The following is a 118,153-nucleotide window of genomic DNA, read 5'->3' on the forward strand; positions in this document are numbered from 1 at the left end:
GTCAGCTCTCCACCCCCATACAAGCTTTCACACGGACGATTGTCCGTGTGGTCTAAGCTTGCGTGAGCGGGGGGAGCGTGCGGCCCTGCCTTCGATGGTCGTCGACCATCGAATGCAGGGGGCAGCTCCCACCATGGTGGAGGCGTACGCCCCACCATTTTCATGCGGATCGCCAGCCGTCCGCGTACGGACGGCCGTGGCGATCCGTCTTGTAGGCGGGGATTGGTTTGTGCGGCCGGAGCAACGTATGCGGCTCCGGCCGCACAGACCAGAATAAGGGCCATAGTGTGGCCCTGGTATAGAGAGGGACGTTTATTCTGTTTAGTTAGAGCTCAGACGAGCAGGTTTTATTTTCTGTTTTGCCTGAAGTGTAAAGGCTGTTTTTTAGTTTCTTGCTCTGAGTGCTGCAATAAAACTCAGGCAAACCCTGTTTTGGACCCAAGCCGTGATGTCACTGTCTAAGTCTGTGCCAAATCCTCACCTGTGCCTACCCGTTTGATGCTAAAACCCCACAATATATATATATATATATATATATATATATATATATATATACACAGGTCGAGTATCCCGTATCCGGGCATCCATTATCCGAATTATTCCAAAAACCGTGGTTTTTGGAATCATTCAAATAATTCCCCCCCCTAACCCTCTTTTCATACTTACCAAGTCCCAGGGCGTCCACAGCAGGCCTCCGGCATCTTCTCCAGGGTCTCCAGCGGTCCCAGGAATGCATTGCGCGAGTGTGCGCGCGCGCCGGTGACGTCACCGGTGCGCGCGCACACCTGCGCAATGCATTCCTGGGACCGCTGGAGACCCAGAGAAGATGCCGGAGGCCTGCTGTGGATGCCCAGGGACTGTGTGGACGCCGAGGGACCACCAAACACCATCAGGGGACAGGTAAGTATGATTTATTAATTGGCATTTATTGGCCAAAGGACACGGCTCTTTTTTATGCTCTTTTTAGTCTGATTAAGAGATTATTGTACAAATTGTATGCTTAATTTTATATACTTTCTATTAGATGTTATTTTATTTATGATTAATTAAATTTGTACTTTTTTATATGAATAAAACTTTGTAGTGTTTTTTGCGCTCTCTAGAATAATATTCTGCCTGCTTATTGCCTTAAAAAAATTATTCCAAAAACCGAAAAATTCCCCTATCCGGAATGCTCGTGGTCCCGAGCATTTCGGATAGGGGATACTCAACCTGTATCAGGAAAGAGGAAAAAAAAATAAGATGCAATTAATTATTTTCTTCACAACATTAGTTATCAAACGAGTTAAATTAATTACCGTAAGTTACACATAACAACCTTATTATTTTTTCCCATTTAAAAAAAAAAAGGAAACGTGTAGAATAAAAAAAAGGACTCCACAGTTTTGGAAAATGTTTTATTTGTGTCACTGATATATTCCATAAAAGCTACGTACCATAGTCTATTTATAGCTACATTTTTATCTGATTATACTGTTTTTTTCCAGTCCTTGGCTTTAAAATTTGGCTGAACTTCATATTCAGTTAAATAGTCTATCAGAAAGATTCCTGCCTGATTATATAGTTCAACACCACAATCGGTGAGCCATAGAGTAGTGGGATATAAGTTATTTGTGCAACTCAAACGTCATTGCATTATCTAGATAAACATTCTTGTGTATCCACAATTTCTCAAAGAAGGCTGGTGGTTACTATGCTGTTATTTAAGGGGTCTTTAAATAAATAATCACAGATGGGTTTAAAATTGTGCCCCAGTACAATTGTGCCCCTTTTAAAACCATGTTGCAAGCAAAGGTGGATTTAGACCTTATGGGGCCCTAGCAAGATACCAGTATGGGGCGTTCCTCCCTCAAACAATCCAGAGCATTAGATTTGTGCTGCTGATTGCAATGGAAACATTTTGGAGGGCCAGGATATATTTATGGGGCCCCTTGGGACTTGTTAGGCCCTTGGCGGGCACCTAGGTGACCTTGTGGGAAATCCAACTCTGGTTGCAAGGCGTGTTCCTTGGTGCTCCCCTGACAGTGGGTACTCAAAAGCCAATGGGCAAGATGTTCTATGTGAAAAATGCGGTAAAAACCCTGCATTTTGATATGCAGGAAAACCGACACGGCGGGTTTTTGCTGCAGGGAGTATTGCCAGCAAAAGCTGGCAATACCTCATAGAAGCCTATGGGCTTCTTAACGCCCCCCATACTGCCCCGTATGGACCCCCACCGCCTCGCACTGACTCCCGTCTCACCTGTGGTCGGGCAGCACATCGCTGTGCTGCCCGGACCAGTGACCTCATCCTCCCTGCACTGTAAATCTTCTCTGGGTGCAGGGAGGAGGAGGAGAGCCTGCAGCAGCAGCAGGATATTAGCTGGCCGGGTAAGGGAGGGAGGGGGAGCCGCAGCACATCACCGGCCACATCGCAAAGGACAGCTCTCAACGAAAGAGCTGTCCTTTGCAATAATTATTGCATATGTTAGAGCATATGCGATAATTATCTCTGCGGTAGCTGGCGATGTGCGGTGAAGTGAGGGAGCGGATGTTACTGCATCCCGCCCAATGTCTCCATTACATCCAGGAGTTATGCCACTACGAGGACAATTTAAGATGGGAGTTCCATTTCACATGAGATGTTGCTATGGGCAACAATAAGATACTATTTATTATCTTCTAGGAGGTGCTAATTAGTAGATCAGTAGATTCTGACTGGTTACCCATAGCAACATCACATGCAATGGAACTCCCATCTTAGTAAATTTCCCCCTTCTTATCAATCCTTGCAGCGATGTTTGCATTCAGATACATTTTTGGAAGCATTGGTGCTTTCTAATACTGTTTGCAGGACAATCAATCAATCTCAAATACTCTTCTGTCACTAGTCACAGTGTAATAAATCCTTTTGACGTTCCATAAATCCTTTTAGCACTAGTTGCAAAGTCATAAATCATTTTGACATTGGTCACAATCTGATAATTCCATGCCGCAGTGATTGCATCTCATAAATCCTTTTGCTGCAGTTCCATAAATCCTTGCATGATGCAAACCTCTTGCAGTGCTGTTCACAGTTTCATAAATCCTGTCTGCAATCAGTGGCAAACGCAGGATTTTCAGAAGGGGGTTTCCAGAGGGGCGGAGCAAAGCACGGAGATGGACACTTAGGTGACCCAGTATATGCCGGGTCAGTTAAAGTATTATAGATAGACCAAATGTATATAAATAATAATAATAAAAAAATATATATATATATACATACATATACATACATACATACATACAGGGGCGTCAACATCAGTGTATGACCCGTGGGCATAGCAATGTATTGGGGCCCCTAGCGATCCTCCAGCGGTAGGGGTGGGGGAAGATTTGATGTCCTGCGGGTGGTAGGGGGTATTATATCAACGGCTCAGCATGTAGGGCCTGGATAAGTAATTTCCACTAATTACCCCTTTGCTGCACAGATGGTGGGAGATGGAGTGGGAGAAGGGGGCATTGGGCTGAATGAAGGGGCTCTGATATATAGGGGGAAATTTACTAAAGGAAATTTGAAAAAAAATAGGTGTATTTGTAACCAGAAATACACTTATTTTTTACATTTACTATCCCGAAAACACGGCAATTCGTATTGGTATTGATGTGCTATCAATACAAATACGAATTGCCGTATTTTTGGATTAGCAAATGTCAAAAATAAGTGTATTTCTGTATACAAATACACCTATTTTTTACAAATTTCCTTTAGTAAATTTCCCCCATAACTTCCAGGGTGGTAGATGATGTTTAATATGCAGAGGAGGGGTGTAAAGTGGAGTGGGCTTATTATTCAGGTACTCTTTACCTAGCACGGCGCCCATCGCGGGCATCGCGGCCATCAAATGCACTAAAAAACGGGTGCGACAGGATGCCCGCGATTTCCCATAGGGATCAATGTTAAAAGTGTGATTGGACGCGATTTTACTGTTCAATGCCTCAATGCCCGCGATTTTTCCATAGAAAACAATGTTAAATGGGCCACAGAGCCCAAATAGTCCCCCTGAAGTGTGAAATGGCCCCCACAATTGTTAACGCCACCCCACGATCAACGTGAACCCGAAGCGTGGCGAGCGGCGGCGGTACGCGTCCTCCGACCTTTTCATACCCCCACTATCCACGTCGGCGTGGAGTTGAGAATAGAATAGTGTGGCGAGCGGACGCGGATACCTTCACAGGTAAACGCGTCCCTTCGCGGGCTTCACAGGTATCCGCGTCCCCTCGCGGGGCTCGCCACGCTTCGGGCTCGGTGGCTCGCCACACTATTCTATTCTCAACTCCACGCCGACGTGGATAGTGGGGGTATGAAAAGGTCGGAGGACGCGTACCGCCGACCCTCGCGGGCTCGCCACGCTTCGGGTTCACGTTTAACGTGGGGTGGCGTTAACAATTGTGGGGGCCATTTCAGACTTCAGGGGGACTATTAGGGCTCTGTGGCCCATTTAACATTGTTTCCTATGGAAAAATCGCGGGCATTGAGGCATTGAACAGTAAAATCGCGTCCAATCACACTTTTAACATTGATCCCTATGGGAAATCGCGGGCATCGCGTCGCACCCGTTTTTTTAGTGCATGCGATGGCCGCGATTTTTTACCCCCGATGACCGCGATGGACATCGTGGGCGCCGTTCTAGGTAAAGAGTACCATTATTCATAATTTTCTGGTGGGAGGACAGCTTGCTTGACTGCAGATATCTCCAGTTCCCAGAAATAGATTTCTTAGATTGGAATGGAAAAACTAGAGAATCCCACCTATCAAATGGTATTGGGGACTAGGAGATCAGAGTTCAGGAGGCAGAGCAATCTGCCCACGAGAATATAAAACTACATACCAGGTGTGTGGAGCTGGAGCAGTAACCAGCTGCTGGAAGGCTGATATCTCTGGTTCTGGGAACAGTAGAGACAAGCTACTAGTGTCCATCAAAGAGGAAGAGTCCCAGCTTTTGGAATACACCCTCAGAAAAACTCTGTCAGACAGAAACTGAAATATCTGACTGGGAATAACAATTAACAGACTTGGATGGGGACCACTGCTTTGAAGTCAGATATCTCTGGTTCCCAAGGGACGATTTTTACAATTCTTATACCCATAGAAAGAGGGGACCCTCAGCTGGGGGGGGTTCTGGGTACTCAGAAACCCCCCCCTGCGTGCGCTACTGGCAATGGACACAGTCTCATAAATCTTTCAACCTCTGGTTACAGACTCAAAAAATGTTGCAGCATTACTCACAGTGTATAAATTCCTGCAAAATCATTCACAGTCTCATAATTCCTTCTGGAATCAGTTATATCATAAATTCCTGTAGCACTGGATATAGTGTGCCCCGATGCTGGGACAATTTCTCTGCAACCAGCCCCGAAGCAGCAGCAGCAGGAGCGGGGAAGGAGCTGTGACAGTCAGCGCTGGAATCAAAGGTCCCAGTGCTGGATGTAGAGCTGGGATCAGCACTGCAGACAGAGCAGCATTTTTAAATTGGCGCCATTCCAGCCGCTAATCAGAAATGCCGACCACGGGGGTTTGAATCAGCAGCAAATAGGAAGTGGCCACAGCAAGCCAGACTTCAGATGCCGCCGGGAAGCTGGTGGAGGTGGCGTGAAGAGTTCCGTTGGCCACTGAGGAGGCCAGAAGATGCCAGGATCAAGAAGGACGATTCCCAGGGCCGGTCGGCAGTGGAGAAGCGGCACCAGTGGAAGATGGCTGCTTAGACCACCAGGTGATCAGGCACTGGGCCCCTGGGACATGGTCAGGCCCTCTCAGACTGTGGGCATAATAGTCGTACCCTCTTGACCCAAGGCCACGTAGTTGGCGGCCACTCCTGGCCTGGGGATACATTGAGGCCCGGGGGTACATTGAGGTAATCAGGTGGCACTAGGCCTAGAGGTGTTGTCCCCATAGGGGAACAATAGGTGACCCTTGGCACTAAGCCCAGGTCACTGAAGTGCTCCATTTAGGTAGGCCCACAGGCCTGAGCCAATATTAAAGTGATACTGAATACTAGGCTCACTATGTAAGGAGTTTCCCTAGGTGTATTTGTTGGAGTGTAAACAGGCTGTCTGGCTGTCACCTTATCAGGCATATCAGCAGGTGGAGGGGCAGATTAGTTTCTCAAGGGCAGTTGGGGATAAGAGGTGGTCAGGCTGTGCGGCTGCTGGCACATGTTCATTTACTGCACATTGCTTTGCATCCATCTCTGAATTTTATAGGATTAGGCTTCATCAGATAATTTTATTGCAGAGCCTTGCAGCATTCGTCATACATTCTTGTAGCTTTGGTTGCAGCATTGGTTGCTCTCATACATTCCTGTAGCATTGGTTGCTCTCATACATTCCTGTAGCGTTGGTTGCAGCATAGGTCATACAATCCTGTAGCATTGGTTGCAGGATTGTTTGCTTTCATACATTCCTGTAGCTTTGATTTCAGCATTGGTCACTCTCATACATTCCTGTAGCATTGGTTGCAACATTGGTCATACACTTCTGTAGCATTGGTTGCAGCATTGTTTGCTCTCATACATTCCTGTAGCGTTGGTTTCAGCATCAGTCGCTCTCGGTTACAGCATTATTTGCTCTCATACATTCCTGTAGCGTTGGTTGCAGCATTGGTCATACATTCCTGTAGCACTAGTTGCAGCATTGGTCATACACTCCTGTAGCATTGGTTTCAGCATTGGTCATACATTCCTGTAGCATTGGTTGCAGCATTGGTCGCGCTCATACATTCCTGTAGCGTTGGTCATACATTCCTGTAGCATTGGTTGCAGCATTGGTCATACACTCCTGTTGCACTAGTTGCAGCATTTTTCATACATTCCTGTAGCATTGATTGCAGCATTGGTCATACATTCCTGTAGCATTGGTTGCAGCATTGGTCGCTCTTATACATTCCTGTAGCGTTGGTCATACATTCCTGTAGCATTGGTTGCAGCATTGGTCATACACTCCTGTAGCATTGGTTGCAGCATCGTTTGCTCTCATACATTCCTGTAGCATTGGTCATACACTCCTGTAGCATTGGTTGCAGCATCGTTTGCTCTCATACATTCCTGTAGCGTTGGTTTCAGCATCAGTCGCTCTCGGTTACAGCATTATTTGCTCCCATACATTCCTGTAGCGTTGGTTGCAGCATTGGTCATACATTCCTGTAGCACTAGTTGCAGCATTGGTCATACACTCCTGTAGCATTGGTTGCAGCATTGGTCATACATTCCTGTAGCATTGGTTGCAGCATTGGTCGCTCTCATACATTCCTGTAGCATTGGTTGCAGCATTGGTCGCTCTTATACATTCCTGTAGCGTTAGTTGCAGCATTGGTCATACACTCCTGTAGCACTAGTTGCAGCATTGGTCATACACTACTGTAGCATTGGTTGCAGCATTGGTCGCTCTCATACATTCCTGTAGCGTTGGTCATACACTCCTGTAGCATTGGTTGCAGCATCGTTTGCTCTCATACATTCCTGTAGCATTGGTTTCAGCATTGGTCGCTCTCATACATTCCTGTAGCATTAGTTGCGATGTGCCCTGTATTCAGGGTCTCATATATCCTTGCAGCATGGGTCACCGTCTCCTAAATCCTTTCAGCATGGGTCACTGTCTCCTAAATCCTTTCAGCATGGGTCACCGTCTCCTAAATCCTTGCAGCGTGGGTCGCGGTCTCGTAAATCCTTATGCTGGGTACACACCAGGACGACTAGGGCACGATTCTGTCAATTTAGATCCAATTCCGACCGGTTGTATGCAGATTGTATGTACTATCGTGTGTTTTTGACATTTATTTGATCCGATTCCGATCAAATGCGCGTTCACGCCGCTCGTTTGGTCGCATCTTTGGTCCTACGTGCTGCAGGTAGGATCCGTCAATCCCAGGCCGACCGACCGTCAATCGTATGCAGATCGTGAGTGTTTTTTGCCGCCTCCGTCGTCCGTCCGTCGGTGCGTCCGTCGTTTGATCCAGCCTATTTGAGTGGCATTTCCTAAACACTCCCCCGGCGCCATGTTTTTCCACATAGCAAACAGCGCTGGCGCAGCAGTTGGACTCTCCTTCTTGTCTCATCTCCCAGAACAACAACCTGGTATGTTTGCACTCCCAATGCTCTTCTATGCATGCCCACTGTTGCCACCAATGTATATAGTGTGTATAAAGCACTGGTTTGGCAACCGTGCACCCGACCATGTCACTGTTTTTTTTGGGTGGGCCCCATGTCTGTGTGTATACATATAACCAATGTCCACCATTGCAGTATTCCAAGCACTCCTCTCTGCTAGGCCCCATTCACCTGTGTGTGTGTGTGTTTGTGTATATATAGATATATATACATAAACCATTGTCCACCATTGCAGTATTCCAAGCACTCCTCTCTGCTAGGCCCCATTCACCTGTGTGTGTGTGTTTGTGTATATATAGATATATATACATATAACCAATGTCCACCATTGCAGTATTCCAAGCACTCCTCTCTGCTAGGCCCCATTCACCTGTGTGTGTGTGTGTTTGTGTATATATAGATATATATACATAAACCATTGTCCACCATTGCAGTATTCCAAGCACTCCTCTCTGCTAGGCCCCATTCACCTGTGTGTGTGTGTTTGTGTATATATAGATATATATACATAAACCATTGTCCACCATTGCAGTATTCCAAGCACTCCTCTCTGCTAGGCCCCATTCACCTGTGTGTGTGAATAGCAATCTGCACAATAAAATGTATAGTGGTTTTCATAAAAGTTTATTAACATTTTAAATACTTAAAACATAAGAACTAGGTAAACTGGTAACTATAACTATAAAAATTTAAATATGAAACAAAACATGGGTATAACTATAACAACTAAAATGGTTTTATCTTTTTACAGTCCCAATGTCCAACGCAAAGGAACAAGAGTTTTTGGAAGGGTTTATTGAAAAATATCGTACACACGAATGCCTGTGGAGAACCAAATCCAAGGAGTATTCAAACAAAATTAAAAGAAACCAAGCCTTGGAGGAGTTGGCACGCTACAGTCTTCCATTTCATCCAGAGGCCAATGTTGAATGGGTGAGGAAACGCATCCAGAATATGCGCACGGTGTTCTTAAAGGAACACAAGAAGATGGAGGCTGCAAAGAAGTCTGGTGCTGGAGTCGACGAGATGTATCAAACATCGCTCTGGTACTATGACCGGTTGACATTCACCCTCAGCCAGGAGTCGATGAGGACAGGAGTAGTCCTTATGGTCGAACAGGAAAACCAAGAAGTCGCGGCGCAGGAGGAGGAGGAGAATTCGCAGTCTGCATCGGTGAGTCTATTTTTTTGGCTATCTAATTGATTCCTCCTGCCAATCCACAGCGCCCTCCCCATTAAAGTAGGCCATGTACTCTTCCCTCACCTGTTTGGCTCGTGCACTCCCTGTGTAGCGTTGTGTTGGGGTTTGCAAGGAGGATATCTGCACTACCTCCTCTGGCAGTTCTTGGTCTTCTTGGAGTGCTGTGCCTGTAGCCCTTTGCTGTGTGGCTTTTCTGCGGAGCAAATTGTGCAGGACACAGCACGCCGTGACAACCCAGTCAATTTTGTCCACCCTCAGGTTAATGGCAGTGTGAAAAATGCGAAACCGGCTTGCCAGGATGCCAAAAGCATTTTCCACAACACGCCGTGCCCTGGATAGCCTGTAGTTAAAGATCCTTTTGTCATGGTTCAGGCCCCTTTGCGCATATGGCTTCATGACATGCTCGTGCAGGCCAAAAGCCTCGTCAGCCACAAAAACAAAGTTAAGCCCCTGTTTAGTTTCCTGGACAGACGGCAAGTGAAGGGTGTTCGCTATGAGCCTTTCGTAGAACTTTGTGTCCTTGAAAGTGCCACCATCCGATGCACGGCCATTCCTTCCTACATCCAGGAAGATAAACTCATAGTTGGCATTCACCACAGCCATTAGTACAATGCTAAAATAGCCCTTGTAATTAAAATAGTAGGAACCACTATTGATAGGCTGGGCTATGCGGACATGTTTGCCATCAATGGCTCCACCGCAATTTGGGAAGTTCCATCGCTGTTCAAACTCCTCTGCGATGACTTTCCATTCATTCACGCTGGTAGGGAACTGAAATTAGAAGTAAATAGAATTGATTAGTAAACATGTTCAATTTTTTTACAGCTTGGTGACTACCCACCTGCAACCCCAGACCTATCTGTCCTATCTGAGAATGCATGCACATCTAACGAAGTTCCTACTCCGGCACGCACTCCGCCACCCACCCTGGAACCCACTCCACCACTCCCCCGTGCCAAAAAAATGCGTGGCAAAGGAAAAAAAGGAGAAGCAGCGGCACATGAAGAATTTATGATGCGGGCACATCAAGTCCTGCAAAGAAACCCGGACAAACATGACAACTACTTCACTTATGTGGCAGAGTGTGTTCGCAACATGGCTCCTGACCAGCAACTTACTTTTGAAAAGTTATGCATGGAGTTGGTGTATAATGGCAGTTTAGGGTATCTCAACAGTGGCACTAAAATAGTTGGCATTGGTAGTGCACCAGACACACCACTGTCATTAGAATCACCAGTGCCTACTCCGCCTGCCACCGTAGCAGGCCAGTCGAGCACAATTCCAACACATACCCAGTCAACACCTACACAGCCTTCTCAACCCCCCCAGTACCGTCAATTCTACAGTTCTTTACTGATAGAAGATCCAGAGTGTCCTGTTTTTGAGGATCTGTCTTAAAAAATAGGCTACTTTATCATTTACCATCGACATGGTCTCAGCTGCAGGTATGTGATGGCCACTGCTCACATGGCGTATGGCGCACATCAATGGGGCCGGGACCATTGCATCTGCGCCATGCGCCATGTGGGCCGCAGCCTTTACATATCTGCAGCAGACATCCTCTGCCACACAAGGGCCACAGTGTGTATTTTTGTTTATTTATATGCTGCTACCTGTACCTGCATTACCAGAGGGAGAACAGGATTCTCCTCAATCTGGATAGCAAACTCCATTTATTGCCCTTTTTTCTTTGCCAATAGTATGTATGGGGTACTGTGCGGCAGACATGGTCTCGGCTGCAGGTATGTGATGGCCACTGCTCACATGGCGTATGGCGCACATCAATGGGGCCGGGGCCATTGCATCTGCGCCATGCGCCATGTGGGCCGCAGCCTTTACATATCTGCAGCAGACATCCTCTGCCGCACAGTACCTTATCCCTACTGTTGTAAGGGCATGTTCCAGAAGTTACCAGAGTGTCTTTTGTCTTGGTTTTCTACATATATGCTGCTACCTGTACCTGCATTACCAGAGGGAGAACAGGATTCTCCTCAATCTGGATAGCAAACTCCATTTATTGCCCTTTTTTCTTTGCCAATAGTATGGGGTACTGTGCGGCAGACATGGTCTCGGCTGCAGGTATGTGATGGCCACTGCTCACATGGTGTATGGCGCACATCAATGGGGCGGGGGCCATTGCATCTGCGCCATGCGCCATGTGGGCCGCAGCCTTTACATATCTGCAGCAGACATCCTCTGCCACACAGTACCTTATCCCTACTGTTGTAAGTGCCTGTTCCAGAAGTTACCAGAGTGTGTTTTTTGTTTTTTTATATGCTGCTACCTGTACCTGCATTACCAGAGGGAGAACAGGATTCTCCTCAATCTGGATAGCAAACTCCATTTATTGCCCTTTTGTCTTTACCAATAGTATGGGGTACTGTGCGGCAGACATGGTCTCAGCTGCAGGTATGTGATGGCCACTGCTCACATGGCGTATGGCGCACATCAATGGGGCCGGGACCATTGCATCTGCGCCATGCGCCATGTGGGCCGCAGCCTTTACTTATCTGCGGCAGACATCCTCTGCCACACAGTAGCCCGTACTTATTGGGAAAGTTTAAACTGGGTCATACATACTTAAATCTTTATATATAGTGTGTGTTTTTGTACAATATCTTTTATATATGGTATTATAATATATTTTTGTTGACACAATCTATTTACTATTTTACATGTTTTAACCATGAAAGGCCTAAAAAACCTGTTTCTGTCCTAGGCCTAAATTATAAATAAAAATATTTTGTTTGCACAATAAAGTGTACAGTGTATATTTCATCCTTACCTTGCAATACTGGTACTGCAGCACCTTCACAATGGCTTTGCAGGTCTCCGGGATGATGAGGCCCAAAGCTTGCGGGGAGATGAGGGATCCAAACTTTAGGTCAGCAAGAGACCGTCCTGTCGCCAGAAACCTCAGGGTGACCACCAGCCGTTCCTCAGCAGGGATAGCCATGCGATACTTGGTATCCTGCTTCTCGATGTGGGGAGTCACCAGACGCAGCAATTCCTGGAATGTGGCATCATCCATCCTCAAGAAGTTACGGAAATCGTCTGGGTTATTCTCCCTGATGTCCCTGAGCAGTGGCATGTGCGAACGAGTCTGACGCTGAAGTAGCCACTGCTTTGTCCAGCATGATCTTTCTCTCCTGCGCTGGGCTCTCTGACGCCTGAGCTTCAAAACTGCATAATAGAGCAGGTACTGTTGCTGGTGACTACCCATCACTGCATTCTCCATAGTGCAGGGTTAAAAGACACTTTGTAATGGCAGGCAAAACAAAGTAATGTGTAAATAGCTATGTCCAGCGTTCAGCAGGTATAAACCAAGCCTCACTAGTAACAAAGCAGAAATACACTGGTTTAAAATGGCTGCTGCTATTCCTATCCCCCTCTGCTAGTCCTCCCCCTCTGCTAGTCCAGCCCCTTCATTCAAATTTCAAAGGCCCATCTGACGACGGTCGCATGTGTTCTTGCAAAAAAAACAAAAACCAGCGATCCGACCGTCTTAACGACCATCGCGGGCGCATCGGGATCGGATCTAGATCGTTCCGCAAAAAACCACAATTTTTGCTAATCGTTTGCTGGGGACTGCCTGGGAGCTCCCGGGAAGTCCAAGGGAAATCGTTCCATGGTCGTCTATCGGTCGTGAACGACGGTGGTCGTCCTGGTGTGTACCCCAGCGTGGGTCGCGGTCTCATAAATCCTTACAGTGTGGGTCGCAGTCTCATAAATCCTTACAGCGTGGGTCGCGGTCTCGTAAATCCTTGCAACGATTAATGGGTAATTGGCAAGTTTTGCATCTCAGGTCGCAATCTCCTAAGTCCGTGCCAGATGGATGTCTCCTTTATGCACATGTCTCGGGTTAAGGTGTATATTTACTACTCTGTGGATATTGATAAGCCCAAGACTTCTCAGTTGTCATCTGACAGATATAAAAGAGCAATAACAGCAGATGCAATATCTGGCTTGTTTTGCAAGACATATTACTGCCCTTTTCTATCTGGCAGGGAACCAGTGCTTAGCAGACATGGCCCAAACACCTCTTTAAAACTTCTTTCCACTCCTATGATACTGTGACGGTATGTAAGTGCAGCACCTGGAACCTGACAGTGACTACAGGCATGACAGAGCAGTAAAACCTGTCTGCAAGTCAGTGTTACAGCAGTGGCAGCACACGGCTTCCCTCCCACACACAGGTCCCGGGCTGAGGAGGAGGAAGTGAGGAGCAGTCAGTCAGTCAGTCAGTCACACACACTCTACACTCACACTGCACTACTCAGCAGCCCGGCACTCCGCTCCATGCCTGTGCCCCCGTGCAGCGCGCTGCTCCCGGACACCCCCCTGACGGCGCGCTGTGGATGATTCCCACAGAGATAGCCAGCGACACCGGAATGAACCATCCTGGGGGTCCGGGGGAGCCCCCTACCTCCCCAGCCATAGGCAGCGTCGCACGGAAGCGGTTGAGCGTGGGGGAGCTGCGGCTGTACTTTGAGACCCGGTGCTCGGCAGAGCGGGACGGGGAGCGGGAGCCGCGTCGGAGGCGGCGGATGGGCAGCGGGAGCTGGCACAGAAGTAATGGGGAGGTCTCCGAGGAGCAGCGGAGAGGGAGCTGGGAGCCGCCGCAGAACCATGTTGTGATCCCGCAGCTCCTGGTGACGAGCTCCGAGGAGCCGCCACCCCTCAGCCCGGCACTGACGGATCTCCCCGGCTGGGGCGGCATGAGGGGAGAGGGCTTGCTGAAGCTCGCCCACCGCCGGTTCTCCGGCTCCAACACGTCCCTGTCCTCCACCGGCTCCTCGTCCGCGCTGGAGGACTCCGAGGATGATCTGCTCAGCGACTCCGAGAGCAAGAGCCAGGGGAACGTGGTGCTGGAGCACAGCGAGGAGCATAGCCTGGTGAGTGACCGCTGCCGCCCGGGGCACTGACAACTGGACAGGGCATGACATGTGTGTGACGGGCATGACATGTATGACTGGCACATGGGACAGTGCATACCAGTGACTGGGATAGGAGGGCATACCAGTGACTGGCACATGGGGCAGGGCATACCAGTGATGGGCATGGTATATATGACTGACACATGGGACAGGGCATACCAGTGACTGGCGTGCGGAACAGGGGGGCATACCAGTGACTGGCACATGGGGCAGGGCATACCAGTGATGGGCATGGCATGTATGATTGGCACATGGGACAGGGCATACCAGTGACTGGCACGTGGGACAGGGGGACATACCAGTGACTGGCACGCGGGACAGGGGGACATACCAGTGTGACTGGCATATAGGACAGGGCATACCAGTGATGGACATGACTATGAGTGACTAGCATTCAGGATACGAGGGCAGACCAGGGCTGGGACAGGGGGGGCATACCAATACCGGGCACGTGGGAAAGTTCATACCAGTGACTGGCACATGGGACAGGAGTGCGTGCCAGGGCCTTGCTAGCAGGACTGGAAAGCATGCCAGTGCTGGGCATGCAGGACAGGGGATGCTAGGGTTAGGCATGTGGGACAGGGGATGCCATGTGTGACTGTCATGCGGGACAAGGCATGAGTTGTATGACAGGCACACGGGACAGGGCATGAGATGTCTGATGGGCACACGGGACAGAACATAACAAAGACAGTGCACAACAAAATATATATATGTACTGTATGTGTTTTCTCATTCAACAGGTTGGGTGTGGAGTCAACATTTGGGATTTAAAGAACAACACACTAGTTTCTTTCTGCATGTATATCTAAGCAGTGTCTCCCTATTTGTAAAGAATACTACAGTAATATAAATATTTGTATTAGTTTCCCAACACCAGTCCTCGGGGACCCCTAACATTACATTTTTCCTAGTGGAAGCACAGGTGGAGTCATTGCTGGTGGACACATTTTAGAAGCTCCACAGGTGGTGCTGATTACCTTACTTGTAATACTACGATGTTCTGTGAAACATGCCCTGTTAGGGGTCCCTGGGGACTGGAGCGGGGAAACACTGGTATAAGGGATCCTTTGCTTGCAAGCCTCAGGCAGTGTTATGATTTGTGCTTACTGCCGGCTCCAGGCACATACTCCGTAATATCATATAATGTCATGTTTTACTTTCGCCGTTTGTTTTTCTTTCCTTAATTAAAATGTCTGTGAATGAAGCTGCTGATTTGTTATAGAGATATAGGTACCGTATATGTTCATCTGCCTGTGATAAATGAGTATGGTGTCCTGGACTGCTTGCTGGGCAAATATTTGTTACCGTGCAATATTTAATGTCGGAGAACTGTACAGGGCAACAGAGACTTTCATGTCACTTGTATACAGTAAATCACAAAGTGTGAGACAATATGTTCCCTTCATGCTCGTGCCAATTCTTTGAAGGATTAGACTATAACATAAGCAAATTTAAGAGGCAAATCTAAATATAGGCACTTGTCATTTGTTCAGCTTTAGTAACTGCTTTGAAGGCGTAATGGAAAAGTAATTTACTGTAGCGAATATAGAGTTTTCTGTTTGTTCAGGTAAATTACATATTACTGTAGAAAAAAATTGTACTGCTTACTGTAGTTCTGAGTCTGTGTGGAGATCATGGGTCTGTACTGTGCATTACTGTAATTCTGTGTCTGTAGGCCAGTGGCACTGCTCATTGCTTACTGTAGTTCTGAGTCTGTGGAGATCACGGGTCTGCATTGCTTACTGTAGTTCTGAGTCTGTGAGGAGATCACGGGTCTGTAGGCCAGTTGGCACTGTGCTTTGCTTACTGTAGTTCTGAGTCTGTGTGGAGATCACTGGTTTATAGGCCAGTGGCACTGTGCATTGCTTACTGTAGTTCTGAGTCTGTGAGGAGATCATGGGTCTGTACTGTGCATTACTGTAATTCTGTGTCTGTAGGCCAGTGGCACTGCTCATTGCTTACTGTAGTTCTGAGTCTGTGTGGAGATCACTGGTTTATAGGCCAGTGGCACTGTGCATTGCTTACTGTAGTTCTGAGTCTGTGAGGAGATCATGGGTCTGTAGGCCAGTGCACTGCTTACTGTAATTCTGGGTCTGTGTGGAGATCACGGGTCTGTACTGTGCATTACTGTAATTCTGTGTCTGTAGGCCAGTGGCACTGCTCATTGCTTACTGTAGTCTGAGTCTGTGGAGATCACGGGTCTGCATTGCTTACTGTAGTTCTGAGTCTGTGTGGAGATCACGGGTCTGTAGGCCAGTGGTACTGTGCATCGCCTACTGTAGTTCTGAGTCTGTGTGGAGATCACTGGTCTGCAGGCCCATGGCACAGTGCATTGTTCCTAAGTCCCTATCTTATTAGCATACTGTCACAAAGCTGCTGCATCCAAAGACACAGGTGTTGTGCTGACTGCGGCCATCATTATGGTTATGTGGATAACGGTAGCGGAATTTTATTGAAACTGGAGATTATTGGGCAAGCTTATAACCTCAATGTTGTACAACAATTACAAAGATACAAATGATGGAACTGAACACTTGCGGGAGGTGTCATATGGCTTGTCAGCAGCATGATTAGTGACAGTATGCTTAGGGTACTATTAAAGACTCTGTTTCTCTGTATGTATTTCTACCATAACATGCTGAACCTGTTTGTCTGACATCGTTTGGAGAAAAGGTAGCACTCTGTCAAAGACAAACTGAATGCACAATCCTTAAAACATAAACACTTGCTTGTACATACATCAGAAGAAAAGCCCCAGCATTTTGTGGTGGGGAACAAGCTATTTATTCCTAATAGTCATTGGTATCATAGCGCCCAACAGCCGTTTCACCCTCGGCAACATGGTTATCCTCAGGGGCCGATGACAGAAGCACCCTTATGCAGGTGCCTGTATGCACAGACATTCTATGCATTTAACGAAGTACTGGCTGTTTCTGGTTTCCAACGGCTTACAGACAAATACTTATCTGTTGCTACGCACCTCTAACTTTTTTATAAAAGCACTATTGAGTTTGCATTGTTGCAATTTTTTCAGACAGGGTGTTGATCTGTGAGGGTAAACACCTTAATTTTGGCGTATTCCCTGCTAAACCACACCCTGCTCCCTATAGAATTTTTGGTGCTCTGGAATGCCTTGCATTGTTAAAAATGGGCAGGGCCCTGCCACCTGATAACATGTCTGTGTATGTATTATAATTGTGCGTGTGTGTGTGTGCCAGAGGAAATCTTTAAAGGATGAACACAAGCCATCGTACCCCAAAGTTGTGTTTATTTGCATAAGGCAGAATTTAGCTTCATGTTAGACCTTTTTTCATGCACCTATTCTGCCCCATTCACACCAGCCCAAATTCCCGGGTTGGGTCCGGGAACAACCCGGGACTAGCGCTGGTGTGAAAGGCTCCTGGGACAAATTCCCGGGCTAATTTGCCGGCAATACAACTCTGCTAGGTAGCAGGGTTGCTCCCGGGCCCTTCCTGGACTACTGGCTGGTGTGAATGGGGTAGGGTATATTTACCCGGGTTGCCGGTCCTCGGTGTCCTGTCCGGCCCGGGGATCCACACAGGCGGCTGGCGCAAATGACGGTACAGGCGGCGGATGAAGATGACGCAGCTCTCCGGCGGCAGTGAGGGCGCCTGAGAGCTGCATCATCTTCATTCGCCGTCTGTCCCGTCATTTGCGGCGCCACCTGTGTGGATCCCCGGCCTGCACAGAGGACAAGCAACCGGGGTGAGTATTCTAACCACCTCCTGCCCACCTCCGCCGCCATCCCGCTGACTGCCCGCCTCCTCCCCACCTCCTGCCGGCCTCTTTCCCGCCTCCTTCCCGCCCCCTTCACACACCAGAAAACGCAGGGACTTTTCTGATGTGAAAGGGGCCAACCCAGGAATGGCCCAGCATGATTCCTGGGCCATATTCCCGGGTGGGTCCCTGCATTTTCTGGTGTGAAAGGGGTATTACAGGACTCTATAGTGAAATGATAAATATAGGCTTACAACAAAGCAAAAAGAAACCTTATGCTGGGTACACAACACCGCCCACTATATAGTAAACTATGTTGGTGGTGCCACCGGAGAATGATATAGTGCATACACACTGTCTGATGCTGTCCTCGAAATAGGTCACTGAGGTCAGCTGCACGTACAGATGATGGAAGGGGGGGTGTTAACGATGCGGAGGAGCACTTAGCTTTATCAATATTGAGCAAACATGCTGACTTATACTCGGGCTGTATCGGTAATGATAGTACCCATCATATCAATGATATATCGCCAATGTGATATGGCCTGATTTGTAATTTTATTATAAAGAATGGGCACACATCTGATCTGAAATGTTGCTCTTCTAATTAGGGCTGTTTCACACAGTACGGTTCCTGCCGCACGGTGAAATCCCGTACGGTCAGGGAGCCGCGCCGCACTCAGAATTTTATAATGGCAGGGATGGCCACAGCCCGGCAGCCGTCCCTTCCAGTGGGGGGATCCGGCTGCAGCCGTGCGGCCGGGCCGTGGCCGTCCCGTGTGAATGGACACAATAGTGTCCATTCACAACTGCTGAGTGCGGCACGGCTCCCTGGCCGTACGGGATTTCACCGTGCGGCAGGAACCGTACTGTGTGAAACAGCCCTTATGTGTTATACTTAATAATTTCTTAAGCGTTTAATTGTATACTGTACCTTAAGGGCTGTTTCACACAGTACGGTTCCTGCCGCACGGTGAAATCCCGTACGGTCAGGGAGCCGCGCCGCACTCAGAATTTTATAATGGCAGGGATGGCCACAGCCCGGCAGCCGTCCCTTCCAGTGGGGGGATCCGGCTGCAGCCGTGCGGCCGGGCCGTGGCCGTCCCGTGTGAATGGACACAATAGTGTCCATTCACAACTGCTGAGTGCGGCACGGCTCCCTGGCCGTACGGGATTTCACCGTGCGGCAGGAACCGTACTGTGTGAAACAGCCCTAAGTGTGTATCTATGTATGTGTCCATAAATACATTTAAAGCATGCATCTTTTCTTTTAAGATCTGATTGGTGAATGTCTGAATCCTGCCTTTGTTATTACTGTATATGTAGCCGCTGCCTTTTAGGAGCAGAGAACCTTATGTTTGACTGTTTTACAATATGCATATTTACCAAACACATTTTCATGCAAGTGTGAACGGGCTCCAAGCCTACAGTAGCTTATTCTTAGGTTTAGTTTATTTAACAGTATCCACACATCCATTAGTCCAAGTACTATAGATACTCTGTGTTGATTCCAAATACGTTTCTCCATCTCATTGTGCTTTTAGTTGGGCTTCTTGCAATGTTTGAAATTGCCATCCATATCTAAGCCAGATTTACTCTTTACAGTATACATCAGATTTTTCTAGAAGGAAACGTTAACCCTTTTGAGTGCCAGCATCTTTGTGAGTGATGTTCAAAATGTCCACTAACAACCAGCGCCGCTTACATTTGTTATATACAATCAAATAAAAATTATAAAAAAAAAAAAAAAAAAGATTGTATTTCTTATACAAGGTAAACATTGCAGGTCATTATGATGAATGAAAATAAAAAAGTATTCAACTGACCCCCCCCCCCCCCCCTGCACATGCCGTTTCCACCTCGCTGGGTTTTTACAGCAAGGTGGAAAGTGGGCTCCGTGCATTAGCCGCGAACCTCGCCATTTGGGGGAATCCTCGCCATCCTCTGACAGCGAGGATTCCAATGGAACGTTGAATAGGGAGAACGGCCGGCGTGGGTGTTTAAATGGCGAGGATGGCCGAAAACAAGCCACCCTCGCCGCAGACACCCCCCTCGCTGGCGGCAATGAATATTAAAGTATATACTGTAAGAATTCTATATGAACCCTGGATTTTCTACAGGAGATGTGAGGCCAAATGTAATGGAGTCTGAGTTCCGAGGTTGTGCAGGATACTGGACGGACGAGCTCTAATGTTTTTTTCAAGTGGCAATCCCTTACACAGCATGGTTTTGACTTGTAAATGATAGCCCCTTAAAAAAAAAAATCAGAGTTCGGCAGGCATCCTGCGCAGCCTACAAACTCGGACTCTCTTACTTTTGGCCTTTGGTTTCCCCCCGATGCTAAAACCACATAATGGATAAATACATAGTCTTCTGCCAAACTAGCCATAGAGTGGATTTCCCAAACTCGGTCCTCAGGGAAACTAAGCTTGAAAAGTAATAGGATGAGAGAATCAGAAGTGAGAGATTTGGTAAGTTTTTTTTTATTATTAAAAGTGGCAATCATTGTAAACTGCTGCTTCGAAGCATGCGCTATTTGTAAACCATCAGACAATTGTGACCGGATCAGTGGTTGCTCAGAAGTGCAATGGTGGTGCCAATGTCCGCTCGATGGTTCATCTATGACCGCATCCCCTCCCACACTCCCAGTAATGCTGTGTGGGGATGCTGCGTCGCCGGTCATGCATCGGCAGCGGCGGGACCTCACCGTTCGTATTAACAACACTTTGGGGGGACGCTTTAACATTGTGCCTGTTGCCCACCACTGCATTAGAGTGTGGAGGGAGAATAGAACAGTGTGCCGAGCGTACCGAAGCACCCTGCCTGAAGCATGGCGAGCGGACGCGGTGCACCGATAGGGTGTCCATGTCGAAGTTTGCCACAAAAAAAAAATAGAAAAACTCACAACCTTTTGGTTGACCTTTGGTTGACTACCTATTGTCGAAACTAATGCTTGTGTCAACCTTCCATCCATGTCGACCTTCAGTGGTCGACCCCAGTGCATGTCAACCTAATGTCAACTCAATGACCCATAACCTGTGCAGAGGGGTGCCGGACGTGTCACCGACAGTCGGGATTACGACAGTCATGACTCCGACGTCGGAATCCCGACTGCTCCCTCGTGGGGGTCCGCGACCCCCATAGAGGGAGAATAAAATAGGTGGCGAGCACAGCTTACCACCGTGCCCGCAGAGTGGCGAGCACAGCGTGCCCACAAGGGGCTTCATTGCGCCCCCCCACTGTGCAGTCGGGATTCCGACATCGGGCTAATGACTGTTACCCTCCTCTCCAGGAGGGACACATTGCTCTGTTTCTGGACTTCCCTCTTAATGTATGATTGCTATCACCTGTTTCACACAGGTTAATTGACAAGAAAGGTGCTTCAACACAGGTAATGGCAATCCTTAATTAAGGGAGAAGTCCAGAAACAGAGCAATGTGTCCCTCCTGGAGAGGGTAATGTTGGGAGGTATGCTGTCGGTGTGTTATACCACACCCATGCAGGGAATCCTCTTCTGCATTATTACTACACATTGCTGACTGAGAATAATATTGTCATTTTATAATAATGTGTAATCTTGCAACACATTCTTAATAAAACATTTACCTCGTAACCTCAAAACACATTCTGAAAACCCTGCTCAAGAAACACGTTTTACAAGTTAAACTGGTTTGTGTACCTGAACCCACTGTTAAGTCTCTGTGAATTGTGTATACTGTATGTCCTGTTCTGTGCGACATTTGATGATCAGGTTATTTTGACCTATTATGAGGCATTGCGATAAGATATGATCACATCTTAGGTCAATGTATTACAATGAATAAACAGGCCGAGTTATTACTACCCGCACCTCCATCATTTCATTTCACAGTGTTCTAGCTTCCAGTATACTGAGTATATTTCTAACTCACTGTGACCTTGAGCTGTGTATTATCTTCTAGTCTGCAGTCAGTTTCATTATCCTTCTGTAAACCCACAGAGAGAGAGCCCAAATCCCTCATCTGTTTAAATGGGACAGGAGTCGGTACTTTGTGACTCGTATTTAATTTTGGCAATTTATTATCGACCTGTTTGTATGAGAAACGGAAAAGACTACTTTTATTTCCACAGGTTTACATTTCCTAAAGCAGGCCCTGATTTATTGCAGATCAGGCATTATAAACTTAAAGGGACACAACAAGACAAACAATGAAGTAACTTATTTTAAATATATATTTCACCATGTTGTTAAGTTTAAGGTGGCCATACACAAGTCCGACTGTGAAGTTGGACTTGTTTTTTTTTTTTTTTGCGGGCTTTTCCAACTTTGTACTTAATGTGCCCTTTTTTTGCATTCAATACATCTTATGGGGGTGGCTGGCCAGTTCAACATAAGTTGTAATGTGACACTAATACCCCCTTCACATTGCAAATGCTGGGTCGCACCGGACTCTGGTCCGTCCCAGGAGTGACCCAGCACTTGCGAGGTGAAGTTCCCTGCAGTGACTAGTCAATAAGCCGGGTCGGTGACATCATTGGGGAGCGGGGGAAGAGGCGGCACCTGGAGCTGCCGCTGGCTCCTCCTTATATTTTGAACGGGACCCAGGTCACTCGTCCCGTGTTACCCGTTCACATTGCCCATCAACCCGGGTCTGACTCGGGTAAAACCCCTCTTTTAACCCTGGTCGATTGCTGGACCCGGGATTTTTCAAAAGGCCCTTTCACACCACACAGTGGACCAGATGTATCAAGCTTCAAAAAGTGATAAAATGTATAGTGATAAACCGCCAGCCAATCAGCTCCTACCTGTCATGTTACAAACTGGGTTTGAAAAATGACAGGTAGGTGCTGATTGGCTGGTTGTTTATCACTCTCCACTTAATCACTTTTTGAAGCTTGATACATCTGGCCCAGTGGCTTGGGTCGGACCCCGTTTTTTTTTTGTGTGGTGGTAAAGGGGTATAACATTGCCTAAAACTTGAAGTTTTCATGACTTATTTGAATACAGAGTTGATCTTTAAGTTCATATATGAGGTCTGTCCCAGGTTGGTGAGTCATCCTTCGCTACAGTGAATGGATTACAGATTTATCAGCTTTTTGTTGTGTATTATATAAGCTGTATTTGTCAGATACATTTTCCGGAAACTGTTGTAAGGCCACATACAAGCATATTTAATTTGTATTCTGAAAGCCTATTAAATGTAATTTGAAAAGAAAAGTGAGCAATATAAAACGTTTGCTTTCTGACTGATGTTTGTGTTCCGTGTCACGTTTCTGATGTTGCCTGCAGCATTCAGTAGCAACTCTGCAAAAGTAAATTGGTGCTCGTTGGGAATGCCCTTCAATGCTATAAAATCTTTATTTAAAAGCAAAGACAAAGCACCAGGTTGTGTCCCTTCTTTTATTACCATTTTTATTTAAACTGTCTTGTGTATACCTCTTGTCTTACCGTCACAGTGAATGTCATGCAATTAAAGTTTTATATCCAATACTTTTGAACCAAGCAAATGTAGAGTTGTTTCTGCAGCCACATTTTGCCATTTTGCCTTCGTATCCATATTCACATTAGTTACAAGGCAGCTTGCTAAAATAAACCTCTAATCTGTGCAATCATATACAGTTTACTTGATGCCTCAAATTAATGTAGTTCTCTGCTTCGTAAAGACACATATATAATGTTGAAACAAGTTGGTGTTGTACCTGGGGATGTTCCACCTACAGAATGTCTGTCACATCAAGTACTTGTGCCTTCTACTGGTGAGCTAACCCAGGTTTTAATTGTTCCATCTTTTTCCCAGAGTATTAGCACGGGTACTTTTATATATGGGATTCACACACTGTAACAGCCCAATTGTTTATGTTTTTAAGCGATTTATATAAATTTTTTAGGAATTAAAGTGTTTTGAAAAAATTTCCTTGTGGCCCTGGATAGCTATATTTGACTGGGAGCCAAATCAAACACACCATTATAAGAGGTTACACAACTTATACGAAGTAAGCTTTTATGTAAACTATTTGCTTATTCTATGCTGATCACTGCGGTGGATTAAGTATAAAGATACCTTTACGAGAATATACGGTATTTATGTGCGCATACTTTTTCTATGTTCCAATTCACCGGGTGACCCATAGAAGTTACTATGCATGACTAGAGATCTAAGGAATTCCTCTACAGACCCCAAAGAGAATTTACCTGTTGAACATACTACACTATATTTCTCTTTTTCTTGTTTTCCTATGATGTACGTCAAGGGACAATTCAGAAAAGAGAACAAAAAGTTATATTGGACTAGAACGTTTATTCACATCAGGATTCATTCCTTAATGTATTTGAAGACCTCCATTGTATAAGCGAGATAAGGTTGTATACCTAATTTTGGTTTATGTTGTTATCATTTCTTTGTGTATGTTGACACATACTGGTATTTGGCTTAATCGCAGCTTGGTGCGCAGTGAACACAATCTAACTTACTTATCCATTGCGGTTCTCCGTGGTGTCAGAGCACAGTGCCAGAATAGACTGTCTGTGGGGGAAGAAATGTGTTCTGCTTTTCACTATGAAAGTACCTTGTTGTAAAAAAATAAAGTCTGGTTTATTGGCAGTGCTGACGGATTTATTACTTTGTGAGTGCATCCCCTGTGACTCACCAGCTCTCATTCTATTTAACAAGTTTGTTCCTGGGGATTGTAGATTACTGCAGAATAAATCAACCTGTAGGTAGGACTTTTTGGGCACCATACCAACATTTTGAATGGGCCCCTGACACAATGCTTCTAGTAGCTGGTGGGACGCTTATTGCCCACCCCTGTTTTATTGGGAAACCTTTCCACGGCAGTTGCCCTTATTAATGTTATGCCCCCATAGTAGTGCCCTAGTTCACATTATGTCACGTTATGCCATACAGTACTGCCAGTTTGCATTACAACATATTATCCCCAGTTCAGATTATGCCAAATGAGTTCCCCCTGTTCATATAATGCTTCGTGTCCTGTTTTATATTTTGCAGCATTGGTCCCCTCCAATTCAAATTTATACCACATTACAGTGCCCCCAGTTCATATTGCATATTATACCACATCACAATGAGCAGTTCAGATTATGCCAAATTACAGTGCCCCATTTACAACATCCACTACATAAACTTCTCGCTGAAAATAGAATGTCATCCCATTCGGGCTGGTTGTGCGCTATTGCTTAGCAGGAAAATCTGGGAAATGGGTTAGAACAAAGGTATATAATTGTGCAAGCCTAATTGTTCTAGGCTGAGTACATGCCTAAAGGTATATCTGTTCTATCTGGCTGGTTAGAACAAAAATCAGGCAATTTATGGGTGTAAATTACAATTGCATTTGCTCCAAAATGACAGCAAACGGACAAAAATTTGCTCTAAAATACCAGGAAATGGACAAAAACAGTCATGAATTGGTTAAATCAGATGGAAGTATTCAATTTATTTGAAAACCGTTTCTCCTTTTTATCCAGTGTTTGGGAGCAAATGTCTCATTTTCATTTGTTCCCATACTGTACATTGCCAGCATTCCAACAAGCCATACACTATTCAGGCGAACTACTGAAGGTCGATAGTCGACATAGGCAAAATGTCGATATGCCTAAGGTTGACAGGGTCTAAAAGTCTACACAGGCATTAAGTCGACATTGGGAATGTTGACAGTCAATAGATCGACTTTGGTTTTTCCAAATTTTTTTTTCTTTCGAGCCGGCATGTGCCGACAGGTGGTATTTTATGCCCTACCATCCACTAAGGCGTAGAGGAATAGAATAATGCGAGCCATGTAAGGGGACGAGGTGCACCAATATGGTGTCCACGTTGACATCTGAGACGAAAAAATTTCAAAAACCCATGTTGACCTTTTGACTGTCGGCCAATCTACCTTCAGTGGTCGACACAATGTATTTAGGTTTTTAGGTGGAGCTGCAGTGTATCATTACTCAAAAAAGAATTTTTTTTTTATATTGCTCTAGTATTGGAAACGTGATCTTGTCTGATTACGGCTGCGTACCATCGCTGTGAGACTCGGTGTTTAGAAATAAGTCTTCTGTATGTGAAAATTCTTTCAAATGGATTAAATCAAGACCATTTTGTTTTGATATTTCCGTATTCAAATGTTTGTTTAAAAATGCAGTATTGAGCGTGAGTCAGGTTCCAGTGGCTTTCCCCTGTCAATATCGCCTGGGGAACACCACTGGTAAAACAATGTTTATATAACCTTTTGAAAGTGTTGAGCACTGATGCTGCTGATGTAACAGACTTTACTGGCTCTTATCGTTTTCCTTGTTTTAATCTGTGACAATACTGTAAGTGGTTCCTTGATGTTCTTTTGTTAGTTTCATTCACTTCCGTAAGCTGGGTACACATTAGCCGATAATCGCTAACATTATGCACGATAATGATATTGTTAATATCTTATGCTGGGTACACACCAGAACGATGCAGGTCGTGAGCACACAACCTGCACACGATCTGAATCCGATCCAATCTCGACCTGCTCCCAGCTGAATAGTCGTTTCCAGATCCTACCTGCTGCAGGTAGGATCTGTGAAACGACCAGTGGGGACGTGCATCAAATCAGAATCGGATCTGAAATGGCCCAAAACATGCCCAACTTTTTATACGCCCAGCTTTTTATAGGCGTTTCCATGGCTACACGGGCGGGCCGTTGCCTGCCGGGGGTGGGCAGCTGAAGCCCCCGACCACCCAGGCTTTGCAGCTTACCGAGCAAACCAGAATCACCGCCATAGTATGATGCGTGTCTGCTTATTTTGTTGTGCAGGTGTCAGCGCACGATAATAATCATAACAAACCTCTGAACAGCAGATTGTGCTTTTGTTTATGCAGAAACATGATTGCCGGTAACCGCTCACTGGAAGAACCTTATTTGAATTTCAAATGAAACAATTAGCGCCTGTGGTTATATCAACTTGTTGTTTCAAATATTCCGTTCCCACACCAGGCAAGGCAGGGTTTGTCTTGGCAGTGTTGATGGAGGATCCCTGATGGTTGCAGCTCTCACAGATGGGTAATGCCCATCTCTGTTCTACTCCTGCAATGAGTGTTCTCTCTGTGCACTTATTTCCTGTTTACTCTGTGCCAAGCGTTCTCTTTTCTTTGCTGCTCATTGATTTTCTCTCTGGCTCTGCTGTTTCTCCAATGCCTGCAAGGGGAACGGCAACAGAATACGCTCCACTACACCAGCACGTTACATCACCGCACATAACAGAACACGCCACAGGACCGTTCCGTACACACCATGTACCCTCTGCACTGGCTGCTTTCAGACATCCGCTGCATTACAGTCAGTATGATGAAAATGGAAACCACAATAAACCACCACTTCTGTGTAAGATGTGTGGCAAATACATGAACAGTACTGTACTGTAAGTCTTACATAGGTCTTTGCAAGTTATTAGGGATTCTACCTGCCAGTGGTCTGTGTGTATAGATAATAGTTTTAAAGTAGAATAAAGTTATTTAATTTTTTTCTATTTAAACGTGATCTATGTTTTTGGACTTTTTATTCTATATATTGAAATTTAAAGACAAATGACACAGATATTATAGCCGAGCTAGGTCCAAACGATGGCATTGTAATCCGAGGGTGAGAGAGGTGGTGGTCAGTTAGGGTATATAGCAGGGATGGGGAACCTTTGGCCCTCCAGCTGTTGTTGAGCTATACATCCCAGCATGCACTGCAACTGTTTTAGCTTGGCAAAATAGCAAAACGGTAGCAGGGCATACTGGGATGTGTAGTTCAACAACAGCTGGAGCGCCAAAAGTTCCCGCTCCCTGGTACAAAGGATGCACAATGTCCCAAGTTCCCCCCAACTGGTCAACACCAAATTGTTGACCTTGACCAAAAATGATTGTGGCACGCCACGGCTCCCGGCTTCGAGCATGCTATTGTTCTGTATCGGAATCCACGTGGATGTTAAAGTTAAAAAAAAATAAAAAAAATCATGGTGACCTTTTTTATGTGTCGACGATTGCCATGTCGACCTTCAACTTGTGCCAATCTATTGACTGTCAACCTATTGGCCGGATACCATCAATTAGATATGTGAGAGTGAATTTCAATTAATATTAATTACCAGTACTGGTAGATGTAGTTCCGGCAGAGTTCCCCGGCACAAATGGTTGCAGTCGATAGGTTAACAGAAATTAGGTCGACGCATGAAAAAGGTGGACATGGTCAAAAGGTTAACACCTGAAACATGAAAAAGGTTGAGCACATTTTATGCCCTGTGTGCTACAAACAGAAGTTGCCCCAAAAATGTCATTTGCTGCTACAGATGTAGGCAGTCCATATCGTAACGGAGCAAAACAAGGCTTTCTATTCCCGAATACATTACTATAGGGTTCTTACCTGCTCTTCTACATCAAATCTAGGGAAACACATGTTCTGCAGTACTGTACCTGAGGAATAGAGCTTTCACTGCAGAACACCTACACAGTGAGACAGAATGAGCAACACCTGCTGACTGTTACAGAGGCCGAAGCTGCAGGGAAATAAAAGTGCTGACTCTCTATGGAAAGGAGCAATATTATATATATATATATTATCTATATCTATCTAACTACTCCTCACCTCTACGAGGTCAAGTACCGCCACTGACCTCTAGAGGCCACTCAAAGGACACTGGGCAGTATTCAATGAGAAAAATTCGCTGTGATTTCTGGAGAGTTTGTGCTTTTCACGCGGTGGAGAGAGGTTTTTTTTCTCCAAAGGCGAGCCACCCTATTCAATGTGAAATATTCTCCGTCTTTCTAAGTGATTCTCGCCGTCTCTCTCCGTGTAGAAATTCTCCATCTTTTGATGGAGAGCAGGAATGTGAACTTTTAAACTAAAAGGGTGTTTTTTTTAATTTTGGTGTCAAAAAATCAGGTTTTTTTTTCTGTGAAGGGGCATGTTATTTTTATTCATGTGCTTATAGCACATGAATATATATTTAATTTTAAAAAAAATATTTTTTTATTTTTTTTTTTACACAGTGCAGCCAGCAGGGGGCCGGAGCGCTCGAGCCGCTCATTAGATATTCATATATTCACTGCACCCGATGCACGTTCGGGTACAGTGAATACTGGGTCCCCCGCTGGCTATAGGGGGGGCAGCCTGTGCTGCCTGGGTCCAGGGGAGCCCTGCTCCCCACCCCATATCCCCTGCAGCAGCCAAGAGAGACTTTAATCTCTCTTGGCTGCTACGTCCCCTGGCTCCCTGACAGCTCCATGCCGCGGACGCTCGTCCGCTGCAGGGGTTAAGACTCGCCGCGAGTGGCGGCGAGTCTTTAACACGTTGAATAGGGGGGGCAGGAGGCTCCGGAACACGGAGAGTGCATGGCGAGAGAAAAAATCTCTCGCCATGCACGGAGAATATTTGACATTGAATACTGCCCATGGATTCTGTTTCCTACTTGCCGGATATGGAGAGGGAGCTGTGAAGATTAAAGAGTTTTGAGCCCCAAAACCATGAAACTGTGATAATTATAGCAGAATTATAGTGTCCTCTGTTTATTATTCTTGTAATGCTGGAAGTGTCACTGATATACCTGTCACTTAATAACATTTCAACCCACCGTTGGATACTTCTCAATGGGGACAAGAAGAGGTTATTTATACTCCTCTCGCATCACAAATGCCGGGTCACCGACGTCATCCATGGGGCGGAGTGGTGGCGTGTCGGGGGGGGGGGGGGGGGGGGCAGCTCTGAGGTGATGCTGCTGCCTCCTCTATAGAAGTGAACGGGACCCGGGTTGTTCCATCTGTGTTACCTGTTCATAACCGGGATATTTGAAATGGCCCTTTCACAATGCATGTCGACCCGGCAACAACCCTGGGATCGACCCGGGTTAAGTGTGAAAGGAGTATTGGCAAGCTTAGTGGACATGTCAGAACAGAACCTGGATTTTAAAGGTAGTAGCAGGCATAGAGAAACTGATTTCCTATAGGGCAGTGGTTCTCAACCTCGGTCCTCAAGTACCCCCCAAACAGTTTGTGATTTCCAGGTCACCAAACAGGTGCACTCATTACTCACTGGCACATTTTAAAAGATCCACAGGTGGAGCTAATTATTTCACTTGTGATTCTGGGAGGAGACCTGGACACGTGCACTGTGTGGGGGGTCCTGAGGACCGAGATTGAGTGCCCGTGCATTAACCAGTGGTCCTCTAATCGGTATTCCCAGGGCTCAGTCATGTGACATCAAAGATCGGAAAATTTATTGTATTAAACTGTAAATCTGTTCTTCAGTGTATAACTGCAAAGTGACCCGTAAAATATGTCATCAGGCAATCCGTGTAAGTCCAGAGTACAGCTATTATTTTCTGAGATTAGACCTTTAAGCTGTTCCATCGCTTGGAGGTGGTGAAGTCTTACCGTCTAGCTAAACTCATGCAACAGTGCACAGGTGCTATAGATTGTGGGTGACAGGTGGCATTTGCCTGATGGGCATGGAAAGTTAAGCAGTGTGACTGCTGTGTTCTTACTTGCCTGCACATCACTTACGGCATATTCCAGGATCTGTGCCGGTGACTGACCACTGTTCCATGGAACACTATATTTGATGATCTTGTTTTACATGCTTTAAAGAAGTTTGTGTACTTTCAAAACAGACGCTTTGCTACATGTCTGGAAACAAGTGTTCAGCACTGATCCCTAAATGTGTTCCCTGAAAATAAGCATAAAGCTGAAGCATTGCTTGGCTTTATAAATTGGCAAAAGTTGAGTTTGGAAATGATAATAAAACCAACTTTAATAGCGCACGGTGTGGTTTCCAGAGTATAAATCACTGAGGGGTAGCTTTACTAACCTGTCCCTAACGTTCTTTATGAAGTTACTTTCGCTTCACCACTTTTTCGTGGTGAAGCGGCCCCGCAGTTCGCCCTGATGTATAATTAATTTAATCTTCGTTATGGGAGTGTGTTATCCCCTGCTGACGGGGATACGCATCCTCCCAAAACATGTGTGCGCTCCTCCCCGGCATACTTGTTCTGCGCATGCGCCGGATTCCCTGACACACGCTATGTCACCGGCGCATGCGCAGTTTTCCATGGCCAGCGCCGCTTGCTGGTCTCCGGCGTCTTCAAAATCAAACTGCGCATGTGCCGGGTAATGTTTGCCGGGGATGCTGTGTACCCGGCATTTGAATTTGAAGACGCCGAAGACCGCAAGCGGCGCTGACTGACCCACATCGCCAGAAAAAGATGACGATCCGGGACAGGGCTCCATAAAGAACGAAGCCCCACATCACCGGATCATACATCAGGTAAGGCGCAGGCGCTCTTTTTAAAATAACGTCGCTGCGCTATCCCCCCTGCCCCGCACCGCCGCCTGTTTAACACCCGCATCGCGGGTGTGATAGATCAGGGGAAGCGCTATCCCCTGCCATAACGCATGGGGATAGCGCATATTCCCCTGATCGAAGTTTAATAAATCTACCCCCAGAGCCTAATATTGTTATCTATAGAAGTGGTATCTATCCCCATAGAGAATGGTATGTGCCCCAGCCAATCAGCTGCAATATGTAAATTGACGGAAGCTGATTGGAGCACTTCTCCAAGCTTCATTCAATTACCCCTCGGTCCTCAAGGTGCCCTAAAGGTTTTGATTTCCATAGCTCAATAAAGATGGTTAAATCAAAGTGACCGATGTACTAGTTAAGTCACCTGTGGCCAAGCATGGATATGCTTAGCACCTGAACAGTTGGCTTGCACCCGTTGCTGCACACTGCAGTGTTAACCATTTTGTGAACTAAACCCGTACTTAATTTTTAATTTTACTAGGGGTTAATTTATTAAAACTTCTAAAAATTAAAACCGATATTGCTCATAGCAACAAATTAGATTCTATTGATCATTTTCTGGAATGCCATAGAGAAATGAGAAACAAAATCTCATTGGTTGCTATCGGCAACAGCGCCTCTTTTCATACTTGGAAGCTTTAGTAGATTTACCCTACTTGTGTAATTATTGAGGGGCTGTGATGGATCCCTGGACAGTAGACTCCCCTCCCAGATCGCCAGTAAAGGAATGGTCCATGGTTCTATTTAAACGTGACCTTTGGCCTCAGTTATATGGTGAGGGGCAGGATTCTGTTAAGGTGGCCATACATCAGAAAGATATTGTAACCAATCATACAATCTCAATTGATTGTAAGATGGATTGTATGCAGATTGTGTGCACATCTTGTGTACACAATCATACAATCAATCATAAGATTTATTGTATGATGATTGTATGCAGATTGTGTGCACATCTTGTGTACACAATCATGCAGCAGATGGATTGTATGACTGATTGTATGATGGATTGTGTGTAGATTGTGTGTCCAAAAACCACCAAGGACTGCTGGGGATTTCAAGGGAAATTGTACACAATCATGAGCGCAATCGATCTTAAGATCGATCTTTCTGATGTATGGCCAGCTTTAGTCCACATATTTCAGGATTGGAAACCACAAGCACTATTACATTGACCATACATATTTTTGTCCTGAGGCACCCTGGGGTAGATGTATGAAGCAGTGATAAGGAAGGAGAAGTGATAAAGTGCCTGGTAATTTATTACCGGCCAATCAGCTCCTGACTGTTAAGTTACAGGCTGGGTTTAAAAAGGAACAGTCAGGAGCTGATTGGCCGGTGATAAAGTACCAGGCACTTTATCACTTCTCCTTCCTTATCACTGCTTCATACATCTACCCCACAGTTAGGGAACCATTGCACAAGGGTCAATATTTTCCAGTTACCAAGTAACCTATTATGGGCGAAAACAGGAGCACCCAGAGGAAACCCCCATAGACATAAAAACTTACTGACGGTATCAAAGCCAAGACCTCAGTGCTGTCTGGCAGTAAAGTACATAAAACAAAAGGTGACTTGATCTGGATGTGTACGTTATTGTGCCAGACACCTCTATAAAATGAGCACTGAAAGCCCAAGGGACTGATCTCTGATGCCTGCACCCTTCCGGGCTGCGTAGGTAAACCCTGCGGGCCACTGTGTAAGACTCCTCCACCGCTGCTATCTGAAATGCACCCCTAATGGTAGCACACTCTACAAAATTGCTTAATGAGGATCTCTCTGACGTGCTGTGTGCACTTGAGTACAGGCATTGTGGATCTGGATGCACTTATCTGGAAGTGAAGGATGCTCGGATGCTGTGTATTTCCTCTGGAGCGATGGTTCCCCTGAGAGGCAGCATTGTGTGAGTCAGACTCTGTATAATCATGCCGAAGCATTGGAACCACACAAAGGGCCTGATTCAGACCTGTTCACTATTCGCAGCCTAGCGAGCAGGTAAATACCACCTAGCCGAACGCTCGCATACTGGCGACGTCAGCCGCCCGGCCCAAGCAAGCATCGACACGCCTTGCAGGTGTATGCCCAGCGTTTTTATGGGCGCAGACACATTTTGTGGGCACGCCCATGAAATCCTGAGCGGTCCCCTACGTCTGCCCCCTGGTCTCCCATCCTGGAGTGAACGCCCTGGTTAATTTGAAACTCGCCGAAGGCATGATCGAGCATGTACCAACCCCCCTCCCCAGAGTGTACACTCCATTGGTTTTTGGTTTAAGAGGAACAACCTGTTTTATTCTGCGGCAGCCGTACATAGACCGGGTGTCTTCTCTTTTCCATGTTTACCTTATATACTGCATATTGGTTCATACTAGGAACACATTACTGCGAGGCTGCTGTAGTCCAACAAGTAACCTGTGATTATGGAAGGTCTGTCAGCGGCGGCCTAAAAACCAAGCGTTTCAAAAGCTGGGTAAATGCCGCTAATTACCGGGTTATTCGGCCGCCGCTGTATAAGCGGTATAACTGTCACATTTTCATACATGCTGCATTCATTCCTACTACAGATTCACAGGTTGCCTAATACACATGAACTGTTGGTAGATCTGGAGGACAAAGGGGTAATTTTTTGTCAGTGGAAATTTTCTCTCTTGCATGTGTAGCCCAATCCTTCTGTAGGTAAAAGGCATAAAAGCCAATAGTTTTGGCAGAGGTAACACTGCACAACTAGGGTAAGCATTCGATTTAATCAACAATAGCCAGTTGGCATCGGGTTCCATAAACCCTTCCGGTTCACACAGTGATCACCTGAATAGGCACCTTCTACTTTTCACGTAGGAAAGCTATGCCACACTGTAATCTAAGCCAAAATAAACAGGCTTATTTTTACATATCAGCAGCCAATCAGAAGTAACAGAAAAACAGAAAGTGGAGCTTAGGAAAATAAAACCGAGCCTGAAATGAATGAATAATAATATTTACTGATACAGTTCTATACATAAACACAGTTACATTTGAAAGACACAAATGTTGCAACATTATCACACCACGTGTGGTATTTAGTGTTATATATATATGTCTAGTGTCCGTGTATGTCAAAAACACTGCCATCTGTGGCACAGCAAGTGAATCTGCTAGCTTTGAGCGGGCTTGCTAGTATATAATATAGTCCTAGTGCTAAATAGTTACATACTAATAAATTAACCTTATAATATTACTTTTTCTTCCTTTTGGCCCTTAATCCTATCCTGGGAGATCTAAGGTGTATGCCACCAAGTGGTGATGTTCAGTATTTTGCGAATGTGCCAGCCCTATACTTTGCATGCGCTGTATGGGTCTGCCGCAGACTGTCAGTGATCTATGGGTGACCCCAAGAAACTGCCCCCTGGTAATCTTAGAATGAATGGACTCTTGGCTGGGTGCTCAGTACAAAGGGTTATTAAATAAGTACTGTCCCCAATAGTCTATACTAGTGGTTCCCAAACTTTCTTGGTCAGGGCACCCCAGAATATCAGCATTTGTTCAAAGCACCCCTAGTCAAAAAGTTTCTTATGGATAAATAAAAAAATACAGTAACTTGTGCCTGTTGCCCCTTTAGGTTCAGTTATGTGCTGGGGAACAAGCTGTGGTTCTAATTGTCCGTACCTTTAATGATCAGCCACCAGCATTGGTTTTGCCTATTACTTTGAGCATAAATAATTTGTTTTGGTTGTGGACCCCAACCCGAGGCACCACAGGGTACCTAGGCACTCAGTTTGGGAACCACTGGTCTATCTGTGATACAGCAACATGTTAAGCCTGTCACACAGACAGTGCTTATGTTCAGCCAGGATGGTCTGTGTGATCACTTTGACTCCTCTTCGTTTATACCCTAAAACAGCAGCATTACCAGACACCCGTGCGCCTTCTGTCTCCCAATTATGCCCAAAAATGGGGAATTTCCTAGTTAAAGTGAGCATGTCCTCATGGGTATACTTTATTAAATCAGTCCAGGATCATGCCCAGAAATACTGGGCTGCACCTGGAGACTAGTACCTGCACCGTTGACTCCTATAGGAGATGAGTGCTATCATTTTGGTGTCCTTCCCTCAACGGCATCCTCCTCATCTGCAGCACGTCCAAAATATATATACCTCCTAATAGGTGTGTATGCGTCTACTTGCTTATCTGGGTAGAACGCATTTGAGAACATGTCCTTTGTCTGCGTGAGAACTTCCCTTTCTAATGAGAGGGCACCGGCCCCTCCAAAATTTGAAATTCAGACCATCTGGACTTCTTCAGTCCTTCTCCTCTTAAATGTGTCCTTAACAGAAAATCTTCAACTGATTTATATGGATTTTCGAAGTCGTCAGCTAGAGTCATTTGAAGATCCCAGATACAAGAGCAGAGATATACAGGCAGAGAAGTCACTAGCATAGTCTAGTACCAGCATGTGGATGACATGTGGGTAATATGGATTTTTTAAGCAGAATGTCTCCATGGAATTATTGTCGCAAACACATCTTCAATCATTTCTATGGCAAGTATGATGCTGTACGATGGGGATGGACAAGCTCATTTAATATTTAGTAACTAGTCAATCACATATAGCAGCCAGGAAATCATTACAGTAAAAACACCCGGCAACAGCCAAAAAGCATCCTACGTAAAAACATCCAATTCTTACTGAGTTCAATGCGCTGGACATAAATATGATGTTTAAAATCGTTTATTAGTTCAAGTTTTGAAGATCCTTAGCGAAGAACTAAGGGCAGTATTCAATGCCGGTGGCGTGGTGATGCTGTCACTGCTCGCCCCGTCAGTATTCAAATGACCCCCCACATACACCGATTCCCCTTGGAATTCCTGAACACAAATAAATGATAAGTCATAAAACAGCTGTGCGACCACCGCAGAGTGGCATGTACAGTAAAGGTACCTAGATACTAGGACGAGGTATCGTTGTGCAGCCTCGCATGCGAAACCTCCAAAACTCACCGGTGGCTTCCTGGCAGCTAGATTGCATGCAATATGTCACATGTAATCCCATTTACCAGCAGGAATATGATGTATCCTTCGTTCAGCAGTGACAGATCTCCAGATCTGATGTTCGATGCACAGAACAGTACATCTGATCAGAATTGTGCGATTTGTCACTTTCCACAAATTCAAATTCATATAGAAAAGGGTCAAATCGTACTAGTGTATGGCCACCTTAAGTTTGTCCTTTCCCTTTACAGAGATCTTCTACAATAATTATATTTACATGAATTTGAATACTTGTAAATGCGGCTTTACTGTAAGTGGTGCAATAGACATAACACAATTTGCATAGCCCTAACTGATAGTATATCTCTATAACGTTTCTGTCCAGATTTATTGTTGTCTGGTCGATAACCTTCGCTCTGTTCACCGCTCCTGCAGCGGAGATTTCTCCCCTGCTGCCCCTGCATTCTGGAACGCTCTCCCTCACTCTATTTGACTTTTTATAGGCCTGTGGGCCTTTACAGTGAGCCATCAAGACTCTTTAGATCAGCGGTTCCCAACCTTTTATCTCTCTCGTACCCCTTGATTAGGCTTTTAATTTTTAAGTACTGTTTGAAATACACTCTACTCGTAAGTACCTTGGATAAGTGAGCGCTATGCGTGTCCTTATATTAAGGAGGAGTAATGTGTGGTCAGGAATCTGGTCCCTCTGTGCATGGCCGCTCGCTGTGTACTGTCTCCGGGGTTCCCGCTAACACCTATAGGATTAATGCCGCTGCTTCCGCCACCCTTGTCAGCACAGGGCAGATTATCGCTGATGTCTGAGGACAGCGTGAGTAGCTCCCAGTGGATTGATGATGCCGCAGAAGGAACTAGAAGTGACGCATCGTGGTTCATCCTCATGGCAATGGGAGACTACTCCTATATTATGTTCCAGTACCCCTAACTTGTCTGCAGAGTACCCCAGGTTGGGAACCACTGCTCTAGATAAGTCATCAGCCCTTATAACTCTCATCAGCTTTTCTGGCCACCCACCTACCATCTCGACCAGATCAATCTGCTTGCCAGACCCCTCAGTCTTAAGGGGGGTACACACCAGGACGACACACTCACGATGCACGATGTGAGCGGGTCGTCAGTGTTTCTTCCGACCCGCTCACGATGTGCACCGTGAGCGGGTCCGATCCGATGGCGACTCGCACTCAGGAGTATGGTCGTTTCCAGAACCTACCTGCTGCAGGTAGGATCTGAATAACGACCGACCCGTGAGACTGCGCATCGGATCGGTATCAGTCCACACAGGACAGAAAAGGGCCCAATCACCACACAATCTACATCCAATCGGTCGGAATTGGATCTAGGTTGATGGGATCGGACCCTTGTCGTCCTGGTGTGTACCCAGCATAAGACAGTCAGTTGTCACAGACAGGGATCTCTTTTTTTTTTTTTTATTCTCTTATACAACATTACCTCTGACACCAGTGTACGTTTTTCCCACCATCGATTCTGAGTCTGTCTGGATTGATCGGACAATTTGTACATTTTTAATAAGAAATCGCTGATTATCAGAGCACGGTATGTAGAGCGGCATTGCTTATGTAAAGTTTAAGAAGTCATATTTAATGAAGTGGTTTGTATGTAGGGAGGCCAATCCTGTGGTTCGGGAATATAAAATGGTCAATCCTGGCGCCACACCGGGGACTGCAGCAGGCGAGTGGCGGTGCTTGGCAATGGCTAGTTATGGGCTGGCGGCAGAGCAGGTGGATGGAGGCGGCGGAGAGGGCAGTTAGACAAACCAGCGTGGAGGGTGGACAGATTCAAGGGACGGAATATACGTCAGAGAAGACGGCCAGTGCGTGGCTGTTTACTGTTAAATCTAACATCATGCTGCACAGTCTCACACCATGTTTTCCACCCAGCGTCTGAGCCGAGCGCATCTCGTGCTTGCCGTTGCCTGGCAGAAACTGATGAAATGTGCATTTCAATCCTGATATCCCGGGTTTGGAGGTTCCAATCCCACAATTGAAATCCCAGCCAAAAATGCCTGATATCCCGGTATCCAGACGATCCCGGGATTGGCATCCTTATTTGTGTGCCAAAGCTAAGATCTAATTGTTTGTGATGAGCAATAGCACAATTAAATTACTTGTTCTGTAACAAGCGTAGTTAACAGATTTTTCACAATCAGGATACAGTATTTTTTTATTTTATTTTTTTAAACAACCATAATCAGGAAGATAATTAAAGCACCAATGGTTTATCAGGGAACAATCTGTGATCTTTTTGGAATCTATGTATATAATTCAGTGTTTGAAGTGGAAAAAAACAAGTGTGAGAAGTGTGACAGGAGACTCTGGGAAAGTAGTAAAGGAGTTCCTTTTCTTGTACACATGTGTCTAGCTGGAGCTAATCCTATCACTAATGTGACTGTAGAGGGTGATTACTGAAGGATGTGTTTTTTCCTAAGGTAAACAAAACGCCCCAAGCAGATAACAATGCCATCAGCTCTGTTGACATTACACACCTCCCAAGAGGCTGGGTCTGATTACTCAGGAGCAGGCAGGGAACTTGCAACTTCATACAGTCCAGTGTGCTGCTTTGGAGAGCAAAGTATTGGACTCTGTACTGTGACATCGAGGATCAATAGTTTATGGATCATTGTGCTATCTGTTATTGTACTGTATGTTGGGTGTGGCTGATAATGTGATAGTTAACAATATCGAGGTCGACACAAGCAAAAGATCAACATTTTTTGTAGTCGACACCTGAAAAATTAAACCACCAATTAGCGTGCCTCGTCCCCCAGAAATGTGGGAAGCAAAATACAAACATTTAAACCATTCACCTCTGTGTTTCAGCTTTCTATAATTCTTTTCATTTTAGCATCTGGAAAATATTATTTATTTATTTTTGTATTTATTTATTCATACTTATTTATATAGCGCATACATATTCCGCAGCGCTGTACAGAGAATATTTAAACACTCACATCAGTCCCTGCCCCGGTGGAGCTTACAATCTATATTCCCTACCACATGTACACGCACACAGACATTCTAGGGTTCATTTTGTTGGGAGCCAATTATCCTACAAGTATGTATTTTGGGTTGTGGAAGGAAACGGGAGTACCCGGAGGAAACCCACACAAGCACGGAGCTGATGTGCCGTTGGTACATTATTGCAGTGGCAACTCACCCCAGTAATGGATTGAGCCATATAAATGATTGCCACTTAGAAAGATGGCTGCAGTGAAGACCACAGCTTTAATGATCAGAAAGTAGCGCAACGTTTTGTGTATTGATGTGCATCTGGTATTGTTGCGGTGCCTAGCGAGAAGACTAGTGCTGCTGTATATGCGTTGCTGTTCTGCTGTTCTGCTGCAGATGTGAAAAGTGAGCAGAAGCCAGGGTAGAAGTCCTGTATGTGACGTTCCTCGTGTGAGTTTATAGTGTGCACCAGCTGCAGTTGTGGTGCAAACAGGATGTGAGGAAAGGATACACCTGGTTTGCTATTCTTTTCTTGTTCTTCATAATGAAGGCTAGTTTACGGCCTTGGCTTCTTCACTGAGCAGTAAGTCGATTTAAAGGTCACAGTCAATGTCCTGTTTATTGTTCTGAATCTATTGTGTAAGACTCACAATTTAAGTGGAACATGGTGTTTAGCAGTGTTTCTAAGGCAGTCCCATAAATGCTTATTGGAGGCTGCATATGCCAAGGTGAAATTGCTGGCTTAGGGCAAGTCTGTATCATTCTGCCACTTGTTTGCACATGAATGGGCGGTCACAGGAACGCTGTAATATAGCATGGGTACAGTGGTTCTAATCACAGGAATATGAATACATGCATTCAGGGATTACAGAGGTTTTCTAAGTTCAACTGATGCATAAAAGAGAATACATTTTCTCCATATTACACAAATGGTTTACAGCAGAGGTGGTCAAACCTGTCCTCAAGATCTACCAGCAGTTCATGTATTTCAGACCACCTGTGGGTCTATAGTAGTAATGAATGCAGCAGGTTTGGAAATGTGACAGTTAGTAATGACTACAGCTGTGCACCAGCTAGGTGGATTGGAAACGTGGACCGGTGGTAGATCTCGAGGACCGGTTTGGCCAGCCCTGCTTTACAGCATAGGTGGAAGTCAGATGTGCCTGTGGCGTGCACCTGGCATAAACCAGGCCAGTTACAGCCCCCCCCCCCCCCCCCCGCCACCCACACCCACACCTCCCCCCACACACACACAGCAATTATTCCTGCTCACTTTTATAGGTTGGAAGGCCGTGATGTGCTGCTCCTGAATCACAGGTGTACAGTGGATGCTTGCCCATACATCAGGATGGCAAAGACCCAGAACAGCGGCACGGTATCGTACATGCCTGTGATATTCACCATGGACCCCCTGCAAGGAGGTGTGGACTTCCTGCACCCAACACGCAGGTCATGGCGCTCTGGCTCAGTTCACACATACAGGTGCTAGCTTACTCTGGGTAGAGCTGGACAAACGTCATGGAATGTACAAGTGTAATCGACAGGCCGGGTCAGAGCCAAATGGACAACAAAGTACTAAACAGAAGGCAGAATCGGGTCAAACCAGGAATCACCAAACATGGTATCAAAGGCTCAGACGGAATCTGGTCAGTAAGAATAGCTGAAGTCAGGCAGAAGTAGCTGATATAACAAGGGTTGGAGAAAGGCATGAGCCTATCCCAGGGACTTCCCCAACCAGAACTCCACCTTTTGGCCCTTTAAATCTCAGAGAGGTGTGTGCATCCTGGGAGCCAGGGCATAGAAGATGCCGAACGGGGTAGCCGGAAGAGGAGACACATGCATAGGGTAGCAGAGACTCCACTTGCACTTTACCGGCCAGAACCCAGCGCTGCTGGACCCAGTAACTTGAAGCTAATGTAGGTAGAGCCGCACTGTCACACAAATGGCACATTGAGACCATTGTGTGGAATTGCCCCCCAGTTGTTTCTTGTGATTCATGGATCAGAGCTGTTATAATATTTATTGTAGTGAAATGTAAGACAGGACAGTTGAACTTCATAATGGTGAATTACATCCCACTTGTGCGGCTTATTGAATGTTCAATGCAAGGGTATCTCCAAGAGTAAGTCTCTCTTTTTTTTTTTTTACCTGACCAAGGTTTGTTCTCTTAGGCCCCCATTTATCAAACCATATTTGCGGCTAAATCCCCCAAAACGCACGTCAGCGCATAACCGCGCATGCGCTGACTCCCCGGCTTCCGGGTTAGGGCTTTGCAGGGATGGGCTCCTTGCGGAGCCCTGTCTCTGCGCCCTTAATATTCCGCCCAGATCGCATTGTAAATGCGATCATGATAAATGGGCCCCTAATCACTGATTCTCTACTTTAACATCACAAAGTTATTAAAATGGAATAAATTCGGGTGACTGGTGGCGGGGATACCTGCAGTCAGAATACCAGTGCTGGCATCCCAATAGAGGGATTCCCAACAAAGAAGGTACCGTAAGTACCTGATCCCTGAGTCCGATGTGAATGGCCAACTATTCTCTGTGTAGCGCTGTGGAATATGTGCACGCTATATAAATAACTTGTTATAAGTCCGAGGACAGACCAGACCATAGGGGGACAGTTCGCATCATGTTGCCGGCGTTACCACATCCGTGCAATGACGACCAGCCCCCTCTTACCAAATGTTGTTTCTTTTTACATTTACAGTAGAGCAAGCTGGTTATATTATGTACCCCGGACTGATTAGGAATAATGTGTATGATAAAGACTGCACAGCCTGAATGTCAAGGACAAAAACTCAGATAGCGAAGGACTTGGTTTTAATGATTTATATTTACAAGTATTTTTCCATGTAGATCTTTTCAGTCTACTTTTATTAAGCATTAAAATTCGATAACCTTTTGTAACCGACTTTGAGTAGGGCGTGCCATTTGATTGGCCCTCTGGCAGGATGTTGTGCCAAAAAGTGATTCTCTGCTACATTTGCAGCATGTTCTTGTATATGCGCCGTTTATACAGCAGGGTTATATAAGGGTGTTGCAGATACCATTCATGGTGATTGATTGCTTTCCTCTCATTCTCCATACACTGAGGTTACCTAGAAGAAGTCGCCTGCTGCATTCATCCATCCAATGCTACTTAGCTTTTATTGCCTTTATGACAGCAGTACTTTGAGGAGTATTTATAGGAAATGTAATTGTCATGTTTTAGTCATCCCAATGTAATGTAGACACTTAGTAATGGGAATAGTGGTAATAAATCTGAATGACGTCTAAGCCTTTTAAATGAAAACTAGTTACCAGCCCGTAAAAGCGATGGCGTAACATGACAGTAATGTCATTGTGTGCACCCGAACCAAGCAACATTTCACTTGCTGCTATGGGGGCCATCTAGTGTCCGCTGCCCTGCAAAACACTTTTATTCCCCCTCATAGAGGGGGTTAGCCTTTTATTACTAGTGTAAGGACCGTCTAAATGACGGCTTCTGCAATGTACTTCCACTTTGAGCTGTGAACGTTTTTAGCCCACAAACTCTACACCCCACCCCCAGTCCCGATCTGCTCCTACCTCTAATCTATGGGGTATATTCAATGCTTTTTGCGAGCTGTGACAGCGAGCAGTGCTGACTGCTCGCTGTCACAGCTCGCACGGTCAGTATTCAACTGACCCCCTGCACACACAGTTTCCACCTCACTGGGTTTTTACAGCAACGCGGAAACGGCTTGTGCGGCCACCAAAACAGCGCAGCTCGCGGCTAAATGCAGCGGGCTCCCTGAATTAGCCGCGAACCTCGCTGTTTGGGGGAATCCTCGCCGTCATCTGACAGCGAGGGTTCCCCTGGAACATTGAATACGGTGAGCAACCGGCGCAGGGGTTAAACAGCGAGGGTCGCTTGTTTTCGTCGATCCCCGCCATTTAACCCCATCGCTGGTCTCATTGAATACTGCCTTCTGTCTTCCCAGCTCCCTCTCTCCATAGCCAGCAGAATTTGAAACATAGCAGTGTCCATGCAAAATTGCCTTCACTTTCTGTTATGACATATTTTATTGCATTGAGCAGCATGGCCCTCACTACTACTTCTATATAGTAGAAAAAGACTGCTGCACACTCTATTTCTACTTGCGATACCGACCGCGCGGTGCTGCACATCTGTATCGCAAGTCCCCTTAACATGTCATTTTTTGTTGTTGTTACCCATGGGGACCAGTGTGATTGTTTTTTCATATGGGGACCAATGAGTTTGTTTTTATTCCATTTGGGGCCCATGTTTTTTTCCCTGTGGAGTCTGATGGTGTGCCGCAAGTTGATAAATGTTGAAAATCACTACTGTAATACATTATCATTGCCAAGTTGCAGTAACTATTAATACTTTTTGGAAATAATGGATGAATAGCTAAATATTTATTTGTTGGATTGGCACTCCCCTGCAATGTGTTTTCCGCTCTGGTGCCCTCTGGAGTCAATGACATACAGTACCATGTACCATTTACAAACGGCAACATTTGGAGACTTGTAAACAAGAATCTTTGTATTATCCACACATAAGCAACCGAGGGCGCACTAGCCCCTTTGTCTGCCTTTCACTCTGAGCATTTGTCCTGCTGTGCGAGGTCGACATGGGTTTTTTCAATGTTTTTTGAACCGACATGTGCCGACAGGCGGTATTTCATGCCCTACCATCCACTACGGCGTGGTGCGGAGAATAAAATAGTGTGCCGAGCGCAGCGAGGCACCGTGCCCGAAGCATTGCGAGCAATGCGAGGGGCTGCGGTTCACTTGCAACTGTGTCCATGTTGACTGTGTCGACATTCGGGTAAAAAAACAGTGAAAAAAGCACCTGTCGACCGAAAGGCATGTAGACTGTTTCACCTGTACATTCCATATGTCAGGATTTTGACCCTGTCGGGATTTTAAATGTCAGGATTTTGTCCTTGTCAGGATTTTGTCCTTATCGGTATTTTGACCCTGTCGGGATTTTGACCATCGGGATTTCATACCGAATCCGTCGGCAGTTGTAAATTGTGCCATCATGCAGTCAATATTTTCATACCCTCCAACTGTACCGAATTTGCCGGTACAGTACCGTTTTTTAACAGTCTGTACCGGCAAATTCAGTTTGTACCGAATGTACCGATTTCTGACACTCACTGCGCCGTAAAATAATTTCAGCTCCTGGCTGAGCGTTTTACCGGTCCCCGCTCCCCGCTCCATGTACTGCGGATCTCCCCCTTCCGTTCCCATGAGTGCATTGCATGCGGGGCTGGTCCCGTGTGTCATGATGTCACATGCTGGGGACCGCGCACTGTGCGCACTCAGGGGAAAAAGACGTCTCTCAACCCTCACTGCGCATGCGCAGACTGAGAAACTGAAGGCACGAACCTCTGTGAGGGAGACTGGTGCCAGGCCAGCCCTGGCGCGCATGATGATCTCCTCATCTTCGCAGCGTATCATCCGGAGCCTGCCACAGTTGTCAGCACATCAGATCCAGTGCAGGGCAAGTAGATTTAGCCAGGGCTGCACTTTGACTAAATGACTTGTCTTATCTATCCAGCATTCCAGCATTGTGTTACGCACCTGTTTGCCTGCAGCTCATGTCACTTGGTGGGCTGCTGGCATATATAAATAAGTATATTAATATTCTTATTTATTAAATAAGTATATTAAATATACTTATTTAATATGCCAGCAGCCCACCAAGCCACCAAGTGACATGAGCTCAGCTGCATCAGGTGCTGAGCTGGGGGGCAGGGTGCTCAGCCAGGCTACACAAACTTTATCATTGAAAGTATAGGAAAGGAGGGTTTGCCACGCCCCCTTTCCCATTGGCCACGCCCCTTTCCTATTGTGTACCGAATTCTTCCCCTCAGATGTTGGAGGGTATGTATTTTTGCTGGTAAATGCATGGGAGAGACTGAAAATATAATAATGGGCTATTCGCAATGACAGAGCCTAAACTCAGAAGTTTTGTAAAATAACAAAAATGTATTTTGTCTTCAGATAACGAAAGATTTCCATGAAGTGGACGTTATCCAAGTGTTTCTGCTACAGCGTTAATCTGTTTTCCTTCCATCACATATGGCTGATAATGCTGTGTCTGCGTGTATAACACAATTGCACAAAACAAAAATTCTGCAATCTTCATACCCCATATGGCAAACAGGTTGTGCAGATGAGTCCGTCGTATGGATGAGACACATTCATTAAGTGGTTCAGCAACAAATGCACACAGAGCCAAAAGTATCTTCTGTGCATAGGGGAAAAAATTCTATATATCTATACACTCAGCAATTGACCACCTTTTGCCCTGCAGAAGAATTTGTTTTCTGCAGTTACCTGTCTGTTCCTGCTTTATACTGCATTCCTTTAGATTGCTCATGAGTGCCTCACCCAAAGGTGTAGCAGACCTGGACGGCCAGACACACCTTACTTACAGAAGCAGCGTGAGGAGGGCACCAGGATTTTTGGCTGCCAGGAGTAGGAGTGGTGCAGTGGAACAGCTTATGTATCGTCTTCCTCCCCAGCTCACCTTATAGTGGGTACGGGTGCCGGATGGGTTCCCGATAGTCGTTTACCCGGCGTCGGGTAAACGACTGTCAAAACGCCGACAGCCGGGTGCCCGGCGGCCACCCGCTATTTTCCCTCGTGGGGTTCCACGACCCCCATAGAGGGAGAATAGAATAGGTGGCTAGTGCAGCGAGCCCACAAGGGGCTTTTTTGCGCTCGCCATGCTGTCTGACTCCGGGCAGTCGGGACAATGACTGTCGGGATCCCGACTGTCGGAGTCCCGTACTACACCCGTGGCTACACACAGTGAGATATGCATTATATTTCTATTTGATTTTGCTTATTGAAGCAAAATTAAATAGAAATCGAATGTTTTTATTAGCATTCGATCCCAATGTGCGCTCCCGTGTAGTGGGAATCAAATAGAAAAAAGTCTTGGCAGGCAAGACTATCTAGTGCAAATCTAAAGGTGCATACACACTGTACAATTTTTTTGACCAATTTGGTTGAAAGACATTTCCATTGAACCCAGTGTCCTTGACGAAAGATGTTGACAAAAGATATTGTCAACAAACAAACGATGAATGATGATGCGCATACCCGCCAGTTGTTCATCAAGATTGTTCGTCAACTGTGCGTGCAGCTCAATTTGAATATCTTTCAAAAAGAGCCTATAAACTGTAGCTAGATCTTTCTTCTTTCGTCTGTCGTCAATATTTTTCGTCAACATCTTTAGTCCAGGACACTGGGTTTAATGGAAATGTCTTTCAACCAAATTGGTCAAAAAAATTGTACAGTGTGTATGCACCTTAATGTGGATAGGGCAAATCTAATATGTTCAGTGCTGCATTAGATTTGATCCAGATTCCATTTCAATATCCTGCCGGAATGATCAGGAACACCCCCATTGAATTGAAATCGAATAGCAAATTGAATGCACATTGAATAGAAAATATAATGGAAAATAGAAAAGGAGTAGAAAAAACTTCAGAACAGGTCCAATAGGCCAAATGGAATCGGACCGTGTACGCACCTTTTAAAGAGACCTTATTCGCTGCTAGGACAAATTGTGGCCCTGTTGTGGAACAGGGGCCCTACACCCGTTTCCTGTCTTATATCTAGGTCCCGTTAAATGACACCAATCTAACTTTTAGTTTTTAATGCTATAACATGACAATAAAAGTGTGGATATGGTCGCTAGGTTGACATACATTAGATTGACCACTAAAGGTCAACGGGTCTTAGACCGACACGTTAAATAAGCTGACATGGCTAAGGTCGACAGGGCCGGAAGGTCAATACGAGCATTAGGTAGACAATGGGATGGTTGACAGTCAAAAGGTCAAAGGTTTTTTACGTTTTCTAGAGCCGGCTTGTGCCGACAAGCGGTATTTTATTCCCTACCATCCACTATGGCATGAAGGGAGGATATAATAGTGTGGCAAGCTCGGCAGGAAGCACGGTGAGCGCAGCGGTACACCGATGTGGTGTCCATGTTGACTTAACGTTGAAATTCAGGTAACAAAGTGAAAAACTCATGTCGACATTTTGACTGACGACCTAATGCTTGTGTGGACCTTCCGGCCCTGTCAACTTTAGCCATGTCGACCTAATGTATGTAGACCTTCATACAATATATGGCCCATACACCTTAAATTCTTAAGCTCCGTTCACTGTACAAAATGTGGCACCGCCAATATCGTTAACTTTATCGGAGTTTCCACGAAAACGGACAACCGGTGGGTAAACCTTAACGGTATCGTTCAACGATGTCACCAGGACCCCAGCCAAACATGCAGTCACTGACGACACCATCAGATTGGACTGCGGGCTCAGGCGATGGCGCATCGTTAATGATATAATGGTTATACACTAATAAAATGTCCGATGTATAGTAAAAATTGTTCTATTGGGCGGTTTTCGCTTTGATGTAATGTAGCTTATTCAGTGCAAAGTAAACCTGATTTCTGCGGCATATTCTGGATGTCGACACCTATGAGAGGTTACCATCCACATGTCGACATTGATCAAATGTTCATGTTGCCAGAATGTCGACAGTCCGTATATTGGCCATGCAGCGTTCAATAGACCTCACCTGCTGAACCTAATATCAGCTGTCGACGGTGTTGACATTCTGTTATGTTGGTATGCTGGGTTACTACTGTCCATGTCGGCATTCTGAATGTGGATGAATGCATGTGATCACTGCACTGCTTTACTCTGTTTGGTGTGTGAGGGCAGACAATGGTATTTGTGGACTCTTGTTTGTGAAGAAGTCAGCGCTCCAATTAATATTTTCAAAAGTGTTTCATGCTCCAGCGACGATTGTGAATTGTACAATAACGTTCTTCATGGTAACACAGATAGTAACACAGTTTTGTATTTGTACTGGCAAATGAATGTTTTCCTTCTTATTCACAACCCTGAGCGTGTATCCGCCACTGTGGCCTGACGCCAGCACAACTCCTCGTTCTTCATGAGCACACGCCTAAACCCTGTTCTTGCTTCCCACACTAACCCCACTTTTTATGGGATATGGTCACTAGGTCGACCCTATTAAGGTCTAAAAACATTGGGACGAACACTGAAAGTCGACAGGCCTTAGTTTGACACCTGAGAGGTTGGACGGTCGACACAAGCATTCAGTTGACAATGAAAAGGTCGACGTGGGTTTTTAACTTTTTTTTTTAGCAGACATGTGCCACCATGTGGTGTTTCATGCCCTACCATCCACTACAGCATGGTGCAGAATAAAATAATACACAAGGCCCCGTGGCCGAATTATATCGACTGTGTCAACATTCAGGACAAAATCACATGAAAAACTTACTTTGACCTTTTGACTGTTTACCTTCCCCTCTTTATATCTTCTACACATTATTTTTCTTATTAAGAAATATAAAACACTAGTAAGCCCGTTTAAAGCAAAAGCTTCGAAAGCTAGTTGGCTACCTTCTGTGTTTGTGCATGTAGTTTCACACTCTGCCAGCAGATGGCAGTGTTTAGAAGACTCACGGACACTAGACATATATAGAGAGGATGACAGATTGTGTATTGTTGTAGCATGATGAATCACATTATTGGTTACATCATGCGGATGGCCAGGGATGTGTGTGCGCTGTATACCTGGGAAAGAGATGGCAATGGTATGTACTATGGGTAGAAGGCAATCCTGCAGGGGCAGTGGGATGATCTGGATCGTGTCATTCTTGTGTACATTGTTGCAGACTACGTAACCCTTTCATGGCAATGGTATTTGCCGTTTGGCAGAGGCCTTTTTCAGCAGGCTACTGAGCCTTCCGAAAATTGTTCAGGTATGGTCTGAGGCAGTGGTTCCCAAACTGTGTGCCGCGGCTCCCTGGGGTGCCTTGGAGAACTTCTAGGGCTGCCCTGGATTGGTTTGCCATGACCAATTTGAATTATTTATGACAAATGTAACAGGCAAATTGTGGACAAACAGGGGTGAGTCCTGTACATTACCACATAACCGAGATATAAACATAAGTTTCTTTTCAATTAATATTTTGTATTCATTTATCAATGAGAAACTGTTGGCATAGGGGTGTCGTGAAAAAATTCTGGTACTTAGGGGTGCCACGATTAAAAAAAGTTTGGTAACTACTTGTCTGAGGAACATGACCTAGATCAAAGTGCTGACGGCCTCTAAATTCACCAGGTGTCTCTTTGATTCTGCAACTGTGAGATGTGCTGTAACAATAAGTCAGAGGGATGGAGGCCCCTCCTTGCAACTTATAGGACTTAAAAGATCTGCTGATAATGTCTTGGTGAAACGGGCCCAGTCAATGCCTTACACAATATCAGATGGTTTTAATGCTATGGCTGATGAGTATAGGATGTAATCTTTATGGATGCCGGCTCAGGTAGCAGAATAATCCTCAGAACCTCAGCCTCGATGCCTTGAAGTCTCTGCTGAGAGATTTTTACACGTTGCACCTTTGATAAATATGATATTTCCCATGCCTTCTCTTTTCCCTTCTACACCTAATCATGTAGCCACTTTTCTTTTTCTTTGTTGATTTCCGATGCTGCCAAGTTATATTCTGCGCAGACAGCTTTCCTGGGCTGTAAGGATAAAGGACGCCTAGTCCACTTCCTTACATAACTTTGTACGTGCTGTATGTGTAACAGCCGACAGCCAGGTACTAAGCGACGTGCAGTACACTCAGCAGTTGCAACGACACACTAGAAAGCAGGGAGGGGGAACCCAAGAGAACCCCCTAATAACCTCCTATATAATAAAAGGCTAGTGCAGCACCTCACCTCCTATATGGCAAACTCAAGTGTTGTGCAGCGGTGGCCAATAGATGGTGGCCCATGGAGCAATTCAATTGTTGCTCCCTTCAGGCACACACAACTGACCGCCCTGACGTTACTGTTCTATATCGTTTTCAGCAAATGGTTTTCATCAAATGTAGAGAGGTTTCAGGTTTTCCACTTCCTTGCTTGGCGTGTACAAAGTTACAGCGCAATGCGTTCTCCATATTGATTGAAGACTTTATTGAATGCAAAAGCAGCATCTTAACAAGCCTGACTTTTATATATTCAGCAGGATATTCAAGATCTGCCGCTCTACAATTATTGTACCTTGCAAAGGGACATAGAATGTGCCCAAAACATACCGATGACATTTCATTTTTTGTTTCATACTTGAGAATATTGCTGCAAACTGCAACATATATAGTATTTTGGGGCCCGTCATTTCTGGGTTGCAAAAATGACCCGTAATGAGCATCAATACTTTTCTTGACGGTCTTGTGTCAGGGAAATGCCTAATCAACCGTGTACTGGTCATTCTGTTGACCGCCAAAAGGTCAACTGCTATTTTTCTTTATGAAAAGGGTCAACATAGGAAAAGTTTGACTTTTTCACGGATTTTGGTGTCTATGTCTCTGCTCTCACCATGCTTCGGGCACGGTGCCTTGCTACGCTTGACACACTATTATATGAACAAGTCAGTTTAAAAAAAGAATGACTAATTTATGTCGGCCTTTTTTCTTGTGTCCACCTACTGCACGGCGACCACTATTCATGTGTTGACCAATAGCAGTTGACTTTTTGCATACCATTCAGTCATCGGTATCTTATAATATAGATCTTTAATTGTAATAACAATTCTGAATCTGAAATGGAACAATAAATAAAATGAATACAGAAAATCTGCCATTGGTGTTTAGATCTCACTACGGGGCAGATTTATAAAGCTTCAAAAATTGATACAATAGAGAGTGATGAACAACCAATCAGCTCCTACCTGTCATGTTACAGGCTGGGTTTGAAAAATGACAGGTACTGTAGGAGCTGATTGGCTCGTTTTTATTCACTCTCCAGCTTATCACCTTTTTGAAGCTTGATACATCTGGCTCTAACTGTTTCATATTGGAATTTTTCAGAAGTACTTTTCCTGCCAAAAGTGCCCCATCCTAATTAAACGCCGGCTGGCACGTATTTTGCGCAGCCCTAGTTTTTTGCTCTTTGGGGAACATCATTAATTTAAGTTATTTCCACTACTATTTTAAAAACTGGCACTAGAGACCTATAATTACAAAGCTTGATTAATGGGAGCACATCTGATATTGAGATGGCAGTGACTTTTTTAGGCTAAAGACTCTGGGGGGAAAAGATATATATTGAAAGAGCTGATCGTCTTCTCGAGACTTGACACAATATACTGTAGCGAGGCAATGAGGCAGTACCGGCTGCAGTTATAGCTGTTAGGTGTCCGCGGTTAGGTCATGGATACGGAGGCTGAAGTTGTTTCTGTAGATCACGGGGTGATGGATTTCCATGTTGTACAAAGCCTGGAAAATAAGGTAATGTTTTTTGTTGTTTTTATGGCACCTTTTTTTTGCACCCTTTTTTTGACTTTTAGTTAGATCAGGATCTATTTTTGATTCTTCTTGTACTGCCTCACGTTATCCACTGTTAGAGACAGATTTGTATCTTTAGAACTTACAGGTAAAAGTTTGGGCATGATGGTCACCCATAAACAGACCCTACCTTACATATTGAGGGCTGGCATTGCAAATAACTTTACAGGTGTCTTATAGGTTGCTTAAATGAATTTTCAAATATTATCGGTGTAGTGGTTTGCATTACTGCCTCACAGTGCTGAGGTCATGGGTTTGATTCCCACCATGGCACTAACCGCGTGGAGTTTGTATGTTCTCCCCGTGCTTGCGTGGGTTTCCTCCGGGTGCTCTGGTTTCCTCCCACAATCCAAAAATATACTGGTAGGCTAATTGGCTCCCAACAAAAATTCCCCCTAGAATGAATGTGTGCGTGTACATGTGGTAGGGAATAAGATTGTAAGCTCCACTGAAGCGCTGCAGAATATGTGTGCGCTATATAAATAACTGATAATAAATATTACGTTATTATGTAGAAAGGGCGCAGGTTCGCTGTTGTAAGTAACAAATACCTGTAGCAGCCGTTAGTATAGAGTGCTGGTCAGACTCATGTGGATCAATTCAAAGGACAGTTGGTCTTTCTATTGGTTTTGCTGTTACCAGTCAGTTTAGGTGAAATTGCACCTATGGTGCCCATTCCCGGTGCGTTTTGCCTTTTACTCCTGCGCACATCGCATAGTAAGAAAAAGTATATGATCGCATCACATCTAGTACAAACTGCACGCTGTTGTAGCACACGCTTTTGCGTCCCCTGAGTAGATTAATATACCACTTTAAGTAGAGCTTTATATAGCTTATGGCAGCATGGCTTACTAGCTGGGGTACTGCAGTATAAGTAAGAACTGTTTTGGATATTCCACAAGACAGGTGACATACAGTGCACCCCGATAATTGTTTGTTTGATTTTGATGAGTGTCTGGCTTTTGTAAAATATCACAGAAAGGCATTAATGTGATCGCTTATTGGGGGTAATGCCTAATTAAGGCGCTCCCCGTAAGGTAGCCATGCTGTCGGTTCTATACTTCTCTCAAACTGCAACAATAACATGGGTTGAATTGCTGGGTTGGTCGAACTGGGTTATTTTCACCGCATCTCGACCCGGTAATAACCCGGGCTATTGCTGCAGTTTGAAAGGAGTATATAACTGAAAGCGTGGCTACCTTACGGGGAGAGCCTTAATTAGACAAAGGGTTAAACCGAAGTCCATCTCGACTTTGTTATCTTTGCTGACCAATCTGATGAGAGATATATCTTCTAGTGTGTACCCAGCTTTAGCCACTGCTGGAAAAGCAGCCACATGTAGACTACACGTTGCCATTGAGATGTGGTCCAGCAATTGTCTATGTCTATGAAACCTGTTTATTAACCGCACCCGATCCAGTATCTTTATGAAGAACATTCTGTTGTTGGATGCTGGATGACCTCCCGACAGTCGGGATTTTTGTTGCTTTTAACAACATTGCTCTTGACCTCAATTTGGATAGGATTCACATATAAGCGACCAATTTTCTCAGTAGTTGCTGAGTATCTATTTGCTACATGTATACTGCAGTGCTATTAATTTGATCATGCAACATTACATCACAGCATAGATAAGTGACCACAGAATAATTACCCTGTTTCATTTAAAAAAAAAGAAAGGAAAAACTGTATTTAGCAGTACAGCTATAGATCTAGAGCACAGGTTCTCAAAGTCAGTCCTCAGGACCCAGGACATGTTTTGCAGGTCTCCTTACAAAATCAAGTGAAATAATTAGCGCCACCTGTGGATCTTTTAGAATGTCTGTAATGAATGCACCTGTCTGGTGACCTGGAACATGTGATCTGTGTGGTGTCCTAAGGACTGAGTTTGAGAACCCCTGATCTATATCATGTGCATCATTCACTACACATATAGCATTGCAGAAGTATGGACTGTACACTTACATTTTACATAACTTACAGTACACTTCTCTTCGACAATGGTCATTAACGCTTTCATTGAAGGAATCCTAAGCCACACCTGGGGATGTACCAGATAGCAGCTGCTTACTATGTAATGTATCTGTGACAGTAGTGTTCTGTAACTCATTAGTGCACTACCACTAATTTACAACCTACTGGGGCTGATTCTGAGCGGAAGGCAAGTCCATGTGTGTAATGAATATTTTTTACACAGCAGCCAGCAGGGGGCGCCGGAGCCGAGCCGCTCATTACATATTCATATATTCACTGCACCCGATCGTTACGATCGGGTCTAGTGAATATACGGTCCCCTGCTGGCACCCCCGGGGGGCAGCCTGTGCTGCCTGGCACCCGGGGAGCCCACCTCCCCCCCACATATGCTCTGGGGCAGGCAGAGAGACTTCCATCTCTCTGCCTGCCACCGTCCTCAGGCTCCCTGCGGCGTTCGCCGCAGGAGCTCATATTCGCCGGTCAGGGGCAGCGAGCCCCTGACTCGTTGAATACCGGAGCCGGCGAGGCTCCGGAACGTGGCGAATGTGCAGCGAATCCTAAACAGGATTCGCTGCACCTCGCCGGTATTCACATTGAATACCGCCCTGTGTGTTTTTGCTCTTTGCATACTCTGTAGTAGAGTTGTTCCCAGTTCAGTCGCATCTCCACGTTGCAGCTGATGGGGCGTGACTTGATTTTAGACATATTTGCCTACCCTCAAGGAGGCTCAGAATATTTGGGGAAGACCCCCGCAGCCCCAGAAGGGTAGGTGACTTTCCCGCTGTATCCTGCCTGCTTCCTAGTAAAATGGGCAGGCGTATGTTAGTCCCCGGCAATCGCGGGAGCCACGGTAAGGTGGTGGGGCTAATTGCCTGAATCACATAATTTAGCTCCACCCCCCTCACCGCAGATCCACAATTCAGGAGGTTCCAGCTTTAAATATACTGCTACCTGGTGCAATGTGTTATGTGTATCATTTGGGGACACCAACATACAGTAGGCCCTCGGATCCTTACTGGGGTTCCAACACAATGCACATTATCTGCATAACATAGTATGGAAGTGGTTATTAAATGTTATTCTCCAGTTTTATGTGCTGCATATATATTCTAGGTATACAGTGAATTTTGGTCTTAGAATATTTAGGTATAATAATTACCTGCACAGATTTACCCTCCTGTACCAGTCCTGCCATGCTCCTAGCAGATACTAAGCTCGATCACAAGCAGGACCCTCCCTACCCCTAGCTCTTCGTGTCTGCATTTCTTTTATCTGGCGCTGTGAGTACTGTGGCATTTTAAAAACTGTAATGTTAATAATAAATTAAACCGCCTTTGTATGTTTTATGTTGTATCATTGAAATGTTCTCCGTTTGGCTTGCAGAAGAAATCTTGGCAGAAGATAAGAACCATTGTGAATATCCCTGTGATTAGCCCTTTCAAGAGACGGTGGGTGCAGCTTGCCGGCCACACAGGTGAGTGGGTTCTAGCTATGCAATCTGTGATGTTATATCTTTATTGTCCGTTTAATTCTCAGCCATTCAGAATACAGTATGGTTACCAAGAGAGGTGGCGACTGCCAGTTTACTACACGGCTCTATCCATGAGTCGATGGCCTTTCTAACACATCCATAATTATTAGTGTGTTATTGGAGAAGTTGCTCCAGGTAATTAATCAGATTGCCATTTATGGAGTCAGAAAAAGGTTCATGGCCTTGAACCTGAACTTGCTGGCCATACTTTTTTTTTTCACCTGATTTTGACGGATCAGGAAGAGAAATCGGGTGAAAAGTGGGCCAATCGCAGGTGTTTGACATCTGATCCGATGCGCAGTCCCGTGCGGATTGGATGGGAGTCAGAGATCGGACCTGCCTCCCAGCAGCGGGGAATGGGATTGCATGCGATATATCTGGAGCAGTCACAGTCTATCCCCCTTGAGCCACCTGGGAGCTTCCCGGGTGGCTCAAGGGGGGATTGGCTGCAACTTCTCCAGAGGTGAACCCTCAGTAGTGTCTGGGGACTTTTCTTTCTGTCTACTACAGGCTTTCCCAACCACGGTCCTCATGGCACACCAACAGTGCAGGTTTTAGTGATATCCAGGCTTCAGCACAGATGGTTTAATCAGAATCACTCAGGTACTAATTAAGTCACCTGTGCTCAAGCCTGGATATCTACAAAACCTGCACTGTTGGTGTGCCTTGAGGACCGTGGTTGGGAAAGCCTGGTCTACTATGAAGCTAAGAATGTCTAATTGATACATGCCATTCTTTATATAAAAAACTGTAAATAATGCCACGTTGTGTCAAAGAGAAGACTAAAGGTGCCCATACACTAGTAAGATTTATCTTCAGATCTGGCTGGTTGGAACAGAAACATGGTTATAGATGAGTGGCAGTTTTCCAGCATTTTCAAGCAAATGGTCAACTGTCATTTGCTTTCATCCATAACCATGTTTTTGTTCCAACCAGCCAGATCTGAAGATAAATCTGAAGATAAATCTGCATGTGTATGGCCAACTTAAGGACTGCAAGGAAAGCACATTCTATAACACTTCTGTTTTACCATTGGCAGCCCCATGTATAACACCATAAGGATGTTGATGTTCTTTCCTTCACACATGGAGTCCTATGACAACGTGCCCAGTATGCTCACGCCAAAACAAATCAAACCGCTCATATTTTTGTCACCGTTTTAAAAAAATGAAAAGAAAGCTGTCATTGATTTTCTCTTTTATAAATTAATGTCATTTTTTTGTTTTCTTACATATATTTCACTCATACCCCTTTCACACCACACCCCGGACCTGGTTTATTGCCGGGTTGGTGCTGTATGGACCAGGGTCTAGGTGTGGTGTGAAAGCACCACAGCTTATAACACGGGTTGACCAACTCCGCAATTCGACCTGGGTGATGAGAAGGGTTAAACCCAGGTTACACACTATATAATGGGCAACCTGGGTTCAATGTGAAAACACCGGACCTGGTTCGGACTAGGGATTTGCAATGTGAAAGGGATATTGCTGGAACCAGTCCTATACTGAACTTCCCCAGAGCCTGGCTGCAGAGCAACAGAGTTTACAGAGGGGCATTCAGCTACCCTATTATACTTGGGACCAGTAACTCGCCCAGTGTAATGAATACATTGCAGTGGGGCTGTGAAGACTTTATTGTATCATTACAACCTGCCACCCTATTAATGTTAAGCTTTTCTCAGTTAAAATTGATGCTCACCATGTGCTGCTATTGTGTTGTATCTCTCTGGAGGCTTAATATTGGGTTTGGTAACATTCAACAAATGTTGTATATAGCCGTAAGAGGTGAAGAGGATGTAAATGAGCATTACATTCCCATTCCATGTTATTCAGATTATTGTATTAAGCAGAGGAGCTCAGTCCCGCTCCAGGCTGCTAACGGCTTGGTACCATGCTTGTACAGAAACACGTCTGACTGCATTGCAGTGACACTAGGCGTAATGCATACTTGTAGGTGGCTAGTTTCAAACTCGACTGAAATCACCTCTTGGGGTATTTTTTGTAAGCTGTGAGCGAATCCAAAATAGTAGCAAAGTATATTCTGCTTATTTATCGAGTACCTTTTAGAAGGTAATAGTTTATATATTAATTAGAATCTCTGTATTTGGATTGCATTACAAAGGCTAGAAGTGCAGGACCGCTTTATAATTTACTTTGTATGTGAAATGAGCTTGCTTGTACCACAGCACACTGACTTCTATAATACTTTTGATATATTACGAGTTCTTTTAAATCCATTATTTTAGTTGACCGACACATACTCCTTTAGGACCAGATGTATATAAAGCTTCAAAAAGTGATTAACAACCAGCCAATCAGCTCCTACTGTACCTGACATTTTTCAAACCCCAAAAATTCCACCTGCCACTTCCAATCGGAACAGCCTCCCCAGCAGCAGTGAATGTGAACACATACGATATATCGTATGCAAATGGACCTAATACGATATATTGTCTGCATGCGATATATCGTATGTGATCCGAGGGGCATTGTATGCAACTTTTCTCCCCTTGGAGAACAAAGCCTTTTTTATTCCCTTAATATGCACATTTTATAGCCAAGAGCGACCACCCTGCTCTACATTCCCCAATTATAAGCCTGTGACAGTGGTTCCCAAACGTGGTCCAAAGGCACACCAACAGTCCAAAGTCTAAGGATATTATCCATGCTTAGACAGAGGTGACCTAATTAGTACCGCAGTCAGTTTGATGATACCTTCTGTGCACAAGCAGGAACATTCCTAAAGCCTGGTCCGTTGGAGTGCCTTGAGGACCATGTTTGGAAACCACTGGCCTATAATGTGGCCCTCGAGTATCAATCGGGTCATTAAGTACAGAGGCTTCTGATCCACTCAGTTATGGGCCTTAAGGTCCCATGTTTCAGATGCAGTGGATGAATGAAAGGAGGGAATCTCCTAGTTCTCTGTATGAGGCACATATCGGCGCTCCTTCATATGGATCGGTATGGGCATTTGCTAGTGTAACTCGGACTACCAGCTGCCTGGGCTGGGCTTCCACCCTTTTCTCAACTGTGCCTTATTCGCCAAGAAATCCGTACTGAATCAGCAGCTAGGTACGACCCATGTGAGATGGCAAGCTTTGTGTGCCAGGGCTGCTTATTAGTGCCAGTCCTGTTTCACCCACTTTATTTAGATCACTTCTGGGATGAGATTGTTGACTCTTTATTTACCTAAACAGAATCCTGTTGTATCTGAAATGTGTACTTGTAGTTACAGGATTGTAGTTACGTAAGACAAGGTGTGGCGGAATAGCACCTGGAGTAGTCTCCCAGGCACAGCGCCACCAACACCGTGCTGTTATTTCTCATGTAAGGAAACTGTACTATGTCATTTAGCTGATAGGAGTAGCAGAGAGCCAAGCTAACTCTGTCTCCAATTGGCAGATTATATATATATATATATAGGTATTTAAAAAAAAAAAAAAAGAATCCCGCAAACATTTTCATTCAGTCTAATCTTTTTCCTTTGCTAGTGCAAAATATAAATGTTGTTCGTCAAACGGACGTAGCTCTGTGTAATTCCCATGTGCTTATCCGTGCTGTACATGGTACTTGCGTTCTTGCTGATTAAAAGCATCGGGGAGCACCTGGCGTGTTCATGGTTCTAACCTTGGCCAGTGGTTAATGATTTACATTCCTGCACAGGTCATTCACGGGAAACCAAGGCGAATAATCTACAATGATGTATAAAAAAACATCAGAAGCAAATCATCAGATACCAATGAGTGACATTTAAAGAAAACTACATGCATGACCTTGATAAAGGATAGAATACATTATTTTTGATGGTGTAGTAGTAGTAATAATACTTTCTTATAGTGTCAACCCTTTTAATACGTTTTTAAAAACAGAGGAACCAGCATGAGGATGCAATAAAAAACCAGTGAGTCCGGGGGTACTGTAAGTGCGCCATATAGTACACTTTGGTGCTAATAGTATTGAGTCCTTAAAACAGGGCTGGCCAAACCGGTCCTCGAAATCTACCACCGGTCCACGTTTTCCAAACCACCTAGCTGGTGCACAGCTGTTGTCATTACTAACTGTCACATGACCCAGATCACCTAGCTGGTGCACAGCTGTAGTCATTACTAACTGTCTCATTGTCACACATGCTGCATTCATTCCTACTATAGATCCACAGGTTGCCTGAGACACATGACCTGTTGGTAGATCTTGAAGTCCGGTTTGGCCACCCCTGCCTCTACAAGATAAACCCATCTGTGTGTGGGGTTTGCAAGTTCCACTAGAAAACTCAGTTACAAGCGAGCACTGATAACTACGTATAAGATATTGGGGGAAATTACGCATTAAAATAGGCATATTCATATACGAAAATACGCAAATTTTATTCATATTCGTATTTTTGGCATTTACCATTTTGAAAATATGTGGATTTGTATTCGTATTTATGGCACATTCGAATTCGTATTTACGAATGTATATGTAATTGAAAGAATACGACAAGAAATTGAATGGTGATTCCTAATTTACTAAGCAGCCATATGCAATATACGGCAGGTAATTGCCGGTAAAATACACCTGGAATATACACTTCATTTTCCAGGCGTATTTGGCAGAAGCCTGCATGGATTAGTCAGATCCATGCAGGCTGCAGTGTAAAAAAACAAAAAAAGGTGAAAAAATAAATACTAAAAACAAAAAACCCGATCTGGGGTCCCCCCCCCACATAACCAGCTACAGGCTCAAAGAGCCGGTCTTCCTTTAAAAAAAAAAAACAGGCAGCAAACGAAATAGGGGTTCCCCGTATTTACCAGGCCCAAGAACGGGTACTGGTTTTTAAAATACGGGGGACAAAATGATTAGGGGTTCCCCCGTATTTTGGAACCAGCACCAGGCCCAACCAGCCAGCAGGGTAATGCCACAGCTGGGGAAAATACTTTTTATACAAGTCCCCCTGGCCAAAGCATTAAAACCCTGACAGTTCAGCCTGGGCAGGGATCTTGGGGAAGAATTTACCTGCCCAGGCTGAAGCCTGGGGCTGTCCCCGGTAACCCAGGGCAGTGGCCACCGCTGATTAAATGTGTAAAAAATAGGTAAAACTATTGTGTATTCTATTGCACCGCATGCATGGACTTGGAGAACCACCACAAGTCCCAGCATGTGGGACATTAAAGGGCCCGCTTGGACTTGTAGTTCCACACACAGTATTAAAGTACAACTTTATTACACTCAGAGCCCATCCATACTGATACTTACCTACCTTGACTCATAGGTAGGTATCCCCTGTCCATCCGCTGGTCCTGAAGAGATCCAATGTGGGTACCTGTGGAAGGAATCCATACTTACCAGGGTCCTCCGGCGTAAATCGCGTCCTCTTCGTTTCAAGTAGGCATTCCACGGTCTTGGCAAAGCAAACCAAAAACCAAGTGACCGGACAACAGTAGAAGACGCAGGATGGGTCTTTACATCCAGCGGCTCCTCCCGTATACCGCTATTGGCCATCCAGTGGCCAATCAGGAGTTGATAGGTGGCCAATGGCAGTATTTTTCCGCTGCTGTGATTATTATTATTATTAGTATTAGTCATTTGTCAATAGTGGGGTCATGTATCATACCTTGGAGAACGATGAAGTGGAGAGTGTCAAAATACCAATCAACTGTCAGTTTGTCAGAGTTGTACGCTTGTTAAGGTCCCCATAGACGCTGCAATGCACGCAATGCAAATCGCATGTGTTGCGATCTGCCCGATATCGCATTGCACGCTGCTATTAACAGCGTGTAAACTATATGAATCTATCCAGAAACCAATGTTTTTTAGTCTCAATAAATGGGTGTGGTATGACTGTCCGACAGGGGGGATCCTGACGGTCAGTATTCCGATGTCGGAATCCCGACCTCCGGTGCTCCGAGGGGTTGAGTGCAAAGAAGCCCCTTGCGGACTCAGCGGCTTGCTTCGCTTGCCACAGGTTCTATTCTCCCTCTATGGGAGTCGTGGACCCCTACAAGGGAGAATAGCCCCTGTCAGTCGGGATCTCCCCTGTCTGAGCACCGGCAGTCAGGATTCCTATGTTGGGATACTGACCGTCGGGATCCCCCCTGTCGGGCAGATATCCTGCACACCCTACAAACTATAGATTGGTACACAGTGGTCCATAATCGTTACCGATATGCACAATAACAATATCATTAACGGAATATTATGCATATCAGCTAATGTGTAGGCACTATCTGGTTAATGACATGCGCTCCCGCTATGACCCCTATGACACATGGATGTGGCCATACCATTTAGTGTATCTGCACTATATCGTTTGCTCTGGGAGTTCCAGCCAGTTCAGGGGAAATTGTTAATAATATCGATCATGGACAATATCATCTTAACTCACCCATAAACTAGGGTGACTTTTCAGAGCCTGCGATTCCCACCTTGAGGGGCGCCGGACCTTCCCTGGCAGCCTGTACGGGTCTGATGCAGCCAGTGCGACTCGCAGACTCCAGTGCGATGCACACGGGACCGCGCATCTCATCGGTTCTGCTGTCAAATGCACGTGATTTGGACACTTTTTATGTGGTTTATCTCGGCATTGCATAAAATGTGTCCAAATTTCATGCATATCGCCTAGTGTAGACCAGCTCAATGTGTACCCAGCTTATGACTCATGCTAATAATACATTTGGAGGTTTCCACGTTAGAATTATTATTTAGATATCGCTATGATTGGTTGAAGTTCCACTGCGTTAATCGCGCACCATACTCACAACCTGTATTTTCATACATGTGGTCTGCAAAGTGCTCAGTATACAATGTGATCTAGGCTGTGCAGTGGTCAGATATCATTGTGATAACGCTATAAAATGGGATACAAAGAGCTCTAATCGGTTCCAAAATTCTAGGCTACATTTGTGCATGTGAATTCTACATGTTCTCTGGAAAGCTTTTTAAATATTTGTTGACATCCTGCTGCCAGCGAACGCCATTCTGCCTTCATATATATTTATATATTGACACGATATTATAATTATTATCCTTTATTTTGGCACCACAAGGGATCATCAGCACCCAATTACAGAGTACATAAATGAATAAGTAAAACAGTGGCATGCGGTTGGATACAATAGAGCACAAGCACAGGGTACATAAGCTGCATCAGCAGACGACACTGGACTAAGTATCAGGGTGGCAGAAAACTGCAAGATTTGGTACCATCAAAGATGGTTTAAGTAAGAGAAGGAAAAGCAGATGAGGAGAGAGGGCCCTGCTCGTGAGAGCTTACATTCTAAGGGAGAGAGGCTGACAGGCGGGAGTGACACAGATGGGGTATTCCGTGAGCATACAGAGGGTTATAAAAAACAGAAAAAAAGTAGCGCTAGTAACACCAATGAACATTAATAATAGTGATATTTAATGACAGGAATTAAAAACAAATTGAGAATATAAAACCACAGGATCCGTTCCTATAAATGCCACCGCAAGATAGATGGGTTCCAATAGTATCTAAAGGATGGTATGATGGGCACCAGTTAGTGGTGTGCTGGTAATAGATGTATAGTTACCACAGTTGTCACACTTGGGTCACCAGGAGGAATTGTTCCATTCGGAGTGCATGTCAGCACTAACTCTCCAAATCAGGTGAAGGTGCCAAAGTCCAATGGAAGAAATGTGCAAAGGTGCGCAATAATGGCGCAAGTGGTGGCTTTTCCGGATCAAGTGAAGTAAAAAGTGCTGGGTGCAATGTCCAGGGCTCCTGACGCGTTTCCCTGCAACTAGGTGCAGCTTTGTCAAAGGAATAGCCAAGTAGCTGGGAGGATGGTTTATATACCTGTCCCTAATTGGGAAAGCAGCACATGTGTGACGTTTTCAAAACTATGTTCATTGGTGTGTTCATAAATCATTTATATAATCATTATAAAAAGAAAAAAAGAGAGACCTGAACAAGAAGGCATAATAATAAACAAAAAAGACATAAGTATATAAAATATATGAAGACCGTAGCTGGTATTTGCCTCGTGTTTAATAACACTTCCGGGATTCAGTAACCATAGCAATAGGTAAACAGACATATTTGAGCCAATAGCGGAGATGAAAACATTCTCCTATGTGAAAGTTGCGGTATCACATGACCCGCTCGTCCAATCGGTGTGGTGCTAGTGGTTCAGACAGAGGGAGATTAGGCACGTATCTAGTCGTGCATGTCAAGCCTCACTGTGGGGCTGATAGATTGCCCGGAAGCTTACACAGCATGTTCGCGTGTGAGAGCATTGGGTGAAAACATATTGGATGACGCGATCACGTGACTCGCGTTCACGTGACTCGCGTTCCATTAGGCAGGAAATATTATTTTATATGCGTTCCAGAGTTTTCTATGGGAGCGGGTTTCTGGTCAGATGTCATGATGTTTCAAGTGAGGTCTAATCATTGGCCAGTAAGTATGGGGCAGCGATGAGTGCTGATGCTCTCTCCTGCATAATCGCCGGCGATTTTAGGGCAGGGTGCTATCTCTATGAACACTGGTATTACCAGCAGATGAGCAACGGAGTGAACTGCTTTCTATAGCGTCCTGCTATAGAAAGCTGTCCACCCCCAGGAAAATCACTAAAATGGGTGAAAATTGCTCAGTGTTTATGCACTGAGCGATTTTCAGCCCAGTGAATTTCACCCATCATCGCTGTCCATATATGCTGGGCAAAAACGCCCAGTGTGTATGCTCCTTTTGCTTTCAATTTTATTATTGGAAACAGATAATTCTGGTAGTAGACGAATCCTATGTTCTGAGATGCATACTGTACTTATCTGTTTATATTCATGTCAATGATTTGCTTTTGGTTTTATCACACAAAATGTATTTACCGTATATACTCGAGTTTAAGCCCTTTTCTTGGGCTGAAAAAGCCACCCTCAGCTTATACTCGAGTCAGTGGCTTTAATAACATGGTCACGGCTATGGTAACATGGCCGTCGACCTACTGTACTGAGGACATGTCTAGTGTAGGAGGCCTGGAGCAGGGCAGCCCGGTAAAGTAAGTCAGCAGCAGGAGCAGGTCAGTGGTTGCGTCCCCCCCCCCCATATCGAGCCGGTCAGCAGCAATCCACACGCAAACCCCCCCTTAGTGGAGCGGACGCTGGAGGAGGTCAGCAGCAACCACGCACCTGATTTTGCAGTATTGCTGGGATACATATATAATTGAAAGCTCTCAGGAGAGGAACAATAGAATAGAGGGGTGCCGGTGTTTGTAGTTGGAGAAACTGACCACAGAAAACCCCCCAAAAAAATATAAGAATGCGTTGTGCATTGCACAGTCTAAAACAGGATTCACTTGATTCGCCAGTCATCAAAGTGGTTCTGATTTGTACACTTATTAAAACAGACTCTGCGGTCTGCAGTGTACAATGGGCAAAATAATAGGCTCCGTTTTGGATGCTAGACACCAGAACTGTATTGTATACTAGCCACTGGTATTCAGACCGGGCTCCATTCAATAGTCAAGTGGGGTTACGTTTTATAAAGGTCATAGGGTTCAACCCAATTGTTATTTTGGTGGCAATCAGAGCAATTCAGTTGTTGGTCTGATAGGGCAGCCATTACTTTTTACGTTCCCAAATACCGTATTTGCCGGCGTATAATTCGACCCCCCAACATTTCCACTCAAGATATAGAGTTTGTTATATACTTGCCGTATAAGACTACCCCCTCTTCCGCACACCTTCCACACACCAAATAAAACGTAAAAGAACATCAGATTTGATTTCAACATGTTAATTTATATTATACCGGTATTACATGAGTGCCATTAGTATTAGTGCCATTACAGTACCTGTCATTGTCACCATTGTAAGGCCGCAGTGCCTCCGGCCCGCCCCTGCATCTCCCTGTGACCGGCACTAGTGCGCAAGTGCTCATGTGCGAGCTCTGCGTAGACAAGTGGCAGGCCAGAGCGCCGCTGCTTCCCGCCGAGCAGACCGGGCTGGTCATGCCGAAAAGGCTGGCTCGCCGTGGCCACGCTGGATACTGCGCTATACTGGATGGTATGTAGAATGAGGTGGGTGGGCATCGGGAGGCCACTATAGGCAGCTATGTCTATCCCAACTGAAGTGCACCCGGCGTATAAGACGACCCTCCCACTTGGAGGCAAGTTTTTCAGGGGGAAAAAGTCATCTTATACGCCAGCAAATATGGTAATTGGGATTTCGGTCTAAAGTCTCCAAAACATTGTGAAGACCTGTTAGAGCTTCCTAAAATTTTCTGCAGATTTCTTCCTGCCACCTTCAGAGTACACAGAAATGTTGGCACCAGTCGTATTCACCCCAAACTTGCTGCCGTTGGGCACCACCGTTTGGCTGGTGCCAAATACAACTGATTCGCCACCATATACTGTAGGCCTAAGTCAAACCCGATTTCACTTACGACTTGGCACTTGATGTGCCATTTTCTTTTAAATACATTAAATCGCATATGATTTATCGCATGTAAAGAGATTCCCGGGAACCTGGGAATTCAAGTGAAATTATATGCGATACATCGCCGGTGCTAAATAGCACCCTGGACGTACCGCTGATGAGTCAGATTCTGAATTCTCTTATGTTCTGCCCATCCAACCTCCGAAACCTATCCAATGCACGCATGACCACACATCCAATTTCTCTGCCCAATCCGTCAGAATCCGGTGAAATCGGTACCAAATTGGACAAGTGTATGGGGGCCTTTTAAGTTGTAATAGAGTGTAGCGCTTTTAGAACCGTGAGTAATTGAGAAGTGACCAGCACAGGTGGGTAACATAGTGACATCAGTGCACACCTGCCATAGGAATATTTGTCACACCAACGGATGTGAGATATCAATAATATTGTTTATTATAAAAGCTTCTCGCCTGGTTCCATAATTTAAGTGATAGTTCTGCTGCTTTCAACAGGCGGTAATCATAGACTTTTGCTATAGGCTCAAGAAAAATCACTCTGTACATGTAACGATAGTAATCCTTGAAATTGTGGCTATTTATAATGAAAGTGCCTTTTTTTCCATGGCTATTTTTACAATGTCTTTCAGCATTTCAGCGTAATTTTTACAAATTGTATCAGAATTACTGCTATTACTTGTATACATGACTGTTCCGCCAACTTCGTTCTCCTTCAAAACATTCCTTTTTATGTTGACAATAAATCTTGAAGTATCCCCCCCCCCCCCCCCCCCCCCCAGAAAATAAATGCATTGTTTGAACTAGTTTGGGCAGCAGTAGAACGACACAATGTACAATTGCACAATGTTGATCATGTATTTTTGTTATATCTTCTTCCCTAGGGAGCTTCAAGGCAGCGGCAGGGGGAACAATTTTAAAGCGCTACTCTGAAAATGAGAAAAATTGCTTTGAGCTGCTAATGAATGACCGGCTTGCTGTCTGCGTTCCCAGATTCCACGGGGTGACGGATAGAGATGGGGAGACTTACATCCAACTGGATGACCTGCTAAACGACTTTGATGAGCCCTGTGTCATGGACTGTAAAATGGGGATCAGGTGGGAAGATTCAAAAACGTTTATTTTTATTATTTGGGGTGGTTATTTTTTTAGGATTCCCGTTGGGGATATATACGTTTGCTTAGCTTGTTATATGATTACCAGCTTCTTCTTTCCCGTGTCCCCTTTCTGCCCACACAATGACCTTTTGAAAACTTGCAAATGAATACTACAGTTACCGAATAATGCAGACCAAGGCCGCAGTTTCTTTTTTAGACGTGATCACTATAGTAACCATGTATAAGGTTGGAGGCCAAGCAACGACCCTTGTTTGCTTTCTTCTATATAAAAATGACATTTTCTCAGCAAAAGCAGTTTTGAAGGCAAACTTATACTGCAAACTTACTAACCACATGTTAATAGGAAATATTGTTGTGATGTTGCCCTACATGTTTCGGAGTGTAGTGCCATAACAGGCCACTAATGTGCCCTGGCCGGCAACCAGAATCACTCACATGTGATGATATTGGGGGTGAGGGGGGGGGGGGGGGGTGGACTGTAAGGTACCATTCTGGGCACCCTACAAGTCAAATAGATTTGCCACTGGGGAAGAAACGGCGCCACCCCCTCAGTTAAACATTAATCTGTAATAGTGGCTCGCAGTACACTAAGCAGCAATTTCCCTATGTCTATACTAATTGATTAGCTAACTAGCATATAAGCAACGTAATGAAGCCATTCAGTGTTTATTTGACGGTGTTAAAAATGTGTCCATTTCACAAGATATTCTCTGACAAGTAAAATTATATGGTTGAACGGTTTGGGGTTTACAATGTGATAACTTATAATGTGCAGAGCTCCCTTAAAGCTTATCCATTGGAGGTAGAAGTTTTGTCACTGGAACTAATATTTATAAGACTGCAGTCTGTAACGTCAGTCATGTGGTTAATCTTTAAACATCGATTCAGACCACATTGTGGGTTATATCCACAGCACACCTAAGGTGCATTACTAAACACCTTGTTTCTCTTTCAATGGTCCTGGTGACACAGCTTCACATTGGGATGTAGGAGGGTCCGCAGGAGCCAGGCACCTATCCTAAAGCTTTTGGAGGGTAGGCTCCTCCCCTACTGCATCCCAGATTCCTCAGTTCGTGTTAGGTGCCCACTGGAGTGGGTGCTATTCTAAAGGGCTGCCGGAGCAGCCGAAGGAGTAGAGTTAGTTAGGGGTTTTATTATTTTATTAACTTTTACACTAGCTAGGTAGGCACAGTGTGAGGATTCTCATTAGTGAATCCTCACACTGCTAGCGCAGCAGGAGCTGACAGAAGCGCGTCCTGTCAGCTCACTGTGCACATGGGAGACGCTGTCTGGCCTCCCTGTGCAGCGCTTACAGCTTCTTTTAAGAAGCTGCCTGGGCTCCGGAGCGCTCTGAAACCGGCTTCACGCTAGGTGGGGATCATGGGGGACAGGCGCTCCGTGATGGCGGCGGCCATTTTATGCGGAGCTTACACACTGAGCTCCTGATATGAGAGGACAGCAGTGTTGTTACAGGCATGTTCCGAGTGGTCCCCAGCTGAGGGGGAGATACTGGAACTAGGAGATCCTACAATGGGAGCGGCTGTCTGGGGGTAGTTGGCGCCAAAAGTCACAGACCCCGCAGCAGCAGGGACTTGGTCCCTTCCCTCACTCTGTTTTGGCGCCATTCAGAACGCTTGCAGCGGAGCTGAGCTGGCTTACAGATCCTGACAGAGTGATTGGATTTCCTGGGCATCGCTTTCCCCATTCTGAAGACTACAGAAAGCTAAGTGAACTGAGTATATTGGTTCTGTATATAATGTCTGTACATTTAATGCTGTGACTGTGTTAATTGAGAACATCATGTCTGAGCAACAGTCTGTGGTTTTGGGGGAGGGAGCCTTAAATGCATTGAGCGCTTGCAGTGGTTGTACACTGAGATTTGTCCCTGAGGGGGGCTTATGTATTTATTGTGCTGCTGTGAAACCCATGGGGAGTGAACCCCAGAGGGTAGTGCATCGGAGCTTGCGTGGGCTAAGCCCTGGGCAGGTCTGAAAATGCTTTGGTGCATTACTGGACAGGCAGAGTGATGGCTGGTAACTTCCCTAGACCATTGCCATTCTCTCAGCAGTCCCCTAGCTCTTTGCCTCGGACCCAGACAGATCCTGATTTATTACAAAAAAAAAATTCTGATTACCCATCTACATCGGGTATTTTTACCGGAGGCAAAGGCCAGGGATCTGGTTGCCTTAGTCCAGGAGATTCTCAGCTCTCGGAGCACATCAGTATGGAGGTGCCTCAAGCTGCTGGGGAAGATGGTGGCGTCTTTCGAGACGCGGCAGTTTGCCAGGTTCCACTCTCGGGTGTTCCAGTGGAACATCTTGACGGCTTGGTCAGGAAACACACAGACCATGAAATCCGAACAGATAGTGCTGTCTTCGGAAACTCGAGCCTCCCTGAAATGGTGGACAGACGTGGACTCCCTTCAGTGGGGTCGGTCACTGCAGTCCTGGAGCTGGCTGGTAGTCACTACCGACGCCAGTCTCAGGGGCTGGGGGGGCAGTAGTCTTGGACCTGCGTCTGCAGGGCTTGTGGACTCCAGAGGAATCTGCCTTACCGATCAACATCTTGGAACTTAGAGCTGTGTGGAAAGTGATTTCTCTAGCGGGAGACAGGTTACAGAGGCTCCCTTTAAGGATTCAGACCGACAACGCCACAGCTGTGGCGTATCTGAATCACCAGGGAGGCACACGCAGCAAACTGGCCATGTGGGAGGTGTCCAGAATCCTCTTGTGGGCGGAACAGTATGTTCCAGCCTTATCAGCTATATTCATACCAGGAGTGGAGAATATAGAGGCAGACTTCCTGAGCAGGGAGGAGCTGAAGGATGGGGAATGGAGCCTAAATCCTCAAATATTTCATCAAATTACCTTGAAGTGGGGAACCCCGGATGTGGACCTGATGGCATCCAGATTCAACCATCAGGTGCCCAGGTTTTATGCCAGGACGAGGGATCCACTGGCAGAAGCAGTGGATGCCATGACTATCCCCTGGGAGGGGAATCTTCTTTATGTTTTTCCGCTAGTCCCAGTGCTGGCGAGAGTGTTGAAAAGGATACAGGCCCAGGCAATTCCAGTGATTTTAGTGGCCCCAGATTGGCCAAGGAGGTCCTGGTACTCGAGGCTTCAGAGATTGTCTGTGGACTCGTGGCGTCTACCTCTGAGGTCAGACCTTCTAAAACAAGGATCATCCAACCATCTGGATTCAGCTTGATTAATTTTGACGGCCTGGTTGTTGAAACCGCCATTTTGAGGAATAAAGGATTCTCAGAGGCAGTGATTAACACAATAATTAAAGCCATAAAGTCAGTGTCTTCTGCAAATTACTATAGGGTCTGGAAGACCTATATTCGATGGTGTGAAAGACAGAAGTCATACACATCACGCTTTAAATTGAAAAAAAAAAAAAATTGTTGGAGGTTTTGCAGGTTGGCTTTTCCTCCGGGTTTAAGCCTTCAGTCACTCAAAGTACAGATCTCGGCCTTGTCAATTTACTTCCAAAGAAGGATTGCATTGTTAACGGAAGTACAGAACTTCCTGTAGGGGGTGTCTCGATTGAAACCTCCATACAAGCAACCAGTAGCACCATGGGATTTATCTCTGGTTCTGGAGTGCCTTCAAAAGGCACCTTTTGAACATTACGGTCGGCTGACCTTAGATTCCTTACATGGAAACTGGTATTTTTGTTGGCAGTGGCGTCTGCAAAAAAAAAAAAAAAAAAGTATCGTAGTTGGGAGCCTTGTCCGGCAACTCTCCCTTCCTTATATTTCATGATGATAGGGCGGTCCTTCGGACAGTACCCCAATTTTTACCAAAAGTAGTCTCTGCTTTTCATCTAAATCAGGAGTTAGTTCTGCCTGTTTCAACCCCCAGAGGGTTCAAGGAAAAGGGACAAATTGAGGAATTTGGATGTTGTGCGCGCCTTGCGCATTTATGTGGACAGAGTTAAAAGTGTCAGAAAGACTGATACTTTGCTTGTTTTGTATGATGTACATAATAATGGTTGGCCTGCTTCTAAGCAGACCGTGGCTAGGTGGTTGCGCTCTATTATAGCGTTTGCATATACTAAAGTTGGTAGGCCTGTGCCAGCCAGAATTAATGCGCATACCACCAGATCAGTCACCACCTCTTGGGCGGTTCGACATGGGGCAACAGCTGAGCAGGTTTGCAGGGCTGCCACTTGGTCTTCTGTTCATACTTTTGCCAAATCCGATAGGTTCCATGAGTTCGCGTCGGTGGACGCATCATTCGGGCGAACAGTGATGAGAACTGCAGACCTGAGCGTACCCACCCAAAAGGACCGGCTCTGGAACATCCCAATGTGAAGCTGTGTCACCAGGACCATTGAAAGAGAAAAAGGGATTTTTGTAAGAACTTACCGTTCGAATCCCTTTCTCTGATATGGTCCTGGTGACACAGCGATCCCTCCCTTACGCTCAGTAAGTATGCCAGTGTTCATGATGTTTCATGTTATAATTGGTTGAAAAAGTTAAATTTAAAAATGTGCATATAATATGTGCAGGCGTTGTACTGAGTTAATGTATTCCAGTGGCTTTGAAAGATTGAACTGAGGAATCTGGGATGCAGTAAAGGAGGAGCCTACCCTCCAAAAGCTTTAGGATAGGTGCCTGGCTCCTGCGGACCCTCCTACATCCCAATGTGAAGCTGTGTCACCAGGACCATATCAGAGAAAGGGATTCGAACGGTAAGTTCTTACAAAAATCCCTTTTTCTTTCACTACCCCAAGCACACACACAAGTGTATGCTTCCGATATATGATTACAGATTTGTCCACATACATGTCCTACAAGTCGTGTTATATATATATAACGCTTGAGCTCTGTGTAATTGCAGTGTTGGGCATTTTGGATGCTTTCCATTAAGTATAGCCTTATTTGCAAATAGGACACACAAGCAGCATCTGACGATTAAAATAAAATGCAGCATGTCTATATTCTGTGTGTGTGTGTGTGTGTGTGACTGCTGCTGTATCTGCATAAGAAATGGAGTTTTACAGTGTTGTCAAGGAAAACAATGTAAGGCCTTTTGTATGCAGGTACAGCAATGGTTGCAAAGTATAAACCCCAACCTAGGTTGGACTCGGGCGCTTGGAAAGGGGCTTTTAATCAAGAAAGCAGGTGTTAAAAGGTGAGGGTAGTCTGCCCTCACAACAATACCAAAGGAAAAAAGAAAAGACAATAGCAGCACTTAATAATAATGATAATGATGATATTCAAGTGAATGTTTAAAAGGCAATATTTTACTGGCATCAAAGAAACCTAAAAAGGCACATGGTTAAAAAGTAATATCCAGGTTCAACACTTTCAGGGATTAAATAGGACTCGCAGCAATAAAAATATAGATTTGGAGAAGAGTTCATAGGGGTAAGTGCACTTTACCACATTCTACCACCGCTGGAGGAGAAAGGCTGGAGCTGTACCCAATCGATCCTCTCTAGTAGATACGGATGATGGAATAGGCCGCTGGAGGAGGGTATCTGGAGCAGCGTCCCAGTGAGTCCAAGATGATAAAGTAGTCTCTAGTCTTTGCGGTGTTGGATAATGGTACCAATTAAGAACATCCCAAGTAGCTGAGGTTACTTTAAAGCAATGGTTAGTCCATTAGATGAAATAGGGGAGTCCTAAAAAGTGGGAGCCCTGCAGGTTTCACACTGATTATAGGCATGCTGAATATTTTAATCAGCAGAAGCTGCCTGTTCACTCTGTTTTGCAAATGAGAAAAAAGTTCCAAAAAAGACACCTTCCGCTACCGAGTCGCACCATGCCATGACTAGAATGGCTGTTTTAACAGGATAGGAGGCCCAGTGTACATTTAAACATCTGTAAATAAAAGTCTTTAGGGGCCTCCTAACACAGCAGAGTGCGACCTCCCACCATATTAGTGCCACCTCTTTCATTTAGATAAAGTTTCCTGGTTGTCTGCTATAATTCTGGCAGCCGTATACAACAGAGTGCGACCTCCCACCATTTTAGTGCCACCTCTTTCATTTAGATAAAGTTTTCTGGTTGTCTTCTATAATTCTGGCAGCCGTACTTCAATAAATCATGATAGTGAGGGAGCAGCGGACCTGTGTTTATAAGGCATATTATTTTTGTGTATGTGAAGGCTTTTATTACACTGTTGGAAAGTTGCCTAGAAACTCACGTATCTGCCAAAGGAACAGCACATACTTTTAAAAAATATAAGCAACTAAAGAAAGCGGGCAGCCTTCTCTTCATGACTTCATCCATCCCCGGGCGGCCTGGCCTATTTCCACTATCGCAGGAAGTCCGTGACCTTTGCAAAATCCACCACCGGACTGGTGAGCAGAGGACTAGAGTGGCCAGCAAGGCAGCTGACGACTGGTACCAGTTTCTCCAGGCTATGATCATATTGTGTCAGTCTGCTGTATTAGCCAGGGGTTATTTATTCTTTGTGATGGGCATTATTCAGATGGTGATGTCTCTTTACGAAGGGATGTTAGCTTCTATGTATTGCCTTTTGCTCCTTATTCCAGGTATAGTTTAATTAACAACTGATAAGCGGTACAGATCTGGCAATGAAAACCACCTACAAAGAAACCTGTTAATAACCTGTAAAGTATGTTTTTCTGCTGCTAAGCTGTATATCACTGAGCTACTGTATTTACCCAAATACATTCTTCAGTATTATCCGCCCTCCTCAATGATCAATATGAGACCCCTGGCGGGGTGTGTAGGCGGTAAGTAAACTATAATGTAATATTTGAACTGCTTTATGTTCTGTGGCTAAGTATATTTCTTCTATTAATAACAGTTTAATCATTTATAATCGTGTGTAGAAGTACTTGATTAGTTTAGTGGACTGGGTGTATAAAGAGATCACACCCTGAATTTCTGCAATCATTAAAGTTAACATTCAAAGCAAAACAACAAGAGATAACTAATGGCTTTCTCAAGCTGGTAACTGCAATAACACATTAACTTTGATCGCTACAAGACGGAAAATGTATGCACTTTTGTTGTTGACATAACGTTTATTTACTGTGGGTGTGTGAGCAGATCAGGCTGGTTTTATACGTCTTCTAAAACAAAAATACACAGTTATTAAATGTTTAATAGGAGTCCTATACAGCAATGGATGGCAGTGGATGCTAGGGTGAAATGGTGAGCTAGGTACAGTGGGGTGGATGCTAGGGTGACATGGTGAGCTAGGTACTGTGGGGTGGATGCTAGGGTGAAATGGTGAGCTAGGTACTGTGGGGTGGAGGCTAGGGTGACATGGTGAGCTAGGTACCCTGGGGTGGATGCTAGGGTGAAATAGTGAGCTAGGTACCCTGGGGTGGATGCTAGGGTGAAATGAGCTTAGGTACTGTGGGGCGGATTCTAGGGTGAAATGGGGAGCTAGATAACATGGGGTGGATTCTAGGGTGAAATGGTGAGCTAGGTACCCTGGGATGGATGCTAGGGTGAAATGGTGAGCTAGGTACCTTGGGGTGGATGGTAGGGTGAAATGGTGAGATAGGTACCTTGGGGTGGATGCTAGGGTGAAATGGTGAGCTAGGTACCTTGGGGTGGATGGTAGGGTGAAATGGTGAGCTAGGTACCATGGGGTGGATGCTAGGGAGAAATGGTGAGCTAGGTACCGTGGGGTGGATGCTAGGGTAAAAAGGGGTGAGCTAGGTACCCTGGGGTGGATGCTAGGGTGAAATGGTGAGCTAGGTGCTGTGGGGTAGATGCTAGGATGAAATTGTGAGCTAAGTACCCTGGGGTGGATGATAGGGTGAAATGGTGAGGTAGGTACTGTGGGGTGGATGCTAAGGTGAAGAGGGGTGAGCTAGGTAGCAAGGAGTGGGTGCTAAGATGTTCTGGTAGCAATGAGTTGGTGCTAGAGGGAAAAATGGGTGTCAGTTGGCAAGGGTGTCTGTAGGAATTAGAGATGTGCAGGTCCGGATTTACTCGGATTTACCCGGATCTCAAAACGGGATCTTATTGGCTATCCGGCTGTCACATGTGACAGAGGATAGCCAATAAGATCCTGTTTTGAGATCCGGGAAAATCCGGACCTGCACATTTCTAGTAGGAATGGACAGGTACTAGGGTGGTAAGCTAGGGGATTTGGATGGCAATGGGTGGGTGCTAAGATGATAAAAGCTGCGTAACAAAGGGATCTGTGCTGTGGTGAAAGGCTGTGAGTGTTAGCATGGCATGGGGTTGGATGGTTAACAAATTGTGGGCTACATAGCAAGGGTAGGTGTTAGGGTGTGGTTGGGGGCTAATGCCGAATTTTGTGGGCTTAAAGGCTACAGTCTGAAGCAGGGAGGAGGAAGGGCAGACACCCACAATATACAATATACAAATACCAACATGTAAAAGTAATAGAAAATAAATTACCCGGGTATATAAGAAAGGTTAAAAACAGTTAACTAAGAAAAAGATCTACAGAAAGCAAATAGAAAGCGGCCCATTTAGTAAAATTGGAGTGTGGCAAACATTAGGGAGCAAAAGGGTGTGGTTGGGAAAGTGATGGAGTTGGAGAACGATGGTGTAGAGATTTAAGGTGTGTACACACGGTCAGATTTGCCATGCTATGCGAATCCCGATATGATCAGATTGCACCAGGACTCGCATCTCACGGCATGCATGGAGTGGCACAATTTAGACTCTATAGTGCAGATCTGCACTATATAGTCTTGGCTGCCCTCTCTATCCGGCTGCCGATTTGTGCTCACATGCGATCTGCATGCGATATGGCTTCCGATGTTCACTATATCGGCAACATCGGAAGCCATATCTTACCATCTGTACACACTATTAGGCATAGAGTCTGCAGCAGGGGGAAGGCAAGAAGCTAACAAAATGTGTGCATGGGTAATCGGTAATCTCACACAACTGAACTCTCAAATAACTGAAGCTGACCATCTCTCAGAAGGACCCAGGGCCTGGTGAGAGGTTCCAGGTGCCCTCGGCTAATACATATGTAGCTCCCCTTTATAATGCTGCTAAGCACACGTGTATGGGCGCTCAGGGACTAGCCAGTCATACTGCACATGTGCAAGTAACAAAGGGTATATATCCGGCATGTAGGGTCTAATGTTCTGGTGTGGGGAGAAGACTTTGGCTTTAGGCTGCCCAACTGGCGCTGCAGCACAATGTACATATTGTAATGGTTCCATCAGTAAGTTAGATTGACACAGCCATCTTAAGAACAGCCCCCCCCCCCCCCACACACACACACGCACACACACACACACACAGAGTACATCAGGATGGTTGATTGCTAACAGGCACGGAATAAATTGTATTGAGTTTTCTATATATATATACATCCAGTCGGTATACTTGCTATCCTGTTGCCTCCGGGTGTTGTGTGGTACTGTGTGTGTCATTGTTTTCCTATTTCCTTGCACCTGCAGGACGTATTTGGAAGAAGAATTAACAAAAGCCAGAGGAAAGCCAAAACTCAGGAAGGACATGTATAAGAAAATGATAGAGGTGGATCCTTATGCCCCCACGCAGGAGGAGAGTGCTCAGCAAGCAGTAACCAAACCTCGCTACATGCAATGGAGGGAAACTATCAGCTCAACGTCAACTCTTGGATTCAGGATCGAGGGCATAAAGGTCAGCATATGTCCAGATGACACATGTAGGGCCAAATCAGGGCTGGACGCAAGTGGGTGATGTTCTCCATGTGTGCTTCCATCCCCATGGCCACCGTTCAGACTAGGTTTGATATTGCACACAGAGGCATGTCATTTCAGTGGGCGTTTTCTGGGTGATTACAGGCGGAGGTGGGCATCAGGATAGAGAGCCCATTGGCTGCAGCATTCGTATAAAGCCACAGTAGTGGGGCAGCAGCAAAACGTACAGTCACAGCTACAACTGCATTTCCTCCAGATTAGCTTTGTAGTGTTTAGTAAAAAGAGTCTCATTGTACCGTATAGCCAGGTATATCTGCACATCAATTGCTCTGCAGATATATCCGTCGTCAGATCGGTCAGCGTGTTCTCCGTACACGCTGTCCAGTACGTCCTGTCTGACATCACAAAAAGGTTGGGCGCTCTTGCCTGCACCCGCCCAGTTGAGCTGTCAGTCACCACCGACTACAGTGTGGGTGGTCAGCAAATGGCCCGCACACACAGTATGCTGCTCCGATATATATATATATCTATCTGGGAAGATGTGGAGATATATCAGCCAATTCAGTTGAACAGCCAATACATTGACCAGTGTGTACGTACCTTTAATGTTACACTGTAATTGGATACACTCTCCCGTGTTTTAGCGCCGATTGCCTCAATCTCCCTGAGGCATTGTATTGGATACACTCTCTTGTGTTTTGGCACCAATTTCCGATACAGGATCTCCCCGAGGTTGTCAGTGCATCACATTGGAGGAACACATCACCAGGTTACTGTATACTACTCACGTTCTCACTCAATGTACCAATTAATTGAGGACTGTGTGGGTTCTTTGAAGCCTTGTTCTTCCTTCTGCAGTGCACTAGGGCATTGTCTGACAAAGTGGCTGGTGTAAGGCAGGTGGTGCTGGATTCCAGGAGCGGGGACATTAGAGGTAAACATCTCTGCTGAAATGTACGGTGCATTCCAATCGGCAGAGGAGTTTTGTTTCCGTGGAAACATTGTAAAGTTTCTACTTGGAGAATATAACAATGGGTCTGTTCACAGCAGAAGTCTGAATTGTGTGAGGTCGGTTCTGCTTCTTGGGAAAGATACAACTAATGGGATAATATGTAGCATCACAAGTCACGCAGAGAGGCCATCTTTAGTCTGCAAGACTCCGCAAGACATAGGTTGGAAGAATGGGTTCAAGAAACTGTTGCATTTCTTGGGGATCACACATACATTGTTCAATTAGTTTTGCCCAAATGTGTGTGTGTGTGTGTGTGTACACATGTCGGCTCAAGAAAAAAAAATGTCGACCTTCCGACCTGTCGACCTTGACACCTGTCGATCTTCACCCATGTATACCTAGACACCTGTCAACCTAATGACTGTTGACCTAAGTGCTGTCGACAATACGATCCACACCCAATTTTTGTAGGACTCTAGGTCAAAAATGTTGATGCAACTGCCCATTCTAGTTTGCTATTTTCATAGTGTAAGATTGTGGGACTTCCATTATTAGAATAATGCTCAAAAAGGATCTCACAGGCCTCATTTTGATCAGTGCTCAGTGGCTTGAAAAACAGGATATGATTGGCCTATCTGGAAATCTTGCTTCTAAGTGGTTAATATCAGTGTCTAGGTATTTATCATAGATATTTTTCTAATAAGCAGCAGCATTAGCACCAGAACAGTTTACTCAAAGGTCTGACCATTTACAGATGGAGCGCCTGTCAGCTTTGCAGCTTAAGGGGGGTATTCAATGCCGGCCACTATTTGCGATGGGGGAAATAGCGGCGACCGCCTATTCAATGCTGTCTTTCCGGACAGAATGGGCCCAACTTTAAAAGCAGTCGGACCCGTTTTGTCTATTTCGGACGTGAATTGTCGCGATTGCGGCCGAATATCGACAATCCACGGCCATTTATGCAGACACGCCCCCTTTTCGCAGATTGCAAAGCGAGACATTGAATCGCACCTGGCGATCTGCAGTCAAACAAAACGCAAACTGACCAGGGTTATGGCTGTCGGGCCGGATCGACAGTCGTGACCCGGGATTGAATACCCCCCTAAACCTTCTGCCGTGATGTCCTTCTCTCAGTGGCCTCTCTTTCTGGTGCAGCAATGACACTCACCTGGGATTCTCTTAAAGACTGTACTGCAAAGTCAACAGACAGCCACCTAGTGTCACTAGCCATTGTAAGTTTATTCTGAGGACTTTTCAGTATATTTTGGATTTCATTTAAACCAGTAATTCTATCTGGGGGATTTTGAAAAAAGAACAGTTGTCTTAAGATGTCCTTAAATTTTACTAAATAAGGCACCTTAGCAGCTGCTTGGGCACTAGCAAGTGCGAGACGGTGGTTTATACAATGACAGTTGATCATGACTCTGTCTGTTTCATCTTTTAATAGTTTTGATACCCCTTTATGCTTCCCAATCATCACCGCTGCTCCATTAGAGCCTAGGCCTACCAAGTTAAAATGCCCATACATGTACAATTGTTGGGTGCGATGAGATGCACGCTCCCGTCACACGTCTCATCGCACAGCTCAAAAACTGTACATCCTTTTTTTACTAGATCTCATCTCATTGCATTGCAAAACCAATGCGATGAGATGCGATGCGATATTGTACACAATAATTGTACCGTGTATGGGCACTTTTAGATTTTTTTTCAACAATATATTGTCAATATGTTCAATTATTAGTCATCTGTTTTTAAACTTTACAAACATATTTAGGGGTGTTTGCAATGTGTCGCCCCTTTTTCCGACGTGGGAAATATCAGCGGCTCCCTATTCAATGCTGTCTTTAGCGACAGCATTGAAGCAGGATCACGGCAGAACGGGCCCGACTTTAAAAGCTGTCGGGCCTGTTCTGCTGATAACAGGGCGTGGATTGACGCGATCCCGGCCGCAGATCGCCAATCCACGGCCATTTTCGCGGCCACTCCCACTTTGCACCGAGCGGCAGGAGGGACATTGTATACAATATTGCATCTCATCGCATCTCGGTTTGCTGCACATACTTTTTGTACTAGATCTCATCTCATCTTATCGCAAAACCGAGGTGCGATATTGTATACAATATTTTATACAATAATTGTAACATGTATGGGCACCTTAACTAGTGTATGGGCACCCTACAGCACCAATCATAAGGCTGGGTGGGCGGGCCGCAGAGGGGACTAGAAAATGCGGATGTGTTATAATTGGACTTAAAAAAAAAAAAGGGTACTTGTGTATTATCTGGGCGCCCGATTTTTCATCTTATGGCATTGTACAGACAAAAATCGGTCGCATCGACCGATTTTGGACCCGATTTTTAATTGTACAGGCACCCAGATGCCTGATTCCTATGTTAAATGCTCCCCCAGACCCGATTTTTGATTGTACACCCACCCTGATGGGTAATGACTATGTCAAATGCCCCCCCATTGTTAACGCCACCCCACGATCAACGCCAACCCGAAGCGTGGCGAGCGCAGCGGTACGCGTCCTCCAAGCTTTTCATACCCCCACTATCCATGTCGGCGTGGAGTTGATTTTATATAGTGTGGCGAGCCACCGAGCCCGAAGCGTGGCGAGCACAGCGCGTACTACTTCACATGTATTCCGCGTCCCCTCGCGGGGCTCGCCATGCTTCGGGCTCGGTGGCTCGCTGCACTCGCCACACTATAGAAAATCGACTCCACGCCGACGTGGATAGTGGGGGTATGAAAAGGTTGGAGGACGCGTACCGCCGCCGCTCGCCACGCTTCAGGTTTGCCTTTATCGTGGCGTTGCGTTAACACTAGGGGGGGCATTTTACCTAATAATTAACCATCATTGGGGGTATACAATAAAAAATCGGGTCTGGGGGGCCATTTAACATTGGGTAAAATGTAATGGCATGCGATGCGACCGATGTTTAAATTGTACAGGAACGTCTAAAAACCCCGAAAATCGCGTCTCATCGCGTCTCATCGCATGCCTTAAGTAGTGGCATGTGAGGAAAAAATCGGGTGCCCAGATAATACACAAGTACCCAAAAAATTATTATTATGACTGCACAATTAGAGAATTTAAAAAATGAAATCTTTTTTCATGAGCATAATGGATTCACTTGTGTTTATGCACATGATTTATTTTTCTTTTGTGGCAGTATGCGTCGGGTGGGTTTGCCCTGTACGGTGCTGCGACATCACAGGCTTCCTGCTTTCCTCTACAGGGTGCAATGTTGCTGAGAGCATGTCATTGTGTCCCCCCCTACCTTCCCCATAGTTAGGACATTTCCAGTAACCTCAGGAAACAATTCATAATATCAGTTTTCAATTGATTGACATGTGACATTTGAAACATTTCTTCTATTTTCCCAGAAAGGTGACGGAACGTGTAGCACACACTTCAAAACCACAAAAACTCGAGATCAGATTCGGAAAGCTTTCTTTGAATTTATCGATGGCAACAAAGGTATTTTGGTATGTAGACACCTCCTAACCTTGCAGTCGCAAAGCAGCTATATCAGTCGAGCACGTGTCTGAGCATGCACAGCGATTGAGTTGCTGTGGTGGTCACGACAAGTGTTGAGTCGCAAAGCGAGTGGGCAGGTAGCCGCCATTTGAAGGTGGTAAAAGGGGAGTGGTCAGGCAACTGTAGGTGTGTCTTGGCCATTTAGATTTTCCAGGCATGCATAGATTAGCTGTTGTAATCTTACTTGCTATCGGAGAGCTCTTGACCTCCAAAGGGACCAGCTTGATGATTGTGCACTTGTAATCCGTCAGATGGAAATGATGCAGCCGTAGTAGGCATCCCTGTGCTCAAGATTAGCTTCTGCCCAGCTTAGCAAATTATCGCGAGTACAGACGTCATAAGAAGGCTACAGCAATTTGCTAGAACAGCCACACCTGAAATAGGCTGGCCATACATATACAGATTGATTGTCAGATCTGGCTGGTTGGAACAAAAACCTGGTAGTATCTGAACGACAGTTTTTGGCAGTTTTCCAGCATTTCAAAGCAAATGGTCAACTGTCATTTGCTCTCATCCATTACCAGGTTTTTGTTCCAACCAGCCCAATCTGACAATAACTCTGTAGATGTACTGTATGGCCAGCTTAAGGTTTGTGTAAACCTGCACAATATGTATTGCTTTCCAAACAGGAACTCACAATGAGCACTAAGGGGGGATTTCACATGGGAGGTTGCTATGGGCAAGAATCTACTTCTTAATTTAGCAACTTCTAGGAAATAGTATTTTATTAGTCTCACATAGCAATATCCCATGTGACAAACTCCTATGTTAGTAAATTTCCTCCTAGAAACAAAATTTAGTTGTTACCTTTAAGTTATTATTTATTTATTTATTAACAGTTTCTTATATAGCGCACACATATTCCGCAGCGCTGTACAGAGATTATTTGAACATTCACATCAGTCCCTGCCCCAGGGGAAGTTACAATCTATGGGGCAGATGTATGATCCGTCGTTATGGGGGAGAAGGGTATCAGCGCACGTTATGTGCACTGATACCGCTTCTCCCCCATGTATGAAGCAGCCAGCGTGCGGTACAGGACAGAGGTGCTATGCGCCCCTGTCCATATCGGCGCTGCTATCAAAATGATAGCAGGCCGAATGTATGAATGGTCAGCATTGCTGACCGTTCCGCACGAAGCCGGGTTTGGCTTCGCCAGCATCAGGCTGGCGAAGCCCTATCTAAACAGCAGGGACAGCGCTGTCCCTGCTGTTAGGTCTGGGCTGCGCTGAGGATCTCGCGTGAACAGCGAGATCCCGCGCATGCCCAGTGCGGCCGGCCGGGGGACAGGAGATAGCGCATCAGTATTAACTGATGCGCTATCTCCAGAAAGGGACATCGCCGGAGGGGGGAGTTAACGCTCCCCCGCTTCGGTAGACAAGATGTTAATACATCTTGTCGATGTCCCTTCCTGCTTCGCCTCGCTATTGAGGCGAAGCAGGAAGTATCATAGCGGCGCGATAAGCGCTGCTATGATACATCTGCCCCTATATTCCCTACCACATGTACACGCACACACAGACATTCTAGGGTTAATTTTGTTAATAGACAATTGACCTACCAGTATATTTTTGGATTGTGGGAGGAAACCGGAGTACCCGGAGGAAACTCGCGCAAGTACGGGGAGAATATACAAACTCCGCCCAGTTAGGGCCATGATGGGAATCGAACCCATGACATCAGTGCTGTGAGACAGTAATGATAACCATTACACCATCCATACTGCCCCAGTTGGGAGCCAGAGACCTTTGGAGGCCACTATAGGGACATGTTTTCATAATGTAAAATATAGTTAAAGGGGACAAACGGAAAGTTTAGAAGTTTAACGGTTTCCTTGAGCTCTCAATTATTACTGTAAGTAGATTTACTAAAGTTTCTAAAAGAGAAAAGTAATCGTATTGCTCATAGCAACCAATCACATTTGAGCTACTTGACAAAGGAGAGCTAGATTCTGATTGGTGGCTTTTGGTAACACGTTCACTTAGTAAATCCACACCTGTGTTCTCTAATCGGATTTCATTGTAACATTATTATTCTCTTGCAGAATAAATATCTGAACAGACTGCAGGAGATCAGGACTGTTGTGGAGTCTTCAGAGTTCTTCAAGCACCACGAGGTACAGTATGGGGGGGACTTACAGCACCTGTGTAGTATTGGGAGGCAGCTGCCACTTACTTTTACATTGTATAGCAGTGATCGGAAACCTGATGAGCTTCCCCCGGGACGCACCTTCTAAAAGGCCGCTAATTACACTCCCTCTCTAATTTCAGTAATAAGTTGAAGTAGCTTGTCAACAAAGATTAATGGGTGGTAAAGCACAGAATCTGTGAAAAGTTCCAAGATTTGTGCATTAACAGGGTTGCGGAAAGGCATAAGATCATGATAACAATCCCCCCCACCCCACCCTTCCCCATTTATCTGAACCCTCCCTTCTAGCAGCCAAACCCTAACCCCCACCCCACAGGCCAATCCAATCTCTACCTGCTAGTGCCTATCCCGCATCCTTACCTTAAACCCCCTTCTTGTTGCCAAAACCTAGCACCCCCTCCCTTCAGCCTATCACCAAGTTCCACCACTAGTTCCTAAATCGAACCCCCCCCCCCCCTCCCCCCCCATTGCGGACACACTTTGCATACTTTATGATTGGGATGGCGGGATTGGCATCCTGATCTATTCGGATTTCTAGCGCCAGTCTTGTGAGGGCAGTCGTCATGCCAATGACCGTTTATTTGAATGCCAGCATCCAGACTGCCAGGATTTTAACTGCTTCCCAAAAATAAAACCTGATGCAATAAAGCGTACAGCATAACTGTAGGGCAAGTCTTTTTTCCCATACCTATGTATGTATAATTCACAAATAATCAGTCTTTGCTTTCTTCCAGGTTATCGGAAGCTCCTTGCTGTTCGTACATGACAAGAGAGGCAAGTGTAATGTATGGCTTATTGATTTTGGCAAAACAACATGTCTGTCTGAGGGGCAAACTCTGGACCACCGCGTTCCCTGGCAAGAGGGGAACCGGGAAGATGGTTATCTTTATGGATTTGACAATCTAATTGATATCTTATCGAGCATCACATCCTGATAAGGAAAATTCAGCGAATCCCCGGAACACTACATTAGGATTATCCGTATGAACTTTATCTATTGCCGTTTACGGTTCGATATGGATTTTATTTACTGGTGACGGAACTAAAGATGCTTTTAATTTGGGAATCACACAGGTTACAATGAACGACCTCTCTTTGCAGCCATATGTTTCTGTGAATTCATGGCCACGTTCTCAACCCTGTGGATTCCGGGCGAACTCTACAAAAACGCCTGATGACTTGCGCTTACGGCCGAACGATTCTGTGATAAAGTTTCTTGTTCTCTGTGATGAAACCTATTTAAAAAAAAAACCGGGGTAGGTTCTTACTTGATCTTTGCTGTACAACGTTGGGACTTCAGAGAACTCAAAGTGAATTTATAATGGACATGAAATTGGAAGTGAACAGTTTGTGAGCCTAATATACTCTGTGCTACTGTAGAACATGTTAAGTGATTTTGCTATAACGCAATTCAAACTGGCCAATCATTCATTATTTGGTTAGGTACAAACTCAAGTCTACTGGCTTAGGTCTGTTCTTTGATAAAACAAAAACGAGGTTATCCGCTCTGAAACCTATTTTTCTATATAGTTAATATACTGTAGTATTTTATTTTACTTTTTAGCAGTCTGCAGGTTTGCCTGTTGAAAGGTTTTTATAGGTTGATCATGAATTTGTGTGTTCGTGGACAGCTAAGTAGACCGTTTTACCTGATACGTACCGGAGCGCTATCTAAGATAACTAGTTTCATAATTTGAGAACTGTGTTTTCACACTTTTTTAAGAATCTATTCACATATTACTTGAGAAGAAACCTAGGGGCAGATGTATTAGGCCTGGTGAAGTGATAAAGTAGAACTCAGCAGCCAATCAGCTCCAGTCTATAACTTGGCTGGTGCGTTATCACCTTCCACTTTATCACTTCACCGGGCTTAATACATCTTCCCCATAATATGTAATCTCAGCGGCCACAGATGTCTATGGAGGCTTTCAGTGTATGATATTTCTTTTATGCTGCATACATAGGATAATGGACTGTATGTTGAAAGTGTGGTCAGAAAAGGGTTCAGTGTACCATTGTGTTTGACCATTGTGAGTACTAACTGGTTCATCCAGGTGGTTCCACAAACTTAGAACTCCTACAGTATCTAATTCTGTTAGTAATATCGTCCAGAATTACAAAGCTTTGAAAAAGATAAAAAGTGGAGAGATGTAAAATAATAACCAACCAGCTTCTGTTACGTTACAGGCTGTATTTGAAAAATTATAATTAGAATCTGATTGGTTCATACTTTCCCTCTGGTGTGTATTTATCAAACCTTAAAGAGAGATACCAGCCAATCAAATCCTAAGCATCATTATTCAAACACAGCCTGTAAAATGACAGGAGCCGATTGGGTGGTATTTTACCTCTCTCTTAAAGCTTTGATACACCTACCCCATGTGTTTGCATAAACTCTCTGTCATCAGGCAGTGTTGTCTTTAGGTTTTTTTATTTATTTTAAATTCTTTGGCTCTTTTAGTTTTTAATTGTTTTTTAACTATTTTTAATTTCACACTCGCACGGATTCTGCACGTCACTAAGATTTATGAACGGAATTTGATTAAAAAAATCAGGCTTTGTTTAACCCCTTCAGTGGTGGGGTTTGTTTTAGGCAGTGCTCCCCACTGGGCGAGTTTTTTTAGGGGGGTTGGTCCGTAAAAAAAAACCCCACCATGCTGTGTCCCGGAATTGTGCAGCGCCACATCGCACACTGTCACAGAGCTGGAGGGGACTTTACCGAGCAGCCAGAGCCAGACAACACTGAAGCTGAGCTCAGTGGTGCTGCCCGGCGCTAACCAGCGGCAATCCCGAGAATTTTCCTGGCTTGCCAGTCTGGGCACTCAAGCATAGCCCCGAAAATTCTCGGGATTACCACTGAAGGGGTTAAGGGGGGAGATTTATCAAAGGTTGGAGACAAATAAAGTGGAGAGCGATAAAGTACTAACTAGTCAGCTTCTGTCGTTTCTTAATGAAATGGCATGGCAGTGCTTAAAAACTGCCATGAGCTGATTGAGTGTCCCAGTTGCTTCTCTGTGCCGTGTGCTGAAGTGGGGGGATAGGCAGCGGCAGCCAGTCCTCTCTCTCTCCCTCTCGTTTTATTTTATATTTTTCACTTGGATGTGGCCACGCCCCCTCATGGAGGCCCTGCCTGGTGGCCACGCCCCCTCCATTTTACCGGTCCCTGGCCAAACTGACAGCGCCCCTGGGTTGTGCCAGTGTTTAGCAGCAGAAACAAACTAGCTGGACACATTTGTATGTATACAAACCTAACTGCAAAAAATATGCTTTGTGGAAAACTCTGTACTACAACATTGCCCTTTACTTCCATATATACAGTGTACAAATATATTTTCTGATTGAGAGGTGGCACTATTGGAATGTTTGAGTAGATTTTTATGACCGCATCCTAAAGAAAATACCTTTAACGGACCACTATATATTCTTACATGTATTATATATTGCAGCAGCTTGGTTACTATGCAGAAAATGCTTGACTTTATCATTGTCCTATAAACCATATACGATGTTTAGATCTGTATAAGCGGTGAGTTCTGCTGTTGGCATATGCGTATTTATTAAGAACTCATGTGATATATGCACTAGCAAATAATGTATATTATGAGGTTACTTAGATGCTCTGTATAAGACACTTTGCCGGTAAGCACATGTATCTTTATAGTCAATGAGTTTCTACTATACTTGTAATTTACTATATGGGGTGATGGCGATGCACATTGAAAAGCTGACTGTAAATATAATAAGCAGGGATGGGGAACCTTCGGCGCTCCAGCTGTTGTTGAACTACACAGTTTTTCTATTTGGCCATGCTAAAACTGTTGCAGGAGGGCCAAGGTTCTCCATCACTGGACTGTAGTAATGTTATTGGGAATGTTAGAGCTTAGACATGCTGAAAATATTGACTCCGTTTTTAAGATCCTTTTCCTGAAAGCTGCTCGCTGAAGCCTGCTAACACCGTCTGAGTTCTAAGCCTAAATTAACCAGTCTCTTTGATTTGTTTGCGCAAATAATTGCTTAACATTAATCTCTCTGCTATCTCATTACAGAGGTCAAAGTAGCATGTCCAGCACTTAACAATCACATGTATGAGCATATTATAGCCAGGGGGTGAGCTTAATCAGTGGTTTCCTACAGCGTGGTTACATTGTGAATAAGAGGCAATGGTTTTGCTTTACAGCAATTTAAGCACCTGCCATGTAGATTAACCCGTAGGAAACAAATAAGCACTAGTCAGTAATTTCCGGCAACTGGAAGTTTATCCCTACCTTTATTTTTAAACATTGTGCGCAACCTAAATTGTTACTGGGGGGTAGATGTATGAAGCAGTGGTAAAGGAGGAGAAGTGGCCCATGGTAACCAATAAGCATTTAAGTAAAGTGAATTTGTATAATATAAAATTGTACAGAGCAGCTGATTGTTTTCCATGGGCCACGTCTTCTCTCTTATCACTGCTTCATTCATCTATCCCAGAATACATAATCCACTTAATGTAAAATACAAGAACCTTTTTCTTTAATTTCTTTGATTTCTGCATTCTAGCCAGTTTTTGCTTTCTGAGGCTGATTTTAAGTTGTACACTAAACTATGGTTTAATTACATCTCCAATGTTTACTGACGGGCTGTGTCCATGTCCCCTGTAAGACCTGGCGGCACCGGAGTTGGGACGGACCTAATTCGCCCCTTCAGATGTGGCTATTATAAGTGAAGCTCTAGAACCGCAGGTGCCTGTAACCTCTGGAGGGAGTCAGTCGTGGTGCTTTGGCCAGATCCCTTATGCATTAGTTACACGGGTACACTCCAGAGCTGTAACATTAGCCTAGTATTGGCTCAGTGTAAGTGTGCACTTATGATGGCCGTAATGATTGATGACGAAACAAGTATACACCTAGGCATGTACATAACTCACGATGCGTCCAAGCCTGCATGCAGGCAAATACACACATTCGCTTTCTATGCATGAGTTCTAGCGCAAGAGGGAAGATCTCTTACTTGGACCATTACACATCTCAGGTCTTGTCTGATCCACCAGTTTTAGTAATACTGTACTTTTGCTTCAGGTCATATGATTCAATCCAGCACTAATGGGGTTTCTAGGGATGTGATTAACCTTTCAATTTCTTACCTTATTCAATGACATATAATTTGTATCCCTTATAACATTGCATGTGATTTCCTATGCCATCGCTGTGATCTCTATATAAAGCTGCTGTAGGTGCTGAGATATGTTGAAAGCTATATTCGGAGAGAGTACTGTCCACTCAGAGAGTGCTCTTGTGGACAGTCACTAAACCTACAGCAAATTGGGATATAATAGCCAACTCTATAAATACCTTTTTAAATCCATTAATCTAGAAAAGTAAAAATATACATTTATGTTCCCTCTAGCGAGACGTGTCAATTCTATTGAACAGTTACTTTCAAAGGGTATAATTATTGACTTGAAACTAGTGGGTACTGCAGATACTGTTTGAGAGTCTGATGTAAAAGTTTACTAGAGGGCAGCTTACCCTCCAATCTGCTAACTGTTTGCATTTCAAAATTGGTTTTGAATCCACCAGCGATCTTTAGGGGTTTATAAATGACCGAACTGATGGCGGTTTGATCCAAACCACCAGAACAACTCTAATGTATGTGGCCAGTCAGAAGATGAGGCCTCCCTATATCCTGATGGCAGTCCTTTATGTACTGTACAAATGGAGAAGGAAACTCACATTTGTAATACTCCTATGGGATGATATTACTTTATTAATATATTTGGGTGCAAAAAAAAGTTTGAGTCATATTAATTATATTAAAGAGGAAATATTAATTGGTGTTATAAAACAATATTTGTGACGGGCAACAATTATGTATGGCTCTGCTAATGGTGCTTACATCATAAGTTACCCCTGTCCTACAAATTCTTTTGACTTTTAAACACTAATTAACAATTAATACTGACCCTTTTATATAATTGATGAACATTAATGCCTTTGTCATTAATAATGAAACATTATTTTTTTAAGTGTTTAGGATGCCCTCAGCTGATTGGCCAGACATTGTCGCGAGCATGTGGTTGAGTTGATCTCTCCCATCACAGCCACCTTCCTGTTTGGATACTGCAGTGGCTTGTATGTGGTTTTGAGAACTGACATTTGATCAGTGTGTCCATTTCAGTTCCTAGCTAATGAAAATCCAGAATTACAGTGGTTTGTAAACTATATTTAGGCTGGTTTTGCCTTCAGTAAATCCAGTGGTTTAAAGGCCGCCAAGGCACCAGTGATTTTCATAAACCACCTGCCCCTAAGAGTATATAGACCAATTGAATTGCACTATTTTATCATTTTCATTTTGTTGTGTATCCATGTTTCCAGTGGATACACCTGTTACGCATATGTATGTATGTATGTATATAGATATATATATCTATATACCACAAAAAAACAGGTGCATGGGGTTTATAAGCAAGTCCTGCTGCTTTAGACCAATACTATGGGCTCAACTCACTCATAATGCGTTCTCCCAGGTAATGCACAATAGAATTAGAAGTGCCAATATGTGCTATTCGCAGGTGAGACTGTGTGGATTTTGTATACAAGCAAAATGGGAAGAGAGATTAAAAAAAGTGGAGAAATTGTGCTGGACCCAAAAACGTGACAATTGATATCACAGAACCATATAGAAGGCATAAGGGAACTGCTAGAGGTTATCCAAAGGTGTTCAATAGCTCATTTGTACTTTTTTTTTTAACTATATAAAACCCATTCTTTTTCCATTTTAAATAAAAAATAAATAAAAGTGATTTTGAGGTTAATTTAAGCCACTTTAAAAAAAAAAATCAAGAAAGTATATAATAAATAAAAACTAGTTTGAATAAAACTTTATTTACATGTGGGGTGTAAAACAATAAAAGTCCATTTTGGGGTCATTTCTGGCCAACCTTTTTAACCCCAATAATGACATGTACTTATTGGCCCACTTAAGCTAATTGAAAACTTACCATTGTCCACTTAGCTTTGAGTCAAAGGGGTTCTGAAACACTTGTACTGTAGAATAAAGGCTTTCCCTACCTTTTCACCTGCTCAGGGTGGCTACAAAGAAATGCAATTACAGTTTGAAGGCAGTGGAATTCGAGTTGCCATTAGGGTTGCAACTTGCATTCAGGGATTGAATTTGTTGTGAAACGGGCACCCATGAGCCTACTCCTTTCGAATTGGATTTACCCCTATGAACTCAGTTTCCAGATAGCCAAGCATGTAAGCTAGGATGGACATCTTTTATATGGACAAAATACAAGGGCTGTACAGGTCTCCAACTTTAGAACTTGGTCCTTTTTACAATATCCTATCTAAGAAAAGGATAATGCTGCTCCTCACCTCTAAGGGGGAACAAAAGTGTTTTGCCCATCAGCGGTCGCTAGATGACACCTGATGAGCAATTCAATGTTGCTCAGTTCAGGAGGCCACAGCTGCTGGTGCAGACATTACTGGTATGAGGTTCCGTCACTGTGACGGGCTGGTAACTAATGGGAGTTAAATATCAGAACTTCAAATCTGTTTTCGATCTTGTGAAATGCGGGCGGCGTTTAAATGCCTCGGAAAGCCACGAAATTTTTCGTGAATAAGGCCCTATGTGTACAAGTAAAACTAAAGTGGCGCGAGGCAGAAAATGGTGAAGAAACTGATAATGTTTCATGGCATCCGTTTCATCCTCGGCACATTTATTACTACAGGTTGGGTCTCCCATACCCAAAATATGGAATATTGTATGTGCAGATTGGTGGTTCTTATCTACTATCACCTTCTATGTTTAATACATCAAAGTACAGATTTTTTTTTTTTGCGTGACTGAGATAGTGACACATTTTACATTCTGTTATTGCAATGAACACAAACTTTGTTTAATGCACAAACGTATTACAAATATTTTCTAATATTTCCTTCAAACTGAGTGAATAAGGTGAATAGTAAACATAAATGCATTCTGTGCTTAGCCGTGGGTTCCATCCCCAAAATATCTGTTTATGGTGTGCAAATATTCCAAAATATGGAATAATCTGATCTGCAAAATGGTTCTGGTCCTCGGATATAGGAGACTAAATCTGTGCTGATTTTTCCAACAGTTGGAAAATCTGTAGTTTTCACCGAATTTTCATTAGACCTATTCAATTCAACAAGTGCCAATTTTTCGACTGTAAAAATTTATATGGTCAGAAAACTCCTAGATCTTCAAATTACTTCCACATGTTTTATTAGAAAAATGTTTTCCGTTTTTGACTTTCTTTTCTTTAACAAAGTCTACCTGCTGTGTAAAGACCAGCCATATTGAATACCTCCCTTAATCTATACACACGTACTATTCTGTTATTCATTTCTATATGGGTTTTAAACACTAAACTGCAATGACTATAATTTGTAATAACTCTGCTACTGTATATTGTTCACAAAATATTTGTTTTACATGTACAGTATAAATGCATTGCGGAGATGTTTTAGAATAAATAGCTTTTAAATTCTTAACATATTCATGTTTTTTTTCCCTATTAGACTATTTAAGTATCCTGCATTTTATATAGTAACCTGAGAAAGAAGACGCTCTGTACAACACCATATTTGGTAGAAAACTAAAGGCCCATACACAGTGGACAATATGAACGATATACAATAGTCAGTGTTTTCTCTGATCTCACGGGCAAATGATATTGAGCATACTTACTGAACAATATTGGCAAACAATATCATTCAGTGACGCCTCCGGGATTCTCTGAATATGCAAGTCGTTGGCTATAATCAAGTTGAGGTGCATGTTCAGTCTGGCAGGGGTCGTAAACAATGCACGGGAGCGTGCATTGTAAACAATATTAACCCCCCAATCTGATGAACATGCAGGTCGATTATATAGCCAATGGCCCTTATGTTCAACGCCTCCTAGTGTCGTCACTGTACAATATCTTTTGCCAGTTTCATTCACTTAGTGTACACAGCATTTGGGTAAGCAGCTGGAACCGTCTGAAGCACCAATGTCTTCTAGATGCTGGATTAAGGTCTCCACTGCAACGTCTGGTGACTCAAAATGAATCCCGCTCTTGATTTGTGGGAACATAAAGACTTCACAGGGGGCCAGGTCTGGACTTCACAGCAGATGACCAAGTTCCTGTATGTATTCATGAGCAACAAAATCCACCACTTTCCTGGACTTGTAGATCGGTGCATTGTCATGATGGAGAACAGTAAAATGACACAAGTTCTTGGACAGTGCTTGTAAATGGTGTCCAGCACTTGTGGCAGTTATTGGTTGGCATACCAGTCCCTAGTGATGGTATGCTGCTATAAAAGTGGTATGGTAGATACATGACCAGTCTCGGCCACAAAAAAAGCTAACGTCGGCTTGGCCACACTGTGGTCTTGCTGAAACTACTTTGGTTGCATACCTCTAATTGGAAACTAATGGGCCAACTGTTGCCCGGTCTAGGGGTTGACACTGTAGATCCAGGAATCATTGTTACTGATGATCTCCCAGAGTTTGACTGATTGCTATAAAACCTGGCCAGCATGTTGCGGCACCAAGTAACCTGAGCCGCCTTCTGCTCTAGTCATTTCTTGGGTGTCCCAGCATGCATAAACCTTGCTCAGGCCAAGTTTTTCATAATTATCAAGTGGATGGATATACTACGATATGGTGCCTATCTCCTCTAACTGGGTTACGGTCAGCCTGACATCAACCAAATATGAAGCAAACAGCAGCAAAATTGTCCTCACTGGTGGCGGACACAGGTTGGCGAAAGTGCTCCTCATCTTCCAGTGACCCCACCCCAAAATTCTGCAAGCCACTCAGACCAGTGGTTGGGGATGGTGCTTCCTCCCCAAAAGCAACTTGCAGTTGGTCAATATTCCTCCGCTGCGCGGACCACTCTTGTAGTTGTAGATGAACATGGCTCTCCAATGGCCTCTGTTGAGTTTGGGAGTGAACATACCGACTTATGTGCACAGTGCTGGTTGTATATAGTTCTATGCTTTGACAGTTCACAAGAACGTTAGCCAGAGATTACATTTCACAACCAGTCATATTGTCTTCTCTACCACTTCACTGCACATCTGGAAACTTACTGTACACCCCCTGTACTAGTCTTAAGTGTTGGTGTCACTGTAAAAGGCATGACCTGTGAGCTCTGGCATATCTGTGAATGAGAGACAGTGTTTGTTGGGAAGCTCAGTAGTATATATTGTATTTGAGATTAAAGTATGTATAATTTTGGAAAGAAAATAAATACATTAAACAAACAATACATAAGGATGTTGTGATAAAGCTGAAGGACAAGTAACCTAGAAGCTGAGGTAGCTGTAACCAGCTGTAGAAAATACAGAATCTATGGTCAATAGTATTGTATAATATGGAATTGATGCTGCCACCTAGTGGTGTAACTGTCTAAGAGCTGCAATAAACTTGAGTTTAACCAGTCCACACATGGCTCAAATAAAGTGGAAAACATGTCGACCTTGCCATGGTCAACCTAATGCTTGTGTTGACCTTCCAACCCCGTCGACCGAAGCCATGTTGACTGCCAGTGGTCGACCCAATGCATGTCGACCTAGAGACCACATCACTTATTAAATGGGTGTGGCTATTTTCCATCACGGAAAGGACCCAGACGCTCCGTCAGGTGGGGACGGAAGTTGTTTCATGTTCTTTTGTGCCTAATCTAGTTCGGTGTAGGTTATTTTCTTTTATTTCAGCTGCACTGGACCCTCACAGGTCCTTCCCTCTCCAGGTAGATGTAGACCCAGTGCATGATGGGAAAGGTCCTCCCTGTAAAAGGGATTTAGCTGCTACCGTTATTAAATCACCTGTTTTTTTATCCTTTAAGAAAAATCTAGTGTTCAGCAATAACCTAAACCGGCTGTCACTAGACCAAATGACGCCTCTGTTAGAGTTGACCAAAGTCACATTGATTTATACACATTATAACACAAATTTAAACTAACAAAAAATAACAAATATGAAACATATATGTGTAGATCACAGGTACAGAAACTAGGCCAAGATGCAATAAATATAATTAGATATGAGCGGGTTCGGATCCTAGAGATCCGAACCCCCCCCCCGAAACTTACCTGATCCAAGGCTGGATCCAGGGAGTTCGCCGGTTCCCACCATCTTCCTGGATCCAAAACGAGGGTGAAACGCCATCACCCTGCGCCGGATTCGGATCTCTATAAAAGATCCGGCTCCGGCGCCAACTTTGTTCTGCAAGTGGAAGTCAGACAGCACGGATGTGTCCGTGCTGTCTGCACAGGAAAAAAACCTATGGGGACAAAAAAACACTCAAGGGCTGCTCAAGGGGGACAATGTCGGAATCTAAAGGTACATTTACTAAGGGGGAACTAATGGTGCAGGAACTTTTGCACATCTACTGAGGGGGAAACTATACTAAGTGGAAACTATTCAGGTTACAACTACCAAGTTGGCATTACTAAGGCTACTACTAAGGGGGGCTGTTACAGTATATGCTACTACTGTTATATGGGACTACTGTGGGGGACATCTAAGGGGCTCTCTTAATAAAAAGTTTTTTTATTTTTTTTTTATTACAGGGCTGCCCCGAATTAGTCCAGCTGTGCTGCCCAGTGTCCCGTATCAGTCCAGGGGAGCTACCCCTATTTTTTAATTGAAATAAAAAAAGTTTTTTTTTTTTTCTTAACCTGCAAGGGGTGTTAAGTGTGCTGTCCAGTGTCCCGTATCAGTCCAGCTGTGCTGCCCAGTGTCCCGTATCAGTCCAGGGGTGCCTGCATTTGTGCCGTATAATTCCAGGGGTGCCCAGTGTCCCGTATCAGTCCAGGGGTGCGCCCATGTGTGCCGTATAATTATATGGGTGCCCCCATGTGTTCCGTATAAGTCCAGGGGTGCCCCCATGTGTCCTGTATCAAACCAGGGGAGCTGCCTTTTATTTTAATGAAAATAATAAAAAGGTTTTTTTTATTTTTTTTTATTTTTACTCCAAGGGCTATTAAATGTGCTGTATCAGTCCAGGGGTGAGCCAAGAATGCCGTATAATACCCCTTTTACACCAGAGGTTGGACCCGGGATATTGCCTCTCCAGTCAGGGGCAGGGCATGGTGTAAATGGGCTGAAAAAAAATAACGCGGGTACTGTTCCCCGGGAATCTGACCCGGCAAATGTTCAGGGTCGGACACGGGGCTTATCCGGGGCTCAGGGTGGTGTAAATGGTCATTATCTGGGTTATTTGATAGGGAGAAGGGTGCAAAGAGCTGATTGGTGCTTCTGCGGCTCTGGCAGATAGTGTCATCTGCCGGAGACCCGCACATGGAGCAGCAGCAGCAGCAGAAGCAGCATTACCACGCTGTGTGCAGACTGTGCCCTACACTACAGCAACAGTCTGTGCTGGAAGCACTCTCCCCAGTTAGTTTACAGCCTCAGCTGCAGGAACACACGCTGGCTGTCACACAGTGTGTCCCAGAGTGTTACAAGTTTGTATTCATACGCATCTTCATCTTTCTTTATGAGAATACATTACATCTATAAAGATTCCAATGTATGATGATTTTATGCATATTTTCAGCTTAATAAAGCAAAAAAACTTGAGGAGTGTCATGTTCCATTTGTTGTGACCTCATCAACAAGCAAAAAATCCATTTCTTAATGACAGCAGCAAGGAAAGACAGGGCTGATCCGTTTTCAGTGTGAAAGGGCCTTACCCGGGAATAACCCGGATTGAAGTGCAGTGTAAATGGGGTCTGAGGCAGGGCATGCCCTGGCAATATCCCGTGTTCGATTTCCCGGGTCCTATCTGGTATTCTGGTGTAAAAGTGGTATTATTCAAGTCTGCCATATTATTCCAGGTGTGCTGCTCTCTTTTTTTAATTAAAATAATAAAAGTTTTTCTTTTTTTCACTGCAGGAATGTTGCCATGTCTGCCGTATAATACTATGTCTGCCGCCATGTGTGCTGTATCAGTCCAGGGGTGCCGCCATCTGTGCCGTATAATTCCATGTGTGCTGTATCAGGTCAGGGGTGCCACCATCTGTGCCGTATAATTCCTGGGGTAAGCCAAGTCTGCCAATTCATGGGGTGCTGTCAAGTGTGCCATATCAGTCCAGGGGTGATGCTAAATGTGCCGTATCAGTCCAGGGGTGATGCTACCTGTGCCATATCAGTCCAGGGGTAATTCTAGGTGTGCAGTATCAGCCTAGAGGGGATGCTAAGTGTGCCATATCAGTCTAGTGTTTGTGCCGCAGCCGCACTCTTGTGTGACTTATCATAGTTATCCAGCTACCTCGGTGCAACCTTTTGCCCTAAAAACAATATTGTAAGGTGTGAGCTGTTCAGAATAGACTGGAAATGAGTGGAAATTAATGTGATTGAGGTTAATATAGCGTAGGAGCAAAAAATAAAAACCAAAATTCTGCGATTTTAGCAGTTTTTATGCCTTTTTAACAAAAAATCAGAACCCAAAACCCCAAAAATCCAAACACAAAACACTTAGGAGGTGTTTTGCCAAAACCCATTAGAACCCAAAACCTCAAGGTAATCAGAACCCAAAACCCGAAAAGTGGCCGGTGCACATCTCTAAATATAATTAATATATTCGCTAAAGAATCAGCATTGACTATCATTTGCATAATGTATAAATCATCAATGATATATGATGTAGTAAAATTCCACATTAATGTATTGATTTCACATAGATATATAAGAGGCTTGCAATATCAAGCTAAGGAATCAGCCTTGTGGAACTACAAGTCCCAGGATGGATATGTGATGCACTGGATCTACAGTATGTGCTGCTACAGCTTTATACCAAGTTCCCCCAGACTCAGGCTGCCAGCACATGTTGTTACATTTTGTGATTGACAGCTCAGTCATGTGCTGTAATGTATCATCTACATCTGCAGCCCAACAATGATACAATAGTTACACTCTGCTGGAGACAAGTCCACAGACATCTACATAACTGTGGCTGAATTGTAGTGTATAGGACAGTGAATATATTGCTCTCAAAGCAACACTTCTATTGCTCCATTTGGTGCCATTTAGTGGTCACTGGTGCGACAGCGATACCTATACTTCTCAAGTCAGCAGCTTAACACTTGTATGATAAGGTGGATGACACTTGCTGTGAGGTCAATGGCCAAAAATTATCCATTTGTACTGTAATATTCATAGTGATGTACCGATTGCTGATCTGCATAGGGACCGGAGCCTGTAATACCCCTTTCACACTAGCCTAAATTCCCAGGAAAATCCAGGAAAATATGAAGCAGGGTTGTTCCCAGGTTCCTTGACCGGTGTGAAAGGGGTAGGGATACTCATCCAGATTGCCGTATATGTCTTGTGCGGGGTGGGGCATGTTTTACCTTTTATATTAGTTGCTATTGTTTTTGGATTTAGCGATGGTGAAAAAAAAAAGATAATTATCATATACGTCTTATAACTGGGTGTGGATGATTGCTTTGACAGTAAGAGAATGGTGTAGAACAGGGGTGGCCAAACCGGTCCTCGAGATCTACCAACGGTCCACATTTTCCAGGTTACCTAGCTGGTGCACAGCTGTAGCCATTACTAACTGTCACATTTCCCAGATCCCCTAGCTGGTGCACAGCTGTAGTCATTACTAACTGTTACATTTACCAGATCACCTAGCTAGTGCACAGCTGTAGTCATTACTAACTGTTACATTTACCAGATCACCTAGCTAGTGCACAGCTGTAGTCATTACTAACTGCCACATTTTAAAACATGCTGCATTCATTCCTACTATAGATCCACAGGTTGCCTGGAAAACATGCATCATTGCCAGCTATTAATCCAACTACAATGTCAGCGCACATATAATAATGACGGCCATGTATAAAGGGTTGCTTACAAATCATTCATGGGCAAGTATTAAGCTCTGCTGAGCTCTATAGCTATATATCAGAGTACCCAGGAAATGCTTATGTCCTATGCCCGGCACACAGAAGGTAACTGCAGAGCTTCTATTTGTATCACTTCTGGGAGATTGCAGTAGGGTAGTCCATCAACGACTTAACCATCGATTGCTTTCAACTGACAATGGCCCCCAATCAGACTTCTGTGACCGATGTTTGCCCACCATCTGTGTCAGACCATCAGTAGTAAATATCGATAGCCAATGGTCACCCTAGATTCTGCCATGTCCACGGTGAGTTGCGCACTCGCTGGGAGGGAGGAAATGGGGATGGTGGCGGCGTTGGGCCAGCGTTTTATGGGCGTCCCATGAAAACACTGAGTGGTCCCATGGGTGCGGGAACGGGTCGATGCCTGCCTTATGTCACATGACATCAGTTGAGACTGACTTATTTGCGATGGCAGGAGAAATCATTCGATGTTTGGCAACCATCAAATGATTTCTCCTGCAGCGCCTGCATGCGAGGGGGTGTGTCTTTGGGGGGGGGGGGGGTGTTACATCTTCGCTGCTTAGCAGGTCAGTCTGAATCACCCCCTAAGTGCAGATGTTTGACCAAACTCAGAGTTGCCCGTGTAAAGGTGGCCATACATCAGAAAGATATTGTACCCAATCATACAATCTCAATTGATTGTAAGATGGATTGTATGCAGATTGTGTGCACATCTTGTGTACACAATCATACAATCAATCATAAGATGGATTGTATGACTGATTGTATGATGGATTGTATGCAGATTGTGTGCACATCTTGTGTACACAATCATGCAGCAGATGGATTGTATGACTGATTGTATGATGGATTGTGTGTCCAAAAACCACCAAGGACTGCCGGGGATTTCAAGGGAAATTGTACACAATCATGAGCACAATCGATCTTAAGATCGATCTTTCTGATGTATGGCCAGCTTAAGTCAGATATATATATAAATATAAGTACAAATATGCCTAAAGGAGCCCATAGACGCTCCGTTGTGTCCGGCTCTGTTCTGTACTATGCGATGCGCGCTCCCGCGCATCACATAGTACGGTACAAAAAGTATGTGCTGTACATACTTTTTGGACTAGCTACACATCGTATCGGATCGCAGTGCATGCACACTGCATGCACTAGGCATGCGATCCGATATGATGTGTGCTGTTTGAGCACACAATGGATCCGATTAACATACCGTGTATGGGGGGCTTAACTTTTATTAGATGGAGAAAATAAAATGTTTCATTATACTAGGTTTCCTTTTATGTACACAGAAGTTATTATTGTTTGTTTGTTTTATGTTTTGTTTTTTGTTTGGAAGCCACGTGGGTTGTATTGCTAACCGCTGGTTCTACATCTTTACATCTGCCAAGATCGTCTACAAAAACAATGCAGAATCCCTTTCCAAAACTGCCGCTTTTTATTTACCTACTACATGTAACTATTCCGATTATAGACATCTAGGGGGGAAATGTAATAGGATGAGAGAATCAGAAGGGCCCCTTACACTTGTGAGATTTTGTGAGATTTGATCCAATTTGAGTCAATTTATCTCACAAAATCTGATGTGCCTGTCTGATAATCTTATGTGCCTGAAGTGTAGGACACAATCCACAATCCCTTGCCATTTGGTATAACTAAAGGCCCCCTTACATTATGCGATTTGGGCATGATTTTGCCCGATTCGGATGAATCGGGCCGTGAAATCGTCCCAAATCGCATATGGAGACATCCCCTCCGACCCGATGCGCGGCCCTGTGCGCATCGGATCAGAGACGGGAGGTCGGATGGGCTGCACATAAGATTTGCTAAATCTTATGTGCTGCCCGGAGCCGTGCTCCCCCACAACAGGGGACCTACCAGAGCAGAAGGATCAGGCGCAAGGAGCCGGGCAGCAGGGGGCCAGGGGGGGCGGCGCAGAGTACCAGGGAGCCAGGCAGGAGAAGACGCTGCAGCAGCAGCACTTCCAAAAAAAAAAGCCCATACAAACGCATAGGAAGCCATTCATTGGCTGAGACCTCTCTCAGCCAATCAGCGATTGGCTGATACCTCTCTCAGCCAATCGCTCATTGGCTGAGAGAGGTCTCAGCCAATCAATGGCTTGCTATGCATATGTGTGGGGAATTTCTTCTTTTGGAAGTGCTCTGCTGCTCGTGCCACTCGCGGTGCTGCTGCATCGTCTTCTCCTGCCTGGCTCCCTGGTACTCTGCGCCGCCGCCCCCCCTGCTCCTTGCCCAGCGGCTTCTTGCCAGGCTCCCTGCGCCCCCCCCCCCCCCCCCCCCCCCCCCCCCGCCCGCTCTCTGGTTGCGGGCATATCCCCGCTGTTGTCCACCGCTCCCATTGTCCCTGCAGCTCCCCGGGAGTGGCATGTGATAAATCGCATGCGATATATCACATGCAAAACTTGGCACATGAAGTGCCATCGCATGTGATCCCTCCCGGGGAGCTGCTGGGACAATCGGGTCCGACTTATCGTTATGACAAGTCGGACAAATGTAAGGGGGCCTTAAGAGTTTGGAAGAGATTGATCCTCCTGCACATAGGATAAATCTCGAGTCAATCAGGTTCAATTTGTTGAACAATAAGTTGAACAAGTGTAATGGTGCCCATACACGCTACGATTATCGTATGCGTTTTGTACTTTTTAAGTACAAAACGCATCGCATATACGATAATCGCGGCGTGTTAAGTGTCTGCCGCGTTCAGATCCGACGCGATGCGCGTCCCCGGGAGCCCGATATAGTAAAGTACAAAAAGGATGTGCAGGCACATCCTTTTTGTACTGTATTGCATGTAGTCAAAATCAAATCAAATCAAATAGGACCAAAAAAGCGTAGCGTGTATGGGCACCATAAGGGGGCCTTTATACTTGTGAGATTTTGTGAGATTTGATCCAATTTGAGTCAATTTATCTGACAAAATCTGATGTGCCTGTCTGACAAAATCTGATGTGCCTGATGTGTAGGACACAATCCACAATCCCTTGCCATTGAGTATAACCAAGAGATTGTAAGAGATTGATCCTCCTGCACATAGAATAAATCTCGAGTCAATCAGGTTCAATTTGTTGATCAATAAGTTGAACAAGTGTAAGGAGGCCTAGAAAGTGCTTTTTTTTTAAAAAAAAAGGGCAATTATTTGTTTAAATGATTGCCGCTTAAAAAAAAATGGAGATTTCTTAGCAAATCTCTCACTTTCTGATTCTCTCATCCTATTACATTCCCCCCTAGTTGTTTGGAATAAGGTGGTGTATTATAATTGCACAGCTAGGCTAATTGCCAAGCACTGTGGGGAGCAATTTTTTTTTCTTCTTATTGGTCCAGTTAAATCCTTGCTTTGCATATCAAGCCATGTAATTAAGCCCCATACACACTAGGCGACCCTGGGCACTGCCAATATAGGTGATAATATCGGACTAGGGTGGCTGTTATTGAGGAGGTTATTCTAGTTTGATCGTTCCCCTACCCGTCCACACGGAGGAGTGATGTTTAGCGACTGCGTATGTGCATAGACAATTAAGCGCATGTGCAGCCGCATTGTGGGAGTGGCCACGGCACATTGAATCTTCGCCATCCCATTTGTACGTAGCAGTGCGGGCAGGGGCGGTGGGCCATGGTTGCGTCCATGGGATCGTCCAGTGTTTCATGGGCGTTCCCATGAAAACGCTAGGCGTTCCCATGGAAATTCACCAGTGACTCGGGTGCGGCGGGTGGGCAACTGACATCAACGGATATCAGCTGCCCGCCCGCTTCCCGTACAGGGTCCCGCAGATCTAAGACACCAGAGATCTGCAAACGCTGTAGAAATCATTTGATGGTCAGCGACCATTGAATGATTTTGCTGTGAATGGATGTTTATGATAAACATCCATTTGCATGCGTGCAGGGAACTCTGTAAGTGATATAGTTCAGTGATGTCACCGGGACCAGCGGAATATGCCGGTTGCTGATTGACCTGCATGTTCAGCGGACAGCAGGGGTCGTTAACGATGCACGGGAGCTCGCATCATTAACGATATTGAGTGTACACACAATGGGATATAGCAAAAGATATCGCCCAGAAAGCCCTTTCTGAGTGATATATTTTAATATATCCTCTGTGTATGGGGCAACACAGTCTTAGAGCAATAAGCCTTGATCCAAAATAATAGATACTCTGGGATTACAGACAGAACCCTATCACACAAGTCCTGCATACTGTTCCCTGCAGTCACCTGTATGAAGCACAGATTGGCTGATGTGTTGTACACCATGGTGATATCAGTCACCCTGAGTAGTGCTATCAATTCCTAGATTTCCACCAAGTGCCTGAGTATGTGGCGCAGGATCATGGCGTTGCGTAGGAGTAGACGCTTGCAGTGGATTGTGGAAGGGGTTGGGCAGAGCTAAGGGCATTCCTTGCTGATTGTGGAGTGGTGGTCACACAGGGGCAACAAGTTCTGCAAACATAATTGATAGAAATTTTTTGCCATGCAGAAGGCGGGACAGTTATTTCCACAAGTCAATTATCTCCAGTATCCATACCTCCCGATTACAGCATACACATACCTCCGGATTACAGTATACATACATACCTCCGGATTACAGTACCCATACCTCCCGATTACAGTATACACATACCTCCCAATTACAGTATACATACATACCTCCGGATTACAGTATCCATACCTCCCGATTACAGTATACACATACCTCCCAATTACAATATACATACATACCTCCGGATTACAGTATCCATACCTCCCGATTACAGTATACACATACCTCCCGATTACAGTATACATACCTCCCGATTACAGTATCCATACCTCCCGATTACAGTATACATACATACCTCCCGATTACAGTATACATACATACCTCCCGATTACAGTATACATACATACCTCCCGATTACAGTATCCATACCTCCCGATTACAGTATCCATACATACCTCCCGATAACAGTATACATACATACCTCCCGATTACAGTATACATACATACCTCCCGATTACAGTATACATACCTCCCGATTACAGTATACACATACCTCCCTATTACAGTATCCATACCTCCCGATTACAGTATACATACATACCTCCCGATTACAGTATACATACATACCTCCCGATTACAGTATACATACATACCTCCCGATTACAGTATACATACATACCTCCCGATTACAGTATCCATACCTCCAGATTACAGTATCCATACCTCCGGATTACAGTATACACATACCTCCCGATTACAGTATACATGCCTCCCGATTACAGTATCCATACCTCCCGATTACAGTATCCATACCTCCCGATTACAGTATCCATACCTCCCGATTACAGTATACACATACCTCCCGATTACAGTATACATGCCTCCCGATTACAGTATCCATGCCTCCCGATTACAGTATCCATGCCTCCCGATTACAGTATCCATACCTCCCGATTACAGTATCCATACCTCCCGATTACAGTATCCATACCTCCCGATTACAGTATCCATACCTCCCGATTACAGTATACACATACCTCCCGATTACAGTATCCATACCTCCCGATTACAGTATACACATACCTCCCGATTACAGTATACATACCTCCCGATTACAGTATACACATACCTCCCGATTACAGTATACATACCTCCCTATTACAGTATACATACCTCCCTATTACAGTATACATACCTCCCTATTACAGTATACATACCTCCGGATTACAGTATACATACATACCTCCCGATTACAGTATACATACCTCCCGATTACAGTATCCATACCTCCCGATTACAGTATACACATACCTCCCTATTACAGTATACATACCTCCCTATTACAGTATACACATACCTCCCTATTACAGTATACATACCTCCGGATTACAGTATACATACATACCTCCCGATTACAGTATACATACCTCCCGATTACAGTATACATACCTCCCGATTACAGTATCCATACCTCCCTATTACAGTATACACATACCTCCCTATTACAGTATACATACCTCCCGATTATAGTATACATACATACCTCCCGATTATAGTATACATACATACCTCCCGATTACAGTATACATACCTCCCGATTACAGTATCCATACCTCCCGATTACAGTATACATACCTCCCGATTACAGTATACACATACCTCCCGATTACAGTATACACATACCTCCCGATTACAGTATCCATACCTCCCGATTACAGTATACATACCTCCCGATTACAGTATACATACCTCCTGATTACAGTATACACATACCTCCCGATTACAGTATACACATACCTCCCGATTACAGTATACATACCTCCCGATTACAGTATACACATACCTCCCGATTACAGCGCGACAGTCCAGGGCCTGATTCAGACCAGATCACACAGCCGTGAACTCACACAGCAGATGATTATCAATGCACCGTGCTTGCGAACAGTTCACAGTACTCAAGCGCATGGCCATGGTGCGATGAATTCCTGCAACTAGTTCTGTTCACTGGCAGTTCACAAGGTGATTGACAGGGAGTGGGCTCGTGGGGGAGAAAACCAACAGTTTTTTGGTACTGGCAAAAAGAAAAACACTGGGCGTGTTACAAAACATGCTTGGGGTGTCGGGGAAAACGCAGGCGTGCCAAGACGGCTTAGGTGAGGCCTTGCGACGCCAGCTTCAGCCTGGATGCGCCTGTTTCATTGCAGTACCGAGTAAGTCTCAGGCTACGCGGCACCTGTGATGACTTATGTAGGGATCATTAGTTGATGAGTCTGTTATGAACGATTTTGGACATATTCGCACCTGTACACATCAAGTCGCACAGCGACAGGCGGGATTTCACTGGAGCAGGGCGGCAGCTTAACTGATCACTGGCTGTCTGAATCCATTGTCCTGATGTCCCACCCAAGGACCACAGTGTCCCGAGGGCAAGGGGAGCCGGTGATCATTGCTGCTCTGCTCTGCAAAACAGGCGGTGATCGCTCAATAGGGTGAGGAGCTGGGGTCTGCCCAACTGCTCAGGGAGGGCTGGGTACAACCCCAAATCTCGGAAAATGGGAGTTGTAGTGCTAGGCCGCTCCACCTGAGGCCCCACCCACCCCTTCCAAGGCCCACTCTTTTTTCAGATGTGGGTGTGTCCTGGCATACCAGGTACCAATTCCCAGCAGTCAAACTTGGGAGATAGGAGTATATATCCTCTGCACGGTACATACTGTATACCCAGGTACATAGGCTGATTTAGATATATTGTTTTGTTTTTCTGCAAAGTGCTGATTTTATTCTTAACTGGGCATGCAGTGGTGACAGTGATAACAGCCAGCTGCTAGAAAGGAATCTAGGATGCGAAGGCACGAGTTTAGATTAGAAGAAAAAAGATTTTGTTCATCTAGAAGAACAAAATTCTGTACAGTCAGAGCAGTCAAACTTTGGAACTCTCTTCCTGGAGAAGTGGTGTCGGCAGACACTATAAATACGTTTAAAATAAGGTTGGATAAACATTTATTGGTTAAAAACATCCATGGGTACGAATAAGTAACATAATCTGTCTTTAAAATATCAGAACATACTATACAACAAGGGATAAGCTACTATAAACATAGGTTGAACTAGATGGACGCAAGTCTTTATTCAGCCTCAACTACTGTGTATCTATGTAACATTGGGGCAGATGTATTAAGCCTGGTGAAGAGATAAACTGGAGATAAAGTGGAAGGAGATAACGCACCAGCCAATCAGATCCCAACTGTCATATTTCAAACACAGCTGATTGGCTGGTGCGTTATCTCTTCCATGTTATCTCCACTTTAACTCCAGTTTATCTCTTCTCCAGGCTTAATACATCTGCCCCAATGTGTACTGATGGTAACTACTCAAAGACGTAGATAGAAAATGCACATATATAGATGTATTATTGGAGCAGGGGGGATGGGTGGCAAGCAATGCGGCGAGCCAGGTGTCTCACGGTCAGCGACTGCATACAACAATGAAATTGCACTGACATAGGCAGTCGTGTTCAGATGGAGATTATATGCTTCTATAGGGCTGAATGTATCACTAAAGATGCAACTAATGGTACCCCTAAATACGCCGAGTGCAGCAAAAGACGCAGGCGTGGCTGTAACTGCGCCCACCTCTGAATCACTTTTGTAAAAAGTGTTTAGGTACTTGTTTCCTAGCACGGCGCCCATCGCATCGCAGACCATAAGGCATACGATGGTATGTGATGTGATGCGATGTTATGCAATGGCAGGCGATGTTATACAATTTTAAATTGTATACCATCGCATTGTATGGCATTGTATGCCATTGTATCGCATATACAATGGAATGCGATTTAAAATTGTATAAGCACCCTAATGGGTTTTTCAATGTTAAAAGTGCCCCCTATAAGATAATTAACTGTGATGGGTCCTTAGTATGTTAAAAGCACCCCCAACGGCACCTCCACTATCAAACACCAACCCGAAGCGTGGCGAGCGCAGCGAGCCCACGAGGGGCGGTGATACGCGTCCTCTGACCTTTTCATACCCCCACTATCCACGTCGGCGTGGAGTTGATTTTATATAGTGTGAGGCTGAAGCGTGGTGAGGGGACGCGTTATACATGTAAAGTAATACTCGTCCGCTTGCCACGCTTCGGGTTCGGTGGCTTGCTGCGCTCGCCACACTACATAAAGTAAACTCCACGTCGACGTGGATAGTGGGGGTATGAAAAGGTCGGAGGACGCGTACCGCCGCCCCACGCGGGCTCGCCACGCTTCGGGTTGGCGTTCATAGTGGGGGTGGCGTGGGGGTGCATTTAACGTTGTAAGCCCCCATTAGGGTGCTAATACAATTTTAAATCGTATAGGGGGCTTATACAATTTAAAATCGCATGCGATTATATGTCGTACGACTTAATATCGTGGGCGCCGTGCTAGGAAACAAGTACCAGTGTTTAATTGTACAGTATCCATTTATTAGCACTGACTAGCTTCAAAACTGGAGCTTAGTTATTTATACTGTCTTATTCATTAACAATGAATTGGATACACTCTCTTGTGCTTTGGCACTGATTGCCGCTATCTCCCTGAGGCATTGTATTGGATACACTCTCTCCCGTGCTTTGGCACCGAGTGCCGCTATCTCCCCGGGGCTGTCAGTGCATCACATTGGAGGAATCACCAGGTTACTGTATACTACTCACGTTCTCACTCAATGTACCAATTCATTGAGGACTGTGTGGGTTCTTTGAAGCCTTGTTCTTCCTTCCCCAGTGCACTAAGGCATTGTCTGACAAAGTGGCTGGTGTAAGGCAGGTGGTGCTGGATTCCAGGAGTGGGGACATTAGAGGTATACAGCTCTGCTGAAATGTACGGTGCATTCCAATCGGCAGAGGAGTTTTGTTTCCGTGGAAACATTGTAAAGTTTCTACTTGGAGAATATAACAATGGGTCTGTTCACAGCAGAAGTCTGAATTGTGTGAGGTCGGTTCTGCTTCTTGGGAAAGATACAACTAATGGGATAATATGTAGCATCATGAGTCACGCAGAGAGGCCATCTTTAGTCTGCAAGACTCCACAAGACATAGGTTAGAAGAATGGGTTCAAGAAACTGTTTTTTTGGGGGGGGGATCACGCATACATTGCATACCTCCCAATATTTTAATATTGATACCGGGATGCTCGCGCGATGCATCCCAAAACGGGGTGTGTCCTGTGTCATAGGCAGCATAGCCCATTGGGGATGCTACGGTCGCAGGCCATGCCCCCATTTCCCATAATTACAGGGCATGGCCAGCACTGTTTAAGCTGCTGCACTGTTTCAGCTGCTGGCCATGGCCATCTGCATAACATCTATTCCCCGCTCTGCAGCGCCAGGCGGGGGGGGGGGGGGACGACGGGGGGGGGGACGACGACTCCCAACTACCCCTACCACCACCACTGCCATGGGACACTGCAGTGCCGTCCCCAGACGGGATGCAGGACTGTCCCAAAAAAACGGGACGGTCCCGCAAAAAGGGGACAGTTGCAAGTATGACATTGTTCAATTAGTTTTGCACAAAATGTGCGTGCGTGCGTGCGTACGTACGTACGTACGTACGTACGTACGTGCACCAGTGAATAATGACTGAAACCCAGTAAAAAAACTCTTGCAATTTTACAGAAAACACGTGGATCTGGGAGTATTTACCCGATCCATGTGTTTTTCAACCAAGCTAAATTTTTGACTAATCCAAAAATTGTCACTGTGATTGAATGGGTCAATTTTAAATCATACTTGCACCAAAAGTTTGTCAGTAAATATTTCAATATTGACAAAAGGTTGACATGCACTAAGTTGACAGTGGCAAGAAACAGTCAACACAAGCATGAGGACATGTTTTTATTTTATCAATATAAATATCTGAGAACGCGGACCACCTAGTAATGTGACATGTACCCTGGTATGGCTCACTTCACTCGCCATGCTTTGGGCCCGGTGTATCGCTCCACTACTGCTACACTTGGCACACTTCACTAACCGCTAACTGATGCATACAGTAATTAGTGCCAGCATTCAGGTCTACATGTGGGCCCCCCTGGATGGATACAGTACACATGTGGGCACCCCTGGACTGATGCAGCACACATGCGGGCACCCTGGGCACTGGCAGCAGTGAATACATTTTTTTTTATTTAAATATGCAGCCCCCTCTATGCATTAATCAACCCCCCCCAGCAGGTTTCCCCCTCACACCCCTCAGCAGACAGCACGGACACATCCGTGCTGTCTGAAATCACCAGCCTGTTTGAAAATGGCGCCGACCACCGGGAACTATATATCCCCAGGTCTCGCGAGAATCCGACGCGGGATGATGATGTTTTTGCCTCGGTTTGGATTTGGAAATATGGCAGGAACCGGCGAACTCCTCGGGTCCGACCTCGGATCATGTTAGTTCGTGGGGGTTCTAAGATCCGAACCCGCTCATCTCTAACACATATCTATAGATTGTAAGCTTGCGAGCAGGGCCCTCATACCTTTGAATGTATATGACATATAATGTGATGGACGCACCCCCCTTCCACTATCCACACCACCCCGAAGCGTGGGCGAGCACGAGGGGCGGCGGAACGCGTCCGCCCGACCTTTTCATACCCCCACTATCCACGTCGGCGTGGAGTTGATTTTATATAGTGTGGTGAGCGCCACCAAGCCCGAAGCGTGGCAAGCCCCGCGAGGGGACGCGCATTACGTTATATGTATTTTGCATCCCCTCGCGGTGCTCGCTGCGCTCCCCACGATTCGGGGTGGCCTGGATAGTGGGGGGGGGGGGGGGGGGGTGCGTCCATCACATTATATGTCATAATACATGGATAGTACATTATATGGCATAAAACCCTATACAATCAGATCCGATATTTTATCGGATGCCATGGCACCCGATATTGTATAGTAAAATCAGTTACATACAACCCCATGGAAAAATCGCATCGCATCGCATCCGATGTCTCGCATGCAAAACATCGGATGCAAAACTTTGGATGCGATTATCGGATGCCATGGCACCCGATATTGTACTGTAAATTCACTAACATACAACCGTATGGAAAAATCGCATTGCATCGCATGCAAAACATCGGATGCAATGCGATTATCAGATGCCATGGCACCCGATATTGTACAGTAAATTCACTAACATACAACCCCATGGAAAAATCGCATCGCATCCGATGTTTCGCATGTAAAACATCGGATGCAAAACTTTGGGTGCCATGCGATTATCGGATGCCATGGCACCCGATATTGTACAGTAAATTCACTAACATACAACCCTATGGAAAAATCGCATTGCATCACATCCGAAACATCGGATGCAATGCGATTATCGAATGCCATGGCACCCAATATTGTATAGTAAAGTCACTAACATAGAACCCTATGGAAAAATGGCATTACATCGCATCGCATGCAAAACATCGGATGCGATGCAATGCGATTTGCCTACGCAGAATAGCCCACTAAGCTATTTGCTCAGTGGGCGCCCAACTAACATATAAGTACCAAAACTGTTAATAAATAAAAAAAAAAAAATATATATATATATATATATATATATATATATATATCTATATCTGTGCACTGTTTTACTGATCCTTGAGGATGGGCAATGGAGCCCGAAACCTGTAGGACCAATCTGCAATAAATTTTGCACCTTCTTTACTCCAATTCCGCACGTGCAGCCTCATTTCCTTTACATTTATATATAGATTTTTTCGCTGAGGGCCAGATGCACTAAGCTTCAAAAGTGATAAAATTCAGAGTAATAAACCACCAACCAATCAGCTCCTGCCTGTCATTTTTCAAACACAGTCAGTGACAGAGCATGTAGGAGCTGATTGGATGGCTGTTTATCACTCTCCATTTTATCACTTTTTAATCTTATTGCGTCTGGGCCCCAGTGTGGTGACTCCTGAGCATTAATATGTCACTTCCCACTGATTCCCCACCTGTGTTACTGTGTAATATTAGTGGGAAGATGATGTGGGTTATGGGGCAGAGAGACCAACTGCCATTTCCAACTGCTGCCCGCATGCCACATGCCAGGTATAAAACCTCAGTGCACTGGCCAATCACTGTCATTTCTTGAGCAGAGGCAGAGGTGAGTGCAAGAAAAAAAGACCCCCCCTAGAGAGAACCAGTTTTACAGAGGTTACTCCAGGTGATATCAGTGATCAGCGCACATTAACACCTGTGTTTACTTTTTTTTTTTTTGTGCACCTTTGGTGCAATTTACCAACGATGAGCCGGAGGGAATTGGCCCAGTTAACTGGAACTGGGCCACATCCGAACACCTCCTGGCTACGGTCAGAGCGCCGCAGACCATCTTCTGGTGTACCATCTGCAGCAGCCCCAACATCAGGAGGACCACCAGCAGCAGCAGCAGTGCCATCCTCAGGAGCACCAGCAGTGGTACGAAGACCAGCAGTCATCCTTGCCCGCCTTCCGTCCTACAGGAGATGCACCTTTACAGAAGGAGGCGCTGTAGAGTCCTGCCCCATCTGCATCTCCCAGTTTCGGATTGGAGAGGAAGTGGCATCTTTAGAGGAAATCCGAGGACGTAAGTACTGCTGGTCGTGTCCTTGTTGTCTTGTCTCCCCCTGTCTACCCTACTCGGGGATTAGCTACTTGCTGCTGTTGTCAGCAGAGGTCTTGAGGGATTTTACCTTTTTTACCTGAACTGACGGACTTAATTTGGCTCATTGAAATTTGGCTAATTGGCAACAATTCAAATTCCTCAGTCCCTCAGCAGGGTTTTGGGTTCACCTCTTGCCGAGTTTTACTTGTGTTATCCTTTCTCTCCCCCAACCCTCTTTCCCCTCATGTGTCTTTATATTGCTTCTGATTGGCCCTGAAGCTTGTCTTAATTCGACTAATTGGCATTCAACTAAACAAAAGGGGGTTTTTTGTTTTTGTTTTTTTGGCAGATCATCCATTTAAGTTTTAATTTCTTTGGGAGCTATTCATGAAGCCGTGAGAGGGGAGAAGTGTGATTGGTTGCCATGGGTAACATCTCCTTTGGCTCCCTCCACTCTTCTCACTGATTCCCGAATAGGCCCCTTTGCCACCAAACTTTAGTTTATTAAACTTATTTAAATACTCCTAATGTGTTTTAAATAAATTCCACCTTTTATTCTGCCAAATCCATGTCTCCGAGTCTTTATTCATATTATGGGCCCTTATTCTGATCGATGCGGATATTCCCGCTTGCGTACGGGCCGCCGATGTTTATCTTCTGCGCATGTGCAGAGGTCACTCTGCGCATGTGCAGGCGATTTCGCCGCAAGGATTCTCTATACGCCGCACAGGGGGCGTAGAGGGGCGTGAGGGGCTACTTATCCTCATTACCCTATGCATACGCCCCGCGTTTCATGGGCGTTCCCATGCAAACGCGGGGCGTATGCATGGTAATGAGGCCGTGACGCGTGGGTACGGGGCGGGCATCTGACATTGCCGGATGTCAGCTGCCCGCCCCCATACAAGATTTCACACGGACAAGTGTCCGTGTGGTCTTGTGTTGCGGGACCTGGTGGAGCGTGCGGCCCTGCATTCGATGTTCGGCGACCATCGAATGCAGGGGCTGCTCCCACCATGGAGGAGGCGTATCCCCGTCCAATTTCATGCGGATCGCCACATATCCGCGTACGGACGGCAGGTGGCGATCTGTATGGAAGGCGGGGATTCGCCTGCACGGTCGCGGCCGCATATTCTGATCGGGCCGCACCGATCAGAATAAGGGCCATGGTTACTTACGAGTGTGTGATTATAGGTATATATTATATGGTGTATATACATGGGACACCCCTCAGATGGTGGAAGGTTATGGGCATCTTTGCCACCAGACATTTCCTAATCGATTTAATTATAATTAATAAATAAATACCCATTACTGGCAATCACGGTGTCTGAGTCTTTCTGTTTATTAATGGTATTTTACTGTTATATTATTGTTTTGTGACTAGCGTCGCGGTCAGTTTAAAAGATGTTTAATCCTATTTTGCATATTGACTGTGTAAGGGTGAAGTGGGTGTTTGGGGGTGGAAACCTGCCGTTTTCCAGGTATTTCTGAAAAAGTGATGTGCCCAGGCATTTATGGGGAGGGTTTGTGATGTCAGCGATGAACGCTTCCGCCCCAATGGCACAGACTGCAAAATAGATGCAAGATTTGCATATTACTGTCCATGTTATTTCCCCCACATGGTCCCATCACTCGCAGCACATGAACAGGCTGCTGATAATCGCTCAGTTGTGAAAACATCGGCATTGCATCCAAACATGAATTAAGGTCATTGGGCCTGATACAGACCTGGTTGCTGGGCTGCAAATTTATTTGCCGCTTGATTGATTATCGAACGACAGTCCATGCGCACAGTACGTAGTGCACATGCATGGGGTCTGCAAACGGGGAAAACCATTCGATGCTGTGCACAGGGGTGCAGGGGCAAACGCAGGATTTTCAGAAGGGGGTTTCCAGAGGGGCGGAGCAAAGCGCGGAGATGGACACTTAGGTGACCCAGTATATGCCGGGTCAGTTAAAGTATTATAGATAGACCAAATGTATATAAATAATAATAATTATATATATATATATATATGTATATACAGGGGCTGGCTGGCAACTTTTAGCCTAGAGGGCAAGTCCAGAGCACTGGCCCATACCCCCCATCTCTCTGGAAGACTGAATGCTTGTGTGCGCCGGAGGCGTGTGGCCTATCATAAGGGGACGTGGCCTGTACCTTGATTGTATTGTGTACCTGCAGATTGCACATTGGGATGCTAATTACACATTATGCCGCACACCTTGATGCCCATTGCACCCCATACTGTGATGGCAATTGCCCAATGCTCCCCACACCGTAATGCCCATTACGCCCCATACCATGATGCCCATTACACCACACAATGTGATGTCCACAGTGCTAGATTTGCCCCCACAGTGCCAGATATTCCGCCACAGTGCCAAATACACATATGGCCCCACAGTGCCAGAAATGCCCCCACAGTGCCAGAAACACATATGCCCCCACAGTGCCAGAATTTCCCACCAGCAACTCACCATTGTTGCTGTCTCTCCATCTGCTGCTACTGCTGGGTGGGTCCGGTGGGGTCCGACAGCCCTCCTGCTCCCCCGGGACGCTTAGCCAGTCACTGGCTGCGGGCAGCGCTGGATCACCATCCACCTCCTCCAGGCAGCCCTCCTGCGCTGGCCGCGGCTTCCAGAACATGTCCTCAGTGCAGGGGGCCGGCGGCCATTTTCCTGTAGCCGCGGCCGTGTTCTGGAAGCCGCTGTCTGGAGGAGGTGGATGGCCGCAGCCAGTGACTGGCTAAGCGGCCCGGGGGGCACATGGCACCCTGCCCCCCGGCCCAGCCCGCCCGTGTGTGTGTATATATATATATATATATGCACACACACACACATACATACATACATACATATATACATACAGGGGCGTCAACAGCAGTGTTGGCCCCTGGGCAATATAGAGGCATGGAGACATCAATAGATATAGTCACCAATGTGCAGCATAGTCACACAGTCAGGTAGCAGTCAACGGAGCCGTTTCGGCTTATCCAGCCTTCATCCTGGACTGACCCACATTAAATGAGTGCACCAGTCCAGTATATAAGGCTTCCACTAGATTGATTCAATTGAGAACACCAGTGCAATTTAGAGATGCTGACTGATCATAGGGTCTGCTGTTAACAGGGAACGCCTGCCGGATCTCCAGATATGGAGCTTCCGGAATATAAGCCAATCGAGAAAAGCACTATGAGACACACCTCTGTGAGCGCTCCCGCATTCACAGGCTTAATGGGAAGATCAAGCTTCTGACATCAGCGTGCGTGCGTCCCGCGTCACCTAGCAACCGAGCACTACAGCGTCTGACGACACTGCGTCCCGCGTTGCCTAGTGACCGGGCGCACCATCGCCCGAAATCCGGACGGACGCCGTGCTCTGTGATGTCGGGTAAGCACACTAGTGGAGACAGGAGAGGGGGTCTTCATAAAGGCCTTACATAAGGCCGAAACGTTGACCATCTACCCACTGTCATGTGAACTTTTGCTGTGGTATGTATATTAAATCCACAAAGCATGAATAGAGAAGTCCGGTGAGTGCGTCTTTTTACAAGCATATTGGATGTGTGGGAACACCCGTTTGGGTATACCCTCTGGCTATTGTGACAAAGATATATATATATATATATATATATATATATATATATAGTGCCAGATTAAGCCTTCGGGGGGCCCGGGGCACTTTAGACAGGGGGGCCCCCTTGCACTTGTCATTACTGGCTGCAAACTGCATAGGAGAATATTACACTGTCAAAACACAGAGTAAAGGCAGTATAAACTTGGTCAATGGGTAACTGCAGGGGATATACAGTATACAGTTGATATAGATAGATATATATTATAGATATATATATAGAGAGAGAGAGAGAGAGGGAGATGTGTGGTAAGTGGCACTCCTTTGGACTTCACAAAAATGACTATGCAGACGCAATCAGCTACAACATTTCAGATTTTACTCAGGATAGAACCATTTCTTGAGTGCAGCACCCGGGCAGTTGTCATGTGTATCTTGGAGTGCCGGTAACCACGTATCTATTTATATATATATATATATATATATATATGCAGAAAAGTAGTACGCACAACGCTGACAGAGTCCAATACACGTCCGTGCCCGGTCTTTGTAGGGATATAGGATTGCCTTCCCAGAGCAGAGAACTGTGTTCCTATTCAAGGAAGAACCAGCACAGGACAAAAGCGCTTTTTTAAGCTTTTATGAGCATCAGAATTTCAAATAGACAAGTCCAGCAATCACGGTGGGGTAACAGCAATAGACAGCATAAAGGACAATGTATGTCCAACACCCTCAGGCAGATAGATCTTACTGTGAGAAGCAGCCCCCGTGGCTGGTGTCAGTACAGGTCCCTGACGGACCGTTTCGGTGCGCTGTGCACCTTTCTCAAAGGGAAGTCTGACAAATGTGTCTGCAAAATATCGATGCTTAAATAGAAAGAATTGTGATAACTCACCTGTGTACTACACCTAGTCCGCCCCTCCGCTCTCCCGCGTGTGCATGGCTTCCGTCTCCCATCACCGACGTCAGACGCCGTCTCCTGCGCGCGTCTATGACGTCAGTACCTGGTCCCGTCCGTCCATGCTCAACAGCGGGGAGCGTACGTGGGTTCCCTGGTGCAGGGGTGACACGTCACTTCCGTTAACCATAGTAACCAATGTAATCAAAACAATGTGAGTCATACCTCTCACTTAATACAAGACGATCAATGTATTCCCTATGAGAAAGCGCTACCAGGCTCCATCATATAGTCACCACATACTAACATCTAAAGTGATGGTTATGAGATATATAGAAAAATGAGAAATAAACAATAAATATTACAAAAATATAAACATAAAAATGCAAAATATGCAAAAAAATGTCTGTAAGGTTTTTGACTGTATACATCATGCACCTCCTTATCTAAAAATAGGAGGAAGGCGGCCAGCAGATTTTTCTTGTCTAAATTACAAAACTATAGTATACTGTTGTGCCATGGGTCGCAGGTCTACACTGATAACTTAATACATTAACTAGCAGCAAAATAGCAAAGACGTGATAGGAGAAAAGCATCTATAAAAACATCCCAATGAGTACTGTTACTCTATAGGAATGGTACAAATGAGAACTCCTCGTTTAGCCCTTTGGGACGCATACAATCCAATTCATAGATCCAGAAGCATTCTCTTTGTAAAAGTTTACCATGACGGTCGCCACCCCTCCTCATGGGTGTTATATGCTCAAGAGGCATGAATACAAAGTCACTGATGTTGTGTCCGCACTGGACAAAGTGTCTTGCTACTGGTGGGGTACAAGATTCCATTTTAATCCCCGCTTTTTTGATGGAGCTCCGATGCATGGAGATTCTCTCCTTCAACATGCGTATTGTCTTACCGACATATATAAGTTTGCAGGGGCACATGATCATGTATACCACATATCGTGTCTCACAGTTCATCCTGGTTTTGTGCTTATATATTTTGCCTGTTGTAGGGTGTGTAAAGCTGTCTGTTACCTTAATAAATTTACAATTTGCACATCCAGTGCACCGATAGGATCCCACAGTCTTATTTAACCAATTTTGTTTAGGTCCAACTCGCGGACTCACGTCTGTGAATAGCATCCTCTGTTTAAGGTTACGACTGCGGCTATAGCAGAATAGTGGAATAGCACTACAACTGGCCCCCAAAACCGGGTCTGTCTGGATAATGTGCCAATGCTTCAAGATAGCTTTCCGAATTTCTTTTGAAGCAATCGAATATGTACTGGAAAACACAATTTTGGAATCAGGGATCTTTCTAGCACTTGGCCCCAAAAGGTCTAAAGAGACAAGACCTTTTGGGGCCAAATTGTAAATTTATTAAGGTAACAGACAGCTTTACACACCCTACAACAGGCAAAATATATAAGCACAAAACCAGGATGAACTGTGAGACACGATATGTGGTATACATGATCATGTGCCCCTGCAAACTTATATGTCGGTAAGACAATACGCATGTTGAAGGAGAGAATCTCCATGCATCGGAGCTCCATCAAAAAAGCGGGGATTAAAATGGAATCTTGTACCCCACCAGTAGCAAGACACTTTGTCCAGTGCGGACACAACATCAGTGACTTTGTATTCATGCCTCTTGAGCATATAACACCCATGAGGAGGGGTGGCGACCATCATGGTAAACTTTTACAAAGAGAATGCTTCTGGATCTATGAATTGGATTGTATGCGTCCCAAAGGGCTAAACGAGGAGTTCTCATTTGTACCATTCCTATAGAGTAACAGTACTCATTGGGATGTTTTTATAGATGCTTTTCTCCTATCACGTCTTTGCTATTTTGCTGCTAGTTAATGTATTGAGTTATCAGTGTAGACCTGCGACCCATGGCACAACAGTATACTATAGTTTTGTAATTTAGACAAGAAAAATCTGCTGGCCACCTTCCTCCTATTTTTAGATAAGGAGGTGCATGATGTATACAGTCAAAAACCTTACAAACATTTTTTTGCGTATTTTGCATTTTTATGTTTATATTTTTGTAATATTTATTGTTTATTTCTCATTTTTCTATATATCTCATAACCATCACTTTAGATGTTAGTATGTGGTGACTATATGATGGAGCCTGGTAGCGCTTTCTCATAGGGAATACATTGATCGTCTTGTATTAAGTGAGAGGTATGACTCACATTGTTTTGATTACATTGGTTACTATGGTTAACGGAAGTGACGTGTCACCCCTGCACCAGGGAACCCACGTACGCTCCCCGCTGTTGAGCATGGACGGACGGGACCAGGTACTGACGTCATAGACGCGCGCAGGAGACGGCGTCTGACGTCGGTGATGGGAGACGGAAGCCATGCACACGCGGGAGAGCGGAGGGGCGGACTAGGTGTAGTACACAGGTGAGTTATCACAATTCTTTCTATTTAAGCATCGATATTTTGCAGACACATTTGTCAGACTTCCCTTTGAGAAAGGTGCACAGCGCACCGAAACGGTCCGTCAGGGACCTGTACTGACACCAGCCACGGGGGCTGCTTCTCACAGTAAGATCTATCTGCCTGAGGGTGTTGGACATACATTGTCCTTTATGCTGTCTATTGCTGTTACCCCACCGTGATTGCTGGACTTGTCTATTTGAAATTCTGATGCTCATAAAAGCTTAAAAAAGCGCTTTTGTCCTGTGCTGGTTCTTCCTTGAATAGGAACACAGTTCTCTGCTCTGGGAAGGCAATCCTATATATATATATATATATATATATATATATATATATATATATAT

General features: G+C 45.0%; 2 protein-coding genes across 3 annotated transcripts; both read left to right on the plus strand.

Annotated features, from left to right (window-relative positions):
* The first annotated feature begins 8,433 nt into the window (after positions 1–8,433).
* Positions 8,434–10,739, plus strand: LOC146049654 (uncharacterized). Its single transcript, XM_083166214.1, has 2 exons — positions 8,434–9,295; positions 10,148–10,739. Exons 1-2 carry the CDS (start codon positions 8,879–8,881, stop codon positions 10,718–10,720), a joined length of 990 nt encoding a protein of 329 aa, XP_083022340.1. The 5' UTR covers positions 8,434–8,878; the 3' UTR covers positions 10,721–10,739.
* A 2,750-nt stretch (positions 10,740–13,489) lies between these two features.
* On the plus strand, positions 13,490–91,405 carry LOC146050054 (inositol-trisphosphate 3-kinase A-like). Of its 2 annotated transcripts, none has more exons than XR_014466256.1 (7): positions 13,490–14,217; positions 54,991–55,081; positions 66,410–66,623; positions 76,034–76,238; positions 80,604–80,697; positions 82,802–82,873; positions 83,640–83,701. XR_014466256.1 is itself a non-coding variant. In XM_083166859.1 (7 exons), the coding sequence occupies exons 1-7, from the start codon at positions 13,681–13,683 to the stop codon at positions 83,838–83,840; spliced, it is 1,422 nt and encodes a 473-aa protein (XP_083022985.1). In that variant the 5' UTR covers positions 13,499–13,680; the 3' UTR covers positions 83,841–91,405. The 2 variants fall into 2 exon arrangements, 1 of the variants encoding a protein (XP_083022985.1); XM_083166859.1 differs by having other exon boundaries at positions 13,499–14,217; positions 80,604–80,705; positions 83,640–91,405.
* Positions 91,406–118,153: the final 26,748 nt, after the last annotated feature.

The sequence above is a fragment of the Crinia signifera genome, chromosome 12, assembly GCF_055691185.1.
Source record: "Crinia signifera chromosome 12, ASM5569118v1, whole genome shotgun sequence".
In the NCBI taxonomy this organism is placed as follows: domain Eukaryota; kingdom Metazoa; phylum Chordata; class Amphibia; order Anura; family Myobatrachidae; genus Crinia; species Crinia signifera.

Bases quoted from the DNA above. Each gene is read 5' to 3' on its own strand.
- LOC146049654 (XM_083166214.1), top strand. From the start codon at position 8,879: ATGTCCAACGCAAAGGAACAAGAGTTTTTGGAAGGGTTTATTGAAAAA. The intron at 9,296-10,147 runs GTGAGTCTATTT...ATTTTTTTACAG, and splicing joins AGAATTCGCAGTCTGCATCG to CTTGGTGACTACCCACCTGC.
- LOC146050054 (XM_083166859.1), top strand. From the start codon at position 13,681: ATGATTCCCACAGAGATAGCCAGCGACACCGGAATGAACCATCCTGGG. The intron at 55,082-66,409 runs GTGAGTGGGTTC...CTTCTTCCCTAG, and splicing joins GCAGCTTGCCGGCCACACAG to GGAGCTTCAAGGCAGCGGCA. The intron at 80,706-82,801 runs GTATGTAGACAC...ATTCTCTTGCAG, and splicing joins ATGGCAACAAAGGTATTTTG to AATAAATATCTGAACAGACT.